Below are 126608 nucleotides of genomic sequence, written 5' to 3' on the forward strand. Positions count from 1 at the left end.
GATCGGGAAATGATCTTACATGTGGCAATTCACCAGGCTCGTATGAATCAAGGCCCGATGATGGTACAAGGTAATAAGGTGGGTTTTTTTATGCAGACCTATGTCAAGAGGTTATTCAGAGGTGAAAGGAGTTTAAGCTGAAGTTGTTGGAGAATCCAGCGATATCAAAGGTATTCTATGGACAATTTCAGTCACAATGTTTTCAAAAGGCACAAGATGCATTAACTTTTGTTAATTCTTTGCCAGATTCCAAGTTGACTCAAGACCTTTCTATAAAACCTTTGGTGAGCATAGATAAAGCTGGAAGTGGACAGGGGAGCAGAAAGTTGGAAACCAAACAATTGGTGGTTCTGGAGGTGGATCCTCAAACTACCTCTGAGTCATGAACGGACGACATATTTTACTGTGGTGAAGTCTGGTTGGGAGGAGGAGGATGACCTGGATGTTTCCAAACTCATCAGCCACTGGTGGTATTAACTGCACCAGGTTAATAGAGGGGGTTCTGCAGTTTTTTGGTGGGGGGGGAGATACTTTTGCTTTAGTTTAGTTTTTAGTTTGTTTTTAGGATTTTTATATATAAAAGGAGCTTGGAGCCTTTATTTTTATTTGTATTTTTGATGTGTGCCTGAACTGTTGTTAATATGTCTAATCTGAACTTTGCAACGTTTAATGTTAAGGGTTTGAATAATCTGATAAAAAGAAAGCGCGGATGGCTTATATTAAGAAAATGAAAGTGGATATAGCCTTTTTACAAGAGACTTATCTGACCGAAAAAGAACATTTAAAATTACAAAGGGATTGGGTTGGACAAATTATTGCATCTTCTTTTAATTCTAAGGCCTGTGGGGTGGCAATTTTAATTCATAAAAAATTACCTTTTATATTGGAACTAGTTTCAGAGAAGAAAGTTAGAGTTTTGATGGTTAATTGAAAGATTTTTTTCTGAAGCATGGTTTGTTAAATGTTTACGCTTCTAATGTAGATGAAGAACAGTTCATTACTGAGGCTTTTATGGGATTGAATCAAGCGAATAATAATTATATTGGTGGGAGGAGACTTTAATTGCTGTTTGGACCCTTTGTTGGATAAATCTCCAAAGTCTGTAAGAAAATCTAAGATGGCGGAACTTTTGGTAGAGGTTATGAAAGATTTAAATTTGGTAGAAATTTGGAGAAGATTAAATCCGACAGAGAAAGATTTTTCATTTTATTCAGCAAGACATGAATCTTTTTCTAAAATTTACTTTTTTTTAATATCTGCTCAACTATAGGGGAGAGTAATTAATGCAGATTATAAAAGTCAAACGTTGTCAGATCATTCCCTTTTATTAATGTCATGCACTAGTTCTGATACGGTACCAATTAGTTATAGATGGAGATTCAAAAAAGCGTTGTTGAAGCAACCTGAGTTTGTTAACTTTTATTAGAGATCAAATTAAATTGTTTGTACAATTGAATGAGGATTCAGTACAAAACAAATTTATATTATGGAATGCTTTGAAAGCATATTTAAGAGGTCAAATTATTAGTTATACCACTAAACTTAAGAAGAAATATCTGGCAGATAGTCATAAACTTGAGGAGATTAAAGAAACTAAGCAATGGTATTATGAGTTGGGAGAAAGAACTCATAAAGTTGAAAACAGAACAAATTTCTAGGACGATAAATGCAGTAAGGAGAGGTTCAAGGGTCACTTATAAACCACAGTGTATATGCTAATTGGCTCAGGCTGGCCCACCCCGATGACACTTTTACCTGGACTCCTCCCCTGGGACCCAGGCCATAAAGGTCGGGCCACCTTTCCCTTCCCTGCACTTCCCTAGTTCAGATCTGGGCCAGCTCAAGTTTTCTGTTTAATAAAGCCTATCGTTCCCCTCAAGTCTTTGTCATTACAATTATTGGGGCAACTGGTCATGCCCAACAATTTAATGCACAAAAATTTTATCGTCTCCGGTAATGGAGAATTTGCTGTGCCCCGATCGGCTAGAAGTGGATCCCCGAGTGCATTGGAGCTCTTCGAGCTTAATCAACTTCCTGGAGGCCGCTGCTGGAGTGGACGATTCAGATGAGAAGAGGCTGAAGATCCTACAGGCAAGAGTCGGCCAGAGGGCTTTCCAGGCCATCCGAAGCTGCATGACCTACTCAGAGGTGATGGCTGAACTACGTGTGCTATATAAGCCCAAGATCAACGAGGTCTACTCCCGTTACCACCTGGCGTTACAGAAAACAGCAGCCTGGTGAGTCGGTGGAAGAGTTTGTTTGAGCCCTGTTACATTGGGAAAAGACTGTTTGGGGAACCCCACGGTTTCGGTGTCGGGGGCGCAGAACATGGAAGATCTGGTCCAGGATGCTTGCGTGTCAGAGTTGAGATCAGATTATATTCGACAACATCTCCTTGAGGAGGATCAACTACCACTGAAACGGTTGATGCAACTGGCTAGAACCTTAGACTCGGCCCAGCATCACGTGGAGTCAATCGTGGGGAGAAGCGGGCCTACCATGTACGCACCACCACAAGGACTGCCATCCTGGGAATCAGTGTCGAGACGGCCGACCCGACTGTGGCTGCAGTAGCACCGGGATCGTCGAGGTGCAACCTCTGCAGGCAGGCAAGACATCCGCGACATCTCTGCCCCACGAAAGAAGCTACCTGCTCGGGCTACGGGAAAAAGGGCCACTACCAACGTGTCTGCAGCTCCACAGCCCCATCCCAGAGAAGTGTGGCATGTATGGCCGAGGATCTTCCGGTGCAGCCATTTTACCCACTCCCGCCACCATACTCTGCGCAGCAGAAATCCTCACCAGCGACATCACTTCTGCCCTCGCTGATGTCACTTCTGCCTTCTTCACCAGCTTTGGCGGCATGGTCAACATGGAGGCCTCCATCTTGGGCTTCGGGCCTCCCTACCAACGATGAAGACGACACACCCATCTTGGCATCGATCACCTTAGATCAAGCCATTCCTCACCCAAACACGAACTCCCTGATTCAGAACGAGGTGAATGGACACAAATCAAACTGCCTCTTCGATAGTGGCAGTACTGAAAGTTTTATCCACCCCGAGGTGGCCCGTTGACTCTCGATCCCCATTTGGCCAATGACAGGGTCTGTGTCGATGGCAGTGAAAGACCAGTGGACTTGTATCCGAGGGTATTGTGTGGCATCTCTGATGGTGGAGGGGAGGGTTATAAAGACTTATTATTATTGGTCATACCTCAGCTCTGCGCGCCAATCTTCCTGGGCCTCGACTTCCAGAGTCAGTTCAGGAGTGTGACAATGGCATTCGGGTGACCCCAACCCCTACTCACCATTAACCTGCAGCTTATGTAACCACCCCCCCCCCCCCAAACCCAGCACCAAGCCATCGGCATCATCCTGCAGCCTCACCACCCTGCAGGTGGCCCCTCCATCACTATTTGCAAACCTCACTCTAGACTGTAAACCGATCGCCACTAAGAGTAGGCGCTATAGCACAGAAGATATGGAGTTCATCCAGGCTGAGGTTCAGTGACTCTTGGCGGAGGGGATCATAGCCCCTAGCATCAGCCCCCGGAGGACACAGGTCTTCATGGTAAGATGCGGGGGGCCCCGGATGGTGATTGATTATAGTCAAACCATCAAATGCTTCACCCAGATGAATACGTACCCTCTACCCCGGATAGCTGACTTGGTCAATAAGATTGCACAATACAATCTTCACGACCATTGACCTCAAGTCGGCCTACCATCAACTCCCCCTTCGCCCGAATGATCAGCTCCACACGGGCTTTGCCGATGGCAAACTTTTCCACTTCCTGCGGTTGCCTTTTGGTGCTACTAATGGTGTCTCTGGTTTTCAGAAGGTCATGGATCAGATGGTGGAGGAGCACAAGCTGATGGTGACATTCCCATATCTCGACAATGTCACCATCTGCAGCCACGACCAGCAGGACCACGACGTGAACCTCACTTATTTCTTGCGTACAGCCAAGTCCCTCAACTTGACGTACAATAAGGACAAGTGTGTGTTGAACACAGACCATCTGGCCCTTCTCGGATGCGTCGTGGCACATGGTGTCATTGCCCCGGACCCGACTGCATGCGACCACCAATGGAGCTCCCCGTCCCAAACACCCTAAAGGCACTGAAAAGGTGCCTGAGGCTGTTTTCCTATTATCCACATTGGGTGCCCAATAACACCGATAAGGCCCACCTCCTGATTAAGTCCACAATCTTCCCATTATCGGCAGAAGCCCAAGCTGCATTCTTTCAGATCCGAGGAGATATCACAAAGGCCACGATGCCATGGACGAGTCCCTCCCGTTTCAGGTGAAGAGCGAAGCCTCTGAATTCGCACTGGCCGCCGCTCGTAACCAGGCAGGCAGGCCAGCAGCATTTTTCTCCCGCACCCTGCACGGTGCTGAGGTACACCACTCCTCGGTCAAGAAAGAGATCCAGGCGATCACTGAGGCGGTACAGCACTGGCGATATTACCTGGAGGTAAATGGTTTACCCGCCTGACAGACCAGAGGGCCGTAGCCTTCATGTTTAATACTGAACAGTGGAGTAAAATCAAGAATGACAAGATTTTTAGGTGGAGGATCGAGCTCTCCTCCTATAATTATGACATCTTGTATCGACCAGGTAAACTCAACGAATCCCCAGACACCCTCTCCCGGGGGACTTGCACCAGCGTGCATCTTGACCACCTCCAGGTCCTCCATAACAGTTTGTTTCACCCCGGATTCACAAGGTTATACCACTTCATATCCCCTCCCGTTATATCCCCTCCCGTACTCTGTTGGGGAAGTCCGGTCCATGACCAGACGCTTCCAGATCTGCACTGAATGTAAGCCGCAATTCTACCAGCCCGAGAAGGCACATCTTATTAAGACCACACAACCTTTTGAACGGCTCAATGTCGATTTCACAGGCCCCCTACCCACTACAAATAGGAATGCCTACTTCCTGACGGTGGTGGATGAGTTCTCCAGGTTCCCCTTTGCAATTCCCTGCCCGGATATGACCTCGTCGACGGTAATCAAGGCCCTGCGCAGTATCTTCATCCTGTTCGGGTTCCCTAAGTACATCCACAGCGATCGGGGGGTCCTCGTTCATGAGTGAAGAAATGCGACAGCACTTCCTGGCCACAGGCAGGCATAGCTAGGGATCCTGATGCCGCACTGCCTGCCACAGTCCATCCCGCGGAGCAGACCACCCCAATACTGGAGGCTGAGCCACCCGGCTCCCCTCTCCAGGAGTCGGTCTTCCGGGAAGCATCAAACACCCCCCTTCCTCCCGGGAGCCCCCAAGCATTGCCCTGACCCAGACTCCTTCCTCCCCTTGGACTGCTTCCCCTCCCAAACAGCAAAGCTCAGACACGCCTGCCCTCTGGTGGTCCCACAGAAGGAGGAAGTCGCCAGTGCGACTAAACCTCTAGGAATTTTTTCTTCTCTTTCCCCTCTCTCTCCCCTCTCATTGTGTAAAAGGGGGGGAGGGGGGGTCCTAATTAAAGAGGGGGTGAATGTAATGGTATGGATTGTATATGCTAATTGGCTCAGGCTGGCCCACCCCCTGATGAGACTCTTACCTGGACTCCTCCCCTGGGACCCAGATCATAAAGGTTGGGCCACCTTTCCCTTCCCTGCACTTCCCTAGTTTGGATCCGGGCCAGCTCAAGTCTTTTGTGCAATAAAGCCTATTGTTCCCCTCAGTCTCTGTCATTGCAATTACTGAGGAAACTGGTAGTGCCCAACACAGGAAATTAATGATGAATTTCATTCTTTTAGCAGGATTTATATAAGTCAGAGATTGAACAGGATATTGACTGAGTAGAATCATTTTTGGCTGGGTTAGATCTTCCATTTTTAAATGATTTAGAAGTTCAGGAATTCAATTCCCCATTCAATGATTTGGAAATTAAAGAGGTATTACAAACTATGGCTAATGGAAAATCACCTGGAGAAGATGGATTCACGTTGAATTCCATGATTTATTACTTTCGGTATTTCGACAGGTATTAACACAGGCTTCTGAAACATCTTCTCTTCTGGAATCTTTTTTCTGGAGCTTTGAATTACAGCTATTCCAAAAAAATTTAGAGATCCTTTCAAGGTAGTGTCATATAGACCAATTTCTTCGTTAAATGTAGTTTACAAAATTGTGGCTGAAGTGTTGGGAAATAGGATTGTGAAATATCTACAAAAGGTTGATTCATATAAAGACCAAGCAGGTTTTATTAAAAATTGTTTATTCAGCTGATAATATTGTTACATTGGTTACATTAATTAATGCATCTAAAAATCAATATAACCAACCTTTAATAGTGGCCCTGGATGCTGTAAAGGCTTTTGATCGAGCTGAGTGGTACTTTCTGTTTAAGGTACTGGGACATTTTAAGTTTGGTCCACTTTTCATTGGTTGGGTAAAAGCTTTATATAATAATTCTTCAGCTAGAGTAGTGGCAAATGGATTAATTTCATCATCATTTAATTTATCAAAGTCAACTAGATAAGGCTGCCCATTATCTCCAGCTTTATTTGCTTTGGTTATTGAACCACTGGCTCAATTTATTAGACAGAATATTAATATTAAAGATATAAGAGTAGGAAATTTGGAATATAAAATTAATTTATTTACCAATGTTGTGTTAATATATTTAACAAATCCTAAAGAATCTTTAGTACATTTGCAGAAATGTTTGGAACAGAATGGAAAAATGTCTGAGTATAAAGTTAATATTACCAGTCCCAAATGTAGATTATTCAGATCGTAAACAGATTACTCAATTCCATTGGTCTGACAAGATAAAATATTTAGGAGTGAATAGTAAATGTGGAGAATCAACAGCTGTATCAATTGAATTATATACCTTTATTGAAAAAATTAAGGCAGATTTGAAGAAGTGGAAATACTTACCTTTAATGGGAAGGGTGAATTGTATCAAAATGAATATGTTTCCTCGTATACAGTATCTTTTTCAATCCATTCCTTGTTTTTTTTAAAGAACTGAATCCTGCAGTTCGTCTATTTTTACAAAAGAGTGAATTATCTAGAGTTTCTTTGCAAAAATTGACTTGGAAATATGCTTTAGGAGGCTTTCAGTTACCAAATTTTCAGAATTACTATGAAGCAGCACAATTGAAATTTATTAACCAAATGTCAGATACTGAACAAACTCCAATATGGGCTAAAGTTGAATGGTCACAGCTTTCAGAGAACAATGCCAATTCTTTCTTTCTTCTTCTTTCTTCTTTGGCTTGGCTTCGCGGACGAAGGTTTATGGAGGGGTATGTCCACGTCTGCTGCAGGTTCGTTGGTGACTGACAAGGCCGATGCGGGTCAGGCAGGTACGGTTGCAGCGGTTTCAAGGGAAAATTGGTGGGTTGGGGTTGGGTGTTGGGTTTTTCCTCCTTTGTCTTTTGTCAGTGAGGTGGGCTCTGTGGTCTTCTTCAAAGGAGGTTGCTGCCCACCAAACTGTGAGGCGCCAAGATGCATGGTTGGAGGCGAGATCAGCCCACTGGCGGTGGTCAATGGGGCAGGCACCAAGAGATTTCTTTAAGCAGTCCTTGTACTTCTTCTTTGGTGCACCTCTGTCTCGGTGGCCAGTGGAGAGCTTGCCATAGAACACGATCTTGGGAAGGTGATGGTCCTCCATTCTGGAGACGTGACCCACCCAGCGCAGTTGGGTCTTCAGCAGCATGGATTCGATGCTTGTGGACTCTGCCAGCTCAAGTACTTCGATGTTGGTGATGAAGTCATTCCAATGAATGTTGAGGATAGAGCAGAGACAGCGCTGATGGAAGCGTTCTAGGAGCCGTAGGTGATGCCAGTAGAGGACCCACGATTTAGAGCCAAAGAGGAGCGTGGGTATGACAATGGCTCTGAACACGCTGATCTTTGTGTGTTTCTTCAGGTGGTTGTTTTTCCAGACTCTTTTGTGTAGTCTTCCAAAGGCGCTATTTGCCTTGGCGAGTCTGTTGTCTATCTCTTTGTCGATCCTTGCATCAGATGAAATGGTGCAGCCGAGGTAGGTAAACTGGTTGACTGTTTTGAGTTCAGTGTGCCCAATGGAGATGTGGGGGGGCTGGTGGTCATGGTGGGGAGCTGGCTGATGGAGAATGAATTTTTTAAAGACTTATAATGTAACTGTACTTAAACGTTTATTGGAAATTTGGCATAAGAGAGATTATATGATTGGAACTAAGGGTAAAATTACTGTTCAGACCCCTATTTATAGAAATAGGTGAAGTGCCAGTTAATGAAGAAGATGAAGGCTGTGTAGTTAACCAGGAATCATGGCTTTTATTAGCAGAAACTAGTGGTACAATAATGAAAGACAATGGGTGGATACACAGTTATACCCACGGGGAGAGATAATCCACGTCCAATGTCAGTAAAGCAGACTAAGCACAGCGAGAGACTGACAGTATGACACAGATTCACCACAATAGGATTGATCCATTTTCAACGGATAGTCGATATTTAAAGGATTGGGATTTGAAAGGTATTCGAATGGTGGGAGATTGTTTCGAGAAGGGCGCCTTTCTTTCTTTTGCTCAATTGCAAGAAAAATTTGGGATATCATTGAATTCAATATTTGCTTATTATCAAATGTGAGCTTTTTTAAAAGAAAATCTTGGACAGGAACTTAAACTTCCTTCTTTGACTAGGTTTGAAATGTTAATTAAAGAATCCTTGAAAAAAGCTTTTATATTGGAAATGTATACTTTATTGCAAGAAAAGATGAATAAACCTAATGTTTTTAAAATAAAAGATAAATGGGAGAAGGAATTACAACTTTTTATACCAGAGGGAGTTTAGGTAAAGATGTGCGAAGTTGCTGTAACCAGGTTGATTAATGTGAGATATAGTTAATTATAATTTTTTACATCAGTTATATTTGACACCGGAAAAGTTAAAAAGATATGGTTTTAGAGACTCAGATTTATGTTTTCAGTGCGAAATACAAAAAGGGACATTTTTACATTCAGTTTAGTGTTGTGAAAAGGTGCAAAGTTTTTAGGTGAAAATTAGAGAATTTTTAGAACGTTTGTACAATATTCAGCTATTAGTTGATCCTTTATTGTTTCTATTGGGGACTCATGAAGGATTTAAAAGAGGGATTAAAATTGGATAAATTTCAAATTGCATTTATTCGCTTGGTTCTAGCTGTGGCAAGAAAATGTATAGTGTTAACATGGAAGAATGATGTAGAGATAAGTATTCAAAGATGGCATAATGAATTGAAATCATGTATCTATTTAGAAAAAAATAACAGTTTATCTAGTAATCACTCTTTTTTACTAAAATGTGGGAACCATATTTAAAATACATGGGTTTGAGTATCTGTCGACTCTATTTTTTATCTAATAAAGAGTCACTTTATTAAAAAGTGTATGTAAAAGGCTCCGTTATTATGTAGAGATAGGGGTAGGTTGGGATTCTTTTGTAGTAGGGGAGGGGAAGTGTACTAACTGATCATTTTGTATTTTATTAACAAATAATTATAATAGGGTTAAAAAAAAAGAAATCGACTCTGAATCTCTGCCCGCCACCTTAGTGCACCCAAAGATGTATCGGACTTCCAAGTGACTGCAGTACATTTCCTCGCTACGGTTAATGCTAATTTAATAAATTTCAATTGATAAACTGATCATCTTAATTTAGGTCTTGTATCCTCAATATTTCCTGATAAAAATAGACCAGGACTTTGCGGAAATACAATTCCTGTAACTTGTTCCAAAACATTCTATAAATCTGTCCAAAAAGGCCTTACAATGGGACAAGACCAAGTTGAATGTATAAGAGATCCTACATCTGAACCACTCCTAACACATTGGTTGGATAAATCTGATTTCAATCTATTCAATTTCTGGGGGGTGAGAAATAGCTGATGTAAAACAATTAAATTGGACTAGTCTATATCTTACATTTATAGTATTAGTCCATATAATCCTTGTATAAATCTTCCCATATTTGTTGATCAATTGTAATATTCCAATCTGTTTCCCATTTCTCTCTCGATCTACAAAGACCTTGTTTGGGAGTTCCTGCTTGTCAAAATGAACATATCCTAGAGGTATATTTTTTAACAATTCCTCCCCTAATAAGAAGTTCTACTTCTGTACAACTGGATAAAAGCATACAGTCCAACTCCGATTATCCAAAATAGTCAGGACCCGGCCATGACGAATAAACATTTTCGTTGGAGAACTGGTAATGTTTAAAAAACAGCCCAGTAGCAACAGCAAATCACCTGTAACAGTGGTTAAACAAAAACAACAAGGGAAGGCTTTTTAACCATTAAAATAATGTGTGATTCTCACCAAAAAAATGCTGGCCGTGCTGAGAGCCCGAGGTTCCCACGTCCGTTAGAATCCTAAGGTGTGTTCCTACCGCCACCGGGGGCCTGAGGTCCACTGCTGCCACCACTGGGGCCTGAGCCCATTGCGGCCACCACCGGGGGCCCGAGGTCCACTGCAGCCACCACCGGGGACCTGAGGACTGCTTCTGCCACCACCAGGGGCCCGAGGTCCACCTGCCTCCACCAGGGGGCCCAAGGTATGCTGCTGCCACATCTGGGGGCCCGAGGTCTGCTTCTGCCACCACCAGGGGCCCGAGGTCTGCTGCTTCCACCACTAGGGGCCCAAGGTCCACTGATGCCACAACCAGGGGCCTGAGGTCACCAATCAGTTTGGCTCTGAAAAACTTTTTGGATGAATGAGGATTTCTGATTTATTTCAAGTATCTTCATTTATCCAAAATTATTGGATAACTGAGGATTTTGGAGGATCCAATTTTGGATAATTAGAGTTTTACTGTAGTTGGTCCAAGCTTATCCCTTAAATATGCTGTTAACTGAAAATAACAAAAAAGAGTATTATGTGGTACAGCATATTTGTTCCTCAATTACTGACCTCTTTTATTACAATCTTCAACATTTACAATTCCCTTTTGACTCCAAATATTTTAAAACTGATTATCCCTTGAAGCAGCTATAAGGGAATTTTGAATCAATGGGATTATAGGTGTTATAGAACCCTCCCTACACCAATATCATCATTTATTTTATTCCAAATATTAAGCAAATGTTTCAATAATGGGGTCTCCTTCTCAGTAACCATCAATTTCGGTTCCACTTATAAATTCTTCTGCTTTCCTTTCTCCTATTTTATTCAGTTCTATATTAACCTATACCAATATTTTTAATTTCAGAAAAAGCCAGAAATCTCACTTGCGCTACTTGGTAATAATTTCTAAAATTAGGAAGCTGTAGACCTCTGAATTCATATTTCCATGTTAACTTTTCAAGAGAAACTCGACATTTTGCCTTGCCAAAGAAATTTTCTTACATGTTTGTTTTGCTCTTGGAAACATTTTTGAGGTATTAAAATAGGTAATGTTTGGAAAATATATTGTATTCTTGGAAATACATTAATCTTTATACAGTTAACCATGCCAACTGAAGTTGAGGGTAAGTTTGTCCATTCTTTTGAATCTTCCTCAATCTTTTTTTAAATAATGATAAACATATACCTAAATATTTAATACCCTATTTTGGCCATTTAAACTGAGCGTCCCTTTGACATTGAGTATAATCACTTTACGTTAACATCATAATTTCACTTTCATCCCAATTTATTTTATAACCATATAGCCATCTAACAATTACAGTACAGAAACCCCAAACTTTTCCACATTCTTCCAATTGAGCATATAATCTTTATAAATATTTCAGGGTCAGTCAAATATATTAGAACATCATCTGCAAATAAACTAATTTATGTTTTTCTTCACCTACCCAAAATCCCTTAATTTGTAAATCAGACCAAATTGTTTGGGCAAGTGGTTCTATATCTACTAGATCTCATCAGTTTAAAAGGGCAAAGACATTGGTCCATTAGTTACAATTTTTAGCTTTAGGATTATTAGATAATTCTCTCATCTCATTTTTAAAAGTTGAACCCAAATCCAAATTTCTCCAACATCTTAAACAAGAAATCCCATTCTAATCTATCAAACACCTTTTCTACATCTAAGGCCACTGCAACACTCGACTCACCTCTTTTTTGCACCAACTGAATTATACTAAGTAATCTAGCTACAGTTTCTGCTGATTGCCTCTTTTTAACAAAACCTGTCTGGTCCATATTTTTTAATTTAGGTAACAGTTTATTCATCCTATTTGCCAAAGTTTTTGCTGCAATTTTATAATCTGCATTTAATAATGAAATAGGTCTATAAGAAGACATTTAACAGCTTATTACCATCGATCACAGTACCCCAAGAAACATTTTGCGGGTCATTGACTCTGAAGATTAAACCTCCGTGTCTTTTTACCAATCTAACCCCAGATTGTAAGCTGATAGTTACAAAGAGTAGGCGCTACAGTAAAGAGGACAGAATTTTTATTAAGGACAAGGTTAGGCATTTATTGAAGGAAGAAATCATTGAACCCAGTACAAGTCCTTGGCACGCACAAGTGGTAGTGGTCAAAAATGGCGCGAAACATCGAATGGTCGTGGTCTGCAGCCAAACTATAAACAGGTACACGCAACTAGATGCTAATCCCCTGCCTCAAATCTCAGACGGGGTAAACCAGATGCACAATACAAAATATACTGCACAACTGATCTGAAATCAGCTGATCATCAGGTGCCTATTCACAAAGATGAAATGCAGTTTACCACTTTTGAGGCAGATGGCAAACTCCAGTTTAAAAGAGTCCCTTTTGGAGTTACCAACAGTGTATCCATTTTCCAAAGGGAGATGGATAAACTAGACACTCATAACTTGCAAGCCACCTACCCTTATCTGGACAATGTCACTCTATGTGGCAAAGACTTAAATGATCACGATCGGAACTTACAAAAATTCCTCCAGGTGGTCAAACATCTGCATGTGACCCTTCCCAATGACAAGTGTGTATACAGCACTAAACACCTGGCCATACTAGGCTATGTAGTGGGTAAAGGGGAGATCAACCCTGACCCAGAGAGGATGAGACCATTCATGGATCTTCCCCCACTGGCAAAACAAAAGTCCCTCAAGCGCTGCCTGGGGTTTTTCTCCTATTACGCACACTGGGTGCCTAACTATGCAGATAAAGCACAGACAATAGACAATAGACAATAGGAGCTGGAGTAGGCCCTTCGGCCCGTCATGCCAGCACCGCCATTTTACAGATCATGGCTGATCATTACCATCAGTACCCCTTTCCAGCCTTATCCCCATAACCCTTAACTCCTTTGCCCACTAGAGCCTTATCTAACTCTCTTTTGAACATCATCAGCGAATCTGCCTCTACCACCCTCTGTGGCAGAGCATTCCACAGATTCACACTTCTCTGGGTAAAAAAATGTTTTCTCATCTCCGTCCTAAAGGGCCTACCCTGTATTCTTAAACTATGCCCTCTGGTCCTCGTCTCCCCCATCATTGGGAACAAGTAATCAGACTTCACCTTGTCTATCCCCTTGATAATTTTGTAGACCTCAATCATGTCCCCCCTCATCCTTCTAAACTCCATCGGATACAAGTCCAGTTTTTCTAGCCTTTAAAATGACTAGTTTTTCCCTGTCTGAAGAAGCCCTCCGTGCTTTTGAAAACATCAAACAGGATATAGCCAAGGCGACCATGTCAGCTAATGATGAGGATTTACCATTCCAAGTGGAATCTGATGTGTCAGATTGGGCCTTAGCAGCCACTCTAAATCAAGCTGGTAGACCTGAAGCCTTTTTCTCTCGGACATTACACGGGCCGGAGGTCAGGCAATCCTCTATCGAAAAGGAAGCACAAGCTATTGTAGAGACCATTTGCTATCAGACACACTTTTTAACTGGAAGGAAATTCACATTGCTGACTGATCAAAAATTTGTCGCCTACATGTTCAACACTAACATATATAAACATATAACAATTTATAGTACGGAAACAGGCCACATCAGCCCTTCTAGTCTGCACCGATCTAAGTGAAACTCCAACTTGTTCCACTTACCCACTCCCTGCCCATAACCCTCCAACCCTTCTCATCCATGTACTCATCTAACCTCCTCCTAAATGACAGAATTGACCCTGCTGCAACCAGAAAGTCATTCCACTCAGCCTCCACTCTCTGAGTGAAGAAACTTCCCCTTGTATTACTTCTAAAGTTGTTCCCCCTAACCATTAACATGACGCCTCGTTCCAATCTCCCCTACCCTCAGAGGAAAGAGCCTATTCACATCTACTCTATCTATTCCCTTCATAATTTTAAATACCTCTATCAAATCCCCTCTTAACCTTCTACACTCCAATTAATAAAGTCCCAGTCTACCCCATCTTTCTTCGTATTAAAGATACTGCAATCCAGGCAACATTTTTATAAAGCTTCTTTGCACCCTCCCTACCTTATTTATATCCTTCCTATAACTTGGAGGATAGAACAGCACTCAATACTCCAAACTTGGCCTCACCAATGCCTTAAATAGTCTCAACATCACCTCCCAGCTCCTATATTCTATAAAGGCCAGCATACCAAAAGCCTTCTTCACCACCTTATCTACATGGGACTCCACCTTAAAGGAACACTGAACAGTTATTCCCTCTGTTCCTCTGCTTTCCTCAATGCCCTGTACACTGTCCCCATCACACACTCCCAAGGTTAGACAGAATGGATCTCCCCATACACTGTCCCATCACACACTCCCAGGGTTAGACAGAATGAATCTCCCCGTACACTGTCCCATCACACACTCCCAGGGTTAGAATGAATGAATCTCCCCATACACTGTACCCATCACACACTCCCAGCATTAGACAGAATGAATCTCCCCGTACACTGTCCCATCACACACTCCCAGGGTTAGAATGAATGAATCTCCCCATACACTGTACCCATCACACACTCCCAGCATTAGACAGAATGAATCTCCCCGTACACTGTCCCATCACACACTCCCAGTGTTAGACAGAATGAATCTCCCCATACCCTGTCCGATCACACACTCCCAGGGTTAGACAGAATGAATCTCCCCGTACACTGTCCCATCACACACTCCCAGTGTTAGACAGAATGAATCTCCCCGTACACTGTCCCATCACACACTCCCAGTGTTAGACAGAATGAATCTCCCCGTACCCTGTCCGATCACACACTCCCAGGGTTAGACAGAATGAATCTCCCCATACACTGTCCCATCACACACTCCCAGCGTTAGACAGAATGAATCTCCCCATACTCTGTACCCATCACACACTCCCAGGGTTAGACAGAATGATTCTCCCCATACACTGTCCGATCACACACTCCCAGCGTTAGACAGAATAAATCTCCCCATACTGTCCCATCACACACTCCCAGCGTTAGACAGAATGAATCTCCCCATACTCTGTACCCATCACACACTCCCAGGGTTAGACAGAATGACTCTCCCCATACACTGTCCGATCACACACTCCCAGCGTTAGACAGAATAAATCTCCCCATACTGTCCCATCACACACTCCCAGCGTTAGACAGAATGAATCTCCCCATACTCTGTACCCATCACACACTCCCAGGGTTAGAATGAATGAATCTCCCTCTACCCTGTCCCACAATGCATTGCAAGAATTAGACACAGAATGAATCTACCTCGGCAGAGTCCCGCAATGCAGTGTCAGAGCAAAGACAGCATGGGTTAGATCCAGTGAAGCTCCCACTACCCCATCCCATCACATACTCCAGGGCATCGTATAGACACTGAGTTAAAGTCCTGCCACACATTCGTAAACATGGGCAGCACAGCTCTCGTGGTTATTTCCAGCAGGAACTTGGGACCTCCTGCCTGACAGAACAGCTCATCAGGCAGGGCTCTGAGAAAATTCCACTGCCCTCAGTGCCAGGTCAGAGCCTCAGACCTCTCTCAGTTGCTCTCCTGAGCTATGTGGTTCCCCCACGCCAGCCCCAATCACCGGCACAGCTGGGGCCCTCAGTCAATGAGGGTGCCAGGCTCCTGCACTCCTCTGGTTTACTAACAAACATGAGCTAAAATCAGGAGGCAGCTGAGCCCTGGACATCTGCATCTATTCACATACATTCATTTGTTCGAGCACAGAGAGATAAAATAAGGGCTGCATCTGGGACCCCTGTCCTCAGTCCCCTCTCTTCCTCAGCCTGTGTTTGACGATGCCGCGCAGGTATAGTGCCAAGGAGCTGCTGCAGAGAAGCAACAGCAAGAAAAGGCTGCAGGCGGTATAGACCGAGTCCTCGTCGCCCCGGATGGTGAAGTTCTCCTGCCGGTTCCGGTAGTCCAGTAATACGGCTTCCAGCTGAGCCAGAGTGCAGAGGGCCAGGAAAAGGTGGAAGATCTGATGGCCATGCCCCACGATGTCACAGCTCCCTGGGAAGAACTTCTCTGGCACCGGGTAGGAGAAGAAGGTAGCAGCCACCAGGAAGAGAGCGATCTGCAGGCTGTGGTACCAGATGGATTCGTCGGTACAGCCAGTGGCCCAGCAGCGGCTGATGCGGTGTACAATGGGGCTGATGTCCAGCAGGTAGGCTAGGAAGGCTGGCACCACCTGGCAGACCTTGCGGCTGATGGGGTACGGCCGCTGAAAGTGGATCTTGGAGAAGCAGCAGCCCAGGCAGGACAGCCAGCCAAGGAGAGCAGCCGTGGGCAGGAAGAAGGCCTGGACCACCCAGAACCACTCCAGGTCGGCACAGTAGTAGTAATGGGCCAGGGCACTACCATACTGGTAGGTACCCACCCCCACGTAGTCAAAGAAGTAGAAGGAGTAGTGTACTAGCTCAGACTTAGACTGGAAGAGGTGGGCCATCACACTGCAGGACAGGTAGATGATGCAGGCCAACACGAAGAAGCAGAGGGGCAGGCTGTAGAGGGTGGGGAAAGGAGAGGCCGTCTCCAGGAAGACAAAGAAGCGGATCAGGAGGACCAGGGCGGCCAGCAGATGGGTCCAGACATTGAGTGCTTCGTTGTGCGGCTGGAAGAGGCTGAGCAGGTAGTAATTCCAGTCCTGCTCCACCGGACGGTAGCCACTGTGGATGTAGGGCTCACGGAAGAGGGTGGGAATGTCAGACACCCTCACTGTGCCCCGCACCTTGGGAAGTACATCCTCCAGGATCTGCTGAGGGTTCATGGTGATGGTGCCTATCTTCTCCAGGACGCTGCCAGCTGGGCCACCAAGGGAATTCTTAAGTTTCATTTCGCGAACCATCTGGGAGGGAGGAGAGGGGAAACAAGGGTTAACGGTGACCCACAAGCTTGTGCAGGCCCAAACGCACTTAACCTACCAGCCCTGCACATATTTGGAGCGCTTGAGGAAATTGGAGCACCTACAGGAAACCCTTGCAGGCATGAGTAGAAGGTACTCACCCCTGGATTCAAACCTGGGTCGCTGGCACTGTAGTTGCATTGAGCTGACCACCATGCTAACGGTATGTCTTAATATCCAACATCAAGGCTTGCAGAGGAATCTAGACCAGCTGGAAAAATGGGATGCAAAATGGCACAGATGGAATTTAAGTAGGAGGTGTTGCATTTTGGAAGGACAAATCAAGAAAGGTCATACACGGTGAATGGTCGGGCACTGAGGAGTGCGGTAGAACAGAGAGATCTGGGAATACAGATACACAATTCCCTGAAAGTGGCGTCACAGGTGGACAGGTTTGTGAAGGGAGCTTTTGGCATCTTGGGCTTCATAAATCCAAGTCTTGAGTCCAGGAGTTGGGATGTTGTGTTGTGTGCAGTTTTTATCACTTGACTACAGGAAAGATAATCAATTAAATTGAGAGTGCAAAGAAGATTTACAAGGGGAGATTTGATGGAGGTATGCAAAATAATGAGAGGTGTAGATAAAGAAAATGCAAGGAGACTTTTTTCTCTTAGTGTAGGTGAGATACAAACCAGAGGACATGGGTTGAGGGTGAAAGGGGAGAAATTTTAGGGGGAACTACTTCACACAGAGAGTGGTGGGGGTGGGGAACGAGCTCCCACCTGAAGTTGAGAATGTGGGCTCAATTTTAACTTTTAAGAAAAATTTGGACAGGTACATGGATGGGAGGGATGTGAAGGGCTATGGACTGGGTGCAGGTCAGTGGGACTGGGCAGAAAAATGGTTTGGCACAGACTAGAAGGGATGTATGGCAGCACAGACTAGAAGGGACGTATGGCCTGCACAGACTAGAAGGGACGTATGGCCTGCACAGACTAGAAGGGACGTATGGCCTGCACAGACTAGAAGGGACGTATGGCCTGCACAGACTAGAAGGGACGTATGGCCTGCAAAGACTAGAAGGGACGTATGGCCTGCACAGTCTAGAAGGGACGTATGGCCTGCACAGACTAGAAGGGACGTATGGCCTGCACAGACTAGAAGGGACATATGGCCTGCACAGACTAGAAGGGACGTATGGCCTGCACAGACTAGAAGGGACGTATGGCCTGCACAGACTAGAAGGGACGTATGGCCTGCAAAGACTAGAAGGGACGTATGGCCTGCACAGTCTAGAAGGGACGTATGGCCTGCACAGACTAGAAGGGACGTATGGCCTGCACAGACAAGAAGGGACGTATGGCCTGCACAGACAAGAAGGGACGTATGGCCTGCACAGACCAGAAGGGACGTATGGCCTGCACAGACTAGAAGGGACGTATGGCCTGCACAGACTAGAAGGGCTGCATGGCCTGCACAGACCAGAAGGGACGTATGGCATGCACAGACTAGAAGGGACGTATGGCCTGCACAGACTAGAAGGGCTGTATGGCCTGCACAGACTAGAAGGAACGTATGGCCTGCACAGACTAGAAGGGACGTATGGCCTGCACAGACTAGAAGGTCTGTATGGCCTGCACAGACTAGAAGGGACGTATGGCCTGCACAGACTAGAAGGGACGTATGGCCTGCACAGACTAGAAGGGACGTATGGCCTGCACAGACTAGAAGGGCTGTATGGCCTGCACAGACTAGAAGGGACGTATGGCCTGCACAGTCTAGAAGGGACCTATGGCCTGCACAGACTAGAAGGGACCTATGGCCTGCACAGACTAGAAGGGACGTATGGCCTGCACAGACTAGAAGTGACGTATGGCCTGCACAGACAAGAAGGGACGTATGGCCTGCACAGACTAGAAGGGACGTATGGCCTGCACAGACTAGAAGGGACGTATGGCCTGCACAGACTAGAAGGGCTGCATGGCCTGCACAGACCAGAAGGGACGTATGGCCTGCACAGACTAGAAGGGACGTATGGCCTGCACAGACTAGAAGGGACGTATGGCCTGCACAGACTAGAAGGGCTGTATGGCCTGCACAGACTAGAAGGAACGTATGGCCTGCACAGACTAGAAGGGACGTGTGGCCTGCACAGTCTAGAAGGGACGTGTGGCCTGCACAGACTAGAAGGGCTGTATGGTCTGCACAGACTAGAAGGGACGTATGGCCTGCACAGATTAGAAGGGCTGCATGGCCTGCACAGACTAGAAGGGCTGTATGGCCTGCACAGACTAGAAGGGCCGTATGGTCTGCACAGACTAGAAGGGCTGTATGGCCTGCACAGACTAGAAGGGACGTGTGGCCTGCACAGTCTAGAAGGGACGTATGGCCTGCACAGACTAGAAGGGCTGTATTGTCTGCACAGACTAGAAGGGACGTATGGCCTGCACAGATTAGAAGGGCTGCATGGCCTGCACAGACTAGAAGGGCTGTATGGCCTGCACAGACTAGAAGGGACGTATGGCCTGCACAGACTAGAAGGGCTGCATGGCCTGCACAGACTAGAAGGGACGTATGGCCTGCACAGACTAGAACGGACGTGTGGCCTGCACAGACTAGAAGGGACGTATGGCCTGCACAGACTAGAAGGGACGTATGGCCTGCACAGACTAGAAGGGACGTATGGCCTGCACAGACTAGAAGGGACGTATGGCCTGCACAGACTAGAAGGGCTGTATGGCCTGCACAGACTAGAAGGGACGTATGGCCTGCACAAACTAGAGGGGCTGTATGGCCTGCACAGACTAGAAGGGCCGTATGGCCTGCAAAGACTAGAAGGGCTGTATGGTCTGCACAGACTAGAAGGGACGTATGGCCTGCACAGACTAGAAGGGACGTATGGCCTGCACAGACTAGAAGGGACGTATGGCCTGCACAGCCTAGAAGGGACGTATGACCTGCGCAGACTAGAAGGGCTGTATGGCCTGTACAGACTAGAATGGACGTATGGCCTGCTCAGACTAGAAGGGCTGTATGGCCTGCACAGACTAGAAGGGACGTTTGGCCTGCACAGTCTAGAAGGGACGTATGGCCTGCACAGACTAGAAGGGCTGTATGGCCTGCACAGACTAGAATGGACGTATGGCCTGCTCAGACTAGAAGGGCTGTATGGCCTGCACAGACTAGAAGGGACGTATGGCCTGCACAGTCTAGAAGGGACGTATGGCCTGCACAGACTAGAAGGGCTGTATGGCCTGCACAGACTAGAAGGGACGTATGGCCTGCTCAGACTAGAAGGGCTGTATGGCCTGCACAGACTAGAAGGGACGTATGGCCTGCACAGTCTAGAAGGGACGTATGGCCTGCTCAGACTAGAAGGGCTGTATGGCCTGCACAGACTAGAAGGGACGTATGGCCTGCACAGTCAAGAAGGGACGTATGGCCTGCACAGACTAGAAGGGCTGTATGGCCTGCACAGACTAGAAGGGACGTATGTCCTGCTCAGACTAGAAGGGCTGTATGGCCTGCACAGACTAGAAGGGACGTATGGCCTTCACAGACTAGAAGGGACGTATGGCCTGCACAGACTTGAAGGGACGTATGGCCTGCACAGACTAGAAGGGACGTATGGCCTGCACAGACTAGAAGGGACGTATGGCCTTCACAGACTAGAAGGGACGTATGGCCTGCACTGACTAGATGGGCCATATGGCCTGCACAGACTAGAAGGGACGTATGGCCTGCACTGACTAGAAGGGCCGTATGGCCTGCACAGACTAGAAGGGACGTATGGCCTGCACTGACTAGAAGGGCTGTATGGCCTGCACAGACTAGAAGGGACGTATGGCCTGCACAGACTAGAAGGGACGTATGGCCTTCACAGACTAGAAGGGACGTATGGCCTGCACAGACTAGAAGGGACGTATGGCCTGCACAGACTAGAAGGGCTGTATGGCCTGCACTGACTAGAAGGGCTGTATGGCCTGCACAGACTAGAAGGGACGTATGGCCTGCAAAGACTAGAAGGGACGTATGGCCTTCACAGACTAGAAGGGACGTATGGCCTGCACAGACTAGAAGGGACGTATGGCCTTCACAGACTAGAAGGGACGTATGGCCTGCACAGACTAGAAGGGACGTATGGCCTGCACAGACTAGAAGGGACGTATGGCCTGCACAGACTAGAAGGGACGTATGGCCTTCACAGACTAGAAGGGACGTATGGCCTGCACAGACTAGAAGGGACGTATGGCCTGCACAGACTAGAAGGGACGTATGGCCTGCACAGACTAGAAGGGACGTATGGCCTGCACAGACTAGAAGGGACGTATGGCCTGCACAGACTAGAAGGGACGTATGGACTTCACAGACTAGAAGGGACGTATGGCCTTCACAGACTAGAAGGGACGTATGGCCTGCACTGACTAGATGGGCTGTATGGCCTGCACAGACTAGAAGGGACGTATGGCCTGCACTGACTAGAAGGGCTGTATGGCCTGCACAGACTAGAAGGGACGTATGGCCTGCACAGACTAGAAGGGCTGTATGGCCTGCACAGACTAGAAGGGATGTATGGCCGGCACAGTCTAGAAGGGACGTATGGCCTGCACAGACTAGAAGGGCTGTATGGCCTGCACAGACTAGAAGGGACGTATGGCCTGCACAGACTAGAAGGGCTGTATGGCCTGCACAGACTAGAAGGGACGTATGGCCTGCACAGACTAGAAGGGACGTATGGCCTTCACAGACTAGAAGGGACGTATGGCCTGCACAGACTAGAAGGGACGTATGGCCTGCACAGACTAGAAGGGACGTATGGCCTGCACAGACTAGAAGGGATGTATGGCCTGCACAGACTAGAAGGGACGTATGGCCTTCACAGACTAGAAGGGACGTATGGCCTGCACAGACTAGAAGGGACGTATGGCCTGCACTGACTAGAAGGGCTGTATGGCCTGCACAGACTAGAAGGGCTGTATGGCCTGCACAGACTAGAAGGGCTGTATGGCCTGCACAGACTAGAAGGGCTGTATGGCCTGCACAGACTAGAAGGGACGTATGGCCTGCACAGACTAGAAGGGACGTATGGCCTTCACAGACTAGAAGGGACGTATGGCCTTCACAGACTAGAAGGGACGTATGGCCTGCACAGACTAGAAGGGACGTATGGCCTGCACAGACTAGAAGGGACGTATGGCCTGCACAGACTAGAAGGGACGTATGGCCTGCACAGACCAGAAGGGATGTATGGCCTGCACAGACTAGAAGGGACATATGGCCTGCACAGACTAGAAGGGACGTGTGGCCTGCTCAGACTAGAAGGGACGTGTGGCCTGCTCAGACTAGAAGGGATGTATGGCCGGCACAGTCTAGAAGGGACGTATGGCCTGCACAGACTAGAAGGGCTGTATGGCCTGCACAGACTAGAAGGGACATATGGCCTGCACTGACTAGAAGGGCTGTATGGCCTGCACAGACTAGAAGGGACTTATGGCCTGCACAGACTAGAAGGGACGTATGGCCTGCACAGACTAGAAGGGACGTATGGCCTGCACAGACTAGAAGGGACGTATGGCCTGCACAGACTAGAAGGGACGTATGGCCTTCACAGACTAGAAGGGACGTATGGCCTGCACAGACTAGAAGGACGTATGGCCTGCACAGACTAGAAGGGACGTATGGCCTGCACAGACTAGAAGGGACGTATGGCCTGCACAGACTAGAAGGGACGTATGGCCTGCACAGACTAGAAGGGACGTATGGCCTGCACAGACTAGAAGGGACGTATGGCCTGCACAGACTAGAAGGGACGTATGGCCTGCACAGACTAGAAGGGACGTATGGCCTGCACAGACTAAAAGGGACGTATGGCCTGCACAGACGAGAAGGGACGTATGGCCTTCACAGACTAGAAGGGACGTATGTCCTGCACTGACTAGATGGGCTGTATGGCCTGCACTGACCAGATGGGCTGTATGGCCTGCACAGACTAGAAGGGACGTATGGCCTGCACAGACTAGAAGGGCTGTATGGCCTGCACAGACTAGAAGGGCTGTATGGCCTGCACAGACTAGAAGGAACGTATGGCCTGCACTGACTAGAAGGGATGTATGGCCTGCACAGACTAGAAGGGACGTATGGCCTGCACAGACCAGAAGGGACGTATGGCCTTCACAGACTAGAAGGGACGTATGGCCTGCACAGACTAGAAGGGACGTATGGCCTTCACAGACTAGAAGGGACGTATGGCCTGCACAGACTCGAAGGGCTGTATGGCCTGCACAGACTAGAAGGGATGTATGGCCTGCACTGACTAGAAGGGCTGTATGGCCTGCACAGACTAGAAGGGACGTATGGCCTGCACAGACTAGAAGGGACGTATTGCCTTCACAGACTAGAAGGGACGTATGGACTGCACAGACTAGAAGGGACGTATGGCCTGCACAGACTAGAAGGGACGTATGGCCTGCACAGACTAGAAGGGACGTATGGCCTGCACAGACTAGAAGGGCTGTATGGCCTGCACAGACTAGAAGGGCTGTATGGCCTGCACAGACTAGAAGGGACGTATGGCCTGCACAGACTAGAAGGGACGTATGGCCTTCACAGACTAGAAGGGACGTATGGCCTTCACAGACTAGAAGGGACGTATGGCCTGCACAGACTAGAAGGGACGTATAGCCTGCACAGACTAGAAGGGACGTATGGCCTGCACAGACTAGAAGGGACGTATGGCCTGCACAGACCAGAAGGGACGTATGGCCTGCACAGACTAGAAGGGACGTATGGCCTGCACAGACTAGAAGGGCTGTATGGCCTGCACAGACTAGAAGGGACGTGTGGCCTGCTCAGACTAGAAGGGCTGTATGGCCTGCACAGACTAGAAGGGATGTATGGCCGGCACAGTCTAGAAGGGACGTATGGCCTGCACAGACTAGAAGGGCTGTATGGCCTGCACAGACTAGAAGGGACGTATGGCCTGCACTGACAAGAAGGGCTGTATGGCCTGCACAGACTAGAAGGGACGTATGGCCTGCACAGACTAGAAGGGACGTATGGCCTGCACAGACTAGAAGGGACGTATGGCCTTCACAGACTAGAAGGGACGTATGGCCTGCACAGACTAGAAGGGACGTATGGCCTTCACAGACTAGAAGGGACGTATGGCCTGCACAGACTAGAAGGACGTATGGCCTGCACAGACTAGAAGGGACGTATGGCCTGCACAGACTAGAAGGGACGTATGGCCTTCACAGACTAGAAGGGACGTATGGCCTTCACAGACTAGAAGGGACGTATGGCCTTCACAGACTAGAAGGGACGTATGGCCTGCACTGACTAGATGGGCTGTATGGCCTGCACAGACTAGAAGGGACGTATGGCCTGCACTGACTAGAAGGGCTGTATGGCCTGCACAGACTAGAAGGGACGTATGGCCTGCTCACACTAGAAGGGCTGTATGGCCTGCACAGACTAGAAGGAACGTATGGCCTGCACTGACTAGAAGGGCTGTATGGCCTGCACAGACTAGAAGGGACGTATGGCCTGCACAGACTAGAAGGGACGTATGGCCTTCACAGACTAGAAGGGACGTATGGCCTGCACAGACTAGAAGGGACGTATAGCCTTCACAGACTAGAAGGGACGTATGGCCTGCACAGACTAGAAGGGACGTATGGCCTTCACAGACTAGAAGGGACGTATGGCCTGCACAGACTAGAAGGGACGTATGGCCTGCACAGACTAGAAGGGACGTATGGCCTTCACAGACTAGAAGGGACGTATGGCCTGCACAGACTAGAAGGGACGTATGGCCTGCACAGACTAGAAGGGACGTATGGCCTGCACAGACTAGAAGGGACGTATGGCCTTCACAGACTAGAAGGGACGTATGGCCTGCACAGACTTGAAGGGACGTATGGCCTGCACAGACTAGAAGGGACGTATGGCCTGCACAGACTAGAAGGGACGTATGGCCTTCACAGACTAGAAGGGACGTATGGCCTTCACAGACTAGAAGGGACGTATGGCCTGCACTGACTAGATGGGCCGTATGGCCTGCACAGACTAGAAGGGACGTATGGCCTGCACTGACTAGAAGGGCTGTATGGCCTGCACAGACTAGAAGGGACGTATGGCCTGCACTGACTAGAAGGGCTGTATGGCCTGCACAGACTAGAAGGGACGTATGGCCTGCACAGACTAGAAGGGCTGTATTGCCTTCACAGACTAGAAGGGATGTAAGAACTGCACAGACTAGAAGGGACGTATGGCCTGCACAGACTAGAAGGGACGTATGGCCTGCACAGACTAGAAGGGACGTATGGCCTGCACAGACTAGAAGGGACGTATGGCCTGCACAGACTAGAAGGGACGTATGGCCTGCACAGACTAGAAGGGATGTATGGCCTGCACAGACTAGAAGGGACGTATGGCCTTCACAGACTAGAAGGGACGTATGGCCTTCACAGACTAGAAGGGACGTATGGCCTGCACTGACTTGAGGGGCTGTATGGCCTGCACAGACTAGAAGGGATGTATGGCCTGCACTGACTAGAAGGGCTGTATGGCCTGCACAGACTAGAAGGGACATATGGCCTGCACTGACTAGAAGGGCTGTATGGCCTGCACAGACTAGAAGGGACGTATGGCCTGCACTGACTAGAAGGGCTGTATGGCCTGCACAGACTAGAAGGGACGTATGGCCTGCACAGACTAGAAGGGACGTATGGCCTGCACAGACTAGAAGGGACGTATGGCCTGCACAGACTAGAAGGGACGTATGGCCTTCACAGACTAGAAGGGACGTATGGCCTGCACAGACTAGAAGGGACGTATGGCCTTCACAGACTAGAAGGGACGTATGGCCTGCACAGACTAGAAGGGACGTATGGCCTGCACAGACTAGAAGGGACGTATGGCCTGCACAGACTAGAAGGGACGTATGGCCTGCACAGACTAGAAGGGACGTATGGCCTGCACAGACTAGAAGGGACGTATGGCCTTCACAGACTAGAAGGGACGTATGGCCTTCACAGACTAGAAGGGACGTATGGCCTGCACTGACTAGAAGGGCTGTATGGCCTGCACAGACTAGAAGGGCTGTATGGCCTGCACAGACTAGAAGGGACGTATGGCCTGCACAGACTAGAAGGGACGTATGGCCTGCACAGACTAGAAGGGACGTATGGCCTGCACAGACTAGAAGGGACGTATGGCCTGCACAGACTAGAAGGGACGTATGGCCTGCACAGACTAGAAGGGACGTATGGCCTGCACAGACTAGAAGGGACGTATGGCCTGCACAGACTAGAAGGGACGTATGGCCTGCACAGACTAGAAGGGACGTATGGCCTGCACAGACTAGAAGGGACGTATGGCCTGCACAGACTAGAAGGGACGTATGGCCTGCACAGACTAGAAGGGACGTATGGCCTGCACAGACTAGAAGGGACGTATGGCCTGCACAGACTAGAAGGGACGTATGGCCTGCACAGACTAGAAGGGACGTATGGCCTTCACAGACTAGAAGGGCTGTATGGCCTGCACAGACTAGAAGGGCTGTATGGCCTGCACAGACTAGAAGGGCTGTATGGCCTGCACAGACTAGAAGGGACGTATGGCCTGCACAGACTAGAAGGGATGTATGGCCTGCACAGACTAGAAGGGACGTATGGCCTTCACAGACTAGAAGGGACGTATGGCCTTCACAGACTAGAAGGGACGTATGGTCTGCACTGACTAGAAGGGCTGTATGGCCTGCACAGACTAGAAGGGCTGTATGGCCTGCACAGACTAGAAGGGACGTATGGCCTGCACTGACTAGAAGGGCTGTATGGCCTGCACAGACTAGAAGGGACGTATGGCCTGCACAGACTAGAAGGGACGTATGGCCTGCACAGACTAGAAGGGACGTATGGCCTGCACAGACTAGAAGGGCTGTATGGCCTGCACAGACTAGATGGGACGTATGGCCTGCACAGACTAGAAGGGACGTATGGCCTGCACAGACTAGAAGGGACGTATGGCCTGCACAGACTAGAAGGGACGTATGGCCTGCACAGACTAGAAGGGATGTATGGCCTGCACAGACTAGAAGGGACGTATGGCCTTCACAGACTAGAAGGGACGTATGGCCTTCACAGACTAGAAGGGACGTATGGCCTGCACTGACTAGAAGGGACGTATGGCCTGCACAGACTAGAAGGGACGTATGGCCTGCACTGACTAGAAGGGCTGTATGGCCTGCACAGACTAGAAGGGATGTATGGCCTGCACTGACTAGAAGGGACGTATGGCCTGCACAGACTAGAAGGGCTGTATGGCCTGCACAGACTAGAAGGGACGTATGGCCTGCACAGACTAGAAGGGCTGTATGGCCTGCACAGACTAGAAGGGATGTATGGCCGGCACAGTCTAGAAGGGACGTATGGCCTGCACAGACTAGAAGGGCTGTATGGCCTGCACAGACTAGAAGGGACGTATGGCCTGCACTGACTAGAAGGGCTGTATGGCCTGCACAGACTAGAAGGGACGTATGGCCTGCACAGACTAGAAGGGACGTATGGCCTGCACAGACTAGAAGGGACGTATGGCCTTCACAGACTAGAAGGGACGTATGGCCTGCACAGCCTAGAAGGGACGTATGGCCTGCACAGACTAGAAGGGACGTATGGCCTTCACAGACTAGAAGGGACGTATGGCCTGCACAGACTAGAAGGGACGTATGGCCTGCACAGACTAGAAGGGACGTATGGCCTGCACAGACTAGAAGGGACGTATGGCCTGCACAGACTAGAAGGGACGTATGGCCTGCACAGACTAGAAGGGACGTATGGCCTTCACAGACTAGAAGGGACGTATGGCCTTCACAGACTAGAAGGGACGTATGGCCTGCACTGACTAGATGGGCTGTATGGCCTGCACAGACTAGAAGGGACATATGGCCTGCACTGACTAGAAGGGCTGTATGGCCTGCACAGACTAGAAGGGACGTATGGCCTGCTCAGACTAGAAGGGCTGTATGGCCTGCACAGACTAGAAGGGATGTATGGCCGGCACAGTCCAGAAGGGACGTATGGCCTGCACAGACTAGAAGGGCTGTATGGCCTGCACAGACTAGAAGGGACGTATGGCCTGCACTGACTAGAAGGGCTGTATGGCCTGCACAGACTAGAAGGGACGTATGGCCTGCACAGACTAGAAGGGACGTATGGCCTTCACAGACTAGAAGGGACGTATGGCCTGCACAGACTAGAAGGGACGTATGGCCTGCACAGACTAGAAGGGACGTATGGCCTGCACAGACTAGAAGGGATGTATGGCCTGCACAGACTAGAAGGGACGTATGGCCTTCACAGACTAGAAGGGACGTATGGCCTTCACAGACTAGAAGGGACGTATGGCCTGCACTGACTAGAAGGGACGTATGGCCTGCACTGACTAGAAGGGCTGTATTGCCTGCACAGACTAGAAGGGCTGTATGGCCTGCACAGACTAGAAGGGCTGTATGGCCTGCACAGACTAGAAGGGACGTATGGCCTGCACAGACTAGAAGGGACGTATGGCCTGCACAGACTAGAAGGGACGTATGGCCTTCACAGACTAGAAGGGACGTATGGCCTTCACAGACTAGAAGGGACGTATGGCCTGCACAGACTAGAAGGGCTGTATGGCCTGCACAGACTAGAAGGGACGTGTGGCCTGCTCAGACTAGAAGGGCTGTATGGCCTGCACAGACTAGAAGGGATGTATGGCCGGCACCGTCTAGAAGGGACGTATGGCCTGCACAGACTAGAAGGGCTGTATGGCCTGCACAGACTAGAAGGGACGTATGGCCTGCACTGACTAGAAGGGCTGTATGGCCTGCACTGACTAGAAGGGACGTATGGCCTGCACAGACTAGAAGGGACGTATGGCCTGCACAGACGAGAAGGGACGTATGGCCTTCACAGACTAGAAGGGACGTATGGCCTGCACAGACTAGAAGGGACGTATGGCCTTCACAGACTAGAATGGACGTATGGCCTGCACAGACTAGAAGGACGTATGGCCTGCACAGACTAGAAGGGACGTATGGCCTGCACAGACTAGAAGGGACGTATGGCCTTCACAGACTAGAAGGGACGTATGGCCTGCACAGACTAGAAGGGACGTATGGCCTGCACAGACTAGAAGGGACGTATGGCCTGCACAGACTAGAAGGGACGTATGGCCTGCACAGACTAGAAGGGACGTATGGCCTGCACAGACGAGAAGGGACGTATGGCCTTCACAGACTAGAAGGGACGTATGGCCTTCACAGACTAGAAGGGACGTATGGCCTGCACTGACTAGATGGGCTGTATGGCCTACACAGACTAGAAGGGACGTATGGCCTGCACAGACTAGAAGGGCTGTATGGCCTGCACAGACTAGAAGGGACGTATGGCCTGCTCAGACTAGAAGGGCTGTATGGCCTGCACAGACTAGAAGGAACGTATGGCCTGCACTGACTAGAAGGGCTGTATGGCCTGCACAGACTAGAAGGGACGTATGGCCTGCACAGACTAGAGGGGACCTATGGCCTTCACAGACTAGAAGGGACGTATGGCCTGCACAGACTAGAAGGGACGTATGGCCTTCACAGACTAGAAGGGACGTATGGCCTGCACAGACTAGAAGGGACGTATGGCCTTCACAGACTAGAAGGGACGTATGGCCTGCACAGACTAGAAGGGACGTATGGCCTGCACAGACTAGAAGGGACGTATGGCCTTCACAGACTAGAAGGGACGTATGGCCTTCACAGACTAGAAGGGACGTATGGCCTGCACAGACTAGAAGGGACGTATGGCCTGCACAGACTAGAAGGGACGTATGGCCTGCACAGACTAGAAGGGACGTATGGCCTTCACAGACTAGAAGGGACGTATGGCCTGCACAGACTAGAAGGGACGTATGGCCTGCACAGACTAGAAGGGACGTATGGCCTGCACAGACTAGAAGGGACGTATGGCCTTCACAGACTAGAAGGGACGTATGGCCTGCACAGACTAGAAGGGACGTATGGCCTTCACAGACTAGAAGGGACGTATGGCCTGCACAGACTAGAAGGGACGTATGGCCTGCACAGACTAGAAGGGACGTATGGCCTTCACAGACTAGAAGGGACGTATGGCCTGCACAGACTAGAAGGGACGTATGGCCTGCACAGACTAGAAGGGACGTATGGCCTTCACAGACTAGAAGGGACGTATGGCCTGCACAGACTTGAAGGGACGTATGGCCTGCACAGACTAGAAGGGATGTATGGCCTGCACTGACTAGAAGGGCTGTATGGCCTGCACAGACTAGAAGGGACGTATGGACTGCACAGACTAGAAGGGACGTATGGCCTGCACAGACTAGAAGGGACGTATGGCCTGCACAGACTAGAAGGGACGTATGGCCTGCACAGACTAGAAGGGCTGTATGGCCTGCACAGACTAGAAGGGCTGTATGGCCTGCACAGACTAGAAGGGCTGTATGGCCTGCACAGACTAGAAGGGACGTATGGCCTGCACAGACTAGAAGGGACGTATGGCCTGCACAGACTAGAAGGGACGTATGGACTGCACAGACTAGAAGGGACGTATGGCCTGCACAGACTAGAAGGGACGTATGGCCTGCACAGACTAGAAGGGACGTATGGCCTGCACAGACTAGAAGGGCTGTATGGCCTGCACAGACTAGAAGGGCTGTATGGCCTGCACAGACTAGAAGGGCTGTATGGCCTGCACAGACTAGAAGGGACGTATGGCCTGCACAGACTAGAAGGGACGTATGGCCTGCACAGACTAGAAGGGACGTATGGCCTTCACAGACTAGAAGGGACGTATGGCCTGCACAGACTAGAAGGGACGTATGGCCTGCACAGACTAGAAGGGACGTATGGCCTTCACAGACTAGAAGGGACGTATGGCCTGCACAGACTAGAAGGGACGTATGGCCTGCACAGACTAGAAGGGACGTATGGTCTTCACAGACTAGAAGGGACGTATGGCCTGCACAGACTAGAAGGGACGTATGGCCTGCACAGACTAGAAGGGACGTATGGCCTTCACAGACTAGAAGGGACGTATGGCCTTCACAGACTAGAAGGGACGTGTGGCCTGCACAGACTTGAAGGGACGTATGGCCTGCACAGACTAGAAGGGACGTATGGCCTGCACAGACTAGAAGGGCTGTATGGCCTGCACAGACTAGAAGGGACGTATGGCCTGCACTGACTAGAAGGGCTGTATGGCCTGCACTGACTAGAAGGGACGTATGGCCTGCACAGACTAGAAGGGACGTATGGCCTGCACAGACTAGAAGGGACGTATGGCCTTCACAGACTAGAAGGGACGTATGGCCTGCACAGACTAGAAGGGACGTATGGCCTTCACAGACTAGAATGGACGTATGGCCTGCACAGACTAGAAGGACGTATGGCCTGCACAGACTAGAAGGGACGTATGGCCTGCACAGACTAGAAGGGACGTATGGCCTTCACAGACTAGAAGGGACGTATGGCCTGCACAGACTAGAAGGGACGTATGGCCTGCACAGACTAGAAGGGACGTATGGCCTGCACAGACTAGAAGGGACGTATGGCCTGCACAGACTAGAAGGGACGTATGGCCTGCACAGACGAGAAGGGACGTATGGCCTTCACAGACTAGAAGGGACGTATGGCCTTCACAGACTAGAAGGGACGTATGGCCTGCACTGACTAGATGGGCTGTATGGCCTACACAGACTAGAAGGGACGTATGGCCTGCACAGACTAGAAGGGCTGTATGGCCTGCACAGACTAGAAGGGACGTATGGCCTGCTCAGACTAGAAGGGCTGTATGGCCTGCACAGACTAGAAGGAACGTATGGCCTGCACTGACTAGAAGGGCTGTATGGCCTGCACAGACTAGAAGGGACGTATGGCCTGCACAGACTAGAGGGGACGTATGGCCTTCACAGACTAGAAGGGACGTATGGCCTGCACAGACTAGAAGGGACGTATGGCCTTCACAGACTAGAAGGGACGTATGGCCTGCACAGACTAGAAGGGACGTATGGCCTTCACAGACTAGAAGGGACGTATGGCCTGCACAGACTAGAAGGGACGTATGGCCTGCACAGACTAGAAGGGACGTATGGCCTTCACAGACTAGAAGGGACGTATGGCCTTCACAGACTAGAAGGGACGTATGGCCTGCACAGACTAGAAGGGACGTATGGCCTGCACAGACTAGAAGGGACGTATGGCCTGCACAGACTAGAAGGGACGTATGGCCTTCACAGACTAGAAGGGACGTATGGCCTGCACAGACTAGAAGGGACGTATGGCCTGCACAGACTAGAAGGGACGTATGGCCTGCACAGACTAGAAGGGACGTATGGCCTTCACAGACTAGAAGGGACGTATGGCCTGCACAGACTAGAAGGGACGTATGGCCTTCACAGACTAGAAGGGACGTATGGCCTGCACAGACTAGAAGGGACGTATGGCCTGCACAGACTAGAAGGGACGTATGGCCTTCACAGACTAGAAGGGACGTATGGCCTGCACAGACTAGAAGGGACGTATGGCCTGCACAGACTAGAAGGGACGTATGGCCTTCACAGACTAGAAGGGACGTATGGCCTGCACTGACTTGAAGGGACGTATGGCCTGCACAGACTAGAAGGGATGTATGGCCTGCACTGACTAGAAGGGCTGTATGGCCTGCACAGACTAGAAGGGACGTATGGACTGCACAGACTAGAAGGGACGTATGGCCTGCACAGACTAGAAGGGACGTATGGCCTGCACAGACTAGAAGGGACGTATGGCCTGCACAGACTAGAAGGGCTGTATGGCCTGCACAGACTAGAAGGGCTGTATGGCCTGCACAGACTAGAAGGGCTGTATGGCCTGCACAGACTAGAAGGGACGTATGGCCTGCACAGACTAGAAGGGACGTATGGCCTGCACAGACTAGAAGGGACGTATGGACTGCACAGACTAGAAGGGACGTATGGCCTGCACAGACTAGAAGGGACGTATGGCCTGCACAGACTAGAAGGGACGTATGGCCTGCACAGACTAGAAGGGCTGTATGGCCTGCACAGACTAGAAGGGCTGTATGGCCTGCACAGACTAGAAGGGCTGTATGGCCTGCACAGACTAGAAGGGACGTATGGCCTGCACAGACTAGAAGGGACGTATGGCCTGCACAGACTAGAAGGGACGTATGGCCTTCACAGACTAGAAGGGACGTATGGCCTGCACAGACTAGAAGGGACGTATGGCCTGCACAGACTAGAAGGGACGTATGGCCTTCACAGACTAGAAGGGACGTATGGCCTGCACAGACTAGAAGGGACGTATGGCCTGCACAGACTAGAAGGGACGTATGGTCTTCACAGACTAGAAGGGACGTATGGCCTGCACAGACTAGAAGGGACGTATGGCCTGCACAGACTAGAAGGGACGTATGGCCTTCACAGACTAGAAGGGACGTATGGCCTTCACAGACTAGAAGGGACGTGTGGCCTGCACAGACTTGAAGGGACGTATGGCCTGCACAGACTAGAAGGGACGTATGGCCTGCACAGACTAGAAGGGACGTATGGCCTTCACAGACTAGAAGGGACGTATGGCCTGCACTGACTAGATGGGCCCTATGGCCTGCACAGACTAGAAGGGACGTATGGCCTGCACTGACTAGAAGGGCTGTATGGCCTGCACAGACTAGAAGGGACGTATGGCCTGCTCAGACTAGAAGGGCTGTATGGCCTGCACAGACTAGAAGGGATGTATGGCCGGCACAGTCTAGAAGGGACGTATGGCCTGCACAGACTAGAAGGGCTGTATGGCCTGCACAGACTAGAAGGGATGTATGGCCTGCACTGACTAGAAGGGCTGTATGGCCTGCACAGACTAGAAGGGACGTATGGCCTGCACAGACTAGAAGGGACGTATTGCCTTCACAGACTAGAAGGGACGTATGGACTGCACAGACTAGAAGGGACGTATGGCCTGCACAGACTAGAAGGGACGTATGGCCTGCACAGACTAGAAGGGACGTATGGCCTGCACAGACTAGAAGGGACGTATGGCCTGCACAGACTAGAAGGGACGTATGGACTTCACAGACTAGAAGGGACGTATGGCCTGCACAGACTTGAAGGGACGTATGGCCTGCACAGACTAGAAGGGACGTATGGCCTGCACAGACTAGAAGGGACGTATGGCCTTCAAAGACTAGAAGGGACGTACGGCCTGCACTGACTAGATGGGCCGTATGGCCTGCACAGACTAGAAGGGACGTATGGCCTGCACTGACTAGAAGGGCTGTATGGCCTGCACAGACTAGAAGGGATGTATGGCCGGCACAGTCTAGAAGGGACGTATGGCCTGCACAGACTAGAAGGGCTGTATGGCCTGCACAGACTAGAAGGGATGTATGGCCTGCACTGACTAGAAGGGACGTATGGCCTGCACAGACTAGAAGGGACGTATTGCCTTCACAGACTAGAAGGGACGTATGGACTGCACAGACTAGAAGGGACGTATGGCCTGCACAGACTAGAAGGGACGTATGGCCTGCACAGACTAGAAGGGACGTATGGCCTGCACAGACTAGAAGGGACGTATGGCCTGCACAGACTAGAAGGGACGTATGGCCTGCACAGACTAGAAGGGACGTATGGCCTGCACTGACTAGAAGGGCTGTATGGCCTGCACTGACTAGAAGGGACGTATGGCCTGCACAGACTAGAAGGGACGTATGGCCTGCACAGACTAGAAGGGACGTATGGCCTTCACAGACTAGAAGGGACGTATGGCCTGCACAGACTAGAAGGGACGTATGGCCTTCACAGACTAGAAGGGACGTATGGCCTGCACAGACTAGAAGGACGTATGGCCTGCACAGACTAGAAGGGACGTATGGCCTGCACAGACTAGAAGGGACGTATGGCCTTCACAGACTAGAAGGGACGTATGGCCTGCACAGACTAGAAGGGACGTATGGCCTGCACAGACTAGAAGGGACGAATGGCCTGCACAGACTAGAAGGGACGTATGGCCTGCACAGACTAGAAGGGACGTATGGCCTGCACAGACGAGAAGGGACGTATGGCCTTCACAGACTAGAAGGGACGTATGGCCTGCACTGACTAGATGGGCTGTATGGCCTGCACAGACTAGAAGGGACGTATGGCCTGCACAGACTAGAAGGGCTGTATGCCCTGCACAGACTAGAAGGGACGTATGGCCTGCTCAGACTAGAAGGGCTGTATGGCCTGCACAGACTAGAAGGAACGTATGGCCTGCACTGACTAGAAGGGCTGTATGGCCTGCACAGACTAGAAGGGACGTATGGCCTGCACAGACTAGAGGGGACGTATGGCCTGCACAGACTAGAAGGGACGTATGGCCTGCACAGACTAGAAGGGACGTATGGCCTTCACAGACTAGAAGGGACGTATGGCCTGCACAGACTAGAAGGGACGTATGGCCTTCACAGACTAGAAGGGACGTATGGCCTGCACAGACTAGAAGGGACGTATGGCCTGCACAGACTAGAAGGGACGTATGGCCTTCACAGACTAGAAGGGACGTATGGCCTTCACAGACTAGAAGGGACGTATGGCCTGCACAGACTAGAAGGGACGTATGGCCTGCACAGACTAGAAGGGATGTATGGCCTTCACAGACTAGAAGGGACGTATGGCCTGCACAGACTTGAAGGGACGTATGGCCTGCACAGACTAGAAGGGACGTATGGCCTGCACAGACTAGAAGGGACGTATGGCCTTCACAGACTAGAAGGGACGTATGGCCTTCACAGACTAGAAGGGACGTATGGCCTCCACTGACTAGATGGGCCGTATGGCCTGCACAGACTAGAAGGGACGTATGGCCTGCACTGACTAGAAGGGCTGTATGGCTTGCACAGACTAGAAGGGACGTATGGCCTGCTCAGACTAGAAGGGCTGTATGGCCTGCACAGACTAGAAGGGATGTATGGCCGGCACAGTCTAGAAGGGACGTATGGCCTGCACAGACTAGAAGGGCTGTATGGCCTGCACAGACTAGAAGGGATGTATGGCCTGCACTGACTAGAAGGGCTGTATGGCCTGCACAGACTAGAAGGGACGTATGGCCTGCACAGACTAGAAGGGACGTATTGCCTTCACAGACTAGAAGGGACGTATGGACTGCACAGACTAGAAGGGACGTATGGCCTGCACAGACTAGAAGGGACGTATGGCCTGCACAGACTAGAAGGGACGTATGGCCTGCACAGACTAGAAGGGCTGTATGGCCTGCACAGACTAGAAGGGCTGTATGGCCTGCACAGACTAGAAGGGCTGTATGGCCTGCACAGACTAGAAGGGACGTATGGCCTGCACAGACTAGAAGGGACGTATGGCCTTCACAGACTAGAAGGGACGTATGGCCTGCACAGACTAGAAGGGACGTATAGCCTGCACAGACTAGAAGGGACATATAGCCTGCACAGACTAGAAGGGATGTATGGCCTGCACAGACTAGAAGGGATGTATGGCCTGCACAGACTAGAAGGGCTGTATGGCCTGCACAGACTAGAAGGGACGTGTGGCCTGCTCAGACTAGAAGGGACGTGTGGCCTGCACAGACTAGAAGGGATGTATGGCCGGCACAGTCTAGAAGGGACGTATGGCCTGCACAGACTAGAAGGGCTGTATGGCCTGCACAGACTAGAAGGGACGTATGGCCTGCACTGACTAGAAGGGCTGTATGGCCTGCACAGACTAGAAGGGACGTATGGCCTGCACAGACTAGAAGGGACGTATGGCCTGCACAGACTAGAAGGGACGTATGGCCTGCACAGACTAGAAGGGACGTATGGCCTTCACAGACTAGAAGGGACGTATGGCCTGCACAGACTAGAAGGGACGTATGGCCTGCACAGACTAGAAGGGACGTATGGCCTTCACAGACTAGAAGGGACGTATGGCCTGCACAGACTAGAAGGGACGTATGGCCTGCACAGACTAGAAGGGACGTATGGCCTTCACAGACTAGAAGGGACGTATGGCCTGCACAGACTAGAAGGGACGTATGGCCTGCACAGACTAGAAGGGACGTATGGCCTTCACAGACTAGAAGGGACGTATGGCCTTCACAGACTAGAAGGGACGTATGGCCTGCACAGACTTGAAGGGACGTATGGCCTTCACAGACTAGAAGGGACGTATGGCCTGCACAGACTAGAAGGGACGTATGGCCTTCACAGACTAGAAGGGACGTATGGCCTGCACAGACTAGAAGGGACGTATGGCCTGCACAGACTAGAAGGGACGTATGGCCTTCACAGACTAGAAGGGACGTATGGCCTGCACAGACTAGAAGGGACGTATGGCCTGCACAGACTAGAAGGGACGTATGGCCTTCACAGACTAGAAGGGACGTATGGCCTGCACTGACTTGAAGGGACGTATGGCCTGCACAGACTAGAAGGGATGTATGGCCTGCACTGACTAGAAGGGCTGTATGGCCTGCACAGACTAGAAGGGACGTATGGACTGCACAGACTAGAAGGGACGTATGGCCTGCACAGACTAGAAGGGACGTATGGCCTGCACAGACTAGAAGGGACGTATGGCCTGCACAGACTAGAAGGGCTGTATGGCCTGCACAGACTAGAAGGGCTGTATGGCCTGCACAGACTAGAAGGGCTGTATGGCCTGCACAGACTAGAAGGGACGTATGGCCTGCACAGACTAGAAGGGACGTATGGCCTGCACAGACTAGAAGGGACGTATGGACTGCACAGACTAGAAGGGACGTATGGCCTGCACAGACTAGAAGGGACGTATGGCCTGCACAGACTAGAAGGGACGTATGGCCTGCACAGACTAGAAGGGCTGTATGGCCTGCACAGACTAGAAGGGCTGTATGGCCTGCACAGACTAGAAGGGACGTATGGCCTGCACAGACTAGAAGGGACGTATGGCCTGCACAGACTAGAAGGGACGTATGGCCTTCACAGACTAGAAGGGACGTATGGCCTGCACAGACTAGAAGGGACGTATGGCCTGCACAGACTAGAAGGGACGTATGGCCTTCACAGACTAGAAGGGACGTATGGCCTGCACAGACTAGAAGGGACGTATGGCCTGCACAGACTAGAAGGGACGTATGGTCTTCACAGACTAGAAGGGACGTATGGCCTGCACAGACTAGAAGGGACGTATGGCCTGCACAGACTAGAAGGGACGTATGGCCTTCACAGACTAGAAGGGACGTATGGCCTTCACAGACTAGAAGGGACGTGTGGCCTGCACAGACTTGAAGGGACGTGTGGCCTGCACAGACTAGAAGGGACGTATGGCCTGCACAGACTAGAAGGGACGTATGGCCTTCACAGACTAGAAGGGACGTATGGCCTGCACTGACTAGATGGGCCCTATGGCCTGCACAGACTAGAAGGGACGTATGGCCTGCACTGACTAGAAGGGCTGTATGGCCTGCACAGACTAGAAGGGACGTATGGCCTGCTCAGACTAGAAGGGCTGTATGGCCTGCACAGACTAGAAGGGATGTATGGCCGGCACAGTCTAGAAGGGACGTATGGCCTGCACAGACTAGAAGGGCTGTATGGCCTGCACAGACTAGAAGGGATGTATGGCCTGCACTGACTAGAAGGGCTGTATGGCCTGCACAGACTAGAAGGGACGTATGGCCTGCACAGACTAGAAGGGACGTATTGCCTTCACAGACTAGAAGGGACGTATGGACTGCACAGACTAGAAGGGACGTATGGCCTGCACAGACTAGAAGGGACGTATGGCCTGCACAGACTAGAAGGGACGTATGGCCTGCACAGACTAGAAGGGACGTATGGCCTGCACAGACTAGAAGGGACGTATGGACTTCACAGACTAGAAGGGACGTATGGCCTGCACAGACTTGAAGGGACGTATGGCCTGCACAGACTAGAAGGGACGTATGGCCTGCACAGACTAGAAGGGACGTATGGCCTTCAAAGACTAGAAGGGACGTACGGCCTGCACTGACTAGATGGGCCGTATGGCCTGCACAGACTAGAAGGGACGTATGGCCTGCACTGACTAGAAGGGCTGTATGGCCTGCACAGACTAGAAGGGATGTATGGCCGGCACAGTCTAGAAGGGACGTATGGCCTGCACAGACTAGAAGGGCTGTATGGCCTGCACAGACTAGAAGGGATGTATGGCCTGCACTGACTAGAAGGGACGTATGGCCTGCACAGACTAGAAGGGACGTATTGCCTTCACAGACTAGAAGGGACGTATGGACTGCACAGACTAGAAGGGACGTATGGCCTGCACAGACTAGAAGGGACGTATGGCCTGCACAGACTAGAAGGGACGTATGGCCTGCACAGACTAGAAGGGACGTATGGCCTGCACAGACTAGAAGGGACGTATGGCCTGCACAGACTAGAAGGGACGTATGGCCTGCACTGACTAGAAGGGCTGTATGGCCTGCACTGACTAGAAGGGACGTATGGCCTGCACAGACTAGAAGGGACGTATGGCCTGCACAGACTAGAAGGGACGTATGGCCTTCACAGACTAGAAGGGACGTATGGCCTGCACAGACTAGAAGGGACGTATGGCCTTCACAGACTAGAAGGGACGTATGGCCTGCACAGACTAGAAGGACGTATGGCCTGCACAGACTAGAAGGGACGTATGGCCTGCACAGACTAGAAGGGACGTATGGCCTTCACAGACTAGAAGGGACGTATGGCCTGCACAGACTAGAAGGGACGTATGGCCTGCACAGACTAGAAGGGACGAATGGCCTGCACAGACTAGAAGGGACGTATGGCCTGCACAGACTAGAAGGGACGTATGGCCTGCACAGACGAGAAGGGACGTATGGCCTTCACAGACTAGAAGGGACGTATGGCCTGCACTGACTAGATGGGCTGTATGGCCTGCACAGACTAGAAGGGACGTATGGCCTGCACAGACTAGAAGGGCTGTATGCCCTGCACAGACTAGAAGGGACGTATGGCCTGCTCAGACTAGAAGGGCTGTATGGCCTGCACAGACTAGAAGGAACGTATGGCCTGCACTGACTAGAAGGGCTGTATGGCCTGCACAGACTAGAAGGGACGTATGGCCTGCACAGACTAGAGGGGACGTATGGCCTGCACAGACTAGAAGGGACGTATGGCCTGCACAGACTAGAAGGGACGTATGGCCTTCACAGACTAGAAGGGACGTATGGCCTGCACAGACTAGAAGGGACGTATGGCCTTCACAGACTAGAAGGGACGTATGGCCTGCACAGACTAGAAGGGACGTATGGCCTGCACAGACTAGAAGGGACGTATGGCCTTCACAGACTAGAAGGGACGTATGGCCTTCACAGACTAGAAGGGACGTATGGCCTGCACAGACTAGAAGGGACGTATGGCCTGCACAGACTAGAAGGGATGTATGGCCTTCACAGACTAGAAGGGACGTATGGCCTGCACAGACTTGAAGGGACGTATGGCCTGCACAGACTAGAAGGGACGTATGGCCTGCACAGACTAGAAGGGACGTATGGCCTTCACAGACTAGAAGGGACGTATGGCCTTCACAGACTAGAAGGGACGTATGGCCTCCACTGACTAGATGGGCCGTATGGCCTGCACAGACTAGAAGGGACGTATGGCCTGCACTGACTAGAAGGGCTGTATGGCTTGCACAGACTAGAAGGGACGTATGGCCTGCTCAGACTAGAAGGGCTGTATGGCCTGCACAGACTAGAAGGGATGTATGGCCGGCACAGTCTAGAAGGGACGTATGGCCTGCACAGACTAGAAGGGCTGTATGGCCTGCACAGACTAGAAGGGATGTATGGCCTGCACTGACTAGAAGGGCTGTATGGCCTGCACAGACTAGAAGGGACGTATGGCCTGCACAGACTAGAAGGGACGTATTGCCTTCACAGACTAGAAGGGACGTATGGACTGCACAGACTAGAAGGGACGTATGGCCTGCACAGACTAGAAGGGACGTATGGCCTGCACAGACTAGAAGGGACGTATGGCCTGCACAGACTAGAAGGGCTGTATGGCCTGCACAGACTAGAAGGGCTGTATGGCCTGCACAGACTAGAAGGGCTGTATGGCCTGCACAGACTAGAAGGGACGTATGGCCTGCACAGACTAGAAGGGACGTATGGCCTTCACAGACTAGAAGGGACGTATGGCCTGCACAGACTAGAAGGGACGTATAGCCTGCACAGACTAGAAGGGACGTATAGCCTGCACAGACTAGAAGGGATGTATGGCCTGCACAGACTAGAAGGGATGTATGGCCTGCACAGACTAGAAGGGCTGTATGGCCTGCACAGACTAGAAGGGACGTGTGGCCTGCTCAGACTAGAAGGGACGTGTGGCCTGCACAGACTAGAAGGGATGTATGGCCGGCACAGTCTAGAAGGGACGTATGGCCTGCACAGACTAGAAGGGCTGTATGGCCTGCACAGACTAGAAGGGACGTATGGCCTGCACTGACTAGAAGGGCTGTATGGCCTGCACAGACTAGAAGGGACGTATGGCCTGCACAGACTAGAAGGGACGTATGGCCTGCACAGACTAGAAGGGACGTATGGCCTGCACAGACTAGAAGGGACGTATGGCCTTCACAGACTAGAAGGGACGTATGGCCTGCACAGACTAGAAGGGACGTATGGCCTGCACAGACTAGAAGGGACGTATGGCCTTCACAGACTAGAAGGGACGTATGGCCTGCACAGACTAGAAGGGACGTATGGCCTGCACAGACTAGAAGGGACGTATGGCCTTCACAGACTAGAAGGGACGTATGGCCTGCACAGACTAGAAGGGACGTATGGCCTGCACAGACTAGAAGGGACGTATGGCCTTCACAGACTAGAAGGGACGTATGGCCTTCACAGACTAGAAGGGACGTATGGCCTGCACAGACTTGAAGGGACGTATGGCCTGCACAGACTAGAAGGGACGTATGGCCTGCACAGACTAGAAGGGACGTATGGCCTTCACAGACTAGAAGGGACGTATGGCCTGCACTGACTAGATGGGCCGTATGGCCTGCACAGACTAGAAGGGACGTATGGCCTGCACTGACTAGAAGGGTTGTATGGCCTGCACAGACTAGAAGGGACGTATGGCCTGCTCAGACTAGAAGGGCTGTATGGCCTGCACAGACTAGAAGGGATGTATGGCCGGCACAGTCTAGAAGGGACGTATGGCCTGCACAGACTAGAAGGGCTGTATGGCCTGCACAGACTAGAAGGGATGTATGGCCTGCACTGACTAGAAGGGCTGTATGGCCTGCACAGACTAGAAGGGACGTATGGCCTGCACAGACTAGAAGGGACGTATTGCCTTCACAGACTAGAAGGGACGTATGGACTGCACAGACTAGAAGGGACGTATGGCCTGCACAGACTAGAAGGGACGTATGGCCTGCACAGACTAGAAGGGACGTATGGCCTGCACAGACTAGAAGGGACGTATGGCCTTCACAGACTAGAAGGGACGTATGGCCTGCACAGACTTGAAGGGACGTATGGCCTGCACAGACTAGAAGGGACGTATGGCCTTCACAGACTAGAAGGGACGTATGGCCTGCACTGACTAGATGGGCCGTATGGCCTGCACAGACTAGAAGGGACGTATGGCCTGCACTGACTAGAAGGGCTGTATGGCCTGCACAGACTAGAAGGGACGTATGGCCTGCTCAGACTAGAAGGGCTGTATGGCCTGCACAGACTAGAAGGGATGTATGGCCGGCACAGTCTAGAAGGGACGTATGGCCTGCACAGACTAGAAGGGCTGTATGGCCTGCACAGACTAGAAGGGATGTATGGCCTGCACTGACTAGAAGGGCTGTATGGCCTGCACAGACTAGAAGGGACGTATGGCCTGCACAGACTAGAAGGGACGTATTGCCTTCACAGACTAGAAGGGACGTATGGACTGCACAGACTAGAAGGGACGTATGGCCTGCACAGACTAGAAGGGACGTATGGCCTGCACAGACTAGAAGGGACGTATGGCCTGCACAGACTAGAAGGGACGTATGGCCTGCACAGACTAGAAGGGACGTATGGCCTGCACAGACTAGAAGGGATGTATGGCCTGCACAGACTAGAAGGGACGTATGGCCTTCACAGACTAGAAGGGACGTATGGCCTTCACAGACTAGAAGGGACGTATGGCCTGCACTGACTTGAGGGGCTGTATGGCCTGCACAGACTAGAAGGGATGTATGGCCTGCACTGACTAGAAGGGACGTATGGCCTGCACAGACTAGAAGGGACGTATGGCCTTCACAGACTAGAAGGGACGTATGGCCTTCACAGACTAGAAGGGACGTATGGCCTGCACTGACTAGAAGGGACGTATGGCCTGCACTGACTAGAAGGGCTGTATGGCCTGCACAGACTAGAAGGGACGTATGGCCTGCACAGACTAGAAGGGACGTATGGCCTGCACAGACTAGAAGGGACGTATGGCCTTCACAGACTAGAAGGGACGTATGGCCTTCACAGACTAGAAGGGACGTATGGACTGCACAGACTAGAAGGGACGTATAGCCTGCACAGACTAGAAGGGACGTATGGCCTGCACAGACTAGAAGGGACGTATGGCCTGCACAGACCAGAAGGGATGTATGGCCTGCACAGACTAGAAGGGATGTATGGCCTGCACAGACTAGAAGGGCTGTATGGCCTGCACAGACTAGAAGGGACGTGTGGCCTGCTCAGACTAGAAGGGCTGTATGGCCTGCACAGACTAGAAGGGATGTATGGCCGGCACCGTCTAGAAGGGACGTATGGCCTGCACAGACTAGAAGGGCTGTATGGCCTGCACAGACTAGAAGGGACGTATGGCCTGCACTGACTAGAAGGGCTGTATGGCCTGCACTGACTAGAAGGGACGTATGGCCTGCACAGACTAGAAGGGACGTATGGCCTGCACAGACTAGAAGGGACGTATGGCCTTCACAGACTAGAAGAGACGTATGGCCTGCACAGACTAGAAGGGACGTATGGCCTTCACAGACTAGAAGGGACGTATGGCCTGCACAGACTAGAAGGACGTATGGCCTGCACAGACTAGAAGGGACGTATGGCCTGCACAGACTAGAAGGGACGTATGGCCTTCACAGACTAGAAGGGACGTATGGCCTGCACAGACTAGAAGGGACGTATGGCCTGCACAGACTAGAAGGGACGTATGGCCTGCACAGACTAGAAGGGACGTATGGCCTGCACAGACTAGAAGGGACGTATGGCCTGCACAGACGAGAAGGGACGTATGGCCTTCACAGACTAGAAGGGACGTATGGCCTTCACAGACTAGAAGGGACGTATGGCCTGCACTGACTAGATGGGCTGTATGGCCTGCACAGACTAGAAGTGACGTATGGCCTGCACAGACTAGAAGGGCTGTATGGCCTGCACAGACTAGAAGGGACGTATGGCCTGCTCAGACTAGAAGGGCTGTATGGCCTGCACAGACTAGAAGGAACGTATGGCCTGCACTGACTAGAAGGGCTGTATGGCCTGCACAGACTAGAAGGGACGTATGGCCTTCACAGACTAGAAGGGACGTATGGCCTGCACAGACTAGAAGGGACGTATGGCCTGCACAGACTAGAAGGGACGTATGGCCTTCACAGACTAGAAGGGACGTATGGCCTTCACAGACTAGAAGGGACGTATGGCCTGCACAGACTAGAAGGGACGTATGGCCTGCACAGACTAGAAGGGACGTATGGCCTTCACAGACTAGAAGGGACGTATGGCCTGCACAGACATGAAGGGACGTATGGCCTGCACAGACTAGACGGGACGTATGGCCTGCACAGACTAGAAGGGACGTATGGCCTTCACAGACTAGAAGGGACGTATGGCCTTCACAGACTAGAAGGGACGTATGGCCTGCACTGACTAGATGGGCCGTATGGCCTGCACAGACTAGAAGGGACGTATGGCCTGCACTGACTAGAAGGGCTGTATGGCCTGCACAGACTAGAAGGGACGTATGGCCTGCTCAGACTAGAAGGGCTGTATGGCCTGCACAGACTAGAAGGGATGTATGGCCGGCACAGTCTAGAAGGGACGTATGGCCTGCACAGACTAGAAGGGCTGTATGGCCTGCACAGACTAGAAGGGATGTATGGCCTGCACTGACTAGAAGGGCTGTATGGCCTGCACAGACTAGAAGGGACGTATGGCCTGCACAGACTAGAAGGGACGTATTGCCTTCACAGACTAGAAGGGACGTATGGACTGCACAGACTAGAAGGGACGTATGGCCTGCACAGACTAGAAGGGACGTATGGCCTGCACAGACTAGAAGGGACGTATGGCCTGCACAGACTAGAAGGGCTGTATGGCCTGCACAGACTAGAAGTGCTGTATGGCCTGCACAGACTAGAAGGACTGTATGGCCTGCACAGACTAGAAGGGACGTACGGCCTGCACAGACTAGAAGGGACGTATGGCCTTCACAGACTAGAAGGGACGTATGGCCTTCACAGACTAGAAGGGACGTATGGCCTGCACAGACTAGAAGGGACGTATAGCCTGCACAGACTAGAAGGGACGTATAGCCTGCACAGACTAGAAGGGATGTATGGCCTGCACAGACTAGAAGGGATGTATGGCCTGCACAGACTAGAAGGGCTGTATGGCATGCACAGACTAGAAGGGACGTGTGGCCTGCTCAGACTAGAAGGGACGTGTGGCCTGCACAGACTAGAAGGGATGTATGGCCGGCACAGTCTAGAAGGGACGTATGGCCTGCACAGACTAGAAGGGCTGTATGGCCTGCACAGACTAGAAGGGACGTATGGCCTGCACTGACTAGAAGGGCTGTATGGCCTGCACAGACTAGAAGGGACGTATGGCCTGCACAGACTAGAAGGGACGTATGGCCTGCACAGACTAGAAGGGACGTATGGCCTTCACAGACTAGAAGGGACGTATGGCCTGCACAGACTAGAAGGGACGTATGGCCTTCACAGACTAGAAGGGACGTATGGCCTGCACAGACTAGAAGGGACGTATGGCCTGCACAGACTAGAAGGACGTATGGCCTGCACAGACTAGAAGGGACGTATGGCCTTCACAGACTAGAAGGGACGTATGGCCTGCACAGACTAGAAGGGACGTATGGCCTGCACAGACTAGAAGGGACGTATGGCCTGCACAGACTAGAAGGGACGTATGGCCTGCACAGACTAGAAGGGACGTATGGCCTGCACAGACGAGAAGGGACGTATGGCCTTCACAGACTAGAAGGGACGTATGGCCTTCACAGACTGGAAGGGACGTATGGCCTTTACAGACTAGAAGGGACGTATGGCCTGCACAGACTAGAAGGGACGTATGGCCTGCACTGACTAGAAGGGCTGTATGGCCTGCACAGACTAGAAGGGACGTATGGCCTGCACAGACTAAAAGGGCTGTATGGCCTGCACAGACTAGAAGGAACGTATGGCCTGCACTGACTAGAAGGGCTGTATGGCCTGCACAGACTAGAAGGTACGTATGGCCTGCACAGACTAGAAGGGACGTATGGCCTGCACAGACTAGAAGGGACGTATGGCCTTCACAGACTAGAAGGGACGTATGGCCTGCACAGACTAGAAGGGACGTATGGCCTTCACAGACTAGAAGGGACGTATGGCCTGCACAGACTAGAAGGGACGTATGGCCTGCACAGACTAGAAGGGACGTATGGCCTGCACAGACTAGAAGGGACGTATGGCCTTCACAGACTAGAAGGGACGTATGGCCTGCACAGACTAGAAGGGACGTATGGCCTTCACAGACTAGAAGGGACGTATGGCCTGCACAGACTAGAAGGGACGTATGGCCTGCACAGACTAGAAGGGACGTATGGCCTTCACAGACTAGAAGGGACGTATGGCCTGCACAGACTAGAAGGGACGTATGGCCTGCACAGACTAGAAGGGACGTATGGCCTGCACAGACTAGAAGGGACGTATGGCCTTCACAGACTAGAAGGGACGTATGGCCTGCACAGACTTGAAGGGACGTATGGCCTGCACAGACTAGAAGGGACGTATGGCCTGCACAGACTAGAAGGGACGTATGGCCTTCACAGACTAGAAGGGACGTATGGCCTTCACAGACTAGAAGGGACGTATGGCCTGCACTGACTAGATGGGCCGTATGGCCTGCACAGACTAGAAGGGACGTATGGCCTGCACTGACTAGAAGGGCTGTATGGCCTGCACAGACTAGAAGGGACGTATGGCCTGCTCAGACTAGAAGGGCTGTATGGCCTGCACAGACTAGAAGGGATGTATGGCCGGCACAGTCTAGAAGGGACGTATGGCCTGCACAGACTAGAAGGGCTGTATGGCCTGCACAGACTAGAAGGGATGTATGGCCTCCACTGACTAGAAGGGCTGTATGGCCTGCACAGACTAGAAGGGACGTATGGCCTGCACAGACTAGAAGGGACGTATTGCCTTCACAGACTAGAAGGGATGTAAGAACTGCACAGACTAGAAGGGACGTATGGCCTGCACAGACTAGAAGGGACGTATGGCCTGCACAGACTAGAAGGGACGTATGGCCTGCACAGACTAGAAGGGCTGTATGGCCTGCACAGACTAGAAGGGCTGTATGGCCTGCACAGACTAGAAGGGACGTATGGCCTGCACAGACTAGGAGGGACGTATGGCCTTCACAGACTAGAAGGGACGTATGGCCTTCACAGACTAGAAGGGACGTATGGCCTGCACAGACTAGAAGGGACGTATAGCCTGCACAGACTAGAAGGGACGTATGGCCTGCACAGACTAGAAGGGACGTATGGCCTGCACAGACCAGAAGGGACGTATGGCCTGCACAGACTAGAAGGGACGTATGGCCTGCACAGACTAGAAGGGCTGTATGGCCTGCACAGACTAGAAGGGACGTATGGCCTGCTCAGACTAGAAGGGCTGTATGGCCTGCACAGACTAGAAGGGATGTATGGCCGGCACAGTCTAGAAGGGACGTATGGCCTGCACAGACTAGAAGGGCTGTATGGCCTGCACAGACTAGAAGGGACGTATGGCCTGCACTGACAAGAAGGGCTGTATGGCCTGCACAGACTAGAAGGGACGTATGGCCTGCACAGACTAGAATGGACGTATGGCCTGCACAGACTAGAAGGGACGTATGGCCTTCACAGACTAGAAGGGACGTATGGCCTGCACAGACTAGAAGGACGTATGGCCTGCACAGACTAGAAGGGACGTATGGCCTGCACAGACTAGAAGGGACGTATGGCCTTCACAGACTAGAAGGGACGTATGGCCTTCACAGACTAGAAGGGACGTATGGCCTTCACAGACTAGAAGGGACGTATGGCCTGCACTGACTAGATGGGCTGTATGGCATGCACAGACTAGAAGGGACGTATGGCCTGCACTGACTAGAAGGGCTGTATGGCCTGCACAGACTAGAAGGGACGTATGGCCTGCTCAGACTAGAAGGGCTGTATGGCCTGCACAGACTAGAAGGAACGTATGGCCTGCACTGACTAGAAGGGCTGTATGGCCTGCACAGACTAGAAGGGACGTATGGCCTGCACAGACTAGAAGGGACGTATGGCCTTCACAGACTAGAAGGGACGTATGGCCTGCACAGACTAGAAGGGACGTATAGCCTTCACAGACTAGAAGGGACGTATGGCCTGCACAGACTAGAAGGGACGTATGGCCTTCACAGACTAGAAGGGACGTATGGCCTGCACAGACTAGAAGGGACGTATGGCCTGCACAGACTAGAAGGGACGTATGGCCTTCACAGACTAGAAGGGACGTATGGCCTGCACAGACTAGAAGGGACGTATGGCCTGCACAGACTAGAAGGGACGTATGGCCTGCACAGACTAGAATGGACGTATGGCCTTCACAGACTAGAAGGGACGTATGGCCTGCACAGACTTGAAGGGACGTATGGCCTGCACAGACTAGAAGGGACGTATGGCCTGCACAGACTAGAAGGGACGTATGGCCTTCACAGACTAGAAGGGACGTATGGCCTTCACAGACTAGAAGGGACGTATGGCCTGCACTGACTAGATGGGCCGTATGGCCTGCACAGACTAGAAGGGACGTATGGCCTGCACTGACTAGAAGGGCTGTATGGCCTGCACAGACTAGAAGGGACGTATGGCCTGCTCAGATTAGAAGGGCTGTATGGCCTGCACAGACTAGAAGGGATGTATGGCCGGCACAGTCTAGAAGGGACGTATGGCCTGCACAGACTAGAAGGGCTGTATGGCCTGCACAGACTAGAAGGGATGTATGGCCTCCACTGACTAGAAGGGCTGTATGGCCTGCACAGACTAGAAGGGACGTATGGCCTGCACAGACTAGAAGGGACGTATTGCCTTCACAGACTAGAAGGGATGTAAGAACTGCACAGACTAGAAGGGACGTATGGCCTGCACAGACTAGAAGGGACGTATGGCCTGCACTGACTAGAAGGGCTGTATGGCCTGCACAGACTAGAAGGGACGTATGGCCTGCACAGACTAGAAGGGACGTATGGCCTTCACAGACTAGAAGGGACGTATGGCCTGCACAGACTAGAAGGGACGTATGGCCTGCACTGACTAGAAGGGCTGTATGGCCTGCACAGACTAGAAGGGACGTATGGCCTGCACAGACTAGAAGGGCTGTATGGCCTGCACAGACTAGAAGGAACGTATGGCCTGCACTGACTAGAAGGGCTGTATGGCCTGCACAGACTAGAAGGTACGTATGGCCTGCACAGACTAGAAGGGACGTATGGCCTGCACAGACTAGAAGGGACGTATGGCCTTCACAGACTAGAAGGGACGTATGGCCTGCACAGACTAGAAGGGACGTATGGCCTTCACAGACTAGAAGGGACGTATGGCCTGCACAGACTAGAAGGGACGTATGGCCTGCACAGACTAGAAGGGACGTATGGCCTGCACAGACTAGAAGGGACGTATGGCCTTCACAGACTAGAAGGGACGTATGGCCTGCACAGACTAGAAGGGACGTATGGCCTTCACAGACTAGAAGGGACGTATGGCCTGCACAGACTAGAAGGGACGTATGGCCTGCACAGACTAGAAGGGACGTATGGCCTTCACAGACTAGAAGGGACGTATGGCCTGCACAGACTAGAAGGGACGTATGGCCTGCACAGACTAGAAGGGACGTATGGCCTGCACAGACTAGAAGGGACGTATGGCCTTCACAGACTAGAAGGGACGTATGGCCTGCACAGACTTGAAGGGACGTATGGCCTGCACAGACTAGAAGGGACGTATGGCCTGCACAGACTAGAAGGGACGTATGGCCTTCACAGACTAGAAGGGACGTATGGCCTTCACAGACTAGAAGGGACGTATGGCCTGCACTGACTAGATGGGCCGTATGGCCTGCACAGACTAGAAGGGACGTATGGCCTGCACTGACTAGAAGGGCTGTATGGCCTGCACAGACTAGAAGGGACGTATGGCCTGCTCAGACTAGAAGGGCTGTATGGCCTGCACAGACTAGAAGGGATGTATGGCCGGCACAGTCTAGAAGGGACGTATGGCCTGCACAGACTAGAAGGGCTGTATGGCCTGCACAGACTAGAAGGGATGTATGGCCTACACTGACTAGAAGGGCTGTATGGCCTGCACAGACTAGAAGGGACGTATGGCCTGAACAGACTAGAAGGGACGTATTGCTTTCACAGACTAGAAGGGACGTATGGACTGCACAGACTAGAAGGGACGTATGGCCTGCACAGACTAGAAGGGACGTATGGCCTGCACAGACTAGAAGGGACGTATGGCCTGCACAGACTAGAAGGGCTGTATGGCCTGCACAGACTAGAAGGGCTGTATGGCCTGCACAGACTAGAAGGGACGTATGGCCTGCACAGACTAGAAGGGACGTATGGCCTTCACAGACTAGAAGGGACGTATGGCCTTCACAGACTAGAAGGGACGTATGGCCTGCACAGACTAGAAGGGACGTATAGCCTGCACAGACTAGAAGGGACGTATGGCCTGCACAGACTAGAAGGGACGTATGGCCTGCACAGACCAGAAGGGACGTATGGCCTGCACAGACTAGAAGGGACGTATGGCCTGCACAGACTAGAAGGGCTGTATGGCCTGCACAGACTAGAAGGGATGTATGGCCGGCACAGTCTAGAAGGGACGTATGGCCTGCACAGACTAGAAGGGCTGTATGGCCTGCACAGACTAGAAGGGACGTATGGCCTGCACTGACAAGAAGGGCTGTATGGCCTGCACAGACTAGAAGGGACGTATGGCCTGCACAGACTAGAAGGGACGTATGGCCTGCACAGACTAGAAGGGACGTATGGCCTTCACAGACTAGAAGGGACGTATGGCCTGCACAGACTAGAAGGACGTATGGCCTGCACAGACTAGAAGGGACGTATGGCCTGCACAGACTAGAAGGGACGTATGGCCTTCACAGACTAGAAGGGACGTATGGCCTTCACAGACTAGAAGGGACGTATGGCCTTCACAGACTAGAAGGGACGTATGGCCTGCACTGACTAGATGGGCTGTATGGCCTGCACAGACTAGAAGGGACGTATGGCCTGCACTGACTAGAAGGGCTGTATGGCCTGCACAGACTAGAAGGGACGTATGGCCTGCTCAGACTAGAAGGGCTGTATGGCCTGCACAGACTAGAATGAACGTATGGCCTGCACTGACTAGAAGGGCTGTATGGCCTGCACAGACTAGAAGGGACGTATGGCCTGCACAGACTAGAAGGGACGTATGGCCTTCACAGACTAGAAGGGACGTATGGCCTGCACAGACTAGAAGGGACGTATAGCCTTCACAGACTAGAAGGGACGTATGGCCTGCACAGACTAGAAGGGACGTATGGCCTTCACAGACTAGAAGGGACGTATGGCCTGCACAGACTAGAAGGGACGTATGGCCTGCACAGACTAGAAGGGACGTATGGCCTTCACAGACTAGAAGGGACGTATGGCCTGCACAGACTAGAAGGGACGTATGGCCTGCACAGACTAGAAGGGACGTATGGCCTGCACAGACTAGAAGGGACGTATGGCCTTCACAGACTAGAAGGGACGTATGGCCTGCACAGACTTGAAGGGACGTATGGCCTGCACTGACTAGAAGGGACGTATGGCCTGCACAGACTAGAAGGGACGTATGGCCTTCACAGACTAGAAGGGACGTATGGCCTTCACAGACTAGAAGGGACGTATGGCCTGCACTGACTAGATGGGCCGTATGGCCTGCACAGACTAGAAGGGACGTATGGCCTGCACTGACTAGAAGGGCTGTATGGCCTGCACAGACTAGAAGGGACGTATGGCCTGCTCAGATTAGAAGGGCTGTATGGCCTGCACAGACTAGAAGGGATGTATGGCCGGCACAGTCTAGAAGGGACGTATGGCCTGCACAGACTAGAAGGGACGTCTGGCCTGCACAGACTAGAAGGGACGTATGGCCTGCACAGACTAGAAGGGACGTATGGCCTGCACAGACTAGAAGGGACGTATGGCCTTCACAGACTAGAAGGGACGTATGGCCTGCACAGACTTGAAGGGACGTATGGCCTGCACAGACTAGAAGGGACGTATGGCCTGCACAGACTAGAAGGGACGTATGGCCTTCACAGACTAGAAGGGACGTATGGCCTTCACAGACTAGAAGGGACGTATGGCCTGCACTGACTAGATGGGCCGTATGGCCTGCACAGACTAGAAGGGACGTATGGCCAGCACTGACTAGAAGGGCTGTATGGCCTGCACAGACTAGAAGGGCTGTATGGCCTGCACAGACTAGAAGGGCTGTATGGCCTGCACAGACTAGAAGGGACGTATGGCCTGCACAGACTAGAAGGGATGTATGGCCTGCACAGACTAGAAGGGACGTATGGCCTTCACAGACTAGAAGGGACGTATGGCCTTCACAGACTAGAAGGGACGTATGGTCTGCACTGACTAGAAGGGCTGTATGGCCTGCACAGACTAGAAGGGCTGTATGGCCTGCACAGACTAGAAGGGACGTATGGCCTGCACTGACTAGAAGGGCTGTATGGCCTGCACAGACTAGAAGGGACGTATGGCCTGCACAGACTAGAAGGGACGTATGGCCTGCACAGACTAGAAGGGCTGTATGGCCTGCACAGACTAGATGGGACGTATGGCCTGCACAGACTAGAAGGGACGTATGGCCTGCACAGACTAGAAGGGACGTATGGACTGCACAGACTAGAAGGGACGTATGGCCTTCACAGACTAGAAGGGACGTATGGCCTGCACAGACTTGAAGGGACGTATGGCCTGCACAGACTAGAAGGGACGTATGGCCTGCACAGACTAGAAGGGACGTATGGCCTTCACAGACAAGAAGGGACGTATGGCCTTCACAGACTAGAAGGGACGTATGGCCTGCACTGACTAGATGGGCCGTATGGCCTGCACAGACTAGAAGGGACGTATGGCCTGCACTGACTAGAAGGGCTGTATGGCCTGCACAGACTAGAAGGGACGTATGGCCTGCTCAGATTAGAAGGGCTGTATGGCCTGCACAGACTAGAAGGGATGTATGGCCGGCACAGTCTAGAAGGGACGTATGGCCTGCACAGACTAGAAGGGCTGTATGGCCTGCACAGACTAGAAGGGATGTATGGCCTCCACTGACTAGAAGGGCTGTATGGCCTGCACAGACTAGAAGGGCTGTATGGCCTGCACAGACTAGAAGGGACGTATGGCCTGCACTGACTAGAAGGGCTGTATGGCCTGCACAGACTAGAAGGGACGTATGGCCTGCACAGACTAGAAGGGACGTATGGCCTGCACAGACTAGAAGGGCTGTATGGCCTGCACAGACTAGATGGGACGTATGGCCTGCACAGACTAGAAGGGACGTATGGCCTGCACAGACTAGAAGGGACGTATGGACTGCACAGACTAGAAGGGACGTATGGCCTTCACAGACTAGAAGGGACGTATGGCCTTCACAGACTAGAAGGGACGTATGGCCTTCACAGACTAGAAGGGACGTATGGCCTGCACTGACTAGATGGGCCGTATGGCCTGCACAGACTAGAAGGGACGTATGGCCTGCACTGACTAGAAGGGCTGTATGGCCTGCACAGACTAGAAGGGACGTATGGCCTGCTCAGATTAGAAGGGCTGTATGGCCTGCACAGACTAGAAGGGATGTATGGCCGGCACAGTCTAGAAGGGACGTATGGCCTGCACAGACTAGAAGGGCTGTATGGCCTGCACAGACTAGAAGGGATGTATGGCCTCCACTGACTAGAAGGGCTGTATGGCCTGCACAGACTAGAAGGGACGTATGGCCTGCACAGACTAGAAGGGACTTATTGCCTTCACAGACTAGAAGGGATGTAAGAACTGCACAGACTAGAAGGGACGTATGGCCTGCACAGACTAGAAGGGACGTATGGCCTGCACAGACTAGAAGGGACGTATGGCCTGCACAGACTAGAAGGGACGTATGGCCTGCACAGACTAGAAGGGACGTATGGCCTGCACAGACTAGAAGGGATGTATGGCCTGCACAGACTAGAAGGGACGTATGTCCTTCACAGACTAGAAGGGACGTATGGCCTTCACAGACTAGAAGGGACGTATGGCCTGCACTGACTTGAGGGGCTGTATGGCCTGCACAGACTAGAAGGGATGTATGGCCTGCACTGACTAGAAGGGCTGTATGTCCTGCACAGACTAGAAGGGACGTATGGCCTTCACAGACTAGAAGGGACGTATGGCCTGCACTGACTAGAAGGGACGTATGGCCTGCACTGACTAGAAGGGCTGTATGGCCTGCACAGACTAGAAGGGACGTATGGCCTGCACAGACCAGAAGGGACGTATGGCCTGCACAGACTAGAAGGGACGTATGGCCTGCACAGACTAGAAGGGACGTATGGCCTTCACAGACTAGAAGGGACGTATGGCCTGCACAGACTAGAAGGGACGTATGGCCTTCACAGACTAGAAGGGACGTATGGCCTGCACAGACTAGAAGGGACGTATGGCCTGCACAGACTAGAAGGGACGTATGGCCTGCACAGACTAGAAGGGACGTATGGCCTGCACAGACTAGAAGGGACGTATGGCCTGCACAGACTAGAAGGGACGTATGGCCTTCACAGACTAGAAGGGACGTATGGCCTGCACAGACTAGAAGGGACGTATGGCCTGCACTGACTAGAAGGGCTGTATGGCCTGCACAGACTAGAAGGGCTGTATGGCCTGCACAGACTAGAAGGGACGTATGGCCTGCACAGACTAGAAGGGACGTATGGCCTGCACAGACTAGAAGGGACGTATGGCCTGCACAGACTAGAAGGGACGTATGGCCTGCACAGACTAGAAGGGACGTATGGCCTGCACAGACTAGAAGGGACGTATGGCCTGCACAGACTAGAAGGGACGTATGGCCTGCACAGACTAGAAGGGACGTATGGCCTGCACAGACTAGAAGGGACGTATGGCCTGCACAGACTAGAAGGGACGTATGGCCTGCACAGACTAGAAGGGACGTATGGCCTGCACAGACTAGAAGGGACGTATGGCCTGCACAGACTAGAAGGGACGTATGGCCTGCACAGACTAGAAGGGACGTATGGCCTGCACAGACTAGAAGGGACGTATGGCCTGCACAGACTAGAAGGGACGTATGGACTGCACAGACTAGAAGGGACGTATGGCCTGCACAGACTAGAAGGGACGTATGGCCTGCACAGACTAGAAGGGACGTATGGCCTTCACAGACTAGAAGGGCTGTATGGCCTGCACAGACTAGAAGGGCTGTATGGCCTGCACAGACTAGAAGGGCTGTATGGCCTGCACAGACTAGAAGGGACGTATGGCCTGCACAGACTGGAAGGGATGTATGGCCTGCACAGACTAGAAGGGACGTATGGCCTTCACAGACTAGAAGGGACGTATGGCCTTCACAGACTAGAAGGGACGTATGGTCTGCACTGACTAGAAGGGCTGTATGGCCTGCACAGACTAGAAGGGCTGTATGGCCTGCACAGACTAGAAGGGACGTATGGCCTGCACTGACTAGAAGGGCTGTATGGCCTGCACAGACTAGAAGGGACGTATGGCCTGCACAGACTAGAAGGGACGTATGGCCTGCACAGACTAGAAGGGCTGTATGGCCTGCACAGACTAGATGGGACGTATGGCCTGCACAGACTAGAAGGGACGTATGGCCTGCACAGACTAGAAGGGACGTATGGCCTGCACAGACTAGAAGGGACGTATGGCCTGCACAGACTAGAAGGGACGTATGGCCTGCACAGACTAGAAGGGACGTATGGCCTGCACAGACTAGAAGGGACGTATGGCCTGCACAGACTAGAAGGGACGTATGGCCTGCACAGACTAGAAGGGACGTATGGCCTTCACAGACTAGAAGGGACGTATGGCCTGCTCAGACTAGAAGGGACGTATGGCCTGCACAGACTAGAAGGGACGTATGGCCTGCACAGACTAGAAGGGACGTATGGCCTGCACAGACTAGAAGGGACGTATGGCCTGCACAGACTAGAAGGGACGTATGGCCTGCACAGACTAGAAGGGACGTATGGCCTGCACAGACTAGAAGGGACGTATGGTCTGCACAGACTAGAAGGGACGTATGGCCTGCACAGACTAGAAGGGACGTATGGCCTTCACAGACTAGAAGGGACGTATGGCCTGCACTGACTAGAAGGGACGTATGGCCTGCACAGACTAGAAGGGACGTATGGCCTGCACTGACTAGAAGGGCTGTATGGCCTGCACAGACTAGAAGGGACGTATGGCCTGCACTGACTAGAAGGGACGTATGGCCTGCACTGACTAGAAGGGCTGTATGGCCTGCACAGACTAGAAGGGACGTATGGCCTGCACAGACTAGAAGGGCTGTATGGCCTGCACAGACTAGAAGGGATGTATGGCCGGCACAGTCTAGAAGGGACGTATGGCCTGCACAGACTAGAAGGGCTGTATGGCCTGCACAGACTAGAAGGGACGTATGGCCTGCACTGACTAGAAGGGCTGTATGGCCTGCACAGACTAGAAGGGACGTATGGCCTGCACAGACTAGAAGGGACGTATGGCCTGCACAGACTAGAAGGGACGTATGGCCTTCACAGACTAGAAGGGACGTATGGCCTGCACAGCCTAGAAGGGACGTATGGCCTGCACAGACTAGAAGGGACGTATGGCCTGCACAGACTAGAAGGGACGTATGGCCTTCACAGACTAGAAGGGACGTATGGCCTGCACAGACTAGAAGGGACGTATGGCCTGCACTGACTAGAAGGGCTGTATGGCCTGCACAGACTAGAAGGGACGTATGGCCTGCACAGACTAGAAGGGCTGTATGGCCTGCACAGACTAGAAGGAACGTATGGCCTGCACTGACTAGAAGGGCTGTATGGCCTGCACAGACTAGAAGGTACGTATGGCCTGCACAGACTAGAAGGGACGTATGGCCTGCACAGACTAGAAGGGACGTATGGCCTTCACAGACTAGAAGGGACGTATGGCCTGCACAGACTAGAAGGGACGTATGGCCTTCACAGACTAGAAGGGACGTATGGCCTGCACAGACTAGAAGGGACGTATGGCCTGCACAGACTAGAAGGGACGTATGGCCTGCACAGACTAGAAGGGACGTATGGCCTTCACAGACTAGAAGGGACGTATGGCCTGCACAGACTAGAAGGGACGTATGGCCTTCACAGACTAGAAGGGACGTATGGCCTGCACAGACTAGAAGGGACGTATGGCCTGCACAGACTAGAAGGGACGTATGGCCTTCACAGACTAGAAGGGACGTATGGCCTGCACAGACTAGAAGGGACGTATGGCCTGCACAGACTAGAAGGGACGTATGGCCTGCACAGACTAGAAGGGACGTATGGCCTTCACAGACTAGAAGGGACGTATGGCCTGCACAGACTTGAAGGGACGTATGGCCTGCACAGACTAGAAGGTACGTATGGCCTGCACAGACTAGAAGGGACGTATGGCCTTCACAGACTAGAAGGGACGTATGGCCTGCACTGACTAGATGGGCCGTATGGCCTGCACAGACTAGAAGGGACGTATGGCCTGCACTGACTAGAAGGGCTGTATGGCCTGCACAGACTAGAAGGGACGTATGGCCTGCTCAGACTAGAAGGGCTGTATGGCCTGCACAGACTAGAAGGGATGTATGGCCGGCACAGTCTAGAAGGGACGTATGGCCTGCACAGACTAGAAGGGCTGTATGGCCTGCACAGACTAGAAGGGATGTATGGCCTGCACTGACTAGAAGGGCTGTATGGCCTGCACAGACTAGAAGCGACGTATGGCCTGCACAGACTAGAAGGGACGTATTGCCTTCACAGACTAGAAGGGACGTATGGACTGCACAGACTAGAAGGGACGTATGGCCTGCACAGACTAGAAGGGACGTATGGCCTGCACAGACTAGAAGGGACGTATGGCCTGCACAGACTAGAAGGGCTGTATGGCCTGCACAGACTAGAAGGGCTGTATGGCCTGCACAGACTAGAAGGGACGTATGGCCTGCACAGACTAGAAGGGACGTATGGCCTTCACAGACTAGAAGGGACGTATGGCCTTCACAGACTAGAAGGGACGTATGGCCTGCACAGACTAGAAGGGACGTATAGCCTGCACAGACTAGAAGGGACGTATGGCCTGCACAGACTAGAAGGGACGTATGGCCTGCACAGACCAGAAGGGACGTATGGCCTGCACAGACTAGAAGGGACGTATGGCCTGCACAGACTAGAAGGGCTGTATGGCCTGCACAGACTAGAAGGGACGTGTGGCCTGCTCAGACTAGAAGGGCTGTATGGCCTGCACAGACTAGAAGGGATGTATGGCCGGCACAGTCTAGAAGGGACGTATGGCCTGCACAGACTAGAAGGGCTGTATGGCCTGCACAGACTAGAAGGGACGTATGGCCTGCACTGACAAGAAGGGCTGTATGGCCTGCACAGACTAGAAGGGACGTATGGCCTGCACAGACTAGAAGGGACGTATGGCCTGCACAGACTAGAAGGGACGTATGGCCTTCACAGACTAGAAGGGACGTATGGCCTGCACAGACTAGAAGGACGTATGGCCTGCACAGACTAGAAGGGACGTATGGCCTGCACAGACTAGAAGGGACGTATGGCCTTCACAGACTAGAAGGGACGTATGGCCTTCACAGACTAGAAGGGACGTATGGCCTTCACAGACTAGAAGGGACGTATGGCCTGCACTGACTAGATGGGCTGTATGGCCTGCACAGACTAGAAGGGACGTATGGCCTGCACTGACTAGAAGGGCTGTATGGCCTGCACAGACTAGAAGGGACGTATGGCCTGCTCAGACTAGAAGGGCTGTATGGCCTGCACAGACTAGAAGGAACGTATGGCCTGCACTGACTAGAAGGGCTGTATGGCCTGCACAGACTAGAAGGGACGTATGGCCTGCACAGACTAGAAGGGACGTATGGCCTTCACAGACTAGAAGGGACGTATGGCCTGCACAGACTAGAAGGGACGTATAGCCTTCACAGACTAGAAGGGACGTATGGCCTGCACAGACTAGAAGGGACGTATAGCCTTCACAGACTAGAAGGGACGTATGGCCTGCACAGACTAGAAGGGACGTATGGCCTTCACAGACTAGAAGGGACGTATGGCCTGCACAGACTAGAAGGGATGTAAGAACTGCACAGACTAGAAGGGACGTATGGCCTGCACAGACTAGAAGGGACGTATGGCCTGCACAGACTAGAAGGGACGTATGGCCTGCACAGACTAGAAGGGACGTATGGCCTGCACAGACTAGAAGGGACGTATGGCCTGCACAGACTAGAAGGGATGTATGGCCTGCACAGACTAGAAGGGACGTATGGCCTTCACAGACTAGAAGGGACGTATGGCCTTCACAGACTAGAAGGGACGTATGGCCTGCACTGACTTGAGGGGCTGTATGGCCTGCACAGACTAGAAGGGATGTATGGCCTGCACTGACTAGAAGGGCTGTATGGCCTGCACAGACTAGAAGGGACGTATGGCCTTCACAGACTAGAAGGGACGTATGGCCTGCACTGACTAGAAGGGCAGTATGGCCTGCACAGACTAGAAGGGACGTATGGCCTGCACTGACTAGAAGGGCTGTATGGCCTGCACAGACTAGAAGGGACGTATGGCCTGCACAGACTAGAAGGGACGTATGGCCTGCACAGACTAGAAGGGACGTATGGCCTGCACAGACTAGAAGGGACGTATGGCCTTCACAGACTAGAAGGGACGTATGGCCTGCACAGACTAGAAGGGACGTATGGCCTTCACAGACTAGAAGGGACGTATGGCCTGCACAGACTAGAAGGGACGTATGGCCTGCACAGACTAGAAGGGACGTATGGCCTGCACAGACTAGAAGGGACGTATGGCCTGCACTGACTAGAAGGGACGTATGGCCTGCACAGACTAGAAGGGACGTATGGCCTTCACAGACTAGAAGGGACGTATGGCCTTCACAGACTAGAAGGGACGTATGGCCTGCACTGACTAGAAGGGCTGTATGGCCTGCACAGACTAGAAGGGCTGTATGGCCTGCACAGACTAGAAGGGACGTATGGCCTGCACAGACTAGAAGGGACGTATGGCCTGCACAGACTAGAAGGGACGTATGGCCTGCACAGACTAGAAGGGACGTATGGCCTGCACAGACTAGAAGGGACGTATGGCCTGCACAGACTAGAAGGGACGTATGGCCTGCACAGACTAGAAGGGACGTATGGCCTGCACAGACTAGAAGGGACGTATGGCCTGCACAGACTAGAAGGGACGTATGGCCTGCACAGACTAGAAGGGACGTATGGCCTGCACAGACTAGAAGGGACGTATGGCCTGCACAGACTAGAAGGGACGTATGGCCTGCACAGACTAGAAGGGACGTATGGCCTTCACAGACTAGAAGGGACGTATGGCCTGCACAGACTAGAAGGGACGTATGGCCTGCACAGACTAGAAGGGACGTATGGCCTGCACAGACTAGAAGGGACGTATGGCCTTCACAGACTAGAAGGGCTGTATGGCCTGCACAGACTAGAAGGGCTGTATGGCCTGCACAGACTAGAAGGGCTGTATGGCCTGCACAGACTAGAAGGGACGTATGGCCTGCACAGACTAGAAGGTATGTATGGCCTGCACAGACTAGAAGGGACGTATGGCCTTCACAGACTAGAAGGGACGTATGGCCTTCACAGACTAGAAGGGACGTATGGTCTGCACTGACTAGAAGGGCTGTATGGCCTGCACAGACGAGAAGGGCTGCATGGCCTGCACAGACTAGAAGGGACGTATGGCCTGCACTGACTAGAAGGGCTGTATGGCCTGCACAGACTAGAAGGGACGTATGGCCTGCACAGACTAGAAGGGACGTATGGCCTGCACAGACTAGAAGGGCTGTATGGCCTGCACAGACTAGATGGGACGTATGGCCTGCACAGACTAGAAGGGACGTATGGCCTGCACAGACTAGAAGGGACGTATGGCCTGCACAGACTAGAAGGGACGTATGGCCTGCACAGACTAGAAGGGACGTATGGCCTGCACAGACTAGAAGGGACGTATGGCCTGCACAGACTAGAAGGGACGTATGGCCTGCACAGACTAGAAGGGACGTATGGCCTGCACAGACTAGAAGGGACGTATGGCCTTCACAGACTAGAAGGGACGTATGGCCTGCTCAGACTAGAAGGGACGTATGGCCTGCACAGACTAGAAGGGACGTATGGCCTGCACAGACTAGAAGGGACGTATGGCCTGCACAGACTAGAAGGGACGTATGGCCTGCACTGACTAGAAGGGACGTATGGCCTGCACTGACTAGAAGGGCTGTATGGCCTGCACAGACTAGAAGGGACGTATGGCCTGCACAGACTAGAAGGGCTGTATGGCCTGCACAGACTAGAAGGGATGTATGGCCGGCACAGTCTAGAAGGGACGTATGGCCTGCACAGACTAGAAGGGCTGTATGGCCTGCACAGACTAGAAGGGACGTGTGGCCTGCACTGACTAGAAGGGCTGTATGGCCTGCACAGACTAGAAGGGACGTATGGCCTGCACAGACTAGAAGGGACGTATGGCCTGCACAGACTAGAAGGGACGTATGGCCTTCACAGACTAGAAGGGACGTATGGCCTGCACAGCCGAGAAGGGACGTATGGCCTGCACAGACTAGAAGGGACGTATGGCCTGCACAGACTAGAAGGGACGTATGGCCTTCACAGACTAGAAGGGACGTATGGCCTGCACAGACTAGAAGGACGTATGGCCTGCACAGACTAGAAGGGACGTATGGCCTGCACAGACTAGAAGGGACGTATGGCCTTCACAGACTAGAAGGGACGTATGGCCTTCACAGACTAGAAGGGACGTATGGCCTTCACAGACTAGAAGGGACGTATGGCCTGCACTGACTAGATGGGCTGTATGGCCTGCACAGACTAGAAGGGACGTATGGCCTGCACTGACTAGAAGGGCTGTATGGCCTGCACAGACTAGAAGGGACGTATGGCCTGCACAGACTAGAAGGGACGTATGGCCTGCACAGACTAGAAGGGCTGTATGGCCTGCACAGACTAGAAGGGCTGTATGGCCTGCACAGACTAGAAGGGACGTATGGCCTGCACAGACTAGAAGGGACGTATGGCCTTCACAGACTAGAAGGGACGTATGGCCTTCACAGACTAGAAGGGACGTATGGCCTGCACAGACTAGAAGGGACGTATAGCCTGCACAGACTAGAAGGGACGTATGGCCTGCACAGACTAGAAGGGACGTATGGCCTGCACAGACCAGAAGGGACGTATGGCCTGCACAGACTAGAAGGGACGTATGGCCTGCACAGACTAGAAGGGCTGTATGGCCTGCACAGACTAGAAGGGACGTGTGGCCTGCTCAGACTAGAAGGGCTGTATGGCCTGCACAGACTAGAAGGGATGTATGGCCGGCACAGTCTAGAAGGGACGTATGGCCTGCACAGACTAGAAGGGCTGTATGGCCTGCACAGACTAGAAGGGACGTATGGCCTGCACTGACAAGAAGGGCTGTATGGCCTGCACAGACTAGAAGGGACGTATGGCCTGCACAGACTAGAAGGGACGTATGGCCTGCACAGACTAGAAGGGACGTATGGCCTTCACAGACTAGAAGGGACGTATGGCCTGCACAGACTAGAAGGACGTATGGCCTGCACAGACTAGAAGGGACGTATGGCCTGCACAGACTAGAAGGGACGTATGGCCTTCACAGACTAGAAGGGACGTATGGCCTTCACAGACTAGAAGGGACGTATGGCCTTCACAGACTAGAAGGGACGTATGGCCTGCACTGACTAGATGGGCTGTATGGCCTGCACAGACTAGAAGGGACGTATGGCCTGCACTGACTAGAAGGGCTGTATGGCCTGCACAGACTAGAAGGGACGTATGGCCTGCTCAGACTAGAAGGGCTGTATGGCCTGCACAGACTAGAAGGAACGTATGGCCTGCACTGACTAGAAGGGCTGTATGGCCTGCACAGACTAGAAGGGACGTATGGCCTGCACAGACTAGAAGGGACGTATGGCCTTCACAGACTAGAAGGGACGTATGGCCTGCACAGACTAGAAGGGACGTATAGCCTTCACAGACTAGAAGGGACGTATGGCCTGCACAGACTAGAAGGGACGTATAGCCTTCACAGACTAGAAGGGACGTATGGCCTGCACAGACTAGAAGGGACGTATGGCCTTCACAGACTAGAAGGGACGTATGGCCTGCACAGACTAGAAGGGATGTAAGAACTGCACAGACTAGAAGGGACGTATGGCCTGCACAGACTAGAAGGGACGTATGGCCTGCACAGACTAGAAGGGACGTATGGCCTGCACAGACTAGAAGGGACGTATGGCCTGCACAGACTAGAAGGGACGTATGGCCTGCACAGACTAGAAGGGATGTATGGCCTGCACAGACTAGAAGGGACGTATGGCCTTCACAGACTAGAAGGGACGTATGGCCTTCACAGACTAGAAGGGACGTATGGCCTGCACTGACTTGAGGGGCTGTATGGCCTGCACAGACTAGAAGGGATGTATGGCCTGCACTGACTAGAAGGGCTGTATGGCCTGCACAGACTAGAAGGGACGTATGGCCTTCACAGACTAGAAGGGACGTATGGCCTGCACTGACTAGAAGGGCAGTATGGCCTGCACAGACTAGAAGGGACGTATGGCCTGCACTGACTAGAAGGGCTGTATGGCCTGCACAGACTAGAAGGGACGTATGGCCTGCACAGACTAGAAGGGACGTATGGCCTGCACAGACTAGAAGGGACGTATGGCCTGCACAGACTAGAAGGGACGTATGGCCTTCACAGACTAGAAGGGACGTATGGCCTGCACAGACTAGAAGGGACGTATGGCCTTCACAGACTAGAAGGGACGTATGGCCTGCACAGACTAGAAGGGACGTATGGCCTGCACAGACTAGAAGGGACGTATGGCCTGCACAGACTAGAAGGGACGTATGGCCTGCACTGACTAGAAGGGACGTATGGCCTGCACAGACTAGAAGGGACGTATGGCCTTCACAGACTAGAAGGGACGTATGGCCTTCACAGACTAGAAGGGACGTATGGCCTGCACTGACTAGAAGGGCTGTATGGCCTGCACAGACTAGAAGGGCTGTATGGCCTGCACAGACTAGAAGGGACGTATGGCCTGCACAGACTAGAAGGGACGTATGGCCTGCACAGACTAGAAGGGACGTATGGCCTGCACAGACTAGAAGGGACGTATGGCCTGCACAGACTAGAAGGGACGTATGGCCTGCACAGACTAGAAGGGACGTATGGCCTGCACAGACTAGAAGGGACGTATGGCCTGCACAGACTAGAAGGGACGTATGGCCTGCACAGACTAGAAGGGACGTATGGCCTGCACAGACTAGAAGGGACGTATGGCCTGCACAGACTAGAAGGGACGTATGGCCTGCACAGACTAGAAGGGACGTATGGCCTGCACAGACTAGAAGGGACGTATGGCCTTCACAGACTAGAAGGGACGTATGGCCTGCACAGACTAGAAGGGACGTATGGCCTGCACAGACTAGAAGGGACGTATGGCCTGCACAGACTAGAAGGGACGTATGGCCTTCACAGACTAGAAGGGCTGTATGGCCTGCACAGACTAGAAGGGCTGTATGGCCTGCACAGACTAGAAGGGCTGTATGGCCTGCACAGACTAGAAGGGACGTATGGCCTGCACAGACTAGAAGGTATGTATGGCCTGCACAGACTAGAAGGGACGTATGGCCTTCACAGACTAGAAGGGACGTATGGCCTTCACAGACTAGAAGGGACGTATGGTCTGCACTGACTAGAAGGGCTGTATGGCCTGCACAGACGAGAAGGGCTGCATGGCCTGCACAGACTAGAAGGGACGTATGGCCTGCACTGACTAGAAGGGCTGTATGGCCTGCACAGACTAGAAGGGACGTATGGCCTGCACAGACTAGAAGGGACGTATGGCCTGCACAGACTAGAAGGGCTGTATGGCCTGCACAGACTAGATGGGACGTATGGCCTGCACAGACTAGAAGGGACGTATGGCCTGCACAGACTAGAAGGGACGTATGGCCTGCACAGACTAGAAGGGACGTATGGCCTGCACAGACTAGAAGGGACGTATGGCCTGCACAGACTAGAAGGGACGTATGGCCTGCACAGACTAGAAGGGACGTATGGCCTGCACAGACTAGAAGGGACGTATGGCCTGCACAGACTAGAAGGGACGTATGGCCTTCACAGACTAGAAGGGACGTATGGCCTGCTCAGACTAGAAGGGACGTATGGCCTGCACAGACTAGAAGGGACGTATGGCCTGCACAGACTAGAAGGGACGTATGGCCTGCACAGACTAGAAGGGACGTATGGCCTGCACTGACTAGAAGGGACGTATGGCCTGCACTGACTAGAAGGGCTGTATGGCCTGCACAGACTAGAAGGGACGTATGGCCTGCACAGACTAGAAGGGCTGTATGGCCTGCACAGACTAGAAGGGATGTATGGCCGGCACAGTCTAGAAGGGACGTATGGCCTGCACAGACTAGAAGGGCTGTATGGCCTGCACAGACTAGAAGGGACGTGTGGCCTGCACTGACTAGAAGGGCTGTATGGCCTGCACAGACTAGAAGGGACGTATGGCCTGCACAGACTAGAAGGGACGTATGGCCTGCACAGACTAGAAGGGACGTATGGCCTTCACAGACTAGAAGGGACGTATGGCCTGCACAGCCTAGAAGGGACGTATGGCCTGCACAGACTAGAAGGGACGTATGGCCTGCACAGACTAGAAGGGACGTATGGCCTTCACAGACTAGAAGGGACGTATGGCCTGCACAGACTAGAAGGACGTATGGCCTGCACAGACTAGAAGGGACGTATGGCCTGCACAGACTAGAAGGGACGTATGGCCTTCACAGACTAGAAGGGACGTATGGCCTTCACAGACTAGAAGGGACGTATGGCCTTCACAGACTAGAAGGGACGTATGGCCTGCACTGACTAGATGGGCTGTATGGCCTGCACAGACTAGAAGGGACGTATGGCCTGCACTGACTAGAAGGGCTGTATGGCCTGCACAGACTAGAAGGGACGTATGGCCTGCTCAGACTAGAAGGGCTGTATGGCCTGCACAGACTAGAAGGAACGTATGGCCTGCACTGACTAGAAGGGCTGTATGGCCTGCACAGACTAGAAGGGACGTATGGCCTGCACAGACTAGAAGGGACGTATGGCCTTCACAGACTAGAAGGGACGTATGGCCTGCACAGACTAGAAGGGACGTATAGCCTTCACAGACTAGAAGGGACGTATGGCCTGCACAGACTAGAAGGGACGTATGGCCTTCACAGACTAGAAGGGACGTATGGCCTGCACAGACTAGAAGGGACGTATGGCCTGCACAGACTAGAAGGGACGTATGGCCTTCACAGACTAGAAGGGACGTATGGCCTGCACAGACTAGAAGGGACGTATGGCCTGCACAGACTAGAAGGGACGTATGGCCTGCACAGACTAGAAGGGACGTATGGCCTTCACAGACTAGAAGGGACGTATGGCCTGCACAGACTTGAAGGGACGTATGGCCTGCACAGACTAGAAGGGACGTATGGCCTGCACAGACTAGAAGGGACGTATGGCCTTCACAGACTAGAAGGGACGTATGGCCTTCACAGACTAGAAGGGACGTATGGCCTGCACTGACTAGATGGGCCGTATGGCCTGCACAGACTAGAAGGGACGTATGGCCTGCACTGACTAGAAGGGCTGTATGGCCTGCACAGACTAGAAGGGACGTATGGCCTGCTCAGATTAGAAGGGCTGTATGGCCTGCACAGACTAGAAGGGATGTATGGCCGGCACAGTCTAGAAGGGACGTATGGCCTGCACAGACTAGAAGGGACGTATGGCCTGCACAGACTAGAAGGGACGTATGGCCTGCACAGACTAGAAGGGACGTATGGCCTTCACAGACTAGAAGGGACGTATGGCCTGCACAGACTTGAAGGGACGTATGGCCTGCACAGACTAGAAGGGACATATGGCCTGCACAGACTAGAAGGGACGTATGGCCTTCACAGACTAGAAGGGACGTATGGCCTTCACAGACTAGAAGGGACGTATGGCCTGCACTGACTAGATGGGCCGTATGGCCTGCACAGACTAGAAGGGACGTATGGCCTGCACTGACTAGAAGGGCTGTATGGCCTGCACAGACTAGAAGGGCTGTATGGCCTGCACAGACTAGAAGGGCTGTATGGCCTGCACAGACTAGAAGGGACGTATGGCCTGCACAGACTAGAAGGGATGTATGGCCTGCACAGACTAGAAGGGACGTATGGCCTTCACAGACTAGAAGGGACGTATGGCCTTCACAGACTAGAAGGGACGTATGGTCTGAACTGACCAGAAGGGCTGTATGGCCTGCACAGAATAGAAGGGCTGTATGGCCTGCACAGACTAGAAGGGACGTATGGCCTGCACTGACTAGAAGGGCTGTATGGCCTGCACAGACTAGAAGGGACGTATGGCCTGCACAGACTAGAAGGGACGTATGGCCTGCACAGACTAGAAGGGACGTATGGCCTGCACAGACTAGAAGGGCTGTATGGCCTGCACAGACTATATGGGACGTATGGCCTGCACAGACTAGAAGGGACGTATGGACTGCACAGACTAGAAGGGACGTATGGCCTGCACAGACTAGAAGGGACGTATGGCCTTCACAGACTAGAAGGGACGTATGGCCTGCACAGACTTGAAGGGACGTATGGCCTGCACAGACTAGAAGGGACGTATGGCCTGCACAGACTAGAAGGGACGTATGGCCTTCACAGACTAGAAGGGACGTATGGCCTTCACAGACTAGAAGGGACGTATGGCCTGCACTGACTAGATGGGCCGTATGGCCTGCACAGACTAGAAGGGACGTATGGCCTGCACTGACTAGAAGGGCTGTATGGCCTGCACAGACTAGAAGGGACATATGGCCTGCTCAGATTAGAAGGGCTGTATGGCCTGCACAGACTAGAAGGGATGTATGGCCGGCACAGTCTAGAAGGGACGTATGGCCTGCACAGACTAGAAGGGCTGTATGGCCTGCACAGACTAGAAGGGATGTATGGCCTCCACTGACTAGAAGGGCTGTATGGCCTGCACAGACTAGAAGGGACGTATGGCCTGCACAGACTAGAAGGGACGTATTGCCTTCACAGACTAGAAGGGATGTAAGAACTGCACAGACTAGAAGGGACTTATGGCCTGCACAGACTAGAAGGGACGTATGGCCTGCACAGACTAGAAGGGACGTATGGCCTGCACAGACTAGAAGGGACGTATGGCCTGCACAGACTAGAAGGGACGTATGGCCTGCACAGACTAGAAGGGATGTATGGCCTGCACAGACTAGAAGGGACGTATGGCCTTCACAGACTAGAAGGGACGTATGGCCTTCACAGACTAGAAGGGACGTATGGCATGCACTGACTTGAGGGGCTGTATGGCCTGCACAGACTAGAAGGGATGTATGGCCTGCACTGACTAGAAGGGCTGTATGGCCTGCACAGACTAGAAGGGACGTATGGCCTTCACAGACTAGAAGGGACGTATGGCCTGCACTGACTAGAAGGGCTGTATGGCCTGCACAGACTAGAAGGGACGTATGGCCTGCACTAACTAGAAGGGCTGTATGGCCTGCACAGACTAGAAGGGACGTATGGCCTGCACAGACTAGAAGGGACGTATGGCCTGCACAGACTAGAAGGGACGTATGGCCTGCACAGACTAGAAGGGACGTATGGCCTTCACAGACTAGAAGGGACGTATGGCCTGCACAGACTAGAAGGGACGTATGGCCTTCACAGACTAGAAGGGACGTATGGCCTGCACAGACTAGAAGGGACGTATGGCCTGCACAGACTAGAAGGGACGTATGGCCTGCACAGACTAGAAGGGACGTATGGCCTGCACAGACTAGAAGGGACGTATGGCCTGCACAGACTAGAAGGGACGTATGGCCTTCACAGACTAGAAGGGACGTATGGCCTTCACAGACTAGAAGGGACGTATGGCCTGCACTGACTAGAAGGGCTGTATGGCCTGCACAGACTAGAAGGGCTGTATGGCCTGCACAGACTAGAAGGGGTGTATGGCCTGCACAGACTAGAAGGGACGTATGGCCTGCACAGACTAGAAGGGACGTATGGCCTTCACAGACTAGAAGGGACGTATGGCCTGCACAGACTAGAAGGGACGTATGGCCTTCACAGACTAGAAGGGACGTATGGCCTGCACAGACTAGAAGGGACGTATGGCCTGCACAGACTAGAAGGGACGTATGGCCTGCACAGACTAGAAGGGACGTATGGCCTGCACTGACTAGAAGGGACGTATGGCCTGCACAGACTAGAAGGGACGTATGGCCTTCACAGACTAGAAGGGACGTATGGCCTTCACAGACTAGAAGGGACGTATGGCCTGCACTGACTAGAAGGGCTGTATGGCCTGCACAGACTAGAAGGGCTGTATGGCCTGCACAGACTAGAAGGGACGTATGGCCTGCACAGACTAGAAGGGACGTATGGCCTGCACAGACTAGAAGGGACGTATGGCCTGCACAGACTAGAAGGGACGTATGGCCTGCACAGACTAGAAGGGACGTATGGCCTGCACAGACTAGAAGGGACGTATGGCCTGCACAGACTAGAAGGGACGTATGGCCTGCACAGACTAGAAGGGACGTATGGCCTGCACAGACTAGAAGGGACGTATGGCCTGCACAGACTAGAAGGGACGTATGGCCTGCACAGACTAGAAGGGACGTATGGCCTGCACAGACTAGAAGGGACGTATGGCCTGCACAGACTAGAAGGGACGTATGGCCTGCACAGACTAGAAGGGACGTATGGCCTTCACAGACTAGAAGGGACGTATGGCCTGCACAGACTAGAAGGGACGTATGGCCTGCACAGACTAGAAGGGACGTATGGCCTGCACAGACTAGAAGGGACGTATGGCCTTCACAGACTAGAAGGGCTGTATGGCCTGCACAGACTAGATGGGACGTATGGCCTGCACAGACTAGAAGGGACGTATGGCCTTCACAGACTAGAAGGGACGTATGGCCTGCACAGACTAGAAGGGACGTATGGCCTTCACAGACTAGAAGGGACGTATGGCCTGCACAGACTAGAAGGGACGTATGGCCTGCACAGACTAGAAGGGACGTATGGCCTGCACAGACTAGAAGGGACGTGTGGCCTTCACAGACTAGAAGGGCTGTATGGCCTGCACAGACTAGAAGGGCTGTATGGCCTGCACAGACTAGAAGGGCTGTATGGCCTGCACAGACTAGAAGGGACGTATGGCCTGCACAGACTAGAAGGGATGTATGGCCTGCACAGACTAGAAGGGACGTATGGCCTTCACAGACTAGAAGGGACGTATGGCCTTCACAGACTAGAAGGGACGTATGGTCTGCACTGACTAGAAGGGCTGTATGGCCTTCACAGACTAGAAGGGCTGTATGGCCTGCACAGACTAGAAGGGACGTATGGCCTGCACTGACTAGAAGGGCTGTATGGCCTGCACAGACTAGAAGGGACGTATGGCCTGCACAGACTAGAAGGGACGTATGGCCTGCACAGACTAGAAGGGACGTATGGCCTGCACAGACTAGAAGGGCTGTATGGCCTGCACAGACTAGATGGGACGTATGGCCTGCACAGACTAGAAGGGACGTATGGCCTGCACAGACTAGAAGGGACGTATGGCCTGCACAGACTAGAAGGGACGTATGGCCTGCACAGACTAGAAGGGACGTATGGCCTGCACAGACTAGAAGGGACGTATGGCCTGCACAGACTAGAAGGGACGTATGGCCTGCACAGACTAGAAGGGACGTATGGCCTGCACAGACTAGAAGGGACGTATGGCCTTCACAGACTAGAAGGGACGTATGGCCTGCTCAGACTAGAAGGGACGTATGGCCTGCACAGACTAGAAGGGACGTATGGCCTGCACAGACTAGAAGGGACGTATGGCCTGCACAGACTAGAAGGGACGTATGGCCTGCACAGACTAGAAGGGACGTATGGCCTGCACAGACTAGAAGGGACGTATGGCCTGCACAGACTAGAAGGGATGTATGGCCTGCACAGACTAGAAGGGACGTATGGCCTTCACAGACTAGAAGGGACGTATGGCCTTCACAGACTAGAAGGGACGTATGGCCTGCACTGACTAGAAGGGACGTATGGCCTGCACAGACTAGAAGGGACGTATGGCCTGCACTGACTAGAAGGGCTGTATGGCCTGCACAGACTAGAAGGGACGTATGGCCTGCACTGACTAGAAGGGACGTATGGCCTGCACTGACTAGAAGGGCTGTATGGCCTGCACAGACTAGAAGGGACGTATGGCCTGCACAGACTAGAAGGGCTGTATGGCCTGCACAGACTAGAAGGGATGTATGGCCGGCACAGTCTAGAAGGGACGTATGGCCTGCACAGACTAGAAGGGCTGTATGGCCTGCACAGACTAGAAGGGACGTATGGCCTGCACTGACTAGAAGGGCTGTATGGCCTGCACAGACTAGAAGGGACGTATGGCCTGCACAGACTAGAAGGGACGTATGGCCTGCACAGACTAGAAGGGACGTATGGCCTTCACAGACTAGAAGGGACGTATGGCCTGCACAGACTAGAAGGGACGTATGGCCTGCACAGACTAGAAGGGACGTATGGCCTGCACAGACTAGAAGGGACGTATGGCCTGCACAGACTAGAAGGGACGTATGGCCTGCACAGACTAGAAGGGCTGTATGGCCTGCACAGACTAGAAGGGATGTATGGCCGGCACAGTCTAGAAGGGACGTATGGCCTGCACAGACTAGAAGGGACGTATGGCCTGCACAGACTAGAAGGGACGTATGGCCTTCACAGACTAGAAGGGACGTATGGCCTTCACAGACTAGAAGGGACGTATGGCCTGCACAGACTAGAAGGGACGTATGGCCTGCACAGACTAGAAGGGACGTATGGCCTGCACAGACTAGAAGGGACGTATGGCCTGCACAGACTAGAAGGGACGTATGGCCTTCACAGACTAGAAGGGACGTATGGGCTTCACAGACTAGAAGGGACGTATGGCCTGCACTGACTAGAAGGGACGTATGGCCTGCACAGACTAGAAGGGACGTATGGCCTGCACTGACTAGAAGGGCTGTATGGCCTGCACAGACTAGAAGGGACGTATGGCCTGCACAGACTAGAAGGGCTGTATGGCCTGCACAGACTAGAAGGGATGTATGGCCTGCACAGACTAGAAGGGACGTATGGCCTGCACAGACTAGAAGGGATGTATGGCCTGCACAGACTAGAAGGGACGTATGGCCTTCACAGACTAGAAGGGACGTATGGCCTTCACAGACTAGAAGGGACGTATGGCCTGCACTGACTAGAAGGGACGTATGGCCTGCACAGACTAGAAGGGACGTATGGCCTGCACTGACTAGAAGGGCTGTATGGCCTGCACAGACTAGAAGGGACGTATGGCCTGCACTGACTAGAAGGGACGTATGGCCTGCACTGACTAGAAGGGCTGTATGGCCTGCACAGACTAGAAGGGACGTATGGCCTGCACAGACTAGAAGGGCTGTATGGCCTGCACAGACTAGAAGGGATGTATGGCCGGCACAGTCTAGAAGGGACGTATGGCCTGCACAGACTAGAAGGGCTGTATGGCCTGCACAGACTAGAAGGGACGTATGGCCTGCACTGACTAGAAGGGCTGTATGGCCTGCACAGACTAGAAGGGACGTATGGCCTGCACAGACTAGAAGGGACGTATGGCCTGCACAGACTAGAAGGGACGTATGGCCTTCACAGACTAGAAGGGACGTATGGCCTGCACAGACTAGAAGGGACGTATGGCCTGCACAGACTAGAAGGGACGTATGGCCTGCACAGACTAGAAGGGACGTATGGCCTGCACAGACTAGAAGGGACGTATGGCCTGCACAGACTAGAAGGGCTGTATGGCCTGCACAGACTAGAAGGGATGTATGGCCGGCACAGTCTAGAAGGGACGTATGGCCTGCACAGACTAGAAGGGACGTATGGCCTGCACAGACTAGAAGGTACGTATGGCCTTCACAGACTAGAAGGGACGTATGGCCTGCACAGACTAGAAGGGACGTATGGCCTGCACAGACTAGAAGGGACGTATGGCCTGCACAGACTAGAAGGGACGTATGGCCTTCACAGACTAGAAGGGACGTATGGGCTTCACAGACTAGAAGGGACGTATGGCCTGCACTGACTAGAAGGGACGTATGGCCTGCACAGACTAGAAGGGACGTATGGCCTGCACAGACTAGAAGGGACGTATGGCCTGCACAGACTAGAAGGGACGTATGGCCTGCACAGACTAGAAGGGACGTATGGCCTGCACAGACTAGAAGGGACGTATGGCCTGCACAGACTAGAAGGGACGTATGGCCTGCACAGACTAGAAGGGACGTATGGCCTTCACAGACTAGAAGGGACGTATGGGCTTCACAGACTAGAAGGGACGTATGGCCTGCACTGACTAGATGGGCTGTATGGCCTGCACAGACTAGAAGGGACGTATGGCCTGCACTGACTAGAAGGGCTGTATGGCCTGCACAGACTAGAAGGGACGTATGGCCTGCTCAGACTAGAAGGGCTGTATGGCCTGCACAGACTAGAAGGGATGTATGGCCGGCACAGTCTAGAAGGGACGTATGGCCTGCACAGACTAGAAGGGCTGTATGGCCTGCACAGACTAGAAGGGACGTATGGCCTGCACTGACTAGAAGGGCTGTATGGCCTGCACAGACTAGAAGGGACGTATGGCCTGCACAGACTAGAAGGGACGTATGGCCTTCACAGACTAGAAGGGACGTATGGCCTGCACAGACTAGAAGGGACGTATGGCCTGCACAGACTAGAAGGGACGTATGGCCTGCACAGACTAGAAGGGATGTATGGCCTGCACAGACTAGAAGGGACGTATGGCCTTCACAGACTAGAAGGGACGTATGGCCTTCACAGACTAGAAGGGACGTATGGCCTGCACTGACTAGAAGGGACGTATGGCCTGCACTGACTAGAAGGGCTGTATTGCCTGCACAGACTAGAAGGGCTGTATGGCCTGCACAGACTAGAAGGGCTGTATGGCCTGCACAGACTAGAAGGGACGTATGGCCTGCACAGACTAGAAGGGACGTATGGCCTGCACAGACTAGAAGGGACGTATGGCCTTCACAGACTAGAAGGGACGTATGGCCTGCACAGACTAGAAGGGACGTATAGCCTGCACAGACTAGAAGGGACGTATGGCCTGCACAGACTAGAAGGGACGTATGGCCTGCACAGACCAGAAGGGATGTATGGCCTGCACAGACTAGAAGGGATGTATGGCCTGCACAGACTAGAAGGGCTGTATGGCCTGCACAGACTAGAAGGGACGTGTGGCCTGCTCAGACTAGAAGGGCTGTATGGCCTGCACAGACTAGAAGGGATGTATGGCCGGCACCGTCTAGAAGGGACGTATGGCCTGCACAGACTAGAAGGGCTGTATGGCCTGCACAGACTAGAAGGGACGTATGGCCTGCACTGACTAGAAGGGCTGTATGGCCTGCACTGACTAGAAGGGACGTATGGCCTGCACAGACTAGAAGGGACGTATGGCCTGCACAGACTAGAAGGGACGTATGGCCTTCACAGACTAGAAGGGACGTATGGCCTGCACAGACTAGAAGGGACGTATGGCCTTCACAGACTAGAAGGGACGTATGGCCTGCACAGACTAGAAGGACGTATGGCCTGCACAGACTAGAAGGGACGTATGGCCTTCACAGACTAGAAGGGACGTATGGCCTGCACAGACTAGAAGGGACGTATGGCCTGCACAGACTAGAAGGGACGTATGGCCTGCACAGACTTGAAGGGACGTATGGCCTGCACAGACTAGAAGGGACGTATGGCCTGCACAGACTAGAGGGGACGTATGGCCTTCACAAACTAGAAGGGACGTATGGCCTTCACAGACTAGAAGGGACGTATGGCCTGCACTGACTAGATGGGCCGTATGGCCTGCACAGACTAGAAGGGACGTATGGCCTGCACTGACTAGAAGGGCTGTATGGCCTGCACAGACTAGAAGGGACGTATGGCCTGCTCAGACTAGAAGGGCTGTATGGCCTGCACAGACTAGAAGGGATGTATGGCCGGCACAGTCTAGAAGGGACGTATGGCCTGCACAGACTAGAAGGGCTGTATGGCCTGCACAGACTAGAAGGGATGTATGGCCTGCACTGACTAGAAGGGCTGTATGGCCTGCACAGACTAGAAGGGACGTATGGCCTGCACAGACTAGAAGGGACGTATTGCCTTCACAGACTAGAAGGGACGTATGGACTGCACAGACTAGAAGGGACGTATGGCCTGCACAGACTAGAAGGGACGTATGGCCTGCACAGACTAGAAGGGACGTATGGCCTGCACAGACTAGAAGGGCTGTATGGCCTGCACAGACTAGAAGGGCTGTATGGCCTGCACAGACTAGAAGGGCTGTATGGCCTGCACAGACTAGAAGGGACGTATGGCCTTCACAGACTAGAAGGGACGTATGGCCTTCAGAGACTAGAAGGGACGTATGGCCTGCACAGACTAGAAGGGACGTATAGCCTGCACAGACTAGAAGGGACGTATAGCCTGCACAGACTAGAAGGGATGTATGGCCTGCACAGACTAGAAGGGATGTATGGCCTGCACAGACTAGAAGGGCTGTATGGCCTGCACAGACTAGAAGGGACGTGTGGCCTGCTCAGACTAGAAGGGACGTGTGGCCTGCACAGACTAGAAGGGATGTATGGCCGGCACAGTCTAGAAGGGACGTATGGCCTGCACAGACTAGAAGGGCTGTATGGCCTGCACAGACTAGAAGGGACGTATGGCCTGCACTGACTAGAAGGGCTGTATGGCCTGCACAGACTAGAAGGGACGTATGGCCTTCACAGACTAGAAGGGACGTATGGCCTTCACAGACTAGAAGGGACGTATGGCCTGCACTGACTAGATGGGCCGTATGGCCTGCACAGACTAGAAGGGACGTATGGCCTGCACTGACTAGAAGGGCTGTATGGCCTGCACAGACTAGAAGGGACGTATGGCCTGCTCAGATTAGAAGGGCTGTATGGCCTGCACAGACTAGAAGGGATGTATGGCCGGCACAGTCTAGAAGGGACGTATGGCCTGCACAGACTAGAAGGGCTGTATGGCCTGCACAGACTAGAAGGGATGTATGGCCTCCACTGACTAGAAGGGCTGTATGGCCTGCACAGACTAGAAGGGACGTATGGCCTGCACAGACTAGAAGGGACGTATTGCCTTCACAGACTAGAAGGGATGTAAGAACTGCACAGACTAGAAGGGACGTATGGCCTGCACAGACTAGAAGGGACGTATGGCCTGCACAGACTAGAAGGGACGTATGGCCTGCACAGACTAGAAGGGACGTATGGCCTGCACAGACTAGAAGGGACGTATGGCCTGCACAGACTAGAAGGGATGTATGGCCTGCACAGACTAGAAGGGACGTATGGCCTTCACAGACTAGAAGGGACGTATGGCCTTCACAGACTAGAAGGGACGTATGGCCTGCACTGACTTGAGGGGCTGTATGGCCTGCACAGACTAGAAGGGATGTATGGCCTGCACTGACTAGAAGGGCTGTATGGCCTGCACAGACTAGAAGGGACGTATGGCCTTCACAGACTAGAAGGGACGTATGGCCTGCACTGACTAGAAGGGCTGTATGGCCTGCACAGACTAGAAGGGACGTATGGCCTGCACTGACTAGAAGGGCTGTATGGCCTGCACAGACTAGAAGGGACGTATGGCCTGCACAGACTAGAAGGGACGTATGGCCTGCACAGACTAGAAGGGACGTATGGCCTGCACAGACTAGAAGGGACGTATGGCCTTCACAGACTAGAAGGGACGTATGGCCTGCACAGACTAGAAGGGACGTATGGCCTTCACAGACTAGAAGGGACGTATGGCCTGCACAGACTAGAAGGGACGTATGGCCTGCACAGACTAGAAGGGACGTATGGCCTGCACAGACTAGAAGGGACGTATGGCCTGCACAGACTAGAAGGGACGTATGGCCTTCACAGACTAGAAGGGACGTATGGCCTTCACAGACTAGAAGGGACGTATGGCCTGCACTGACTAGAAGGGCTGTATGGCCTGCACAGACTAGAAGGGACGTATGGCCTGCACAGACTAGAAGGGACGTATGGCCTGCACAGACTAGAAGGGACGTATGGCCTGCACAGACTAGAAGGGACGTATGGCCTGCACAGACTAGAAGGGACGTATGGCCTGCACAGACTAGAAGGGACGTATGGCCTGCACAGACTAGAAGGGACGTATGGCCTGCACAGACTAGAAGGGACGTATGGCCTGCACAGACTAGAAGGTACGTATGGCCTGCACAGACTAGAAGGGACGTATGGCCTGCACAGACTAGAAGGGACGTATGGCCTGCACAGACTAGAAGGGACGTATGGCCTGCACAGACTAGAAGGGACGTATGGCCTGCACAGACTAGAAGGGACGTATGGCCTGCACAGACTAGAAGGGACGTATGGCCTTCACAGACTAGAAGGGACGTATGGCCTGCACAGACTAGAAGGGACGTATGGCCTGCACAGACTAGAAGGGACGTATGGCCTGCACAGACTAGAAGGGACGTATGGCCTTCACAGACTAGAAGGGCTGTATAGCCTGCACAGACTAGAAGGGCTGTATGGCCTGCACAGACTAGAAGGGCTGTATGGCCTGCACAGACTAGAAGGGACGTATGGCCTGCACAGACTAGAAGGGACGTATGGCCTGCACAGACTAGAAGGGACGTATGGCCTTCACAGACTAGAAGGGACGTATGGCCTTCACAGACTAGAAGGGACGTATGGTCTGCACTGACTAGAAGGGCTGTATGGCCTGCACAGACTAGAAGGGCTGTATGGCCTGCACAGACTAGAAGGGACGTATGGCCTGCACTGACTAGAAGGGCTGTATGGCCTGCACAGACTAGAAGGGACGTATGGCCTGCACAGACTAGAAGGGACGTATGGCCTGCACAGACTAGAAGGGACGTATGGCCTGCACAGACTAGAAGGGCTGTATGGCCTGCACAGACTAGATGGGACGTATGGCCTGCACAGACTAGAAGGGACGTATGGCCTGCACAGACTAGAAGGGACGTATGGCCTGCACAGACTAGAAGGGACGTATGGCCTGCACAGACTAGAAGGGACGTATGGCCTGCACAGACTAGAAGGGACGTATGGTCTGCACAGACTAGAAGGGACGTATGGCCTGCACAGACTAGAAGGGACGTATGGCCTGCACAGACTAGAAGGGACGTATGGCCTGCACAGACTAGAAGGGATGTATGGCCTGCACAGACTAGAAGGGACGTATGGCCTTCACAGACTAGAAGGGACGTATGGCCTTCACAGACTAGAAGGGACGTATGGCCTGCACTGACTAGAAGGGACGTATGGCCTGCACAGACTAGAAGGGACGTATGGCCTGCACTGACTAGAAGGGCTGTATTGCCTGCACAGACTAGAAGGGACGTATGGCCTGCACTGACTAGAAGGGACGTATGGCCTGCACTGACTAGAAGGGCTGTATGGCCTGCACAGACTAGAAGGGACGTATGGCCTGCACAGACTAGAAGGGCTGTATGGCCTGCACAGACTAGAAGGGATGTATGGCCGGCACAGTCTAGAAGGGACGTATGGCCTGCACAGACTAGAAGGGCTGTATGGCCTGCACAGACTAGAAGGGACGTATGGCCTGCACTGACTAGAAGGGCTGTATGGCCTGCACAGACTAGAAGGGACGTATGGCCTGCACAGACTAGAAGGGACGTATGGCCTGCACAGACTAGAAGGGACGTATGGCCTTCACAGACTAGAAGGGACGTATGGCCTGCACAGCCTAGAAGGGACGTATGGCCTGCACAGACTAGAAGGGACGTATGGCCTTCACAGACTAGAAGGGACGTATGGCCTGCACAGACTAGAAGGGACGTATGGCCTGCACAGACTAGAAGGGACGTATGGCCTGCACAGACTAGAAGGGACGTATGGCCTGCACAGACTAGAAGGGACGTATGGCCTGCACAGACTAGAAGGGACGTATGGCCTTCACAGACTAGAAGGGACGTATGGCCTTCACAGACTAGAAGGGACGTATGGCCTGCACTGACTAGATGGGCTGTATGGCCTGCACAGACTAGAAGGGACGTATGGCCTGCACTGACTAGAAGGGCTGTATGGCCTGCACAGACTAGAAGGGACGTATGGCCTGCTCAGACTAGAAGGGCTGTATGGCCTGCACAGACTAGAAGGGATGTATGGCCGGCACAGTCTAGAAGGGACGTATGGCCTGCACAGACTAGAAGGGCTGTATGGCCTGCACAGACTAGAAGGGACGTATGGCCTGCACTGACTAGAAGGGCTGTATGGCCTGCACAGACTAGAAGGGACGTATGGCCTGCACAGACTAGAAGGGACGTATGGCCTTCACAGACTAGAAGGGACGTATGGCCTGCACAGACTAGAAGGGACGTATGGCCTGCACAGACTAGAAGGGACGTATGGCCTGCACAGACTAGAAGGGATGTATGGCCTGCACAGACTAGAAGGGACGTATGGCCTTCACAGACTAGAAGGGACGTATGGCCTTCACAGACTAGAAGGGACGTATGGCCTGCACTGACTAGAAGGGACGTATGGCCTGCACTGACTAGAAGGGCTGTATTGCCTGCACAGACTAGAAGGGCCGTATGGCCTGCACAGACTAGAAGGGCTGTATGGCCTGCACAGACTAGAAGGGACGTATGGCCTGCACAGACTAGAAGGGACGTATGGCCTGCACAGACTAGAAGGGACGTATGGCCTTCACAGACTAGAAGGGACGTATGGCCTTCACAGACTAGAAGGGACGTATGGCCTGCACAGACTAGAAGGGACGTATAGCCTGCACAGACTAGAAGGGACGTATGGCCTGCACAGACTAGAAGGGACGTATGGCCTGCACAGACCAGAAGGGATGTATGGCCTGCACAGACTAGAAGGGATGTATGGCCTGCACAGACTAGAAGGGCTGTATGGCCTGCACAGACTAGAAGGGACGTGTGGCCTGCTCAGACTAGAAGGGCTGTATGGCCTGCACAGACTAGAAGGGATGTATGGCCGGCACCGTCTAGAAGGGACGTATGGCCTGCACAGACTAGAAGGGCTGTATGGCCTGCACAGACTAGAAGGGACGTATGGCCTGCACTGACTAGAAGGGCTGTATGGACTGCACTGACTAGAAGGGACGTATGGCCTGCACAGACTAGAAGGGACGTATGGCCTGCACAGACTAGAAGGGACGTATGGCCTTCACAGACTAGAAGGGACGTATGGCCTGCACAGACTAGAAGGGACGTATGGCCTTCACAGACTAGAAGGGACGTATGGCCTGCACAGACAAGAAGGACGTATGGCCTGCACAGACTAGAAGGGACGTATGGCCTGCACAGACTAGAAGGGACGTATGGCCTTCACAAAGTAGAAGGGACGTATGGCCTGCACAGACTAGAAGGGACGTATGGCCTGCACAGACTAGAAGGGACGTATGGCCTGCACAGACTAGAAGGGACGTATGACCTGCACAGACTAGAAGGGACGTATGGCCTGCACAGACGAGAAGGGACGTATGGCCTTCACAGACTAGAAGGGACGTATGGCCTTCACAGACTAGAAGGGACGTATGGCCTGCACTGACTAGATGGGCTGTATGGCCTGCACATACTAGAAGGGATGTATGGCCTGCACAGACTAGAAGGGCTGTATGGCCTGCACAGACTAGAAGGGACGTATGGCCTGCTCAGACTAGAAGGGCTGTATGGCCTGCACAGACTAGAAGGAACGTATGGCCTGCACTGACTAGAAGGGCTGTATGGCCTGCACAGACTAGAAGGGACGTATGGCCTGCACAGACTAGAGGGGACGTATGGCCTTCACAGACTAGAAGGGACGTATGGCCTGCACAGACTAGAAGGGACGTATGGCCTTCACAGACTAGAAGGGACGTATGGCCTGCACAGACTAGAAGGGACGTATGGCCTTCACAGACTAGAAGGGACGTATGGCCTGCACAGACTAGAAGGGACGTATGGCCTGCACAGACTAGAAGGGACGTATGGCCTTCACAGACTAGAAGGGACGTATGGCCTTCACAGACTAGAAGGGACGTATGGCCTGCACAGACTAGAAGGGACGTATGGCCTGCACAGACTAGAAGGGACGTATGGCCTTCACAGACTAGAAGGGACGTATGGCCTGCACAGACTTGAAGGGACGTATGGCCTGCACAGACTAGAAGGGACGTATGGCCTGCACAGACTAGAAGGGACGTATGGCCTTCACAAACTAGAAGGGACGTATGGCCTTCACAGACTAGAAGGGACGTATGGCCTGCACTGACTAGATGGGCCGTATGGCCTGCACAGACTAGAAGGGACGTATGGCCTGCACTGACTAGAAGGGCTGTATGGCCTGCACAGACTAGAAGGGACGTATGGCCTGCTCAGACTAGAAGGGCTGTATGGCCTGCACAGACTAGAAGGGATGTATGGCCGGCACAGTCTAGAAGGGACGTATGGCCTGCACAGACTAGAAGGGCTGTATGGCCTGCACAGACTAGAAGGGATGTATGGCCTGCACTGACTAGAAGGGCTGTATGGCCTGCACAGACTAGAAGGGACGTATGGCCTGCACAGACTAGAAGGGACGTATTGCCTTCACAGACTAGAAGGGACGTATGGACTGCACAGACTAGAAGGGACGTATGGCCTGCACAGACTAGAAGGGACGTATGGCCTGCACAGACTAGAAGGGACGTATGGCCTGCACAGACTAGAAGGGCTGTATGGCCTGCACAGACTAGAAGTGCTGTATGGCCTGCACAGACTAGAAGGGCTGTATGGCCTGCACAGACTAGAAGGGACGTATGGCCTGCACAGACTAGAAGGGACGTATGGCCTTCACAGACTAGAAGGGACGTATGGCCTTCACAGACTAGAAGGGACGTATGGCCTGCACAGACTAGAAGGGATGTATGGCCTGCACAGACTAGAAGGGATGTATGGCCTGCACAGACTAGAAGGTCTGTATGGCCTGCACAGACTAGAAGGGACGTGTGGCCTGCTCAGACTAGAAGGGACGTGTGGCCTGCACAGACTAGAAGGGATGTATGGCCGGCACAGTCTAGAAGGGACGTATGGCCTGCACAGACTAGAAGGGCTGTATGGCCTGCACAGACTAGAAGGGACGTATGGCCTGCACTGACTAGAAGGGCTGTATGGCCTGCACAGACTAGAAGGGACGTATGGCCTGCACAGACTAGAAGGGACGTATGGCCTGCACAGACTAGAAGGGACGTATGGCCTTCACAGACTAGAAGGGACGTATGGCCTGCACAGACTAGAAGGGACGTATGGCCTGCACAGACTAGAAGGGACGTATGGCCTTCACAGACTAGAAGGGACGTATGGCCTGCACAGACTAGAAGGGACGTATGGCCTGCACAGACTAGAAGGGACGTATGGTCTTCACAGACTAGAAGGGACGTATGGCCTGCACAGACTAGAAGGGACGTATGGCCTGCACAGACTAGAAGGGACGTATGGCCTTCACAGACTAGAAGGGACGTATGGCCTTCACAGACTAGAAGGGACGTATGGCCTGCACAGACTTGAAGGGACGTATGGCCTGCACAGACTAGAAGGGACGTATGGCCTGCACAGACTAGAAGGGACGTATGGCCTTCACAGACTAGAAGGGACGTATGGCCTGCACTGACTAGATGGGCCGTATGGCCTGCACAGACTAGAAGGGACGTATGGCCTGCACTGACTAGAAGGGCTGTATGGCCTGCACAGACTAGAAGGGACGTATGGCCTGCTCAGACTAGAAGGGCTGTATGGCCTGCACAGACTAGAAGGGATGTATGGCCGGCACAGTCTAGAAGGGACGTATGGCCTGCACAGACTAGAAGGGCTGTATGGCCTGCACAGACTAGAAGGGATGTATGGCCTGCACTGACTAGAAGGGCTGTATGGCCTGCACAGACTAGAAGGGACGTATGGCCTGCACAGACTAGAAGGGACGTATTGCCTTCACAGACTAGAAGGGACGTATGGACTGCACAGACTAGAAGGGACGTATGGCCTGCACAGACTAGAAGGGACGTATGGCCTGCACAGACTAGAAGGGACGTATGGCCTGCACAGACTAGAAGGGACGTATGGCCTGCACAGACTAGAAGGGACGTATGGCCTTCACAGACTAGAAGGGACGTATGGCCTGCACAGACTTGAAGGGACGTATGGCCTGCACAGACTAGAAGGGACGTATGGCCTGCACAGACTAGAAGGGACGTATGGCCTTCACAGACTAGAAGGGACGTATGGCCTGCACTGACTAGATGGGCCGTATGGCCTGCACAGACTAGAAGGGACGTATGGCCTGCACTGACTAGAAGGGCTGTATGGCCTGCACAGACTAGAAGGGACGTATGGCCTGCTCAGACTAGAAGGGCTGTATGGCCTGCACAGACTAGAAGGGATGTATGGCCGGCACAGTCTAGAAGGGACGTATGGCCTGCACAGACAAGAAGGGACGTATGGCCTGCACAGACTAGAAGGGACGTATTGCCTTCACAGACTAGAAGGGTCGTATGGCCTGCACAGACTAGAAGGGACGTATGGCCTGCACAGACTAGAAGGGACGTATGGCCTGCACAGACTAGAAGGGACGTATGGCCTGCACAGACTAGAAGGGACGTATGGCCTGCACAGACTAGAAGGGACGTATGGCCTGCACAGACTAGAAGGGACGTATGGCCTGCACAGACTAGAAGGGACGTATGGCCTGCACAGACTAGAAGGGACGTATGGCCTGCACAGACTAGAAGGGACGTATGGCCTGCACAGACTAGAAGGGATGTATGGCCTGCACAGACTAGAAGGGACGTATGGCCTTCACAGACTAGAAGGGACATATGGCCTGCACTGACTAGAAGGGCTGTATGGCCTGCACAGACTAGAAGGGACGTATGGCCTGCACAGACTAGAAGGGACGTATGGCCTGCACAGACTAGAAGGGACGTATGGCCTGCACAGACTAGAAGGGACGTATGGCCTGCACAGACTAGAAGGGACGTATGGCCTTCACAGACTAGAAGGGACGTATGGCCTGCACAGACTAGAAGGGACGTATGGCCTTCACAGACTAGAAGGGACGTATGGCCTGCACAGACTAGAAGGGACGTATGGCCTGCACAGACTAGAAGGGACGTATGGCCTGCACAGACTAGAAGGGACGTATGGCCTGCACAGACTAGAAGGGACGTATGGCCTGCACAGACTAGAAGGGACGTATGGCCTGCACAGACTAGAAGGGACGTATGGCCTTCACAGACTAGAAGGGACGTATGGCCTGCACAGACTTGAAGGGACGTATGGCCTGCACAGACTAGAAGGGACGTATGGCCTGCACAGACTAGAAGGGACGTATGGCCTGCACTGACTACATGGGCCGTATGGCCTGCACAGACTAGAAGGGACGTATGGCCTGCACTGACTAGAAGGGCTGTATGGCCTGCACAGACTAGAAGGGACGTATGGCCTGCTCAGACTAGAAGGGCTGTATGGCCTGCACAGACTAGAAGGGACGTATGGCCGGCACAGTCTAGAAGGGACGTATGGCCTGCACAGACTAGAAGGGACGTATGGCCTGCACAGACTAGAAGGGACGTATGGCCTGCACAGACTAGAAGGGACGTATGGCCTGCACAGACTAGAAGGGACGTATGGCCTTCACAGACTAGAAGGGACGTATGGCCTGCACAGACTAGAAGGGACGTATGGCCTGCACAGACTAGAAGGGACGTATGGCCTGCACAGACTAGAAGGGACGTATGGCCTGCACAGACTAGAAGGGACGTATGGCCTGCACAGACTAGAAGGGACGTATGGCCTGCACAGACTAGAAGGGACGTATGGCCTGCACAGACTAGAAGGGACGTATGGCCTTCACAGACTAGAAGGGACGTATGGCCTGCACAGACTTGAAGGGACGTATGGCCTGCACAGACTAGAAGGGACGTATGGCCTGCACAGACTAGAAGGGACGTATGGCCTTCACAGACTAGAAGGGACGTATGGCCTTCACAGACTAGAAGGGACGTATGGCCTGCACTGACTAGATGGGCCGTATGGCCTGCACAGACTAGAAGGGACGTATGGCCTGCACTGACTAGAAGGGCTGTATGGCCTGCACAGACTAGAAGGGACGTATGGCCTGCTCAGACTAGAAGGGCTGTATGGCCTGCACAGACTAGAAGGGATGTATGGCCGGCACAGTCTAGAAGGGACGTATGGCCTGCACAGACTAGAAGGGCTGTATGGCCTGCACAGACTAGAAGGGACGTATGGCCTGCATTGACTAGAAGGGCTGTATGGCTTGCACAGACTAGAAGGGACGTATGGCCTGCACAGACTAGAAGGGACGTATTGCCTTCACAGACTAGAAGGGTCGTATGGCCTGCACAGACTAGAAGGGACGTATGGCCTGCACAGACTAGAAGGGACGTATGGCCTGCACAGACTAGAAGGGACGTATGGCCTGCACAGACTAGAAGGGACGTATGGCCTGCACAGACTAGAAAGGATGTATGGCCTGCACAGACTAGAAGGGACGTATGGCCTTCACAGACTAGAAGGGACATATGGCCTTCACAGACTAGAAGGGACGTATGGCCTGCACTGACTTGAGGGGCTGTATGGCCTGCACAGACTAGAAGGGATGTATGGCCTGCACTGACTAGAAGGGCTGTATGGCCTGCACAGACTAGAAGGGACGTATGGCCTTCACAGACTAGAAGGGACGTATGGCCTGCACTGACTAGAAGGGCTGTATGGCCTGCACAGACTAGAAGGGACGTATGGCCTGCACTGACTAGAAGGGCTGTATGGCCTGCACAGACTAGAAGGGACGTATGGCCTGCACAGACTAGAAGGGACGTATGGCCTGCACAGACTAGAAGGGACGTATGGCCTGCACAGACTAGAAGGGACGTATGGCCTTCACAGACTAGAAGGGACGTATGGCCTGCACAGACTAGAAGGGACGTATGGCCTTCACAGACTAGAAGGGACGTATGGCCTGCACAGACTAGAAGGGACGTATGGCCTGCAGAGACTAGAAGGGACGTATGGCCTGCACAGACTAGAAGGGACGTATGGCCTGCACAGACTAGAATGGATGTATGGCCTGCACAGACTAGAAGGGACGTATGGCCTTCACAGACTAGAAGGGACGTATGGCCTTCACAGACTAGAAGGGACGTATGGCCTGCACTGACTAGAAGGGCTGTATGGCCTGCACAGACTAGAAGGGCTGTATGGCCTGCACAGACTAGAAGGGACGTATGGCCTGCACAGACTAGAAGGGACGTATGGCCTGCACAGACTAGAAGGGACGTATGGCCTGCACAGACTAGAAGGGACGTATGGCCTGCACAGACTAGAAGGGACGTATGGCCTGCACAGACTAGAAGGGACGTATGGCCTGCACAGACTAGAAGGGACGTATGGCCTGCACAGACTAGAAGGGACGTATGGCCTGCACAGACTAGAAGGGACGTATGGCCTGCACAGACTAGAAGGGACGTATGGCCTGCAGAGACTAGAAGGGACGTATGGCCTGCACAGACTAGAAGGGACGTATGGCCTGCACAGACTAGAAGGGATGTATGGCCTGCACAGACTAGAAGGGACGTATGGCCTGCACTGACTAGATGGGCTGTATGGCCTGCACAGACTAGAAGGGACGTATGGCCTGCACTGACTAGAAGGGCTGTATGGCCTGCACAGACTAGAAGGGACGTATGGCCTGCACAGACTAGAAGGGCTGTATGGCCTGCACAGACTAGAAGGGACGTATGGCCTGCACAGACTAGAAGGGACGTATGGCCTTCACAGACTAGAAGGGACGTATGGCCTGCACAGACTAGAAGGGACGTATGGCCTGCACAGACTAGAAGGGACGTATGTCCTGCACAGACTAGAAGGGACGTATGGCCTGCACAGACTAGAAGGGCTGTATGGCCTGCACAGACTAGAAGGGACGTATGGCCTGCACAGACTAGAAGGGCTGTATGGCCTGCACAGACTAGAAGGGACGTATGGCCTGCACAGACTAGAAGGGACGTATGGCCTGCACAGACTAGAAGGGACGTATGGCCTGCACAGACTAGAAGGGACGTATGGCCTGCACAGACTAGAAGGGACGTATGGCCTGCACAGACTAGAAGGGCTGTATGGCCTGCACAGACTAGAAGGGACGTATGGCCTGCACAGACTAGAAGGGACGTATGGCCTGCACAGACTAGAAGGGCGGTATGGCCTGCACAGACTAGAAGGGACGTATGGCCTGCACAGACTAGAAGGGACGTATGGCCTCCACAGACTAGAAGGGACGTATGGCCTGCACAGACTAGAAGGAACGTATGGCCTGCACAGACTAGAAGGGACGTATGGCCTTCACAGACTAGAAGGGACGTATGGCCTGCACAGACTAGAAGGGACGTATGGCCTGCACAGACTAGAAGGGACGTATGGCCTGCACAGACTAGAAGGGCTGTATGGCCTGCACAGACTAGAAGGGACGTATGGCCTGCACAGACTAGAAGGGACGTATGGCCTGCACAGACTAGAAGGGACGTATGGCCTGCACAGACTAGAAGGGACGTATGGCCTTCACAGACTAGAAGGGACGTATGGCCTGCACTGACTAGAAGGGCTGTATGGCCTGCACAGACTAGAAGGGACGTATGGCCTGCACTGACTAGAAGGGCTGTATGGCCTGCACAGACTAGAAGGGACGTATGGCCTGCACAGACTAGAAGGGACGTATGGCCTGCACAGACTAGAAGGGACGTATGGCCTGCACAGACTAGAAGGGACGTATGGCCTTCACAGACTAGAAGGGACGTATGGCCTGCACAGACTAGAAGGGACGTATGGCCTTCACAGACTAGAAGGGACGTATGGCCTGCACAGACTAGAAGGGACGTATGGCCTGCAGAGACTAGAACGGACGTATGGCCTGCACAGACTAGAAGGGACGTATGGCCTGCACAGACTAGAAGGGATGTATGGCCTGCACAGACTAGAAGGGACGTATGGCCTTCACAGACTAGAAGGGACGTATGGCCTTCACAGACTAGAAGGGACGTATGGCCTGCACTGACTAGAAGGGACGTATGGCCTGCACAGACTAGAAGGGACGTATGGCCTGCACAGACTAGAAGGGACGTATGGCCTGCACAGACTAGAAGGGACGTATGGCCTGCACAGACTAGAAGGGACGTATGGCCTGCACAGACTAGAAGGGACGTATGGCCTGCACAGACTAGAAGGGACGTATGGCCTTCACAGACTAGAAGGGACGTATGGCCTGCACAGAGTAGAAGGGACGTATGGCCTTCACAGACTAGAAGGGACGTATGGCCTGCACAGACTAGAAGGGACGTATGGCCTGCAGAGACTAGAAGGGACGTATGGCCTGCACAGACTAGAAGGGACGTATGGCCTGCACAGACTAGAAGGGATGTATGGCCTGCACAGACTAGAAGGGACGTATGGCCTTCACAGACTAGAAGGGACGTATGGCCTTCACAGACTAGAAGGGACGTATGGCCTGCACTGACTAGAAGGGCTGTATGGCCTGCACAGACTAGAAGGGCTGTATGGCCTGCACAGACTAGAAGGGCTGTATGGCCTGCACAGACTAGAAGGGACGTATGGCCTGCACAGACTAGAAGGGACGTATGGCCTGCACAGACTAGAAGGGACGTATGGCCTGCACAGACTAGAAGGGACGTATGGCCTGCACAGACTAGAAGGGACGTATGGCCTGCAGAGACTAGAAGGGACGTATGGCCTGCACAGACTAGAAGGGACGTATGGCCTGCACAGACTAGAAGGGATGTATGGCCTGCACAGACTAGAAGGGACGTATGGCCTGCACTGACTAGATGGGCTGTATGGCCTGCACAGACTAGAAGGGACGTATGGCCTGCACTGACTAGAAGGGCTGTATGGCCTGCACAGACGAGAAGGGACGTATGGCCTGCTCAGACTAGAAGGGCTGTATGGCCTGCACAGACTAGAAGGGATGTATGGCCGGCACAGTCTAGAAGGGACGTATGGCCTGCACAGACTAGAAGGGACGTATGGCCTGCACAGACTAGAAGGGACGTATGGCCTGCACAGACTAGAAGGGACGTATGGCCTGCACAGACTAGAAGGGACGTATGGCCTTCACAGACTAGAAGGGATGTATGGCCTGCACAGACTAGAAGGGACGTATGGCCTTCACAGACTAGAAGGGACGTATGGCCTGCACTGACTAGAAGGGCTGTATGGCCTGCACAGACTAGAAGGGACGTATGGCCTGCACAGACTAGAAGGGACTTATGGCCTGCACAGACTAGAAGGGCTGTATGGCCTGCACAGACTAGAAGGGTCGTGTGGCCTGCCTAGACTAGAAGGGCTGTATGGCCTGCACAGACTAGAAGGGATGTATGGCCGGCACAGTCTAGAAGGGACGTATGGCCTGCACAGACTAGAAGGGCTGTATTGCCTGCACAGACTAGAAGGGACGTATGGCCTGCACTGACTAGAAGGGCTGTATGGCCTGCACAGACTAGAAGGGACGTATGGCCTGCACAGACTAGAAGGGACGTATGGCCTGCACAGACTAGAAGGGACGTATGGCCTTCACAGACTAGAAGGGACGTATGGCCTGCACAGACTAGAAGGGACGTATGGCCTTCACAGACTAGAAGGGCTGTATGGCCTGCACAGACTAGAAGGAACGTATGGCCTGCACAGACTAGAAGGGACGTATGGCCTTCACAGACTAGAAGGGACGTATGGCCTGCACAGACTAGAAGGGACGTATGGCCTGCACAGACTAGAAGGGACGTATGGCCTGCACAGACTAGAAGGGCTGTATGGCCTGCACAGACTAGAAGGGACGTATGGCCTGCACAGACTAGAAGGGACGTATGGCCTGCACAGACTAGAAGGGACGTATGGCCTGCACAGACTAGAAGGGACGTATGGCCTGCACAGACTAGAAGGGACATATGGCCTGCACAGACTAGAAGGGACGTATGGCCTGCACAGACTAGAAGGGACGTATGGCCTGCACAGACTAGAAGGGACGTATGGCCTTCACAGACTAGAAGGGACGTATGGCCTGCACAGACTAGAAGGGACGTATGGCCTGCACAGACTAGAAGGGATGTATGGCCTGCACAGACTAGAAGGGACGTATGGCCTTCACAGACTAGAAGGGACGTATGGCCTTCACAGACTAGAAGGGCTGTATGGCCTGCACTGACTAGAAGGGCTGTATGGCCTGCACAGACTAGAAGGGCTGTATGGCCTGCACAGACTAGAAGGGACGTATGGCCTGCACTGACTAGAAGGGCTGTATGGCCTGCACAGACTAGAAGGGACGTATGGCCTGCACAGACTAGAAGGGACGTATGGCCTGCACAGACTAGAAGGGACGTATGGCCTGCACAGACTAGAAGGGCTGTATGGCCTGCACAGACTAGAAGGGACGTATGGCCTGCACAGACTAGAAGGGACGTATGGCCTGCACAGACTAGAAGGGACGTATGGCCTGCACAGACTAGAAGGGACGTATGGCCTGCACAGACTAGAAGGGACGTATGGCCTGCACAGACTAGAAGGGACGTATGGCCTGCACAGACTAGAAGGGACGTATGCCCTGCACAGACTAGAAGGGACGTATGGCCTGCACAGACTAGAAGGGACGTATGGCCTGCACAGACTAGAAGGGACGTATGGCCTGCACAGACTAGAAGGGACGTATGGCCTTCACAGACTAGAAGGGACGTATGGCCTGCACAGACTAGAAGGGACGTATGGCCAGCACAGACTAGAAGGGACGTATGGCCTGCACAGACTAGAAGGGACGTATGGCCTTCACAGACTAGAAGGGCCGTATGGCCTACACAGACTAGAAGGGCCGTATGGTCTGCACAGACTAGAAGGGACGTATGGCCTGCACAGACTAGAAGGGACGTATGGCCTGCACAGACTAGAAGGGACGTATGGCCTGCACAGACTAGAAGGGCTGTATGGCCTGCACAGACTAGAAGGGACGTATGGCCTGCACAGACTAGAAGGGACGTATGGCCTTCACAGACTAGAAGGGACGTATGGCCTGCACAGACTAGAAGGGACGTATGGCCTGCACAGACTAGAAGGGACGTATGTCCTGCACAGACTAGAAGGGACGTATGGCCTGCACAGACTAGAAGGGCTGTATGGCCTGCACAGACTAGAAGGGACGTATGGCCTGCACAGACTAGAAGGGCTGTATGGCCTGCACAGACTAGAAGGGACGTATGGCCTGCACAGACTAGAAGGGACGTATGGCCTGCACAGACTAGAAGGGACGTATGGCCTGCACAGACTAGAAGGGACGTATGGCCTGCACAGACTAGAAGGGACGTATGGCCTGCACAGACTAGAAGGGCTGTATGGCCTGCACAGACTAGAAGGGACGTATGGCCTGCACAGACTAGAAGGTACGTATGGCCTGCACAGACTAGAAGGGCTGTATGGCCTGCACAGACTAGAAGGGACGTATGGCCTGCACAGACTAGAAGGGACGTATGGCCTGCACAGACTAGAAGGGACGTATGGCCTGCACAGACTAGAAGGGACGTATGGCCTGCACAGACTAGAAGGGACGTATGGCCTTCACAGACTAGAAGGGACGTATGGCCTGCACAGACTAGAAGGGACGTATGGCCTGCACAGACTAGAAGGGACGTATGGCCTGCACAGACTAGAAGGGCTGTATGGCCTGCACAGACTAGAAGGGACGTATGGCCTGCACAGACTAGAAGGGACGTATGGCCTGCACAGACTAGAAGGGACGTATGGCCTGCACAGACTAGAAGGGACGTATGGCCTGCACAGACTAGAAGGGACGTATGGCCTGCACAGACTAGAAGGGACGTATGGCCTGCACAGACTAGAAGTGACGTATGGCCTGCACAGACTAGAAGGGACGTATGGCCTGCACAGACTAGAAGGGACGTATGGCCTTCACAGACTAGAAGGGACGTATGGCCTGCACAGACTAGAAGGGACGTATGGCCTGCACAGACTAGAAGGGACGTATGGCCTGCACAGACTAGAAGGGACGTATGGCCTGCACAGACTAGAAGGGACGTATGGCCTGCACAGACTAGAAGGGACGTATGGCCTGCACAGACTAGAAGGGACGTATGGCCTGCACAGACTAGAAGGGATGTATGGCCTGCAGAGACTAGAAGGGACGTATGGCCTTCACAGACTAGAAGGGACGTATGGCCTTCACAGACTAGAAGGGACGTATGGCCTGCACTGACTAGAAGGGCTGTATGGCCTGCACAGACTAGAAGGGACGTATGGCCTGCACTGACTAGAAGGGTTGTATGGCCTGCACAGACTAGAAGGGACGTATGGCCTGCACTGACTAGAAGGGCTGTATGGCCTGCACAGACTAGAAGGGCTGAATGGCCTGCACAGACTAGAAGGGACGTATGGCCTGCTCAGACTAGAAGGGCTGTATGGCCTGCACAGACTAGAAGTGATGTATGGCCGGCACAGTCTAGAAGGGACGTATGGCCTGCACAGACTAGAAGGGCTGTATGGCCTGCACAGACTAGAAGGGACGTATGGCCTGCACTGACTAGAAGGGCTGTATGGCCTGCACAGACTAGAAGGGACGTATGGCCTGCACAGACTAGAAGGGACGTATGGCCTGCACTGACTAGATGGGCTGTATGGCCTGCACAGACTAGAAGGGACGTATGGCCTGCACTGACTAGAAGGGCTGTATGGCCTGCACAGACTAGAAGGGACGTATGGCCTGCTCAGACTAGAAGGGCTGTATGGCCTGCACAGACTAGAAGGGATGTATGGCCGGCACAGTCTAGAAGGGACGTATGGCCTGCACAGACTAGAAGGGACGTATGGCCTGCACAGACTAGAAGGGACGTATGGCCTGCACAGACTAGAAGGGACGTATGGCCTGCACAGACTAGAAGGGACGTATGGCCTTCACAGACTAGAAGGGATGTATGGCCTGCACAGACTAGAAGGGACGTATGGCCTTCACAGACTAGAAGGGACGTATGGCCTGCACTGACTAGAAGGGCTGTATGGCCTGCACAGACTAGAAGGGACGTATGGCCTGCACAGACTAGAAGGGACGTATGGCCTGCACAGACTAGAAGGGACGTATGGCCTGCACAGACTAGAAGGGACGTATGGCCTGCACAGACTAGAAGGGACGTATGGCCTTCACAGACTAGAAGGGACGTATGGCCTGCACAGACTAGAAGGGACGTATGGCCTTCACAGACTAGAAGGGACGTATGGCCTGCACAGACTAGAAGGGACGTATGGCCTGCACAGACTAGAAGGGACGTATGGCCTGCACAGACTAGAAGGGACGTATGGCCTGCACAGACTAGAAGGGACGTATGGCCTGCACAGACTAGAAGGGACGTATGGCCTTCACAGACTAGAAGGGACGTATGGCCTGCACAGACTTGAAGGGACGTATGGCCTGCACAGACTAGAAGGGACGTATGGCCTGCACAGACTAGAAGGGACGTATGGCCTTCACAGACTAGAAGGGACGTATGGCCTTCACAGACTAGAAGGGACGTATGGCCTGCACTGACTAGATGGGCCGTATGGCCTGCACAGACTAGAAGGGACGTATGGCCTGCACTGACTAGAAGGGCTGTATGGCCTGCACAGACTAGAAGGGACGTATGGCCTGCTCAGACTAGAAGGGCTGTATGGCCTGCACAGACTAGAAGGGATGTATGGCCGGCACAGTCTAGAAGGGACGTATGGCCTGCACAGACTAGAAGGGCTGTATGGCCTGCACAGACTAGAAGGGACGTATGGCCTGCACTGACTAGAAGGGCTGTATGGCCTGCACAGACTAGAAGGGACGTATGGCCTGCCCAGACTAGAAGGGACGTATTGCCTTCACAGACTAGAAGGGTCGTATGGCCTGCACAGACTAGAAGGGACGTATGGCCTGCACAGACTAGAAGTGACGTATGGCCTGCACAGACTAGAAGGGACGTATGGCCTGCACAGACTAGAAGGGACGTATGGCCTGCACAGACTAGAAGGGACGTATGGCCTGCACAGACTAGAAGGGATGTATGGCCTGCACAGACTAGAAGGGACGTATGGCCTTCACAGACTAGAAGGGACGTATGGCCTTCACAGACTAGAAGGGACGTATGGCCTGCACTGACTTGAGGGGCTGTATGGCCTGCACAGACTAGAAGGGATGTATGGCCTGCACTGACTAGAAGGGCTGTATGGCCTGCACAGACTAGAAGGGACGTATGGCCTTCACAGACTAGAAGGGACGTATGGCCTGCACTGACTAGAAGGGCTGTATGGCCTGCACAGAGTAGAAGGGACGTATGGCCTGCACTGACTAGAAGTGCTGTATGGCCTGCACAGACTAGAAGGGACGTATGGCCTGCACAGACTAGAAGGGATGTATAGCCTGCACAGACTAGAAGGGACGTATGGCCTTCACAGACTAGAAGGGACGTATGGCCTGCACTGACTAGAAGGGCTGTATGGCCTGCACAGACTAGAAGGGCTGTATGGCCTGCACAGACTAGAAGGGCTGTATGGCCTGCACAGACTAGAAGGGACGTATGGCCTGCACAGACTAGAAGGGACGTATGGCCTGCACAGACTAGAAGGGACGTATGGCCTGCACAGACTAGAAGGGACGTATGGCCTGCACAGACTAGAAGGGACGTATGGACTGCACAGACCAGAAGGGATGTATGGCCTGCACAGACTAGAAGGGACTTATGGCCTGCACAGACTAGAAGGGCTGTATGGCCTGCACAGACTAGAAGGGTCGTGTGGCCTGCCTCGACTAGAAGGGCTGTATGGCCTGCACAGACTAGAAGGGATGTATGGCCGGCACAGTCTAGAAGGGACGTATGGCCTGCACAGACTAGAAGGGCTGTATGGCCTGCACAGACTAGAAGGGACGTATGGCCTGCACTGACTAGAAGGGCTGTATGGCCTGCACAGACTAGAAGGGACGTATGGCCTGCACAGACTAGAAGGGACGTATGGCCTGCACAGACTAGAAGGGACGTATGGCCTTCACAGACTAGAAGGGACGTATGGCCTGCACAGACTAGAAGGGACGTATGGCCTTCACAGACTAGAAGGGACGTATGGCCTGCACAGACTAGAAGGACGTATGGCCTGCACAGACTAGAAGGGACGTATGGCCTTCACAGACTAGAAGGGACGTATGGCCTGCACAGACTAGAAGGGACGTATGGCCTGCACAGACTAGAAGGGACGTATGGCCTGCACAGACTAGAAGGGACGTATGGCCTGCACAGACTAGAAGGGACGTATGGCCTGCACAGACTAGAAGGGACGTATGGCCTTCACAGACTAGAAGGGACGTATGGCCTTCACAGACTAGAAGGGACGTATGGCCTGCACTGACTAGATGGGCTGTATGGCCTGCACAGACTAGAAGGGACGTATGGCCTGCACTGACTAGAAGGGCTGTATGGCCTGCACAGACTAGAAGGGACGTATGGCCTGCTCAGACTAGAAGGGCTGTATGGCCTGCACAGACTAGAAGGAACGTATGGCCTGCACTGACTAGAAGGGCTGTATGGCCTGCACAGACTAGAAGGGACGTATGGCCTGCACAGACTAGAAGGGACGTATGGCCTTCACAGACTAGAAGGGACGTATGGCCTGCACAGACTAGAAGGGACGTATGGCCTGCACAGACTAGAAGGGACGTATGGCCTGCACAGACTAGAAGGGACGTATGGCCTGCACAGACTAGAAGGGACGTATGGCCTGCACAGACTAGAAGGGATGTATGGCCTGCACAGACTAGAAGGGACGTATGGCCTTCACAGACTAGAAGGGACGTATGGCCTGCACTGACTTGAAGGGCTGTATGGCCTGCACAGACTAGAAGGGACGTATGGCCTGCACAGACTAGAAGGGACATATGGCCTGCACAGACTAGAAGGGACGTATGGCCTGCACAGACTAGAAGAGACGTATGGCCTGCACAGACTAGAAGGGACGTATGGCCTTCACAGACTAGAAGGGACGTATGGCCTGCACAGACTAGAAGGGACGTATGGCCTTCACAGACTAGAAGGGACGTATGGCCTGCACAGACTAGAAGGAACGTATGGCCTGCACAGACTAGAAGGGACGTATGGCCTTCACAGACTAGAAGGGACGCATGGCCTGCACAGACTAGAAGGGACGTATGGCCTGCACAGACTAGAAGGGACGTATGGCCTGCACAGACTAGAAGGGACGTATGGCCTTCACAGACTAGAAGGGACGTATGGCCTGCACAGACTTGAAGGGACGTATGGCCTGCACAGACTAGAAGGGACGTATGGCCTGCACAGACTAGAAGGGACGTATGGCCTTCACAGACTAGAAGGGACGTATGGCCTTCACAGACTAGAAGGGACGTATGGCCTGCACTGACTAGATGGGCCGTATGGCCTGCACAGACTAGAAGGGACGTATGGCCTGCACTGACTAGAAGGGCTGTATGGCCTGCACAGACTAGAAGGGACGTATGGCCTGCTCAGACTAGAAGGGCTGTATGGCCTGCACAGACTAGAAGGGATGTATGGCCGGCACAGTCTAGAAGGGACGTATGGCCTGCACAGACTAGAAGGGCTGTATGGCCTGCACAGACTAGAAGGGACGTATGGCCTGCACTGACTAGAAGGGCTGTATGGCCTGCACAGACTAGAAGGGACGTATGGCCTTCACAGACTAGAAGGGACGTATTGCCTTCACAGACTAGAAGGGTCGTATGGCCTGCACAGACTAGAAGGGACGTATGGCCTGCACAGACTAGAAGGGACGTATGGCCTGCACAGACTAGAAGGGACGTATGGCCTGCACAGACTAGAAGGGACGTATGGCCTGCACAGACTAGAAGGGACGTATGGCCTGCACAGACTAGAAGGGATGTATGGCCTGCACAGACTAGAAGGGACGTATGGCCTTCACAGACTAGAAGGGACGTATGGCCTTCACAGACTAGAAGGGACGTATGGCCTGCACTGACTTGAGGGGCTGTATGGCCTGCACAGACTAGAAGGGATGTATGGCCTGCACTGACTAGAAGGGCTGTATGGCCTGCACAGACTAGAAGGGACGTATGGCCTTCACAGACTAGAAGGGACGTATGGCCTGCACTGACTAGAAGGGCTGTATGGCCTGCACAGACTAGAAGGGACGTATGGCCTGCACTGACTAGAAGGGCTGTATGGCCTGCACAGACTAGAAGGGACGTATGGCCTGCACAGACTAGAAGGGACGTATGGCCTGCACAGACTAGAAGGGACGTATGGCCTGCACAGACTAGAAGGGACGTATGGCCTTCACAGACTAGAAGGGACGTATGGCCTGCACAGACTAGAAGGGACGTATGGCCTTCACAGACTAGAAGGGACGTATGGCCTGCACAGACTAGAAGGCACGTATGGCCTGCACAGACTAGAAGGGACGTATGGCCTGCACAGACTAGAAGGGACGTATGGCCTGCACAGACTAGAAGGGATGTATGGCCTGCACAGACTAGAAGGGACGTATGGCCTTCACAGACTAGAAGGGACGTATGGCCTTCACAGACTAGAAGGGACGTATGGCCTGCACTGACTAGAAGGGCTGTATGGCCTGCACAGACTAGAAGGGCTGTATGGCCTGCACAGACTAGAAGGGCAGTATGGCCTGCACAGACTAGAAGGGACGTATGGCCTGCACAGACTAGAAGGGACGTATGGCCTGCACAGACTAGAAGGGACGTATGGCCTGCACAGACTAGAAGGGACGTATGGCCTGCACAGACTAGAAGGGCTGTATGGCCTGCACAGACTAGAAGGGACGTATGGCCTGCACAGACTAGAAGGGACGTATGGCCTGCACAGACTAGAAGGGACGTATGGCCTGCACAGACTAGAAGGGACGTATGGCCTGCACAGACTAGAAGGGACGTATGGCCTGCACAGACTAGAAGGGACGTATGGCCTGCACAGACTAGAAGGGACGTATGGCCTGCACAGACTAGAAGGGACGTATGGCCTTCACAGACTAGAAGGGACGTATGGCCTGCACAGACTAGAAGGGACGTATGGCCTGCACAGACTAGAAGGGACGTATGGCCTGCACAGACTAGAAGGGACGTATGGCCTTCACAGACTAGAAGGGACGTATGGCCTGCACTGACTAGAAGGGCTGTATGGCCTGCACAGACTAGAAGGGCTGTATGGCCTGCACAGACTAGAAGGGCGGTATGGCCTGCACAGACTAGAAGGGACGTATGGCCTGCACAGACTAGAAGGGACGTATGGCCTGCACAGACTAGAAGGGACGTATGGCCTGCACAGACTAGAAGGGACGTATGGCCTGCACAGACTAGAAGGGACGTATGGCCTGCACAGACTAGAAGGGACGTATGGCCTGCACAGACTAGAAGGGACGTATGGCCTTCACAGACTAGAAGGGACGTATGGCCTGCACAGACTAGAAGGGACGTATGGCCTTCACAGACTAGAAGGGACGTATGGCCTGCTTTCTATCATTGTGCCTGGCATTAAATCAAATCTCATCCAAAGGTCCTTTCGGCAGACCCTTCACACAGAGCAACAGGAGGACATTCAGTCCCAAAAGACAATCCCACCATTTTGCAAGCCAACTGACATTCCCCTTGATTCTTTCCAGAAGTCAGGAAGCACTGGGCTCAGGAATCCCACTTGCAACCTCTCACCCTCTCTTCTTCTTCAACACTCCTTTAACTTGCCTATTTTCCCAACTCACCCCTGCATATCCTGTTATTACATTGTGCTTCTGCATGGTCCTAACCCTCTCTTCCATGCATTCGTGGGTCTGTAAAAAGGCCTCTGCTTTAAGGCTTATAGTGCACTACCAGTAACCACCAAGACTAGGCGGAGGGAACTATAGGCTTTAATAAACAGAAGAACCTTGCTGGCCCGGATCCAGGTATAGGACTGGAGGGAAGGGAGAGGTGGCTCGACCTTTATGGCCCAGGACCACCAGGGATGAGTCATAGGGTATGAGTCATCCATGGGTGGGCCAGCTCCACATATACAGTAGCCAACAATAACTATATACAATGGAGGAAACATCTCACCACTCGTCTATTGTATCTACTTCCACCACTACCCCTGACAGCCCATTCCAGGCACCCCACTCTAATATAAACTTGTCTCACATAAAGCCTAGAATTTGCCCCTGCCCCCCCCACCCCCCACATTCCACATGTTCAGTTGAAGTGTGTGACATGTTAAAGTAACCATAGATTGTCAACATGGGGCGTAGGAATATTTTGGGAAATAATTAAAAAGTTGGTTTGAAAAAGTAAACTCGTTATGTTGGTGTGAAAGATGTGACTTGGCAACACTCTCAGTTCAACATAATTGTGGTAACTTCCAAGTAAAATCACTTACTTTGTTCTTTTTATTTTCATAACATGTTTTTGCTCTTCCGATGTTTCTCTTATTTTAACTGTTGTTGCTTGGTTAACATTATAATTATATTTTTCTGACCGTTCTTTTTACCACCCATTCCAAATGATCTCATTAGCATCAAGGATTCCAAATGATTTCAACAATCATGTCTCCGTCCATACACCTTTACTTTTTCAATTCAGTAGTGAGGCCTGTATCAGAATGTATTGTGGTGCTAGCATATTGATGAGGGGTGGTTGGAAGGGACACCAAAATCAGAAAAACAAGAGGGACCCCAGAAAGTAAAGTACGAGGCGAGGGCAGTTTTGATACCCTCTCTGCATGAAAAAATGTCAGAAACCGTGCTTGTGTTTTTTTTCCTTTTTTTAGGGTCAGTTTTCTTCCTTCGATTGAATCATTACTTTTATTACATTTTCAATCCCAAGACATAATAAAATATTGATTAATCCGTTTCGGGGAGCTCGTGCTGTTGTATTAATCTGTTTCGGGGAGCTCGCGATGAGTAGACCAAACAAGCGAAAGGTTCATCAACATTCAGTGGAGTTCTTGAAGTTTGGGTTTATACCTGCTGTTAGCCTATTATGCCAACAGAATTTGACAAATGAATCAATGGAAGCAGACCGTCTTGAAGATCATTTGAGGGTAAAACATCCCAACCATGAAAATTTAAAACTGGAATATTTTAAATCACTGAAAGAGAAGTTTGAAAATAGATTAAAAAATCACTTCATTATTCGCTGCGCAAACTACAGCCCTGAATCCTACTCTTGAAACTTCTCTGCTGATCGCAAAACACGGGAAGTATCATAACTGGGGAGGAATTGATTAAACCTGCAATATCATTGTTTCTCAAAACAATTCTGCAAAAGGATGACCAAGAAGTCCGAGTAATGGCATTGAGTAACAGTACTGTCTCCAAAAGAATAGGTGACATGGGTCAAGATGTTGAAAAACAGCTTATTGAGAAGTTGAAATCACAAAAATTCTCAATACAACTGGATGAATCCACTGTATGGGACAGTGAGGCTCTGTTATTGGCATACGTGGGATATATTGATCAGGAAGGGTTTCAAGAAGAGGTGTTGCTTTGTGTATCATTAGAAATATCTTTACGAGATACTGCATTCTGTGATCATGTATCAATGCCATCAAAGCTAATGCCAAATGTGAACATCTGTTTAGGCAGTTTTGTGTTGATAAAAATGCAGAACATGTGAGATTATTGCTTCACACTGAAGTAAGGTGGTTGTCAAAGGGAAACTGCTTCAAAAGGTTTATGGAACTGTTTGATTTCCTCAGCAAGTTTTTGAAGGACAACCCTGAAATGAAGTTCTTGCTAACATCAGATGGCAAAGCTTATGTGACTTACTTGATGGACATTTTTGAGAAACTAAGTACACTGACCAAGCAACTCCTAACAAGTCATCCCCTTGGCTTCCAACAACCCAAGGTTGTCCATTCTCTCTTCAACACTCAGGGCCCCTCTAAAGTAGGCAGCGTTCTGGTAAACAAACCTCTTCTGCACCAGTTCCAATTCCTCCGCATCCTTCCTGTAAAGGAGCAACCGGAATTGCACTCTGCATTCCAAGTGCAGCCAACTCAAGTTTTATACACCTGCAACGTGACCTCCTTACTTCAACACTCAATGTCCCACCCAATGAAGGCAAACCAACCACATGCCTTCTTTACCCCTTCTAACTACCTGCAAGACCACGCTAAATGAGCTGCAGACCTCGACCCCCATTTCTAAGCCCATATCTGTAACTGATCTATATGCCTACAGCATATAGATCTATATCCTTTGATTACCCTCTATACCAACCATTCTCAGTGGGGCCACAGCACATTTAAGGGAGGGCCACAGACTGAAATCATAAATTTGTTTTCATGTTTTTTTATATAGTCAAGTTGATTGTCATCTGATTGTACAAGTCCAACCCAATGAAACAGGAAAGGAATACACTTGAAACCAACTAAATTTGACTGCTTCACAGAGAAGGGGGCATAAACTTTGAGTAGAGTCCAAAGTGGGTCACAGCCAAACAAAAGGTTGAGAATGGCTGGTCTACACTGTCCACGGTTCCATCAACCTTGGTGTCACTTGTAAACTGATTAACCCACTCATCTACTTTTTCAACCAGGTCATTTAATATACATCTCAAACATAAGACCCAACACTGATCCTTGCACCACTGATCACAGGCCTGCAGCCAGAATAACAACTCTCCACAATCATTTTCTGTCTTCTCTGGACAATTCACCATGGATCCCATACTACAGGCCATGTAGGCAACACCCACTACCCTATCCTCATAGAAACATAGAAGATAGGAGCAGGAGTAGGTCATTCGACCCTTCGAGATCATGGCTGATCTTAAAGTTCAGTACGCCGTCCCCGCCTTCTCTCCATAACCTTTAATACCCTTATACTGAAGAAATATATCCAATTCCCTCTTAAATATATTTAATGAACCTGCCTCTATTGCCCTCTGTGGCAATGAATTCCACAGATTCACCACCATCTGGGTAAAGAAATTCCTCCTCATCTCGGTCCTAAATGGTTTGCCTATTATCCTCAAACCATGGCCCCGGGTTCTGGATTTTCCCATCCTTGGAAACATCCCTTCCGCATCCATTCTGTCCAGTCCTGCCAGAATTTTATAGGTCTCTATGAGATCCCCTCTCAATCTTCTAAACTCCAGCGAGTACAATCCCAATTTGCGCAATCTTTCCTCCTAAGTCATTCCTGCCATTCCAGGTATCAGCCTGGTGAATCGCCTCTGCACTCCCTCCATTGCAAGAACATCCTTCCTTAGATAAGGTGACCAAAACTGCACATAATACTCCAGGTGGGGTCTCACCAAGGCCCTGTATAGCTGCAGTAAGGTATCCTTGTTCCTAGACTCAAACCCTCTTGATATGAAGGCCAACATACCATTTGCCTTTTTAACCACCTGCTGTACCTGCATGCTCGCCTTCAGAGACTGGTGTAAAAGTACCCCTAGGTCTCTCTGCACTTCCCCATCTCTTAATCTATTGCCATTCAAATAATAATCTGCCCTCCGGTTTGTATTACCAAAGTGGATAACCTCACATTGATCCACATTGTAGTGCATTTGCCATGTGTCTGCCCAGTCCCTCAATTTATCCAAATCACACTGGAGCTTCCTCACCCCCTCTTCCGTGCACATAACCACTCCTAGCTTAGTGTCATCTGCAAATTTGGAGATATGACATCCAACCCCTCATCCAGATCATTAATGTAAATTGTGAACAGCTGGGGTCCCAGTACAGATCCCTGTGGCACCCCACTGGTCACCGCCTGCCACGCAGAAAACGAGCCATTTATCCCAACTCTCTGTCTTCTACCTGCCAGCCAGTTCTCAATCCACATCAATACTTTGCCCCCAATCCCATGAGTCTTGATTTTGGAAGCCAGTCGTTTATGCGGGACCTTATCGAAGGCCTTTTGGAAGTCCAGGTACACCACATCCACTGGCTCTCCCCCATCTATTTTACCTGTCACCATCTCAAAGAATTCCAATAGATTTGTCAAGCACGATTTACCTTTTGTCAATCCATGTTGACTCCGTCCGATCCCTTCTCTGCTAGTCATATGCTCCGCTATTACATCCTTAATAATGGATTCCATCATTTTGCCCACTACTGATGTAAGGCTCACCGGCCTATAATTCCCCGCTTTTTCTCTACCCACCTTTTTAAATAGTGGGGTAACATTAGCTACCCTCCAATCCATGGGTATAGGGAGGTTATAGGGAGAAGGCCAGGCAATGGGTCTGTGGGAAAATGGATCAGCTCATGATTCAGTGGTAGGTCAGATTTGATGGGCCTGACCATGACTTTCCAAATGTGCACTAATCCTTTCCCTACGTATCCATTCCAAACTCACCAGCCCGTAATTTCTTGGATTATCCCCATTCCCCTTATTGATCCTTCAGGACCTCACCTGTGGCTCGTAACCATCTCCATCAATTTCCTGGCAAGAGATCTGTCTTTCTTGATCTCAAAATGCCCCAACATATTAGCATTCACCACAATGAACCTCATACTCTCCTCCACGTCCTTTTCCTTGGTGAACACTGATGCAAAGTACTTATTTAGTACCTCACCCACTTCCTCTGACTCCATCTAAATTTCCTCCTTTGGCCTTATGTGGTCCTATCCTTTTCTTCATCATTCTCTTCAGTATAAAATGCCTTGGATTTTTGTCTTGCCGAGGCTATGGGCTCCTCATTTCAGAAAGGATGTGCTGACATTGGAAAGGGATGTGAAGAGGTTCACAAGGATAATTCCAGGTTATCATATGAGGAGCGTTTGATGCTCTTGACCCGCATTTATTGGAATTTCGGAGAATGAGGGGGATCTCATTGAAACATTTGGAATGTTGAAAGGTGTGGACAGAGTAGATGTAGAAAGGTTGTTTCCCACGGTGGGAGAGTCTAGGACAAGAGGGGACAACGTCAGAATTGAAGGGCACCACTTAGAACAGAGATGTGGAGGAATTTCTTCAGCCAGAGGGAGGTGAATCTGTGGAATTTGTTGTCACGGGCGGTTGTAGAGGCCGAGTCATTGGGAGTATTTAAGGCAGAGATTGATAGGTTCTTAAAAAGCCAAGGCATCAAAAGTTATAGGGAGAAGGCCAGGCAATGGGGCTGTGGGAAAATGGATCAGCTCATGATTCAGTGGTAGATCAGATTTGATGGGCTGAATGGCCTATTTCTGCTTCTATTCTTATGGTCTTATAGATATTTCATGGCTGCTTTGACATTCCTAATGACCATCTTGAGCACTGTCCTGCAATCCTTGTACTCCTCCAAGACTCTATCATCTGATTTTAGCTCCCAAATCTTTACAGATGCCTCCTTTTAGTTCGCGAGTAGATTCATGCCCACTCTAGTCATCTCTGTCCTTCCCCCTCACTGGAACATGCTGACCATTTCCTCTAAGTAGCTGGTCCTCGAACAATTCCCATGCCATTTGTGGATTTCCCAAATAACAGCTGCTCCCCAGCTCCTGCCAAATATGACATATTTTGCACCTCTCCCAAATTATATTTTCCAACAAGTATGGGGCTTATCTTTGTTTGAGGGGATGATGTAGTTAAATTATGACCTATAGTCGATAAAGAGCATCCTGATTTATGCATTTTTGTTGTCCAGGCCTTTATATAAAAGCGTCAGCCATAGACCTGCTGCAACAATAGGCAAATTGCAAAGGATCCATGTCGCCTCTCGGACAGGAACTGATCTGCTTCAACACCAGCCTTTAAAGACACTTCATCACTGTTGTAAGTGCTACTGGTCAATAGTCATTTAGGCAGGTGACCACACTCTTCTTGGGCCCTGGTATGATTGAAGTCTGTTTGAAACAGGTGGGTACCATACCCTGCTGGTGTAAGATGTTGAAGATGGCTGTGAGTACATTGACAAGTTGGTCAGCACAGAGTTTTATTTAATACTCGGTTGGCTGGGTACTCCGTCTGGACCGGATGCTTTCCTCAGATTCACTCTCCTGAAGGCACCACACACGTCATCCTTGGATACGAACAGCAGAGGATCATTAGGGGACTAACCCTAATGTGCGCATTGGTGGTTCTATATTGCTCTTGTGGTTGAATTGGTTATAGAAGGCATTGAGTTCATATGGAAGTTAAACTTTGTCATCTCCTAATGCACTGGATTTAGTTTTGTAGCAGGCTATGTCATTTAGGCTCTGCCTCAGCTGCCAGGTAACCCTCATTGTTTCCATTTCCAGAAACTCCACTTCACCAGGGAGATGGCTTTCCATAGGTCATGTCTGATCTCTCTGTAGAGATCTAAATCTTTGAATATAAATGCCTGTGATCTGGGTCTCAACATGTTCTGGATTTCATTATTCATCCAGAGCTTCTGGTTGGGGAAAATCCAGATCAATTGGGTGGGGACTCACTCATCCAAAACTGTATTTTCTAAATGTCTGTGAAAGCCCTGATTTGATCTTTCACATCCTCAGCTGAGTCCTTGAACATCGCTCAAGTGCTAAATTGAAGACACCTTGAAACAGTTCTTCAGCCTCCTGTGACCATCTTCTTGCAGTCCTGATCTACAGAGCCTCTCTTTTAAGGCTCTGTATGAAGGCAGAAAGAGCACAGTCAGGGGATCTGACTAGTCAAAAATCAGACTTGGGGAAGTATGGTAGGCTTTCCTTATCTTAGTGTAAGTTTGTGATGACACAACAGGCATCGGCCTCATCAGCAACAAGGACGAGTCCCACTACAGAGAAGAGGTGGAAAATCTCATGAAATGGTGCGTGTAACAACCTCAGTCTCAATGTGATCAAGATGATTATGGACTTTAGGATGAGGAATGACCACCCTCCACTACACATCAGCAACTCTGTCGTGGAGAGAGTAGAAAGCACCAAGTTCCTGGAGTTCACTTAACCAGTGACCTATTGTGGACCCTCAACATCTCCTCACTTGTCAGGAAGGTGCCACAGCGACTGCGCTCCCTGAGAAGACTGAGCGGGCAAGACTACCGGCCGCCATCACATCAATCTTCAACAGGAGCTCTATCAAGAGTGTCCTGGCCGGCTGCATCACAGTGCGGTCCAGTTGCTGCAGAGAAATGGATCAGAGGTCAATCCACAGGACCATAAAAGCAGCAGAGGATTGCTGGAGTCTCCCTCACTCCCCCATTGACGCAATCTAATGGGATCGTTGTCTGAAGAGGGCGCACATAATCTTTGAGGACTCCTTCCACCCTGTGCATAGCATCTTTCAGCTGCTCCCGTCGGGGAACAGATCCAGGAAGATCAGAGCCAGCACCGCCAGGCTGAGGAACACCTTCTTCGCACAGGCAGGGAGAATGGTGAACGACCAAAGGAACTGCTCACACTGACCCTCCAAGACTCTCATATTCATGAAACAATATTTATTTATTTGTATATCAAAATACTTGTCCTGTATTGTTTGTCTGTATGTGTGTTATGTCTGGTTATGTTTTGCACCAAGATCTGGTAACACTGTTTCATCAGGTTGTACTTATATAGATGACAATAAAATTGACTTGTAGCAACGACTGAGTATGCTGGGACCTCTGGTATATCAGGTTATATGCTTCAAAGGACATCACACTGAGCACGAGACCCCTCCCGGGGCTGGGGGCTCAGTCCTCTGCTGTTCACACTGCTGACCCGCAACTGTGAGGCTAAACACAGCTCGAACCACATCATCGAGTTCACTGTCAACATGACCGCGACGGGTCTGATCAGTAAGAATGATGAGACGGAGTACAGAGATGAGGGGCAGCACTAACAGATGTTACTGACTGTATTTGAATGTTAATAAAAGAGATGTGTAATAGTACAGATTCTATCACCAATGTGTCTATGTACAGATCGTCGAGGAGGATGACTGTGATTGGCTGAGAGTGAATCACCACCTACTGGCAGGTCTTAAAGGATGGCTCCTAGTCAGACCAGGTCATTCTGGACTGGTCGACCTACTTGAGATCTGCTTCAGTCTTTTAGTGAATAAAAGCCTTGGTTTGGATCGACAAGTCTTTGGTTCTTTTGACGTGCATTGCAAGAGGATTGTCGACTTCAGGGGGGACCACGCTCTACTGAGCATTGTCGGCTCCACTGTTGAGGTCATCAAAAGTATCATGTTCCTTGGAGTGCATGGCGGAGAATCTCACCTGGTCCCCTAACACCAGCTCCATAGCCAAGAAAGCCCAGCAGTGCCTCTAATTCCTGCGAAGGCTGAGGAAAGTCCATCTCCCACCCTCATTACATTCTACAGAGGATGTATTGAGGGCCTCCTGTGCAACTGCGTCACCACCTGGTTTGGAAGCTGTACCCCCCTTGATCCTGCAGAGGAGAGTGAAGTCAGCAGAAAAGATCAATGGGAGCTCCCTTCCTGCCTTGAAGGACTGTCGACAACACTCGATGCAGGCGAAAGGCAATAAACATTGTGAAGGGCTCCACACACCCCTCACGTAAACTGTTCTCCCTTCTGCCATCTGGTAGGAGGAACTGTAGCACTCAGGCCCTGACATCCAGATTAGGAAACAGATTTTCCCCTCCAAGCCATCAGGCTCCTGAATTCACAGAGCATTTGGGGATAGGGGTACCAAGGACTTTTACTATATATGTCTTAATATTTTAATGCGTCTAACTTCTATTTACGGAAGTCTGCTCCATGGTTCTGGAGAAATGCTACTTCGACTTTACCATGTGAGCATGGTATGAATGATAAATAAAGGTGACTTGATGCTGGTAGTAGCTGAGAGGCAGGCTGGTTACAGTCACCGACTAAGATTTGTCATGCATTAGGTTGGTCCGTCTCTTGTTTACCATCCATGTCATGCAGCTCCGCTTGTGGCTGTTCGTAATTGGCATCAGGAGGGATATAAACTCCAGTGAGAATCACAGATGAGAATTCTCATGGAAGATAGAAGAGTCTGCATTTGATCGAGATTTGCACTGGCAGTGGAGCAAGAGGCACATGCTGCCCCCTCTCTTCGCCAGAATCTGAATTCTGATCCAGTCTGTGAATGGTGAGACCCTCTGGTTGGATAATGGTGTTGGTTGTGTTCTCTGTTAGCCAGGTCTTGATGCAACAAACAACTGAGATTTGCCTCATGTCTTACCATACCACCATCAAACAGAAGAACATTGCAGCACAGAAACGGATCCTTCTGCGTCCCTAACAGATTTGAGCAGTTCAGTTAACGTTGTGGTTAGGGCAATGCTGTTACAATGCCAGCAATCAGGATCTGGCCTGATTCCAGTGCTGTCTCCAAGAAGTTTGTACGTTCTCCCGGTGTCTGCATGGGTTTTCCCCATGTGCTCTGGTTTCCTCCCATCCTTCAAAACATGGGGTTAGAGGTTAATTGGGTGTAATTGGGCGGCACAGGGTCATGGGCCCAAAAGACCTGTTACCGTGCAGTATGTCTAAAAATAAATAACATTTGCCATCCCATCAACTCTTCCACCTGGTGCCCCATTCCTACCCCATCCTGAGCCACACTTTTCCTCAGTACATCTCCCTTTAACCTCATCCTCAAAGCATATTTTTAATCATTGACCCTTGATATCATTCTGGAACAGAAATGCTGGAAGAACTCAGCCAGTTATGCAGCATCGACGGAAAGAGAAACCAAAGGAAAGAAACGTGGCAGGGTTTGGTCAGAACTTTACTTATCAAAGGCAAGAAGGGAGCAGAAGCCATCGAGGGTGGACATTGAGAGGCTGGAGTGACTCGGCCAGTCTGGGAGCATCCATGCAGCGGAGGACTGATGGACACAATGTCGGAGAGAGGAGAACTTTGAAGGAGGTCTCCATTTCAGGTATTGGTGGGGGGAGGGAGGGGCAGTGACAGCAGCCTCGGCAATTTAACGGCAGAACATTTTGTCATCGGTATATTCTGTCGTTAGAGACGTCAATGAAAGTTGAGGGTGGTCGAGAGGCTGCCAGCAACTGCAGTCTTTGGTTTTCATTGAATGCTGTTGACTCCTTCTTGCGCTGCATTTATCCAGGCTAACAGAGAGTATATTATTGCTCGAACATCCTTGTGGATGGTGGACAGAGCTTGGGGACTCAGGAGGTGATTTACTCACCACTGGATATCCTACACCGTGGGGTAGTTGATCAGACACTCTCTTGCCGGAGATGACACTGGTGGACACTTCTGTTGTCTTCACTGGAATTTAAAGGATCCAGGAGTGATTAATTGAAAACATTTTGATGAACCATTAGACCAGAGGATACAAGTGCAGAAGTAGGCCATTCAGCCCATCAGGTCTTCCCCACTATTTCATCACAAACTGATCCATTCTTCCACTCAGCCCCACTCCTTGGTCTTCTCCCCATAACCTTTGTCATCCTGGCAATTCAGATACCTATCAATATCTGCCTGAAATATACTCAATGACCTGGCCTCCACAGTCACCTGTGTAGAAAATTCCAGAAGTTCACAAGCTCTCTGGCTGAAGAAATTCCTCCTTATTCATCTTAAGTGGGCGCCCTTCAATCCTGAATTCGTGTCCTCTTGTCCTAGTTCCCCTAACATGGGAAACAACTTTGCCACATCTACTCTGTCTAGGCCTTTCAGCATTTGAAATGCTTCTATGAGGTCCCCCATCATTTTTCTGAACTCCAAGGAGTGCAATCCAAGAGCCTTCTAACATTCCTCATATGGTTATTCCTTCATTCCAGGAATAATTTTTATGAACCTTCTCTGAACCCCTCTCCAACGCCATCACATCCTTTATTAAATGAGGAAAATCTCCACGTGAGGCCTCACCAGGGCCTTATAAAGCCCCAACATCACATCCCTGCTCTTGTCCCCTATCCCTCTGGATATGACCCCAAAACTGCATTCACCTTCTTCACCCCTGACCCAACCTGGACGTTAATCTTTTGGATGTCCTGCACGAGGAATCCCAAGTCCCTTTGCACCTCTGAATTTTGAATTTTCTCCCCATCCAGATAATAGTTGGCCCTTCTATTCTTTTGATCAAAAAGCATGACCGTGCACTTTCCAACATTATATTTCACTTGCCACTTCTTTGCCCATCCTCCTCATCCAAGCTTCTCTGCAGCTTCTCTATTTTCTCCTCACTACCTGCCCCTCCACCTATCATTTTATCATCTGCAAACTTAGCCACAAAGCCATTGATTCTGCAATCCAAATAATTAACATACAGCGTAAAGAGAAATGGCCCCAACACTGAACCCTGCGGAACACCTCTGGTAACCGGTCGCCAATCAGGATAAGATTCCCACTCTCCGTTTTCCTGCTGATCCCATTAGGGTGGGATGGAGAGTAACTATTGCCACTGGACTAAAAGTTAGAGTCATGGTTATTAGGGGAAATTCAAAAAAACCTCCATAAGCAGATAGGTGGAACTTAGAGCAATGGGCAATTATTTTAACATTGAATAATTTTAAATTGGGGGCATACGTTTTGTGAACTGAATAACTGGAACATGGGATTAGGATAGAGACCAGCTGCGAATTCACTAAATGGGAAAGAGTCACGGGCGCAATAGTCTCCTTTTGTTCCTCGATTCCCAAGAGAGATTTTCCTCCCCAATCCAGGGTAATAATCTTGGTCGTCAAATTTCAGGACCTGGGCAAGGGCAGCCTCACACTGTTTGGGACATGGTTCCCAGACTCAGCACACAATGCACTAGATGCCATTGTTACTGATGTGGAATTGAGCAAAGACTATCTATCAATGTTGTCACAGTGCCAGCGATCAGGACTGGGGTTCGAATCCCACACTGTCTGAAAGGAATTGGTATCTCCCCATGTCATGCTCCAAGTTCCTCCCACCGTTCAAAACATACTGGGGGTATTGGTCAATAGGATGTAATTGGGTGGCATGGGCTCGTGGGGGGAGGGAGGGGGGGTTAAAGGGCCTGTTACTGTTCTGTATGTCAGCAGCACCAAGGTTAGCACATCAAACACTCAACATGATAAACTAATTAACTAGAAGCAATTCTCTCACTCTTGAGCCACATTTACTAAAACCATGGACACCAGAATTGCAGAAATTACAGCAGACCATGAGAAGGTGGAGCAGCACAACAGGTCAGAGAGCACCTATAGAGAGAAATGGGCAATCATCATTTCAGATTACGACCCTATTCACAACTTCCTACCCACCCGGAACATTTCTCTCCACAGGTGCCCCTTGACCTGGGTCTTTGTTACAAAATCATTCCCCATGTGTTGATAGGGGGAGCTCAGTTACAGATTGGCAATCTGAGGCAACTCTGGAAGAGGCAGAAAATTGAGAACCTTTCCCCATAGCCACCCCAGAGCTGCCTTGCACATCCTCCCAGACCTAACCTGTGCCCTCGCACTGCCCCGACAGCCTTTCTTCAACAGAGTCTGCCAGAAACTCCAAATCTTGTACTATCAGTCCCTGTAATCATCCTTACCAACCCATCCCTCACTGACAACCGCACTTTAGGGTTAGGGTTATGTAGAGGCTGGCCCACCCCGCCCGGGGGGGACCGGGCCGCCCCGCCCCGCCCGGGGGGACCGGGCCGCCCCGCCCCGCCCGGGGGGACCGGGCCGCCCCGCCCCGCCCCGCGCAGAGAGACCGGGCCGCCCCGCAGAGACTCGAAGACACGCACAATTCCTCTGACCTCCAGCCATGTCAATTCTCCACAACTCATTCGCAATGACTGCTCCACTGCCCCCTTCCAATAACCCTCACGTCACTTCACCTGACCCTTCAGCCACCTTGTATTGATTCTCTGAATCCCCCCCACCTCACATTTTCCAAGCAGAACTTCAGAAACATTAACGATCTAATCCCCTCTGATAATCCAATGCCTTCACAACACACTGACCTCTCTGAATCTAAACCCTAAAGCAAGGGCCCCTCAGTCCCTCCCAGTCACACCAAACCCCTCTGCCCACAACTGCTTACACTGAGCTCTCTCATTGCATCGCTTGCTTGTTTCCTCTATTACTGACCTGGTGCAGAACCAAGTCTGCCCTGTCCTTTGGAGACTGCACACTGCCTCTTCAACCTATCTGTCCCAGTCTCCAACACCAGCCACAGCTTCAGGAAGGACAGCATGCTCCGGAGTCAAGAGTCTCCTGGGTGAGAAAAAGAGAAAAACAATGAAGAGAAAACTTAATAAAACTCTCAAACCCACAACTTAGTCAGAGCAAAGCAGAACTGAAATGAGTCAGGGTATTGGCCAATTTCCCAAAGACAAAGTTGCCAGGAAAGTTTCCAATTAAACAAGGCCAAACCTCTGAAGTCAGCAGATTTGGGGGATGCCGGTGGTCTCTGGAGAGAGAGAATTTCATGCTTGGGGAAAGTGAGGAGTCTCTTAATCGGTAATCAGTGGTGTTGGCCTGGCTTCCCGAGATTGCATAAATCCTAATTCTGATGTCGGACAGTCTCCATGGAAACCCAGTGACAATGCGGCTGCTGTGTGAGGGCCAGTATTTGTGTCGAATCTCTGATTTCCTCTTAAAGCAACAGGCCGTCTCTCAACCACCAGACGTCTAATTGCAACTAGAAAATGTCCCAGTCCGTGTCGGACAGCAGAAACTATCAGGGTGGGAGCAGCACTTTTGTCCCTATTGCCCTGCCAATGCAGAAGGACAGGCAATGTTTGAAGGAGGGTGGAGTTTGGTGTGGTTGCTGAGCTCACAGCTAACTAGCTTTACAGCCAGCAGTTTTCTCAAAGGAGCAGTGCAAGGAGTTGTGTACTAATAAAATGGATTCAGAGACATGCAGCTCAAAACAAACACTTCGTCCCAACATCCTTACCAATGGTCCTTACCCAATGTCCTTGCCAAGATGTCAGTACAACGTCCTTACCAATGGTCCTTACCCAATGTCCTTGCCAAGATGTCAGTACAACGTCCTTACCAATGGTCCTTACCCAACATCCTTGCCAAGATGTCAGTACAATGTCCTTACCAACAGTCCTTACCCAACGTCCTTACCCAACATCCTTATCATGATGTCAGTACAATGTCCTTACCAATGGTCCTTACCCAACATCCTTGCCAAGATGTCAGTACAATGTCCTTACCAACAGTCCTTACCCAACGTCCTTACCCAACATCCTTATCACGATGTCAGTACAACGTCCTTACCAATGGTCCTTACCCAACGTCCTTACCAAGATGTCAGTGCAAGCTGGTTCCATTTGCTTGTGTTCAGCCCCTCTAAGCCTTTTCTATCTACATATTCTACATCTTTGAATGTCTTTTGAATGTTGTAATTGTCCCTGCCTCTAGCATTGCTTCTGGCAGCTTCAACCACCATCCTCTGTGCAAAAAAGATGTAGATCTTTTCCCTTTCACCTTAAACCTACACCCTCTAGTTTGACCCCTACTCTAGGGAAATAAAAATGACTATTCACATTATCATGCCTCTCATAATTTTATAGACCTCTAAGGCCCACTTCAGCCTCCTGCACTCCAACTGTCCCAGCCAATCCCATCACTCCTTATAACTGAAGCCCTCCAGCCCTACTAACATCCTGTGAAGAAGGCAAATGCAAAGCTGGCATTCATTTCGAGAGGAATAGAATCTAAGAGCAGGGATGTGATGTTGAGGCCTTATAAGGCCCTGGTGAGGCCTCACGTGGAGATTGTGAGCAGAGAGGAGTCACGTGATGGAGTAGTGGCCGGTCGGGGAACTCTAGCCCTCTCCAGAAACGTTAAAAAAAAGATAGAGAAAAAGCAAAGGCACAAACTTAAAAACCAAAACAAAGTGAAAGTAAAAGTGTGAAGACAATTGCAGCGAAGAAAGAAAAACCAAAAACAACGGGAAGAAAAGAAGAAGGAAAGACGTCGGAAGAAGAAGGTGAAGGCCTTACCTGTCCGAAGAGGCCCGCCGCGGAGAGAGTGGCCCGCTCCCGCAGGTCAGTGGAAGTCCCGGGCTCGGGACTACAAAAATGGCTTGCAGAGCCAAGTAAAAGTGCGCAACCGCGCACGCGCAAGGAGTTGCGCATGCGCGATGTGCATGAAAAAAAACACACTGACGGGAGGGGGGATCAGCTGCGGAGTCGATCTCCACAGCTGAGAGTGGCAGCTGCAACACAGCAACAGGAGCAGAACATAGAAAATAACGAGAACAAGAAAGAAGAGGGTAAAAAGAAAACAAGGAAACAACAGATGGTCAATCCAGAGGAAGAAGAAGAAGAAGAACAGAAAGAAGTGGAAGAAGAAGAGAAAGGGAAGACAATGGATATATCTTTTTTTAAAGAATATATGGAATCAGTGAAAGAATGGCAATTACAAGAATTTGATGAGATAAAAAGAATTAAGAATGCAGAAGAAAAAATGAATAAAATGGAAGTGGCCATATCAGAATTGGCAAAAAGAGTGGAAAATATGGAAAAACAAGAAACATTTGTAGATATGGAAGTAAAAGACTTAAAAGAGAAATTAGAAGAATCTAATAAAAAAGCTAAAGAAGCACAGGAGCTGTTAGCTCAGAAGATAGATATGATAGAAAACTATAATAGAAGAAATAATATAAAGATAGTGGGCCTTAAGGAAGATGAAGAAGGCAAGAATATGAGAGAATTTATAAGAGATTGGATCCCCAGGGTCCTGGGAAGACCAGAATTACAGGAAGAAATGGAAATAGAGAGGGCACATAGAACTTTAGCCCCGAAACCACAACCGCAGCAAAAACCAAGATCCATTTTAGTAAAATTCTTAAGATATACAACAAGAGAAAATATATTGGAGAAAGCAATGAAGAAAGTAAGAGAGGACAAAAAGCCACTGGAATATAAAGGTCAAAAAATTTTTTTCTATCCAGACATAAGTTTTGAACTCCTGAAGAAGAGGAAGGAGTTCAATACAGCGAAAACGATCTTATGGAATAAAGGATATAAGTTTATGTTAAGGTACCCAGCGGTACTTAAAATAGTTATTCCAGGGCAACAAAACAGACTATTCTCGGATCCAGAGGAAGCAAGGAAATTTGCAGAACAACTACAAAACAGACAGAGAGATGAAGACATGTAATAAGAGTAAAAATGACCACGATCTACATGTATGTGTGTAAAGGGGTATATGTGTGTATATATATAGTGTGCATACATGAATGTATCCGTATTTAGAGGAAAATATATAGAGTATAGACAAGAATTAATAAGGGAGGGAAAGGGAATAGAGGGAATAAGGAGGGAATTAAAATAGTGACCTTTGTTACATATGAAAAGTGAAATCTTTTCTGGGGGGGGCTGGGTGGGGAGGAGTTACGGCCACTGCAAAATCAGCTGACGCTTGCGAGTGAATTCGCAAACCCAAATGGAGAGGTGAGATGTGGTTGTCCGACAAGGGATAAAGGACAACTCAGGAGGGGGAGGGGAGATTGGGGTTAAAGAAGTTTTAAATAGGAGAATAAGGAAAATGTTTGATGTTTTAGAAAAGTTGTCTTCTAAAGTGTTCAAAACAAGAAAGCAGAAATGGATAAGAAGGAAAGGTGATGATGGAGAAATGGAAAGGGAAGATAAACAAAGTATAAAATGGCTACGCTGAACTATATGACTTTAAATATTAACGAAATACATAACCAAATTAAAAGGAAGAAACTGCTAAATTTACTGAAAAAAGAAAAAATTGATATAGCATTTGTGCAAGAAACACATTTAACTGAATTGGAGCACAAGAAATTAAAGAGAGATTGGGTAGGACTTGTAACAGCAGCATCGTATAATTCAAAAGCAAGAGGAGTGGCTATATTAATCAGTAAAAATATACCAATTAAAATAGAAGAGGAAATAATAGATCCAAAGTAACCAAATTTATAATTAAATCGATGGAAGAAATGCAACTTTTGGATATATGGAGGAAACAACACCCAAAGGAAAAGGAATATTCATATTATTCGGGTAGACATAAACATACTCAAGAATAGACCTATTTTTGTTATCAGCTCGTATGCAAGATAGAGTAAGAAAAACAGAATATAAAGCTAGAATATTATCGGACCATTCACCCTTAATATTGACAAAGTTAGAGGACATCCCTCCAAGAATGTATAGATGGAGATTAAACCCCATGTTACTTAAAAGGCAGGATTTTAGAGAATTCATTGAAAGACAAATTAAAATGTATTTTGAAATAAATACGGAATCAGTGAAAGATAAGTTTATACTGTGGGATGCAATGAAAGCGTTCATTAGAGGGCAAATAATAAGTTATGTAACCAAGATGAAGAAGGATTATAATCAGGAAACAGAGCAGTTGGAAAGGGAAATAACAAATATCGAAAAAGAATTAGCAATGAAGGAAGATACAACTAAAAGAAGAGAATTGGCAGATAAAAAAATAAAATATGAAACATTACAAACATATAAGGTGGAGAAGAACATAATGAAGACAAAACAGAAATATTATGAACTAGGGGAAAAAACACACAAAATTCTAGCATGGCAGCTTAAGACAGAACAAGCTAAGAAAATGGTATGGGGGGGCGTGGCAAGATGGCGTAGGGAGCGGACGTGCATTCCCGGTCTCCCGCAGGCAGTTATATAAATACCCGTTTTAAGAACATTTCTTTTCTGTTAAAAGTCTTTGTTTTGTTTATCAATTGTTTTTAGTTTAAAATGGCAACAAAGATTAAGGAAAATAGAGTTCAAATACAGAACAAAACTACACTCTCCGACTTTGGAAGAAACTCGGCCTACTTGCCCAGACAGAACCACGGAGTCAAGGCTGGAAATTTCTTAAGAACGGAGCTCATTAATTGGACTGTCGGATAAGCTGGCCTTGGACACCCCTCTGAAAGATGTTTTAAATGGCAACAAAGATTAAGGAAAATAGAGTTCAAATACAGAACAAAACTACACTCTCCGACTTTGGAAGAAACTCGGCCTACTTGCCCAGACAGAACCACGGAGTCAAGGCTGGAATTTTCTTAAGAACGGAGCTCATTAATTGGATTGTCGGATAAGCTGGCCTTGAACACCCCTTTGAAAGATGTTTAAAATGGCAACAAAGATTAAGGAAAATAGAGTTCAAATACAGAACAAAACTACACTCTCCGACTTTGGAAGAAATTCGGCCTATTTGCCCAGACAGAACCACGGAGTCAAGGCTGGAATTTTCTTAAGAACAGAACTTATTAAAGTTGATTTCGGACTCCTTTTTGAAAGATGGCGACGAATGTTGATTTGAAATATTTGAAATATTTTCTGAAGATAAACTCTGAAGATATGAAGATATGGAACTCCTTGACCTGCAATAAGGTTTATCAGTGATTTTTTTTTGGATGGAATATTGGAAGAGTGAATTTATTATCTGTGAGTATGCATACATTGCAAACAGATTTCAATAGTTTTGAAAAGGTTTTTTTTAAACTAAACAACAAGATCAGTTTAATATTGAGAAAATTGGAAAAAACGGAAACTTTATTATTAAATTTGGAAATTCAGTAGAAAGAAACTATGAACAAGATTGATGATTTATAAAATTAAAGTGGAGGGAGCAATGTCCAAGAAGAGTTAAAAATTTTGAATAAGTTTTTCTTGAAAATAAACAATAATTTCAACTTAACATTGAGAAGATTGACAAAGTGGAAAATTTGGTATTAAATTGGGAAACACAGAAGAAAGAACTTATGAATAACATTGATGCTTTAGAAGATCAAGACCGAAGGAATTATGTTCAAGAAAATTTTAAAAGATTTGAAAAAAACTTTTCTTGAAAGTAAGCTACAAATTCAACTTGAAACTGAGAAGAATGGAAGATTCGGTGTTGAACTGGGATGTTCAGAGGTGTTTTAATTCAGTGGATGAAATTCAGGAAGACTTGAAAAAAAAATTTTTTTTAAAACTTTTATTGATTGTAAACAATGTTTAACTCAGTGATGGGAGGGTGGAAAGGGTGCAAAATTTAATATCAAGTTTGGATTTTCAAAAAAAAGAGTTTATGAATAAGATTGGTTAAATTGATGGACCGGGGTTTTATGGATATAAGAAATGATGATTTTTCGGTTTATACGTGTATTTTGTCTGCCTGGGGCGGGGGGGGGGGGGGAGGGAGTGGTACTCCTGCTCCCGAAAGTCATATGCCACTTGTGGTTTATACCACACCCATTTGGGTTTTTGGGAATTAACCACCACAAGGTGGTTTCCTAAGGGGTTAGGGGTGGTGGGGGGGGGGGGGGGGGGGTGAAAATTTGAAAATTATTTAGTATCTATTATGTAATATTATACTAAGTCAATTTGAAATGAATGTATGGAGATACTATAAATAAATTTCAAAAAAAAAGAAAATGGTATTGGCATCAAGGAAAAAAGACAAACAAATCACATATAATCCAAAGGAGATCAAGGAAAACTTTAGAGAATTCTATGAACAATTATACCAAACTGAAAACAAAGGGAAAGAAGGGCAAATAGATGAATTTCTAACTAAAATTGAACTATCAAAATTACAAATAGAGGAACAAAATAAATTAACAGAACCATTTGAAATAGTAGAAATACAAGAGATAATAAAAAAAATTACCAAATAATAAAACACCAGGAGAGGATGGATTCCCAATAGAATTCTATAAAACATTTAAAGATTTATTAATTCCTCCCCTCCTGGAAGTAATCAACCAGATTGATAAAACACAAAGCTTACCAGATTCATGTAAAACAGCAATAATTACAGTAATACTAAAGCAAGGGAAAGATCCACTCGCACCAGCGTCATATAGACCAATATCATTACTTAACACAGATTATAAGATAATAGATAAACTATTAGCAAACAGATTAGCAGAGTATGTACCGAAAATGGTAAATCTAGACCAAACTGGATTTATTAAAAAAAGACACACGACAGACAATATTTGTAAATTTATTAACTTAATTCATGCAGTAGAAGGGAGTAAAGCGGCAACAGTAGCAGTTGCTTTAGACGCAGAGAAGGCCTTTGACAGAGTAGAATGGAATTATTTATTCAAAGTATTGCAAAAATTCAGTTTACCAGAGAAGTATATTAATTGGATTAAAGCATTATACAAGGGACCATTGGTGAAAGTGACAGTAAATGGATATATATCAAAGCAATTTAACTTAAGCAGGTCAACACGGCAGGGATGCCCACTATCACCCTTATTGTTCGCGTTAGCTATAGAACCACTAGCAGAATTGATAAGAACAGAAAATAATATAAAAGGGATAAAAATAAAAGACAAGGAATATAAAATCAGTTTATTTGCGGATGATGTTATAGTATACTTAACAGAACCAGAACTATCAATAAAAGAATTATATAAGAAATTGAAGGAATATGGAGAAGAGTCAGGTTACAAGATTAACGTAAATAAAAGTGAAGCAATGCCTATGAATAATGCGGATTTCTCAAAATTTAAGAAGGAATCACCATTCAGATGGCAAATGCAAGCAATAAGATACCTAGGTATACAAATAAATAAAAATCTCGGCCAACTATATAAATTCAATTATTCTCCACTAATGAAAAAATTACAGGACGATTTAGAGCATTGGAAAGATTTACCACTAACACTAATAGGAAGGATAAACTGTATTAAAATGAACATTTTCCCAAGGATATTATACCTATTTCAGGCATTGCCAATACACTTGACAGAGAAATTCTTCAAGGAGTTAAAGAAAATAATAAGGAAATTCTTATGGAAAGGGGGGGAAACCAAGGATAGCACTAGATAAATTAACAGAATGGTATAAACAAGGAGGCTTACAACTGCCAAACTTTAAAAATTATTATAGAGCCTGACCATTAAGATACCTATCAGATTTTTATCAAACAAGGGAAAAGCCAGATTGGACTAGATTAGAATTAGATAAAATAGGGGAAAAGATACCTGAACACATATTATATAAATGGGATGAAAAATTGGTACAACATAGAAGTTCTCCAGTATTACATCATCTACTCAATATTTGGAAAAAGATTCATGTAGAAAGGAATAAAACAAATTATCAATTACCAAAACTAATATTGACGCAAAATAAGTTACTCCCTTTTACAATAGATAACCTTTCCTTTAGAGAATGGGAGAAAAAAGGGATCAAAAGAATAGAAAATTGTTTTTCAGGAAATAGATTATTATCCTTTGAACAAATGAAAGATAAATACAATATAATTCAAGATACAGTGCTGGCATATTACCAATTGAGATCCTACTTGAAGGACAAATTAGGAAGCAGTCTGAGTTTGCCAGAGGGAAGTTACTTTGAATATGTGATTACAGATACAATGATAATCAAAAGATTTATAACAAATATGTATATTAAACTGCAAGAAAAGAAGAATGAGGAAACAAATGGTAAAACTAAACAAAAATGGGAACAAGATTTAAATATAAAGATAAAAAAGGAAACATGGGAGAAGTTATGTTCTGGAACGATGAGAAATACAATAAATACGAGGTTACGTATGATACAATATAACTGGATACACAGGCTATACATTACACCTCAAAAGTTAAATAAATGGGACCCAACAGTATCTGACAGATGTTTTCGATGTAAAAAAGAAATGGGAACAACAATTCATGCAATCTGGACATGTGAGAAAGTAAAAAAATTTTGGGAAGATCTAAACCAGATATTAAATAAAGTTACAGAAAGCAATATACCAAAAAACCCAGAGATCTTCCTCCTAAGTAACATAAAAAACAAAGAATTTGGACTTGATTTGGAGGATGCACAAAAAAGATTTGTTAAGATAGCTCTAGCCGTAGCAAAAAAATGTATTATGTCAACCTGGAAATTGGAAGATAATTTGAAAATACAACAATGGTATATAGAAATGAATAAATGTATTCCATTAGAAAAAATAACATATAGTTTAAGAAATAATATTGAAATATTCGAACAAATATGGGAGCCATGCATGAAACAAAATAGCGAAAACCTACCGGGGACAATCACTACCTAAATTAATGAAAGGAGACGGAAATGAAAAGAATTGACTCAGTGGAATTTCTTGTTTATTTTTACTGAATGACAACATTGTTTGACTGGTTTAATGTATCCTAGATTTTGTACTTTAAATGGACGGGGAGGGGAGGTAGGGAGGGTGGGATGGGAGGAGGGAGGGGCGGGGGAGAAAATGGCACTGTATATATTTGAAAAGGAAAAAGTATGTATCGTGGTATTTGGTGTGAAAAATAAAAAAATTTTAAAAAAGAGATTGTGAGCAGTATTGGGCCCCTCATTTAAGAAAGGATGTGCTGACGTTGGAGAGGGTGCAGAGGAGGTTCACAAGGATGATTCCGGGAATGAAAGGTTTATCATTTGAGGAGCGTTTGATGCTCTTGGCCTGGACTCGTTGGAATTAGGAGAATTGGGGGGGGGGGGATCTCAGTGAAACATTTTGAATGTTGAAAGATATGGACAGAGGAGATGAAGAAAGATTGTTCCCCACGGTGGGAGAGTCTAGGACAAGAGGGCACAACTTCAGGATTGAAGGGTGTTTGCTTAGAACAGAGATGCGGAGGAATTTCTTCAGCCAGAAGATGGTGATTCTGTGGAATTTGTTGCCGCAGGTGGTTGTGGAGGCCGGGTTATTGGGTGTATTTAAGGCAGAGATTGACAGGTTCTTGATTAGGCAGGGCATCAAAGGTTATGGGGAGAAATCAGGCAGTGGAGCTGAATGGAAAAATAGTAGGGCAGAATTGATGGGCTGAATGGCCTATTTTTGCTCCCATGTCTTCTGGTCTTAATCTTTTCTGCATGCTCCTTAGCTTAATCACATCCTTTCTATGGTATGGTGACCAGAAATGCACACAAATATTTAATACAGGTGTGGTCTCACCAACATGTCCTTGATTCTATGAGCAAGAACCTTCCTCACCATCCTGTCTATCTGTGTTGCCCTTTTCAGGGAATTATGTACATGTACCCCTGGGTCCCTCTGTTCTAAAACATTCCCTGAACCCCTGCCATTTCCTGTGCAAGACCTGTCTATCAAAGTCCAACACTTGCCATTTGTCAGTTAAATTCCACCTCCCATCCCTTGGCCCACTTTCCCAGTTGATCTGGATCAGAAGTACAGAATAAACCAACTGAACAACTGCTTCACAGGGAAGGAGGCTCATCAACTTTTAGCAGAGTCTTAAGGGGCCCAAAGCAAAAGGAAGGTTGAGAATGGCTGATCGAGATCATGTTTGTAAGGTAAAACATCATGAGATGGGAATGTGTAGGGAGTTACCCTGTACAAGGCTGTTACAAGAAGGGGAGGTGTCCTTGTACTCCTGTTAGGTAAAACATCATGAGATGGGAATGTACGGGGCAGTAACAAGATGTGAATGCATCCTTGTACTTACAAGATAAGAGAGACATTGATGGATTGAGAGGCAGGAAGCTAGCAGGGAAAGGATAGCAACAGTTTTAGTCATTGGACAAGTAATGATATGATGATGTTCTAAGCACATATCCAAGGGTATAAAAAATCACCATTTTGCTGATAACGGCAGAATGCATTCTCCGACTAACATTGTTAGTTGCAAGTGTTACAATCCGGTAATAAAGAACAAAGAACCCTGATTTCGACTCAGCCTGGTGTTTGTCTCACTCATTCATGAACAAAGCAGACCTAACATGTTGTAACCTTACACAATCTTCTTTTGGCTTTTTAACTAAACCACCATTTTTGTGTTGTCCATGAATTTACTAAATCACATCATACATTCTCATCAAAATTGTTAACATGGATGACAAACAATGGACCCAGCACCAACCTAATTGGTCACAGGCCTCCAAGTCTGAGAGCAACTCTCCAGTCCCATTTTCTGTTTCCTACCGTTGAGCCAATTCTGGATCCAATTCGCCAGCTCACCTGCGATCCCTTGAGATCTGACCTGATGAGCTCAATTTGCATGAGGGCCTTTCTAAAGTCATTTATATAGATAACAAACACTGATCCCTGAGGCACTCGACACAGACGTCCAGTCTGAGAAGCAACCCTCCACCACCACTCTCTGTTTTCTTCCACCAAGTCAATTTCAAATCCAGTTTGCAACCTCTCTATGGATACCTAGTCCCATAACCTTCTAAGCCAACCTCTCATGTGGCCTTACTAAAGTCCATATAAACAACACCTACAGCCTTTCCCTCATCAACCTTCTTGGCGGTGTTGTGGACAGTGAGGAAGATTACAAAGCTTACTGGGTGATATAGAACAGTTAGAAGAGTGGGCTGAATGATGGCAGATGGAGTTTAATACTGATAAAGGTGAGGTGCTACTTGTTGGTAGGGCTAATCAAAATCGGACATGCATGTTTAATGGTAGACAATTGAGGAATGTAGCAGAACAAAAGAATTTAGGAGTCAGTCATGATATATAATTCTGAAAATTAAACCACATGTGGATAGGGTGGTGAAGGAGGTATTAAGTATGTTGGCTTCATAAATCAGAGCAGAGAACACAGGCGTTGGGATGTTATGTTGAAGATGTATAAAGCATTGGTGAGGCCCAATTTGGAATATTGTGTGCAGTTTTGGAGGCCGAATTACAGGAAGGATATCAACAGAATAGAGAGAGTGCAGACGAGGTTTACGAGAACATTGCCGGGGTTTCAAGGTTTGAGTTACGGAAAGGTTGCGCAGGCTGGGACTTTATTCTGTGGAGCGTAGAAGATTGAGGGGTGATTTGATAGAGATATTCAAAATTATAAGGGGGAAAGATAGAGTCAATATGGATAGGCTTTTTCCATTGAGAGTGGGGGGAGATTCAAATAAGAGGAAATGGATTGAGAGTAAAAGGGGAGTTTAGGGGAAACATGAGTGGGAATTTCTTCATGCAGAGGGTGGTGGGGGTATGGGATGAACTTCCAGCAGTGGTAGTAGAAGCAAGATTGATGTTAATATTCAAAGCAAAGTTGGATAGGTATATGGATGGGAGAGGTGTGGAGGGTTATGGACCAAATGTGGGTCAGTAGGACTAGGTGGAAGAAGATGTTCATCATGGACTAGAAGGGCTGAACTGGCCTGTTTTGTGCTGTAAATGGTAACTTCCTCAAAAAAACTCTACAAGATTTGTTAAACGCGACCTTCCTCGATATCCTGTCTCTCAGAAATCCTTAAAGTAATTTACATACTACTGACGTCAGCCTCAATGGCCTACAATTGCCTGGTTTACTTTTGGAGCCCTTCTTAAAAAGTGGGTCAACATGAGCTACCCTGCAATCCTCAGGCACCTCCTCCATGACTAAGGACATTTTGAATTTATCCACCAGGAGCTCTGCAATTTCAACACTTGTCTCCCTCAAGGTGCAGGGGAGTATCATTTCTGGTCCAGGGGATTTGTCTACCTTTATTCATTGCAGGAAGCAATCATCTCCTTCTCCTTAAACTCCACATGTTCCATGACACTTCTATTTGTTTCCCTTCCATCCTTATTCCCGATGCCAGTTTCCCATGTAAATACAAGGCAAATAGCGGCTTTGGAAGACTACACAAAAGAGTCTGGAAAAACAACCACCTGAGAAACACACAAAGATCAGCGGTGCACAGAGCCGTTGTCATACTCACGCTCCTGTTCGGCTCCGATCATGAGTCTCTACCGGCATCACTACGGCTCCTAGAACGCTTCCATCAGCGCTGTCTCCGCTCCATTCTCAACATTCATTGGAATGACTTCATCACCAACATCGAAGTACTCGAGCTGGCAGAGTCCACAAGCATCGAATCCATGCTGCTGAAGACCCAACTGGCTGGGTGAGTCACGTCTCCAGAATGGACCATCGCCTTCCTAAGATCGTGTTCTATGGTGAGCTCTCCACTGGCCATCGAGACAGAGGGTGCACCAAAGAAGAGGTACAAGGACTGCTTAAAGAAATCTCTTGGTGCTTGCCACATTGACCACCGCCAGTGGGCTGATATCGCCTCCAACTGTGCATCTTGGCGCCTCACAGTTCGGCGGGCAGCATTCTCCTTTGAAGAAGACCGCAGAGCCCACCTCGCTGACAAAAGACAAAGGAGGGAAAACCAACACACCCAACCCCAACCAACCAATTTTCCTTGCAACCGCTGCAACCGTGCCTGCCTGTCCCGCATCGGACTTGTCAGTCACCACAAGCCTGCAGCAGACGTGGACATACCCTCCATAAATCTTCGTCTGCGAAGCCAAGCCAAAGAAAGAAGAAAGAACTGATGCAAACAGAAAACTGTTCAAGATCTCCCCATTTCACTAGGCTTCACACATTGTTGACCTCTCTGATTTTCTAGGGTCCAATTTATCCCTTTTACTCTTGATATACTTGTAGAAACCCTTTGGATTTCTTCATCTGCCAAAGCACCTTCATGTCTTATTGTTGCCTTCCTAATTTCCTTAAACATTCTCTTACATTTTTCTATACTCTGCAAATAGCTCATTTGCTCCTTGTTGCCTGAACTGCATATCCAGCCCCCTCCTTTTCTTAACCATCCCTA

At 50.5% G+C, this 126608-nt stretch overlaps 1 protein-coding gene across 1 annotated transcript; it reads right to left on the reverse strand.

Annotated features, from left to right (window-relative positions):
• Positions 1 to 16008: 16008 nt before the first annotated feature.
• LOC138760290 (membrane progestin receptor beta-like) lies at positions 16009 to 113639 on the reverse strand. Its single transcript, XM_069930661.1, has 4 exons — positions 113464 to 113639; positions 113179 to 113304; positions 110304 to 110386; positions 16009 to 17176 (listed from the first exon to the last, which is right to left on the reverse strand). Exons 2-4 carry the CDS (start codon positions 113282 to 113284, stop codon positions 16094 to 16096), a joined length of 1272 nt encoding a protein of 423 aa, XP_069786762.1. The 5' UTR covers positions 113285 to 113304; positions 113464 to 113639; the 3' UTR covers positions 16009 to 16093.
• Positions 113640 to 126608: the final 12969 nt, after the last annotated feature.

This window comes from Narcine bancroftii, chromosome 4 (genome assembly GCF_036971445.1).
Source record: "Narcine bancroftii isolate sNarBan1 chromosome 4, sNarBan1.hap1, whole genome shotgun sequence".
NCBI lineage: Eukaryota > Metazoa > Chordata > Chondrichthyes > Torpediniformes > Narcinidae > Narcine > Narcine bancroftii.

Coding starts and splice junctions, on each gene's coding strand:
- LOC138760290 (XM_069930661.1), bottom strand. CDS start 113,284: ATGCTGTCCTTCCTGAAGCTGTGGCTGGTGTTGGAGACTGGGACAGAT. Junction 110,387..113,178: donor CAGACTTGGTTCTGCACCAG/GTCAGTAATAGA, acceptor TTTAAATTCCAG/TGAAGACAACAGAAGTGTCC. Junction 17,177..110,303: donor ACGGTGTAGGATATCCAGTG/GTGAGTAAATCA, acceptor CCTCCCTCCCAG/ATGGTTCGCGAAATGAAACT.